This window comes from Pelodiscus sinensis, chromosome 1, assembly GCF_052426305.1.
Source record: "Pelodiscus sinensis isolate ZL-2025 chromosome 1, ASM5242630v1, whole genome shotgun sequence".
Taxonomy (NCBI): domain Eukaryota; kingdom Metazoa; phylum Chordata; order Testudines; family Trionychidae; genus Pelodiscus; species Pelodiscus sinensis.
Window position 1 is genome coordinate 152,566,199 of NC_143052.1, and position 107,526 is coordinate 152,673,724.

At 44.6% G+C, this 107,526-nt stretch overlaps 2 protein-coding genes across 8 annotated transcripts; both read right to left on the bottom strand.

The window, feature by feature from the left end:
* Positions 1 to 226: 226 nt before the first annotated feature.
* Positions 227 to 11,827, bottom strand: ZDHHC23 (zDHHC palmitoyltransferase 23). Its single transcript, XM_006112234.5, has 4 exons — positions 8,869 to 11,827; positions 6,711 to 7,421; positions 5,737 to 5,904; positions 227 to 4,765 (listed from the first exon to the last, which is right to left on the bottom strand). Exons 1-4 carry the CDS (start codon positions 8,973 to 8,975, stop codon positions 4,498 to 4,500), a joined length of 1,254 nt encoding a protein of 417 aa, XP_006112296.3. The 5' UTR covers positions 8,976 to 11,827; the 3' UTR covers positions 227 to 4,497.
* A 142-nt stretch (positions 11,828 to 11,969) lies between these two features.
* Positions 11,970 to 102,945, bottom strand: GRAMD1C (GRAM domain containing 1C). 7 transcript variants are annotated; one of them, XM_014577702.4, is made up of 18 exons: positions 102,857 to 102,945; positions 99,620 to 99,748; positions 63,853 to 63,937; positions 58,832 to 58,935; positions 55,536 to 55,631; positions 52,976 to 53,056; positions 45,364 to 45,482; positions 44,017 to 44,140; positions 40,217 to 40,391; positions 29,979 to 30,122; positions 27,547 to 27,665; positions 26,732 to 26,874; positions 24,089 to 24,192; positions 22,791 to 22,970; positions 21,108 to 21,165; positions 20,308 to 20,418; positions 18,349 to 18,454; positions 11,970 to 12,630 (listed from the first exon to the last, which is right to left on the bottom strand). In XM_014577702.4, exons 1-18 carry the CDS (start codon positions 102,857 to 102,859, stop codon positions 12,553 to 12,555), a joined length of 1,959 nt encoding a protein of 652 aa, XP_014433188.2. In that variant the 5' UTR covers positions 102,860 to 102,945; the 3' UTR covers positions 11,970 to 12,552. The 7 variants fall into 7 exon arrangements, with proteins under 7 accessions (XP_014433188.2, XP_075762607.1, XP_075762603.1 ...); XM_075906492.2 differs by lacking the exons at positions 99,620 to 99,748; positions 102,857 to 102,945 and adding exons at positions 73,400 to 73,559; positions 86,071 to 86,208; XM_075906488.2 differs by lacking the exons at positions 99,620 to 99,748; positions 102,857 to 102,945 and adding exons at positions 73,400 to 73,559; positions 82,998 to 83,224.
* Positions 102,946 to 107,526: the final 4,581 nt, after the last annotated feature.

Sequence of the window (107,526 nt, forward strand, 5' to 3'; positions counted from 1 at the left end):
TGAGATGACTGGGCTAGGGCACCCCAGCTGTGATGGTGTCATGCCTAAAGCAGCTTAGGCCCTGGGAACTGGGCTGAGATTCCCCACAACCGCCAAATTCATGTCAGAGCCATTAGATGGTGGTGGCTTTCAGATACTACTGACCTGGCTGGATGTGAAGAGAAATGCAAGCCTGTACCTCAGTTCACCCACACTATGACATGCCATAAATTAACCAAGACCACTCTATATGTAGTTCTGATTTATTTGAACTCATAACTACACCTCTCTGAAAATGCTGGGCGTTACAAAGGGGACACACAGCACAATCCTTTTAATAAAACTCACATACAGCATGTCATACTTGAGATGTTTTTCCTGGAAGAATCCTAAGTTCTTTCAGACCCTGTATTTTTCATTTTATCATAAAACCATTTCCCGAATGACGTGAACTCGTGGGAAGTCAGAGTCGCAATTTTAGGAAGGATCTCACTTTGACCCTTGCAGGGTTTTCACTTGACAAACATGCTTGCAGTGGAAGAAAGTCCTAGGGAGCAGATGCCCCCGCATTGAAAACATAATAGAGAGATACAGAAAATACATTCATAATCACACTTACTACCAACTTTAGTGAAGCAATATACAAGAGAAGGAAGTTATAGAGCATGTGATTATTAAGACACTAGGCAGTATTCAGTTGTCTAGAGAAGAAACTTTACAGCACATGATTTTTAAGACACTCAAAAGCAGTCTATTTTGAAGGGGAAAGCACCTTTAAGAGCATAGAGTGATTGGAATTTCTAGCAGTACCATTTCTTGGTCAGCAGTGACTTCAGTCATTTGAGTAAAGATGAAAGTCAGGAAATGGTCTTTAAGTCATTCTACTAGAGTACAAATGCAAAATTGAGATGAGGCCATTATGGCAGTGTGCCAAGCTGTCACTCATACCGCACATCAAAATTGTACAACAGCCTTCACTAAATTCACCAAACAGGATGCTGATACTGTGTAATTCTAGTACTATTATGACAGTCCAATCCCTTTAAAATTCCTCCTGGTCTGTACCACTGAAAGTCTCTAAGATGGATGCTACTAGAGCAGGATAAAACTTTTTTATATTTCAAAATGTGGTGGCAGAAAGCCAGGAAAAACAATATAAAAATGTGCTAGTCTTGTACCAGCTCTAAACACACCTCTTCTGCAGCTAATGGGGAACTTTACAGGGCCAGAATGGTAATGATTTCTTCATTGTTGTGTGTATGCATTACAATTTACAGACAAATGTCTACTCCCCGCCCCAGGGAACTTACATTTAAGCATCTGTTGGACCCCACTAGGTGCCCAACCTGTAGCGCATCTGTTGGACCCCACTAGGTGCCCAACCTGTAGCTCATCTGTCAAATGCAGCATGCTCCCTATCTGTTACTCACAGTGACTATCCCTCACCCAACCTGCCTTGCTTTATTGCACTAACTGCCGCTCTACCCCTTTTTCACAAGTCCGAGGCATTCTCTTCATGCCCACTACTGTGGTGGATTTTAATCTTTTACTACAAGTTTGCCTAGCCTTAGTCAAATGAGACAAGGTTAAGGCAAAGAATGGGAGATAATCCACCCTCAGTAGAAATGAAAAGGGGGGCATTGCCCTTCTTGGACTTTCTGCTGCTCTGCGGGTACTCAAAGGAAGCTCAAAACAGTGAAACTGAAGCTCATGCTGCTCTGACCTTCTCATGCTAATACTTCCCCTTGTTAGTATTTATTATGTCTAGGAGCCCCAGCCATAGACCAGGACCCCATTGTACTAGGCACTGTACAGTCACACAGCAAAGAGTTTATATGTGCTTTCCTTCTCCAAAGACATTCATGAGGTAGACCTCTCTGCAGAAGGCTAGGTCTGTAAACAAGGTGGCCATTTAAGGCATTGCATTTGCCACCACAGTGCATTCCATGGCCAGTGAGAACTTCCCATTCAGGAGGGACAGAATTTAGATCCTCCTGCTGCAAACACACAGGCTTTGGAAGTGCTGTTTGGGCCTGACACTCAGTTGAGCAGCTCTAATTCTACCCACTAGATGGCACTAGTACATACACACTAGTTCTATTATAGTCCCATTTCACAGAGGGATTGAGGCATAGAGAAATTAATCCTAGTTCTGTGTTTTAAGACACATGCCCACTCGTGGGTTTTTTTCTGCCCAGAAGGCCACATTATCTTGACCTTTCCAAGTTCCCAACAGGAAAGAGGTTTTAGAGACACTGCTGCACTGAGGCAGAACCCTTCCCATAGACTAGGGTCCCCATAGCCCCCCTACATGTATTTCAGCTATGAAATTGCTACACTTGCAGCTAAGTAGCATTGAGTGAGGAGGCAAGCTCTTGATGCGTGTCCAGTCTGGAGAGTCCTTCTCTCTCCAGTCCCAAGAGAAGTCAGATACTCATGCTTGTCCACTGGCATGATTACTGTGATCCATGTGACTACTTTCTCATTTAAATGATAACACAGGGCCAGAAGTCTCCACATCTCCCTCTCTGACTGGAGACCAAGGTTTCTCCCTTTTAAAAAGTGATCACAAAAAAGCAAACTGCACAAGTCAGCATCTCCTGCCATAGGAGATGGGCTCCAAGCACAGCAGTTCTGAAGACTCAATTATGCTTGGGGGCACAGAAGTTGCATATACCATGTTAGCAAGCCATAGAACACTGTGAAACAGGGCATATCCACTGGCACTTGGGAATTTATCATGAGCGTGGACCCTGACGGTGAAAGGTGCCAGACCAGCATCTTGAGAGCTGAATGTCCAGTAAGACACCCACAGGGCAAGCTTCCCCATCTCTCCTCTTTGGCAATACACTATCAACCCTGCCCCAAAGAGAAGACCTCTGAGCAAGGAGGGAGTTCAAGTCTCCAATCTCTCCTGGGTTGATCTGCCACCAACAGGGCTCTTGCGCAAGAGCATGTCCACACCTCAGAGCACATCGCAAAAGCCATGTGCTTTTGCGCAAGAGAGCGTCCACACTGCATGGACACTCTTGCACAAGAAAGCTCTGATGGCCATTTACAGAATGACCATGACAGCACCTGTGCTTTTTCCTCACAGGGGTTTCTTGAGCAAGAAACCCCTCTGGAGTGTCCACACTTGCCTTCTTGCGCAGTAACTAGCGCTAGAAGCAGTTATGCCTCAGAAAAGGAGGTTTACCTACAGTGGAAAAACCCCTCTGTTCTGCCATTTAACTGCCCACTTAATTGCGCAAGAGCTCACTTGAGGTGTGGACGCTCCGCAGGTTTTTGCGCAAAAACCTTGTAGTGTAGATGTAGCCTCTAACATCCTGGGACCAACACAGCAATGAACATTTTCATTTAGCAATTTGAGAGGCCCAACAAGCCCTCCCTGCATCCTCAGGGCCTGAGATGTATTTCTTCTTGCCTTTCCAGTTCCTTTGAAAAACTAGTCTACTGGGAGTCAGAGCACATTCTCCATGATTGTAGGAGGAGGATCTGGGCTACTGTACTTCAGCTGTGAGCCATCTCCCAGGAGAACTATTATTCCTATTTCATAACAAGGAGGATCACAAGGTGGCAGCAGCATCAGACAAGGGTCCATTTACTTCCCACCTCGGCCACTGCCCCAGAATGTTTTACAGCTACTTGGGAACTTACAGCTATCTTGTAAAATGTTTACCAGCTGTGAGGTGCTAGCAATTGCTAATAGAACAAAAATACTTCAAGGGAGTCAAGTCCTTGGATCAACTCAGAGAAGCAGAAGGAAGAAACCACTGGCATATAGAGGAGGAACCAGTTCTTCCTTCTGACACACAGCTGGAATAGCCTCTTTGGGGTGAGGGAGCCTAGGAGAGGACAGGACCTCAACCAGCCCTATAGGTGTACTGCTCACAAAGGCACTTAATAGAAGCACTAACAGCTGATGCAACTTTACGAATGGAAGATTGAAAAATATGCCCACGAGAGAGAGAGAAGAGAGGTCCTAGTTGGTTCTTGAAGTGACATAAGGCAAAGCCCATTTTAAATCTCTTCCCCTTGGTCCATCATGAAATGGCTCGCTCTTGACACAGATTACAGTTCACCTCATCAGCACGAGGCATCGCATCATTTATGAAATACCACATGTGAGTAAGAAAAAGGAGTCTGTTCTGACCCCTGCAGTGTCCAGCTGAGGTCTGGTATTAAATTACCTTGCCTCTGAAATCCAGACATGGAGTTCCCCACATTCTTAAAGTCTTGTGCTGCTGTTAATCTTGCTGAATTGTGCATAATTTCTGCATGGAGGCAGGAGGGGGAGGACTGTGATTTTGCCTCTCCCTGTTTGTGCATATGGCTTAATTCGTTCTGCTCCCTACTTCTCACCTCTGGCATGCAAGAGCTGTCTGTCCTTTAATGGCTCCTACAGACACTGATGAGATGGGCCCAGCCTCCAACTCAGTAGGGAAAGGTGGTGGGATCCCTGTGGAAGGAGCCGTCCACCTCCACCAAATGTCACTGCCATCAGCGGGAAACGGGGTTTCACACAATGTCTTCAGCAGAGCGCTGAGGCGTGGATGACCCCAAGGTCAAAAACTGGCCCCAGTTGTACAGGAAACCCCGGTTATACTTGCCTGTATCTACCACAATCCCACCCAGAAGCCTGCGCCCGGTGTCTTCCCGCAGAGCCAGCCGAGCTTCCCTCTCGGTCACGTTGTAGCTGATGTTCAATAGCTGGATAAGAAGGATGTAGCTCATCCCGGCCGTGACAATGGCACAGTACCACACACATGTGAATGACAGCGCAGAGCTGGCAGTGGGGAAAGAGATGGGAAGGAAGCCATTTAATGTGAGCACAGATGCTTTAATCTGTAGCTTCAGAAACGCAGAGAGGGATTTCCCCTGGTAACAAATCTCTCTTCCATCCCTTTCCACATCTGCTTGAGCGATCCCACAGGGTTTACAAACATTCAAGTCTCACAACATTGCTAATAATGATGCTTAGCACTTATATAGCCATGTGCATTTCCGTAATAATACCCAGCTCATATACCACTCTCTTTAACCCATAGAACACCATGACTACGTCTAGACTGGCGCCTAATTCCGGAATAGTCATGCAAAGCAGGTAAGTCAGAATAGGGAAATCCGCGGGGGATTTAAATACCTGAAAGTAGGAATAAGAGATCCTCTGGAAAAGGGCTTTATTCCGGAGGATCGCGCCAGTCTAGACGCTTTTTTCCGGCTTTTCCCCAAGCCGGAAAAAAGCGGCGGACATGTTTATTTAAATCCCCCGTGGATTTCCCTATTCTGACTTACCTGCTTTGCATGACTATTCGGAATTAGGGGCCAGTCTAGACGTAGCCCATGTGTTTTACAATAGTATCCTCCTCCTTCCATAGGTAGGGAAATGGAGGCCCAGAATGGAAGCTAATAATCATCATAGTAAAACTTAGCTCTGAACAACTGCTTTGTATCAGTAAATTTCAAAGTGCTTTACAGAGGAGGGTAGTGTCAATGTTCCCATTCAACGAGCAAGGAAACTGAGGTTATCACAAGAACCAGGATTTGAACCCAGGCTTCCTGAGTCTCAATCCGGTATTCTGTCCTCTGGGGTAGCACAGAGGTTCTATCCTCTGTTTGCCTGGGAGAGAAGCAAACATGAAGATCTTTTTGGGGCTGGACAGACTCATGTACAGAGACAAAGTGATACACTCAGAGTCATACCAGCAAGTCTTTGGTGAGGCCCCCACCCCATGCCCTGTTCCTGAGATTTCTCACCTGTAGTCTGCATAGGTCCCCGGGCAGTAGAACAGCGCTATGAACGTATTTTGGCCCCTACAGATGGTGTCCAGGGTCAGTGTAATTCCATAAACGGAGGTAAGCAGGAAGAGTGATAGTGCAAGGATAAAGGCTTGGTGGTTCCGCTCCCCTACGCAGCTGTTAATCCTCCAAAGGGCAAAGGAAAGAACATTTTATTCTTTACTTAAATGAAAACTCTCTCCCTTAACGGGCAGTAAATTTGGCTCCAAGGTGTGTCTATATAACACATTTGCCAGAGTGCACACAATTTTACACAAGAGCACAGGCTAGCAATTTAGGCCAATGATGAAGGAAATGTAAAAACAACATATTCAGATTATGCTGATGTGAGTATACCTCAGAGAGCCTCCCACATTGTGTCAATTGCCTGCTGGAAGGCTCTAAGCTTTTCCTCAAAGCCTAAGAAAGGTGATATCTCTTTGTATGTTTCCACACACCACCATCCCTGGGATCTAAGGTTATATTTACACTGGCAATTTTAGGGACTCTCCCCACGGCTGTTGTAGCACCAGTGCAGCTCCAGTAGTAGAAGTAAATTGAAGGAACACTATTGTATCACATTTATACCTGCTTAGAGCACGTTTAAATGTCACAGTGGTAAACAAAAAAAACCACCACCCTGGATCCTTTCTTAGATCACTAGCACTTCCCTCAGTGGAACTGTACTGGTTCTAGAACAACAGTAGGAAATTTACCTAAAACTGTCATAGCAAACTAGGGCCGAAAACAAAAACTGGTCTTGAAATAGGACCTCCTACACCAGAGTTAGCTAATTATCAGGTCATACTACTTTGAACCCATGACAACTCTCAGTACCAAGAGGAAAGGCACCAAATTTAAGAGGCAGCCGTAATTTGACTGATAGCACCTGGATGAGAAAGCAGTAACTTCTTTAACCTTAAATGACCACCTCAGAAGTCTGTGGCACCTACCAGACACAGTGATGGTCCAGTCGCCTCACACACATGCCACACAACCTGCAATGCCCAGCCCTGGGTGGTCTAATCAGCTGACATTTGGTGCACCAGTCCTCCTTTGCTCTGTCTAGTTCTTCGGCCAACATTCTGGAATAGCCCTTGGCATCAGTGTTCTTAGCATGACTGCTGGTGATGCCAGAAGCAGCTGGTCCATGAAGCCCATTGGAGATCCCCAGAACTTTCCTGTTTGGCAAGTTGTTGCTGCCTTGGCATGGTGATTTGTCACTGCTCATTTGGCTGGTAAGGTAGCCAGGATCTCTCTTGGCTTGAGATAGGGCCACAAGCATGAGAATTAATCCACAGGTGAGAATAATCACCTGTGTGCGGCCCACATGGCCTCGGGGAACCACTTCCTGGAGGAACACAAAATACATGTACCCCAGAGAAAACAGCCCCAGGCTTAAAAAGAAGAGAGTCCGTCCCTTTCTCCTGTGTGTGAGGTAGTAGTACCACAGCACCACCACAGGAAGGGATGTCAAGATAACAAGTGCCAACAGGAAGTGCAGAGCTGCTACGTGGAGGGAGACAGGCAGCAGGATGAGTGGTGGGAGCAGGCTGATATTAATCTTTATGGCCCCCTTAAGCCAGGGAATGCGGAGGCGATCCAAAATGGTGTCTGCAATTCTCTCTAAAGTTCCTGGGGGCAAAGATCTGCACGTCAACCACCTGTTAGGGAAAAGCACAGATTTCTGTTCACATACATGAGACACTTCTGTGCTGTCTGCTCCCCCTTAGATTTTAAGGAGAGGCTGATCTATTCAAAAATGCAATCATATTAACTCTCATTCCCCATTTCTACCTTCATTTCACATACATGAGACACTTCTGTGCTGTCTGCTCCCCCTTAGATTTTAAGGAGAGGCTGATCTATTCAAAAATGCAATCATATTAACTCTCATTCCCCATTTCTACCCTCATTTCTTTAGCCTCTTGTGTTGTATGCTCATCTGATGTAGCCTGTAAATCTTTCTCGGATAGGAGCTATGCCTTTTTAAAGAAATCTCTAAAGACCAATGCAAGCTTATTCTATTTATATTAGGCCTTTTCACAACTTTTTGATTCCACCTACCCACTTCAACAAAATCTAAACCTGGTTCAGAAATCAGTTATGTTATAATGGCATTTTCACTGCAAACTCAACAAATTGCAGTGACTGTCTAGAAGAGCTCATGATCCAAGAATCTCTCTCAGGAATCCTAGTAGCTAGAGATTATCTACTGCATGAACCAAACAGAAAACATCCTCTTGTTGTCACCCATATCTCCCAAAGAGAAACTCACCATTACTGGGTTTGATCAGCTAGAATGGTTTCTCTGGGATCCATTCCGCAACAGAGCTGTCAAAAATCAGACTATTTCACAGGAAAATTTAATGCTCTGAAATTTGGTTATATTTCAGTTAGGAACAAAACCATTTTTTTTTTTAGTTTCCCATGATCCAGAAATTCCATAAAATGTTCATTTCAGAAACACTGAGAAATGTCTCCAAAAAGAAACACTCCTATGAAGCAGCTGCTGAATGATGTTGATATAACTCTTGCCAATTTCTTATTTGCCATCACTGAACAGCAGCCCTGAAGCTGACAAGAATCAGGTCTGAGAGTCCAGGGATCTCTAGCTCTGGGGGAATCCACACTGTGCAGCTTTCCCTAGTGCTGCAGATCCTGCAAGCTAGCAGCTTTGCATGTGAGATGGCAGGAAACCAGGCTGTGGTTCAGTGAAAGTTCTTTGAACCCAGGATGTTTCCCCAAAACATTTTAGGTTTGACAAAGGAGACTTTCCTGATGAAATCCTACTTCACTGTACAATTCCCAACCAGTTCTATTGTCCCGACCTTTATCTTAACTGGGCATAAGGCATTTGACACCCCCAAATTGGCCAGGCACTTCTCAAGTGGCCCAGAAAGCCACTCCTCTTTGACAGAGAGAGGTTTCAAAGTACCAAATGGAGCAGCTGTGCATAGAATGGGGTTCCAAAGCTGAGCCTGACCTCGCAGTGCCCCATTCTAAAGAAGCTAGTTAAAGAAGAGAGAAAGACTGTCAAGATGCCATGACAATGAGCTTGATAGGAACAGCCCCTTGAAGTACAGGCATATTAAAGGCCAGGCGCCTTACCTTTCACAGCCCTCATCGAGATCCTCGCAGTCACAGCAACAGGCCACCAGGTGGTTCTTCTCCCCCCTCCTATCAATGTACTCGCAACAGCAGAGCGGCTCCTCCATCTCGGGCCCTTCAGCTTTCTTCCTCCTTTTTCCAGGTTTCCTACCGATTCCTCGGGCAACTGCGGCGCCTTCCCGCTCTGGCCAGCAGGAGAGGGGAGCCCTCTGCGGGGGCTCGGAGGGGAAGGGCACAGGGCCGCTGCCTTCCGGGGTCCCCCAGAAGTTAGTAGCCGGCTGCGTCTTGTGACACACATGCAAGGAGCGAGTTCAAAGAGGGGCTGCGGGGCCGGGCGGGGGGCTGCAGAGGAAACGCGCGGGGGCAACGCGTCTGCTCCCTGGCTCCGAGCAGCAGCCCCGCAGGAGGAAGCACGTGAAGTCCCAGCTGAGCCCCCCCAGCAGCTCAGCCCGCCCTTCTGCAGCGGCCCTGCCCCAGCCCCCGCGCACCCACCTGTTCCTGCCCCGCCGGGGCCCCGCCCTGCCCTTCCATTCACCCCTCTCCCGCCCACTCCCCGCCCTCAGGACAGCAGCTGTGATTGGCTAAGAGCTCCCTCCCGCGAGCCACCCCACCCAGCGGAGGGTCGGCAGGCGCCAGCCCCTGCCCGCAGCAGCGCTCAGCGGGCACTGCCGCGTCCGAGCGCTCTCCCCGACGAACGTCAGCCGGGGTGGCCCAATGCCGGCACGGGCGGGGTGGGGCCAGCCAGGACGTCACGTCACAAGCCCGCCTGCCTCAAGCGTGCGGCGACAGGTGGGGCCGCAGCCCGGCCGGGGAAATGGTGCGCTCCAGCCTGGCGCAGAACTAGGGGCAGACGCTACGTCACAGACCCGCCAGCGCGCGCCAGGAGCCCAGGGCCGGCGCGCGGCGCTAATTTGACCCGGCCAGGCAGGGGCGCTCCACGCCCGGCCAGCGAGCCCGGGTGGGGCTGGAGGCGCCGCGAGCCAGCGCCGCTGCATCCGCCCCTGCCCCTAGGCACCGGTTTGACTCCCGCGAGCGTCGAATTGGTGCCGTTCCGCCAGGGGCCGCTGTTGTCAGCAGCTGGGCGGGAGCCACGCACCCTTTGCTCCGCTTTGACGTCGCTGTATCCTCGCATGAACGAGGGGCAGATGCTGCCCAGCAAATCAGTAGCCGCCGCTAAGCGAGGCACAGCACGTCCCCCTGGAACGGTCTCGCCCGGAGCCACATTGCAAAATCGAACTCGTTAAAGTCTAGACAAAAGGCTACCGGAGAATCCGATGCACCAGCGCCTGCAGCAGAGAAGAGTAACTAGTGTTGCCAGATGGTTTCAACAAAAATAAGGGACACACTTGACATGACATCACAATCTACATGACATCTTATTGAGAAAATCCCGGCATTTGTATATGTTCTCGTTTATATTTTCTCAATTTGTTTCCCGAACACAAAGCTCAAATACTGGATTATCCGGTTCAAAACCAGACACCTGGCATCCCTAAGAGTAACTACAAGGGAACTGCCCTGCCTGCAGGAAGCTCTTGGTTCCATGTTAGACATTCACAGTGACAGCACTGTAGGGTGAGGTAGGCAAAGCCTATGGGCACAGGCACAGACACAAGCCATAACATTTCAGTCAGTAGTAGACAAGCACCAATTTTGCATCTTAGCTGCTACAAACTTGCTGCTTCTACCCACACACTTACAAAAAGAAAGACAAGTCAATACATAAAGGAGTGGGAAATCGTGCCCTAATAATTGTCATGGACTTGGCTCATGCCAGCACTAAGCTCTCACGTTCATTGACACAATGGCATACATCTTCACTGCCATCAATGCCCAACACTGCCTCAGGGACCCTGCTAACAACTGTTGTCTCAGCTGCAAAGTTCTAGTTAGAGCCAAAGGGCAAGACCCTATTATGCTGCCTCTGAAATATTTAGCATTCCATTGTAACTGTCAATCTATTTTCCAGTGTTAATCAGGTCTGATGTAGTTTATAGTTGTCAAGAAGACAGGACGTTAGTTATAACAGGATACATTCCTGTTTTAAAGGAACTCCTAGATATACTATCCACTTGTCAGTAAATGGATTTGTAGCACAGTGAGGTCCTGCATATGGTGGCCAAGGAAATTATGGCCATTCTTGCACTACAAAGTAGCCATCTTTCACCTACTTGTAACCCAGCCATGTTATTCTATGGTTTCTTGCTTGTAGGAACATAAAAACACCATCATGACCTGATCTATCAGGGAACCACGATTAATGGTTAAAATACACATCCCTAACATATCTAACACATTGATTTGCTGTCTATAAAGACATGAAAGTCATAACAGCTGAGTACAAAAGCATGTTTTTCCAAGTATGATTACACATGCCAATTTCTATTGTGAAGAGCTGTCAATATTCAAGCTTGGTTTAGGTTGTTATGTAAGTTGCTAACAGCCCCAATCAATATAAAGACCAAGGGCACCATTTCAGAAGAGCGGGGCAGGAGGGGCAGCAGCCATGCGTACCGGGGATGTGACTTTTTTTTTTTCCCAATTCACTGGTGATAAGGGAGGGAGAGGAAAGGATTTGAATTCTGTGTGTGCCCCTTACTCCTGGCTGCAGAAGGGAGAGGGCAAAGATGTAATTCACAGAACCCAAGTTCTTTCTCCTTGCTCCTTTCTTGTCAGGGGAATGGAAAGAAAAGCAAGTCATGTCCTGGTATGCATGGCTGCTGCTCCCCTGCTCTCCTGAAATAGCACCCTTGATAAAGACCTCCTCAGTTTTTGTTTTTACTCTGGTTCTTTCCAAATGGTCCACTATGTGAGACCATTTGGAAAGGTTAGAGCTAGTGGAGACAAGATAGCTTCATCTCTGTGGAATTTTTAAAATAAATACTGAAATGCAAGACAGTGTCAGATATCTGCACACTGATGTCCCTGCCAATGAAGCCATCTCATCGTTGCCTGTTGCCATCTTCCATACATACAGAGCAAGAGGTATAATGACCATCACACAAAGGAGAGAGGGAACCATTGTTATGGGGTGTTGACATTTCAATTAGGTGAACAGAACAGATTGCGTGAGGTGGGAGGAATTGCAGTATCATAGCCCCTCAGTATGCAGAACCAATTTAATAAGAGATTAAACATGGAGTTTTTACACTGGGGGTGAAACAAAAAAAAAACAATTAAAAAATAAATATGGGTATTTAAAACTGCTGAGTTGATTTACAGAGTATGTGTGTCTATGAAAGAGCATATGAATACCCATGTGAAACCACTACCTGCTGCTCTTTCTTTACAGTGTCTTTTTCCCCTCACCCCTGCTGTACCTGTTAGTGCCGAAGATTCTTCAACTCAATATGAAAGAGTTCAGACTTCATTAGATACAATCACTGCTGTGCTGAGGTTGCTCTTCTCTGTAATTTTCACATTACAGTTACAAGTTACAGTACAATGTTCTCACTCATTTACACCTCTGACTTGTTCACTAGAAAACCATATGTATTTTCAGAGTTACAGGACCTCAGATCCCACCCTATTTTATCCAGAGGTCTTTATTAGCTGCACCAGCAGCTGCTGAGCAAAAAATAGCAAAAAGTCCTGAGATAATAGAATATCAAACACACCCACCCCCCGAAGAGACATACAGCATCTTCATTCTCATGACATCTTGAGTTGTGGGTGTGGATAATGTTAACTCTCTGTCTGATCCCTCTTGGTCTTGTTCAGCTGTTCAAAGCTTCTCTGGAGCGTAGAAAGGGAACTCTTCAGCTGTAGAGACAGAACCCCCAGTCCCCCCAAAAAGTATATACATTATGTTACTGTGAAGTTGAGAGAGATCTAGAAAAATCAATGTTTTATTTTTACATTCAGAATAATTTCCTCCCTCCGTTTCATCATAACAGTAGCTTGCACTAAATCATTTATGTTCCTGCTGTTGACAAGCACAGTACGCAGCATAGACTGTCATTTCTGCATAATTACAGAGCTGTCCTGAGTTCTGTTACCGTGCTATACTATATGATGCAGTAGTATTGGCTATGCTGCAAGAAAGAAACCATCACTTTGTCATTTGTAATATAGATCCTGCACATGGCAATACGCTAAGGAACACCATAATAAGACGTGCATAATAACATAGGCATGATGCCTTCGGTGTGCTTTGAGGAATAAAGGTGAAGTCAGACAGCTGCCAGCACTCAGGCTGTGTCCAAACTCGAGGGTTTTTTCGAAAAAAGTAGCTTTTTTTCGAAAAAACTTCACCTGTGTCTAGACTACAGCCGCGTTCTTTCGAAATTAAATCGAAAGAACGCAGCTTTTCTTTCGACGGCGGAAAACCTAATTTCACGAGGAAGAACGCCTTTTTTCAAAAGTGCTCTTTCGAAAAAAGGTCTTCTTGAATGCAAACAGGGCTTTTTAGAAAGTGAGCATCCAGACTGCCTGGGTGCTCTCTTTCGAAAAAGTGGCTTGCTTTTTCGAAAGTACTGCTTGCAGTCTAGACGCTCTTTTTCGAAAGAGGCTTTTTCGAAAGTATCTTTTGAAAAAGCCTCTTTCGAAAGAGGCTTGCAGTCTAGATGTAGCCTCAGACAGGGCCCAATGTTGTAGCAATCTAAAGTGTACCAAGACTTGCACGGGAAAACAGTGGTGGGTGGTTGTTGGTTTGTGTGTTTGTGTTTTTAATATAGGAAAAATGGTTAACATTCTCATTCAATATATTTCAATATTTAATTTTCTATGTTTTTTTAAAAATACCAATTAGCTAATTGGAATTAGCTACTATCAGAATGGTAAGAATAAGGAAAGAGAAGAGTCAGAAAACTAAAGAAAAAATATAGGGGAATCCACTTCTGCTTTCTGAGATTCTCATCACTCATTGATAGAAATATTATTGTAGCTGGATAGAAGAGGTTAATATCAGATCAGCAACAATTTATGGGCAAGGTACATCTGTGAACAAGGAAGACCAAAAGTTACCATTGTCTCGTGGTTTTCCTTGTGGAGTATGGGCAAAGGTTGATTAAACAGCCGATAGGCAGGAGTAGCTTGGAGCAACTCCCCAGCTTCCCTTCTCAAACAGACTATCAGATTTCTATGATTTATCAATAATTAAGTTAAAAGGTTAATAAGCTAAAAAGTAAACAGATAATTTTGCAGTTTTTCATTTGCTAAAACCATGGCTTCTCAATCCAGGAGTCACAAATGGGTCTGCATCTCCCTTAGTTTTATAACCAGAAGGAAGTGGGGCAGATCCCCAAATTTTTCCTTGTTGTAATATAGGGTCAAGGTATAGAAAAATTTGAACATTGCAATGTTAAGCAATTGGAGGAGCCTAGGAAGAAGGGAGGAAGGATGAAAGGAATGATCCCACAAATATCTGCTCTCCTTCAAACACCCTTCTAACATATTTTACAAATGTGGAGTTTTTAAAATAAATACTGAAACGGAGAGTCAAATATCTGTATACTGATGCTACTGCAAGTGAAGCCAGCTCATCTTACACACACACAGCATGAAGGATGACAGAATAAAAGCCTGTGGCACGCTATACAGAACTCCTCAGAGGAGACCAAGCAATTGCTCAGTACTCTCAAAAAGAAGAGAATGGAGCCATTCAAAAGCAATCCAATCTTAACTCCTCTTGCATTCACAAATGCACCAAAGCCACCTCTCAATCAACATCAAAGCTATTTGACAGCTGTAAAAGGATCAGCATGGACACTTGATCACAAGGGGGAGATCATAGAATCACAGAAAAGTCACCTGTGCTGGGGAAAAGCCAGGTAAACCTCTTTGACAGGTGCTTGTTCTCATAAATCTCCAGTGATGGGGATTCCATAACCTCCCTTGGAAGCCTATTCCAGAGCTTAACTATCAGTTAGAAAGCATTTCCTTAATATCTAACCAAAATTTCCCATGCTGCAGGTCAAGCCCGTTATTTCTTTCCCAACCGTCAGTGGACATGGAGATCAGACGATCACTATTCTCTTTATAACAGCAGATAGCCTATTTGACAATTCTTATATAAGATCACCCTTTAGGTTTCTTTTTCAAGAACCCCCCTCCCTCCCAAACCTAGGCATATTTAACTTTTCCTTGTAGAACATGCATTCTAAACCTTTTATCATTTTTGTTGTCTCCTCTGGACTCTTTCCAAATTGTCCTCAGTTCTCGCCCCCTAACAATTCTACTTTACTTATGCTACATTGATGACATCATCATCATATGGACCCACGGAAAAGAGACGCTTGAAGAATTTCACAAAGATTTCAAAAACTTCCACCCACCAACTACTTCAGCCTGGACCAGTCCACACGAGAAATCCACTTCCTGGACACTACAGTTCAATTAAATAATGGACAAATTTCTACCCTATACCGGAAACCCACTGACTGCTACACTTACCTTCATGCCTCCAGCCACAGCCAGCCCAAGCTACAGGCTGACCGGGCTACTGCCCGGGGTGCCCCAGTGTAGGGAGCGCCGGGCAGGGCTGCTGGACCGGGTGGGGGCAGGGCTGTGCATGCGTCAGGTGCCCTGGGGCGGGGCCGAGCATGCGCTGGATATCTGGGAGTGGGGCCACACACGCGCCGGGTGTTTGGGGGTGCCAGGCACCCTGGGGCAGTGCCGCACATGCGCCGCACTCCCAGGGGTGTCAGCGCGCTCTGGGAGGCCCGGGACACACGAGTGGCTCGGGCCAGCCCTGCCTCCAGCTTCCATCCCAGACACATTTCCATCCCAACCAAGCCCCTAAGATACAACCGGATTTGCTCCGATCCCACAGACAGAGACAAACACCTACAGGATCTTTATAGAGCATTCCTAAAACTGAAATACCCACCTGGGGAAGTGAAAAAACAGATCGACAGCCAAAAAAGTACCCAGACATTAATTACTTCAAGACAGACCCAAAAGAGAAAACAACAGAATTCTACTTGTCATCACCTACAGTCCACAACTCAAATCCCTCCAACGCATTACACACAGTCTGCAACCCATCTTGGAAAATGATCCCTCACTCTCAGAGGCTTTGGGGGGGAAAGCTTATTCTCGCTTACAGACAACCCCCAACCTGAAACGAATTCTTTCCGGTCACCATGCTACACAGCCACATCATAAGCATCCAGGAACCAAGCCCTGCAATCAGTCATGGTGCCAACTCTGCCCACGTATCTATACAAGCGAATTCATCACTGGAACCAGCAATATAAGCTACCAAATCAAAGGCTCATTTAACTGCACATCCAGTAATTTGATCTATGCCAGCAATTCCCCACTGACATATATATTGGACAAACTGGACAGTCCCTACAGGAAAGAATCAATGGACACAAATCAAATATATGTAAAAGGAACATACAGAAACCTGTTGGAGAACACTTAAATCTACCTAATCACTCTTTAAAAGATCTTCAGGTGGCTGTCTTGTCACCAACCAATTCTACTAGGCAAATACACAGAGAGGCGTTGGAATTACAATTCATCCACAAATTCACTTCTCACACTGATGACCTCCTCGAGGTAACGGATGGCTGGGACATTATCAATGTAACATACAATGAAGGTCCCAACAGCTCTCTGTCTGTGTAGATTCTTGAGTTAGTATCCTTCCTATCTAACTGCTATCCTATGATCCTTATCTGCTTCTTTTAACTGTCCAATCTGTAGGTGCTTATAAGTTACCAGTCCTGCCTACTTGTTTTTCCCTTTGATATTTTCATACCCTCTGCTCCTTGTTTCCCACCCCTTTCCTTTTTTTTCCTCCCCCCCCCACCTCCTATTTATTTTGGGACGGCACATCCTAAACTCAAAACTCCGATCATCTGAAGAAGTAGGCTGTGCCCACAAAAGCTCATGATACCATCTACGTGTTTTGTTAGTCTATAAAGTGCTACCAGACTGTTTGTTGTTTTTTAAGTTTATCCTGTACAGACTAACTTGGTTACTCCCTGAAGCTTCCATCTTTTTTAAAGTGTGGCACAGTGCTCCAGCCGAGGCCCCACCATTGCCAAGCAGAGCGGAACAATTACCTCCTATATCTTACACACACAACTCCTGTTACTACACCTCAGAATTATATTAGCTTTTTCCACAACTGCCCATTGTCTAGCCCACATTATGGCTTGTAACAGAGTCTGAAACAATTGCTGAACATGCTTGCATCCAATGACCTTGTCTAGGATAATCTACCAGCAAGACCTGCATAGTCTCTTTACTGTATTCAAGCTTAAAATCAAACTTACAGAGGTCAAGGAACCCTTTGATCTCCAGATAATACCAGAGCTGCCTCACCTCAACTTTCACAAAAACAAGGAAGCAAAGTTAGAAACAAATATGTCATTGGAAAGGATAATCCATTTTAAGAAGGGTTCTTAAATGTGGGCCTAAATCACCAGTTAGTGAAAATCTGGTGTCTTTTTCTCACCTGATGGCCTCCCACCCTCAAGTGGACAAAATATTCTTCCACTAGGATTTGCACTTCAAAATCCCCAAGACGTCCTGAAACTTCACTAGCAAGTCAGGCTGTTTCAGTCTGAGAAGACTTCTTGTTTGTCTCCACACGTGCACTGACTGCTCTCAGAAAAGCAGCCTATCCAATCTGAATCCAGTTATATTGAGATAGGCAGATAATTCCTCACAGCATGACATTTTTCACTAGGTATCCAAGTCCCTTTAGTGTCTTCCACTCTTCTTACAAACACTTTTTATTTGGAAAGAACTTGAAATCCAGTAGCTAGCTGTATGATGTTTCTTGTCAGGACTTTATCTCTAGGCCATATTAGAATAGAAGCAAACTCAAATCTACCTGCCTAAGTTCCCCCTTTAAGTATTTTAATATGATATGCCTCAAAGCTCCTGGATTCCAAAAGTTATCTATGCTGGCAGATATGATTTCTGACTTAGCACAAGGTGAGTCAAGGGAGCAGAACTATACATGGAAGAAATTTTTTAAAATGAAAATTTAGATAATGGAAATTTGACATTTGTTAGCTCTACCAGCTGAGGAATAATCTCCAAGAATAGTGCTGAATCCCAATCATAGAAACCTGAACGAGGCAAACCAATGGAGCATGTGTTATAGTGAAGAAGAGGAGAAACTAAATTATGTAATAGCTCCACAATTATTTAATAGTGCTCTACTTCTAATTTTTATTATTTTAAAAAGTGTAGTTATTTGTTTATATTTCTTCTTCTGCTTGGTCAGTGCTCTAGGCAAACAGAAATACGGAATGCTTAGGAAACAGGAAATATGTATATAAAGATAAATGAACCCGAGCAAAAGAACAGGGACAGTCCTTAAAAATCTAGCCACTTTCTTTACATGCCCTGCTGCAGCTTTCTGTAGACAGGCAGCCGCAGATTGGCTCACTTATTTCACAAAACAAGACATCTTTAAAGTGTATTTTAACACTTTGGAAAAATGACCTGTAAGTTTTGTTTTCTCTCAGCTACTTCAGAAGCAACAAAACGGTGGGTGTGGAGGAAGCCTACCTGTTCCAGTATTGCAATAGAGTCTTGCAGCACTCCCTTCACCTGCTGAACCTGTTCTTTGTCATGCTGAGGAATCTCCTCTCTGGATACCAAGTCAGGGGCTAAACTGAAAAGGGAACATGACAAGAATCATTGAATACCATGAAATAAACAGCTGTACATCCACACTCAGCATTCATGGGTGTCTAATTGCACTCATTAGCACTTTTCAAGCCAGGACCACATTAAGACTGTGTACAGTTACATTTGAAATTATGTTACCACTTTCTTAGCAATTTTATCTTAGTGCATTTGAATCACCGGATACTAAGAGGGAGCTTCCATGTAATTAATAAACCAAATTCCCCAGGCTTCTAAAACTTGAGTACAATTCTTACTTGAGGCAAAATTAAACTGATCTAGTAGTTCTGCCAGTCTTACATTGCCAAAGTCTGTCCTGGCATGAAACAAGAAAGGTTGCCATCTTCTGTCCCTGCTAAAGATTAGGTTAGTGTTTGAAACTCTGTCTTTCAATGCTCTGTCAAAAAGAGGTGAAAAGACAGGTGGCAAGGCCTGCATGAAACAAGAGCGGTAGCCAAAGGTATCATAAGTTCATGACTAGGCAAACAATGTTAGAATAATTTAAAAAGGGATAGAGAATAAGACAGAGAACATATTATTCCCTCTAAATAAAACCATGGTACGCCCACATCTTGGATACTGCATACATATGTGGATGCTTCATCTCAAAAAAGATATATTGGCATTGGAAAAGGTTCAAAAAAGGGCCAAAAAAAATTATTATGGGGTTTGAAATGGGTCCCATATAAAGAGAGATGAAAAAGACTGAGACTTTTCATCTTAGAAAATAGGAGACTAAGAGGGGATATGATAGAGGTCTACAAAATCATGACTGGTGTTGAAAAAGCGAATAAGGAAAAGTTATTTACTTGTTCCCATAAGAACAAGGGGTCACCAATTGAAATTAATAGGTTTGAAACAAACAAAAGGAAGTTTTTCTTCATACAGCACGCAGTCAACTTGTGGACCTGCTTGCCAGAGGAGGTTGTGAAGACTAGGACTTCGACAGGGTTTAAGAAAGAACTAGATAAATTCATGGAGGTTAGGTCCATCAATGGCTATTAGCTAGGATAGTGAAGAATGGTCTCCCTAACTTCTGTTTGTCAGAGGCTGGAAATGGAGGACAGGAGAGGGATCACTTGGTTACCTGTTCTGTTCACTTCCTCTGGGGTATCTGGCATTGACCACTGTCGGCAGACAGAATACTGGGCCACATGGACCTTTGGTCTGACCCAGTATGGCCGTTCTTATGTTCATGCTTTGATAATTTTGGTCAGTATCTCATGCCACTCTCCTTAGTGGCCGTTCTTATGATCACATCAGCCCTCATGCTAAAATCCTTTTAATAAACATACATCATTTTTCAAATTATCTCCTCCAAGTCAGATACATAAACCTGGGTATTGAGAATACGAAGTCCCATTGCAAACACTGTAATGCATTTAATTGGTTAACATGTGCATAGTGTTTGAATATATAAAGCACAACAGAAGTGCTAAGTGTTAAATTACATCACACTCCAAAACTGGTCACTTCTTTATTCTTTTAAAAAGTGAGCAAGACATTAGTTGTGAGACATTTGTACCTTGCCGGGAACCAGCAGAAAGAGAAGGCTGTAATTCTGTGTAGCTCTCTCCATGCAGACTGGAGATGGAGAAATATAGCAGTGTTCACTGTGCAGAAAGGGGCAAGCTAATCCTACAATGTGCTGGAGAGGGAGAAAGCCAGTGGTACAATGTACAGCCATTGCTGGACAGCAGTATCAACTTTAAGAGAGCTACACGTCACAAAAGCCTTTAAAGTTTTGCCTCCTAAAATCTGCTTGTTATGAGTCTAATCCAATTAATCAGGTTCTTATATTTGGAAGAAGACGAAGAATTCAGTCAGAAATTCACTTACTTTAAAGACTTCTCATCCTGAAGGTGGAGATGGTAAAATGATTGAGCTGCACGTTCTATCTTTGATAATTTGAGGAACAGAGTCACATTCAGCAAAACCAAGAGCACCAAACTGTATAAAGAAAATCAGACTGGTTTAATCACTGCCACCATTTTGCTTCTGCAGTATCATTTGAGCCATGATGGCCAGAATGAATAATGTACTACCCCATCGGAACAGACTCTCTCCTCCCACCCCCGGAAAGAAGTGAGAAAATGTCATGTGGGAATTTAAGGCATCAAGAACGTCTTAATGGGATACATTATCCTGTGAAATAACCTCTCAAGAGAAGTGGTGGAAGTCGCATCATTCAGCATTTTAAAAACTGGAGTAGATGAATACTAGAACATGTACTATACTAACAGTCATGAACGAATAGCAACAAAAACTAATTCAGCATCTCAGCGTTTTTATTCTACATACTATACAGCAACTGAGCTCTTCTCCTGGAGTCTTCATCCCCTTGGATGCAGGGTGATACTCCTCCCTCTCCCCCCCCTTCAATCCCCACAATTACTTGCTCCTGAGGGCAGCCCTGTGCTAGGTGCCATGGAAACACAAAGTAAGAAACCATCCCTTTGCAATATTGAATGGGTTTTACTCTGAAGAACTCTAAAGTCGACTCCAGTAGTGGTCCATATCCCACAGGCTTGAGAAGCACTGAACTGCATGAATAGTTGTTTCTTGCTTTCATACAGGTGTAAATAAGATTAGCTCTCGGGCATCAGTCACATTGGGGTTTAACATCAGGGAGTACTTACAAGATGCTCATTACTACAATGATGGCTGTCGTCTTCCTTGCAGCATCCCTTTTCCTTCCTGTAGGGCATGGAAAAGATCCAGTTAGAAATGCTCAACATTAATTCTCCTAAATAGGAGTCTACAGTGTACAGCAAGTGGTGAATTAGAGGGCAGCCTGGATGGACAGACAGACCGACACCAGCTCTGTGCATTTTGGGATGCCCCTTTATGCATATCACAGAATCTATTTCTCTATCCATCCCAATGGAAGACTCAGCTGAAGAATCAAGGTTACATGCTCATCTCTTATGCAAATACAAAGCAGTGCTGTGAAGTATGCACCTGATTTAGACTTGTTCTACACCTAAAATGTCTAGATGGTGTTTGGTCCTGCTGTGACCTCTCAAGGTCTCTTCCAGTTCTAGTGTTCTATGTTTCTAAAACTGAGATTGCCCTAGTGATGTTACTCGGGATTGTGAAAAATTCATGCCTCTGAGAAATGTATTTACACCACACTAAATCTTGATGCAAAACACTGCTAGATCGACAAGATTCTTTCCATCACCTGTTCCCGGGCTCCATGCGGCATTTCATCCGCTGTCCTTGGGCTCCATGCAGCATTTCAAAGTGGAAGCACCGCACAGAGCCTGGAATCACTGGGGGACTCCCACACTGGCCCCAGGCTCCATGCAGCATTTAACCTTTGAAATGCACACGAGCCCCTGCTGAAATGGGGCCTGTCCTCAGCTGAGTGGTTACAATTTAAGCTGTTTCATATAAACCAGAGTTCACTGGCACACTTGAGTACACAGATGTTCCTCTTCTCTTTCAAAGTAGTTACTATATGTCATGACTCATTACAAGTCAATCTGTCAAATCTAGTGGCAGAAAGGGGTAATAATCCTAGATGAGCTTCAGTGCCCCAGAAATTATTGAAGCAGCCGGACTGAAAAAGAAGTCAGTTTAATTAAAAATACGAACCAATAAGAAGATTTGGGGTGATGACTGCAAGAGACATCTGTACAATTGTAACCATTTCAAGGACTGCATTTAGATTATCTGATCATTCAAAGTAAAAAAAATAAAAAGTGTTTTGGGCTTTTGTTCTTAAAATCGGGTTTTATTGCTTTTCCTATGCAAGCTTTGTGCTGTGTTTAACGTTATCTTGGAGCAAAATATTTTATAGATTACACTTGAGTTCAGCAGATGCTTGTCACAGCAAAAGGGATCAGACATGCTCCAGATTCTGTATATCTAAGCTTTAGTAATGTAAAGTAAACATTAATTATTAATCCAGCTGTCTTTCCCTAACTGGGTATATCAAACACACATACAATTGCATTACATTTGTTCTGTCTTAGGCTTAGTCCACACTACAGCCTCCCCATTGATTTAACCCACCTAACTTCAGTGATGCAAATAGTGTAGCTGAAGTTGACATACTTTCCGCAGTGTCTTCCACATGGTAAGGTCAGCGGGGGATGCTGTCCTGTCTACTCCAGATACTCTACCACAGTAGAGGGGAGAGTGCTCTGAGGTCAATTTATCATGTCTAAACAGACATGATAAATCAATTTTGGGTGGTTCGATTGTTGCAGTGTTGGTCCACCGTTTAGTATAGACAAGTCCTTACTAATTAAAATGCCCTCTCTAACAAAAGTTTGGACAAGCAGCTGAAATAGAAAAGATGCTTCCATACCTACCTACTATCCTGCCTTGGGACTCTAATCCAATGTCCCCCGAAGAGTGCTGTGAGGAACGCTTAGGAAGCAGCTCTGCCATATTCCGGTGTAAATTCCGTCGGCGTCTTCTTAGGGCAACAAGTTTCCCAGGATCTTCTATAGATTGGTTTGCTGCATATTCTTGCATTAGTAGATCCGATTCTACAGTTGAAAAATAATACAATGTTTATTTTCCCTTCACTTTTCAAATGGAAAGGTCACATTATGGAGAAAACAATAGGCAAGGTATGCAGATCAATAGAGGCTGTTATCTTCTAGAAAAAAAGAGAGGATAGATAAGAGATTCCTTAAAATGCACCACAGACCTGCACTACCATCATTATGCACATACTTTACAGATATGAAATGCATGTTGTTCCAGCACAGTGAAGTTTAATGCATTTGCCAAGCATTGTTGCTTTCTCTATCATAGCTACAACCAAGGAAGCACTTTGATTAAAATGGGAAATCAGATAAATGGATTTTTTTTTGTATCCTCACACCAATTTCTTGGGAGCTGACCTCATCCCCAGGAGATGAGACTATTGCTAATCTTTTTGTGGGAACCCTTTGATAAAATAGTAGAAGCACAATACAGTGCCCCCTCCCCTGAGATAGCAATATACTGACTTAGGGTATGTCTACACTACCCCGCTAGTTCAAACTAGCGGGGTAATGTAGGCATACCGCACTTGCAAATGAAGCCCAGGATTTGAATTTCCCGGGCTTCATTTGCATAAGCCAGGCGCCACCATTTTTAAATCCCGGCTGGTTCGAACCCCGTGCCGCGCGGCTACACGCGGCACGAACTAGGTAGTTCGGACTAGGCTTCCTATATATAAAGTGTGAGATTACCTTTGTGTCCCCTTCAAGGCAGAGAATCCCTAACTGGAGTAACGGTTCCACGAGGAGTAACGGTAGTTCGAACTAGGAAGCCTAGTCCGAACTACCTAGTTCGTGCCGCGTGTAGCCGCGCGGCACGGGGTTCGAACCAGCCGGGATTTTAAAATGGCGGCGCCCGGCTTATGCAAATGAAGCCTGGGAAATTCAAATCCCGGGCTTCATTTGCAAGTGCGGTATGCCTACATTACCCTCCTAGTTCGAATTAAGAGGGTAGTGTAGACATACCCTTAGGGATTCTCTGCCTTGAAGGGGACACAAAGGTAATCTCACACTTTATATATTTATTTCCAGTAGAATCAGTTTCATGATCACTAAAATTTACCAGATCCATCCACAAAGACTATTTCAGACTTTAGCAACAAAAAGCAAATCCTCACCTAGCTGTTTGAAATTCTCCTCTATTCCACCCCAGGTGTTCTTCTCAATTAGAGACTTGATGAGGCCCCATGGCTGTTTTTTGTATTTCACATCTGAGGAAACCCTGCAACAGCATACAATGGAATGGTAAAGTGAGTTATACATTGGGTAATATGTACCAGAAGCAGAGGTCTGTCTCTTAATCTATTGCTTCAGGAGCAAGTTTTTACTTGTTGTCCATATTCCAAAAGAGTCACTATTATAAAAAGACAAGACATTGCCAGTTGGCAGCACTCAAACTGAAAAGATAGGGATTAGACATGGGTAAAGAAAAACTATGAACTGAATTGCAACTAGAGCTCTGTGGGGATTTGAATCTCCATTTCACAGGACATTTCACAATTTCAAAATTTGATTTAGTTCCAAATTTGAATGGAAAAGACTGTCTGTCTCACATAATAAGAATTTTTGGGAAAAAAATATGTTCAGGTAATGTATATAGTTTCATTTCAACTTTATATTAAAATCATATAAAAAAGCCAAATTTCAAAACAAAAAAAGTTCAAATGTTCCATTTTTTAAAGGTCAAAATGGAATGCTTTTGACCTTATCAAAATGCATTTTTCTCCCCCAATTGTTTTGAAAATAATTTTGTTGAAATTGACATGCTCCCTTGGGACGTTTCAGGTTTGATGAAACAGTATTTTCCAACAAAATAATCTTTATCGGAAAAATTTCTACCAGCTCTAATTATAGCCTGGATTTACAAACGGTGTCACATACTGTATTTTCTAACTTCCTAAACTCTATATGCATTGCTTTTAAACCCAATATCCCTCTCCCCTTGAGATGTTATGATCATACATCTGAATGAAAAGGACCAGAGGAGTCTCCATTCAGAGCCAGTCAGTGCTGCTTTTTAGGACAGGTCTACACTACAGACCTATATTAGTATAACTACATTGCTCAAGGGTGTGAAAAATCTACATCCTTGAGTGACGTAGTTATACCGACCTAACCCCCTGTGTAGATAGCATTATATTGACTGGGTAGCTTCTGAACAAAAGAACGGCCATACTGGGTCAGACGAAAGATCCATCTAACCCAGTATTCTGTCTTCTGACACTGGCCAATGCAAGGTGCCCCAGAGGGAATGACCAGAACAGGTAACCATCAAGTGATCCCCAGTTTCTGGCAAACAGAGGTTGGAGCATCACCCTGGAACTTTTTATGTCTAACAGCCATTTATGTTGTTATCCTCACAGAACTTCTCTAGTTCTTTTTTGAACCTTGTTATAGTCTTGGCCTTCACAACATCCTCTTGCAAGGAGTTCCACAGGTTGACAGTGCAACATGTAAAGAAACACTTCCTTCTGTTTTAAACCTCCTGCCTATTAATTTAAATTGATAATCCCCCGTTCTTATGTTAAAGAGGAGTAAATATCACTTCCTTATTTATTTTCTTCCATAGACATAGCTGCTACCTCTCAGGTTTAATCTACATAACTACGGCAAATTGATTTAAGTTATGCAACTTAGTTACGTGAATGACGTAACTGAAGTTGACACTATTAGATCGACATACCACGGAGGCTATAGTGCATTTTGCCAACAGGAGACCACCTCCTGTCAATCGCCTTATGTTTTTTGCGGAGGTGAAATACACAAATCTATGGAAAAGAGCTCTCCTGTGGATTTTGCATGTCATCACAAGACCTGCTAAATTGACACTTGTTGCATTGACTGCAGCAGTGCCAATCTACCGGTTAAGTGTAGACATAGTCTCAGGATGGTGATTAACTGTACTGATAGGAGAAGCTCTCCCATTGGTGTAATAGTGTCTTCACTAAGGTGGCGTAGCTATGCTGCAGTTCCACAGTACGTGAAGACAAGCTCTTACATCAGTCAGCTGGGTTGCTGAAGGCAGTCAGTTTTCCCTAGGCACAGGGTACTCCCCTTTACAGTCATTCTCCCAGAGCCAGAGATCACAGCCTAAAACCAAACCCAGTTGAGCATTAACTGCTACGAGACTTAGTGTCTTACACAGTATGCGTCAGCTCCGAAAAGCAATTGTAAAAATGATATTAGGAAGGTTCATGTTCATTGTGTCTCAGTGATTTTCACATCAAATGTTCTCAGTTTGCAAGATGCTTTTCATGATTCCCTAGTCTCAAAGTCAGCTTGGGATGTGAGAGTCAAGCTGGGTTCTCTTTTTTTTGAGCATCGTCACCGGAAACAGAGGCAGTGCAAGCCAAATTCCACTTTCACTAGGGTAATTTAAGAGTCTTCATGATGTGCTTTTGCCAATAACAACTGTGCAGGAGCATGCATAGTTGTGTATTGTTGGAAGTAAACAATTCCATGTAGCATGCCCAAGAAGCAGTACAACCCAGCTCATTATCCTGATGCTCCGTTGGCTGTGCATGGCACTGGAGTAAAACCTTATTTTTGTCACTAAAGCCACTAGAGCTGACTAATACCTACAGGAAACACATACAGAGAATAACGGGGAGCCATTTACAGATATTTTTTTCCACAGTGGAACCACATTTCAAGGGAAGAAATTCAGCTTTTCCAGGCTGTGTACATCTCTTTTATAGTAAACATATATCAGTGCATACAACATGTCTCTCCCCCCACTGCTGCACATTGCTCTGGCTCACCGTAATCTACATTCCTGATTGGCTGTGCGGATGATGAGGTATCTGTTCACAGTGTAGAAGTAATCGTGGTATGGGACATCATGCGTCAGCACCTCTGCGTCTACCCGGTAAGACTGATCTTTTTCTTTTTGTTTATTCAGGATCTACTCATATTAAAAAAAAGAAAAAAAGAAAAGAAAAGGTGGGGGGGATATTTTAAATACACAGTCTCAGTTCTCTTTCCTTTGGTCTTTGGAGTCTTCATGCCAGCAACAAAACTACTGGCAGTAGGGAGAGACCCTATAATAGTTTATGAAAATGACACAGGTGGAGAATGCATGGTGACCACTGAAATGAGTCTCAGGGTTGGCAACCACTGTCCATCCCCTGTTGCCAAATGGGAGAAGGCTCCTAATTAGATCCCAGTAGGACAGGGAGGTTTTGGTATGAAAGAGGAAGAGAACCACTGGTCTAGAGCTCTCAGTGTGGGACGGGGGGCCATAAACACCTGCGTTCTTGTCCTAGTTCTGCCTCTAACCCAGTGTGTGACCTTCAACAAGTCATTTAACTGTACTGCTGAATGTACTGGGTCTTAGATTCTTTGTCTATAAAACAACACATGTTCAACAAGCTTTTTGAGCCTCTCTGTAGAGGAAAGGCACTATACAAGTGATTATTAAAGATGAAGAGGGCAGATGATCATCACCACCATAAATGATACACTGATCTGCTGGGCCACATTCAAACTCTTAACTCTGCAGCATGGTCATCACTGTAGCAGATACTGCAGTGAGGGTTGCCCTTATTTTGGGGTACATTGTGAATGCACACAGTACCTGCTTTTCTGTTGCAGTTGTGTACTTCCCAATGAGCGGATTGTTAATAATTATGGTGTAGGTGAGGGTCCTCAACTGATTGCCACTGCCATCCATATTCCAAGGAGTTGATACAGCATCTAATCACAAAATGTATAATTATTAATGTCCAACAACGTACAGGAAGCAGTCTTAATCCTTAACGTGGCTGAAAGTGGTTTCAGAATAAACCACAGAGTAAAGGTCTGCTCCTCTCCTTGGTGAGTTCCTGTATGTTTATTATTTAACACAATATAGTCGGATCATGTTACTCATGGAGGGACGCCAGATAGCCCGATTCTCCCTTGCTTTACACACGCTCACTCTACTCAGAGAGCATTTTACACCAATTCTGAATAGGTGTAAACACGGACAAGGTAATGGAGAACTCCACCTATGAGGTTAGATGTCAGAATTTAGAAGTGTATTGAGGGGGTAGGGGTACACACTGTCTGGTCATTTTCTGCTTGTAATTTGTTCTCTGCTGTTAGACATAGCAGTTTTTCAGTGGAGAGGCCATCCTAGAACCAAATCCAGCTGATTGGTAATTTACAAGAATAGGGAAAACTGCAGCTTGCTGTGCCGAAGAGCCAACGTAAGAGACACACTGGCCATTATGTCTAGATTCTTATGTCTGGCAGAAGAGCAAACTAGACCATGGGTAAAACGAAAAAGTGGTTTTTAATGAAAAACTATGTTGTGTCCCATCTGTCTAGGAAGACTATAAGGCTCATCTGCATTAGTGAAAGAGTCAGTTCTTGCTGATTTGCTCTGAATTGGACCCTGACCAAATACTCTCATTTGGACTTCATTTTCTGTTTCTATGGTCTCAATGAATAAAATATACTTGCCCAGAAAATTAAAGACTGGGAGTGTTATTTAGCAGGAGGCAATGATTTATTCTATGAGCACACTGCAGGGACATTACTATTACTTGAATATAACATGTTTTAAGAAACAAAACTATTGAGCCAATATCTTATTCAATAAAGCAGTAACTTTAAATAATTGAATATGTGATTGGTTTTAATTTTGTAACATTACAGAGTACTGTGAAAGTTCTACTCTGAAAAGTGAATGCAAAGAGGTTATTGTTTCTGTGTTCTTTGTCCGATTAACTTTAGAAACACTTTATAAAGATTGTTTTCCTGACAGTCCTTCACACTCGCCCTCATATCTAAACATGAAAGTTCATTTCTTTCAGGCTCTTGAAAAACTGAAAAGCATCAAAAATATGCTAGTCAAAATGGTGTACAGATGGAAAGATGTGGCCCCTGATCTGAAGAAACTAAAATTTGATATTAGCTAGGACAGGGCTACTCAACATGCAGCCCATGGCCCGTTTGTTTGTGGCCTGCAGTGTGGCTTGGGTTTACACAGGGCTTAACACGCAGCCCGCAGGTGGGGTCCTTTGAACATGGCCTCCACTGGGAACACGCTCCACAATGGTGAATCAATATAATGGTCTTCTGTTGATATATGTTTTAGTAGTTAAATTCCTGGACTGTCATTGCTCATTAAAAGTGCTGTCATATGGGTGGAAATCGGGTAAATATTGCATGTTATTAATATCAGCAGAACTGACTTAAATGGGGCCTGCATGTTGGGTAGTCTTGCCTTAATCTTTGCATTCGTGCCTGTCAGTATGAAAGAAGCTATTTGCATACATATGAAACCACACTTAAGTTGCGGCTCTCAGCATGTGCTGTGAGAACCATTTTGGCCCCTGGGGCTTCCAAAGTTGAGTAGCCCTGAGCCAGGACATAATAAGTGGACTTAAAACAATGAAAAGAGTGTGGAGTGAGGACAGTCACAGGTTACAGCTGTAAAATCCACGAGGTTACTCAATCTAGTCCAGTACACACCTTGGTAGTTCAGTTACATTTCTTTTCATTTTGAATAAGAAAGATTTTGATATAAAGATCCTGACATTCCACTTATCCCCTTACAACTCCTGGCCAGTGCTACTACCTTCACATTCTTCCCTCAGTTACACCTGTGCCAGTCACTGCCATTAGTGAGCTATAACTGATTAGTCCTGTCACTGGAACGGAGTTAACAATTCTGATGCTGATGTAGTAGGTAGAAGAGACTCCAGCTCATTGTCCAAAACCCGGTCTTGGCAAAAAGAAATAAACGTGCAAACCCTTATTACTTCAGGTCAGAGCTTTGAGTCTCAATGCACACAGTGAGACAGAAAGGAACAATTTTAGGTAAACACATTCAAAGCAGAATCTTATCTTTAAAAGCAAATTTAATCCCCCTTTAGGGGCAGAATCTGTTGAGTTTCAACAAAAAAACAACAAGGAGTTTGGTGGCACTTTCCTCTCTATATTAACATGTCTCATCAAGATTAAGAATGTAATTTTTCCAGCATAAAGCTTTACAGGAAATTAAAGGAGAAAATATATTACCTACTATGTTCCTGGTATTGAGAAATCTCTGCATAAAATGGGAATTGGTGAAAAGCATTTCAAACATCTTGTCCGCGCTGATATGGAAAACTCTATCAATAAAAAGTCTCCCATGCAGGTCGTTCTCAGAGACAGTCTCCTTGGCTGATAAGGAAATGGAGAAGAACAGGTTAAGGAACTGGATGGCCCTGTCATCTGCCTACGGTAAAAAAGTTTGATCCCTTAATATGTGGTTACTGGTTCAATCAGGAACCACATATGAATCCACACTTCTGTTCCAATCCTACAACCTAATAGCATGATATTCACCATTACAAAACAGCCCAGAGCTGGTCTTCCAAACAGTCCTGTCCTCTCTCCTTTCACCAGTACTTTGCCAGATAACAAGGCTAGGTTGGTGACAATCAACCTCTTTCAATAGCATCATTTACTCCTTCAGTAACATGGTCCCTGTCAAGTTAAAAATCTTAATGAAATGTGTTTTACCTACCATGTATCTCTGAAAGGAGGCGATGTAAGGATGTATGCTTCCACCCTGTAATCCTGGGGAGGACACAGGAACCTGCCCTACCCTTGTCCCCCATTAACAAAGAGCTGTGAGGGAATGCTTTCTTCTCCCACATTCACTCCAGCTGTCTCGAGGGAGCCCCAATGCTGCTCCACGGCAGAGTTTCATTCTGAAGCTGCTGCGCTACTTGCTTTTGCCTTCACCCTTCACTACCAAGATTAAGCAGTAGAGGTTTCAGTTTCAGCTGTGATAACTAGGGATGGTTATTCCTTTTAAGGGAGGCTGGTAGCCTTGGAAGCTCAATCTATTCTCTACCTCCCCTCCCCCAAGAATGCTTTCAGTCACCTAGTATTCTAGTCCCTTAACTGTCCAATTCAAAGTTTCCAGGTGTGATATGCAGACAAGTGACCCCTCTCGCCTGCAATCACCTTTATGGTACCATCAGTTTTGCACTTCCGGGATGCTGAATTCAAAGCTGAGTGCCCTACTTACATTTCAAACAGGAGACTAAAATAAGGTTCACATAAACTCTCCCTGGGTTATATTTGGATTACAAAATATGCTTCTCCTTTTGTAATTGGACTAGAAGAGGACGACTGGGTTTACAGAGAGATGCCTGTTTAGCCAACCAATTCTGTAACTGATTACTTATTGTGATAAGAATTATACTGCATTAAAATATATTGCCAGGAGCCCGGACTTCAGGGAGTGTTTGCAGCCTAACACAATAACATTTACTGGCAGCCCTGGGTAGAATTTCAGGTAAATGCCATGCCACTCAGAGTTTGAACGAGCTTTACGTTTATCATATTAGCTCTGACAGCTTTAATATCTCACCCTATCCTGCTTCTGGGCTTTTGTATTGCCTATTTACCATCCTTAGAAAGAGAGAGCAAGTGTATACATTTTGGTGTAAATATCCCTTTTGAACACTGCATGCCAGCTAATCTACATGGAGTCAGATACTTTCTTTAATTAACATCTGCCAGAAAAAAAAATGCTATTTAAAATTTGTTGGTGCATAACATCTGATATTATATGCTAGTTAGGAATCCTCATCCTCAAGTGGTTGATATTATCCTTAAGTAATCACCGCTAACAAACATTTTACATTGCCTGTGTCCCTGTAATATGTCTAGCTAGTTAAAAAAAAAAGGGTAAGACATAGTTTTAGGTATTGGTCCTGCTCCCAGACCTCTGCCAAATCTATTGGGCTTATACAATCACTAACAGACTTACCTGGCATTGCTTGGATCCTCCAGGGTAGGGTCTTGGGGACGTGTGGGAGGGAGGGGCCTGTTCTTTACACCTCCCTGCCCAGGCCACTCCTCCAGCCCACCTAGGGCCTGTTTCTCCCCCAAACTCCCTTCCTAGCCTGCTCGGGGCCTGTGGGGGGCTACTTAACGGTGTGCTGGCAGGCAACATGGCAGAGCCCCAGCCCTGCTGGCCCCTCCCTTGGTGGTACAGCTACCCCCAAGCATACACTTTGTAGAATAGCTCTCCACTGCGGGCTCGTTGCCTCCAGCAGCCACTGTGAGGTTCGTGTCCCTCCTTTCTCTGACCCCTCCCTTTCCACGTACTGGAAAACAGTCCCATTCCCCACACTTCCCGTTTTCCTAGCACGACCAAACAGTGACCTTGCTTTAAGTTAGGATAACAGCAAGTTACATACCAAATTTGGTGGCCCTCGTTCTTACTGTTTGGAGTAAGGAGTTCTTGAACAATCAGACTCACAGATGCACTCTAAAATATATAGATATGTAGAAGTGTTTCCCCCTCCTCCTCCTGCCCCACTGCTGTGGGAATAGACCCACACAACCCCTAGAAGATTTATTGGCTGTATAAGGAAATGTCACACTGATGAACACACAAAGTGCAGTCAAAAGCACAAAGTAAACAGCTGTAAAAATGGAGAGTAATATTTTTACCTCCAGTTTCTCGGCGTTCTTTGAAACACTTGGTGTTAAGTTATGCTACTTTGTGGGAAAATTGTCATTATTATTTGAGATTGATAGAATCAGAGGCAACCAGTGATGGGGACAGAGCAAGGACACTGGCCAAGTGCCCCCCACCCCACAGCCCACGGAAGGACCAAGACAATACTCTTCTGCCCACCCATCCCTACCCCTGCTCTGCCCACCTTGCTGAGGCAGTCTATGGGACTAGTGGGGCCCTGTGGCCAACACCAGAAGCAAAAGTCTGTGCTACCGCTCTCTCCCTTCTCTTCCCTCCACTCTGCATTCCCGGGCAGTGATGGGGAAAGTTCAGCAATGTGGCTCCGAATGTGCAGTTCCAGGGGAGGGGCGAAATCGCCCCAACACATCCTGGCAAGAAGCGGTGTGATGTGGCCAGAGAGCAGCACAATCTGGAGCCTCCTTGCTGCTTGTCTCCTCTCCTCGCTAGTCCCCCTGCGAGTCCACGGCTCCCTGCATTCACTGACAGTGGCAGGGAAAGCCCAGCAAGGCAGTCCTTGCACTGCTCTCCAGCTCCACTGCTCCCTGCTGGGGAGTGTGGAGCTGGACCCTCCCCAGGGTGGCGTGAGCTAGAGCCACTTTGCTGCGTCTTCCTTGTGGCTGCTGGTAAGTGTAAGGGCATGGACTCCTGCAGCTGGTGCCGGCCCAACGAGTCCCCCTGCTGGCCGGCCCCTCTCATCTCGGGATGCACATGGCTCCTCAGGCACCCCCACTTGTCATCCCTGGAGAGAATACGAAGCAGCAGTCACTTTCTGTGTCAGCATTCAAAGCACTCTCCCGTTGAAACGCTGCCCCTTTTTTGGCCTCAGCTTTGTATTTGGGTACTGCTTATATGGATTTGATGCCTGTGCAAATGAGGTACTGTTAGAACTGGTGAGTCACAAAGATCCTGTGCAAACATCCTCCAGGTAGCTCTGCCCATATTCCTCAATATTCACATGTAAAAGTGCCTGCTCTTCCAGTCCTGGGCATCTTGTCTGCAGGATCACGTGCTGATGATTTGTCATAGACACATGTCCATGCTGCGGACACCAAACTCATTTTACTTATGTCCTCCTGTAACAGGCTTTGAGAGAAAGTATCTACAAGTGACAGGCTAGTTTGATAACGTAATGGATTGGGGATGTAAGCAACCAATCGATTAGTCGACTATCCGATAAACAAAAGCTTATCAGATAGTCAACACAGTCAACTAGTCACTTCTCCCCGCTTGCTGTCTCTATCACAAAGAGGCGGCAGGGGAGAGGGGGGGAGAAGAGGAAAGGGTATTTCCCCCAACTCCATGGGATGGGGCAGGGGCATAGCAGCAGCACTTCCTCTCTGAAATGTACAAAAGCCCAGCAGGGGCTCTTGTGCATTTCAAAGACTGAAACGCTGCATGGAGCCTGGGGCCAATGGGGAGTCCCCCACTGACCCTGGGCTCCATGCGGCACTCGCTGGGTCTCTTGTACATTTCAAAGTTGGAACCTGTATGGAGCCTGGGGCCAATGGGGAGTCCTCCGCTGGCCCCAGGCTACATGCGGGCACTTCCGCTTTGAATGTACAAGAGCCTCAGCAGGGCTCTTGTACATTTCAAAGATTCAAACACCAGGTGGAACCCAGGGTCCATGCTGGGGCTCTTGTACATTTCAAAGGCGGAATGCATGCTAGTCCTTATTAATTAATCAAATAGTCGATGGAAGTCCCATCGACTATTCGATTAGTTAATTAATCAATATTGAAAATCCCTATAATGGATCATTCTAGCCCAGTGATGGGCAACTTGCAACTCCTGGACCGCATGTGGCCCATCGGGGATCTATGCATGGCCTGCAAGTAGGGATGTAAATTAGCGATTAAACAGTTAGCTGGTTAAACAGACAAAGTGTGGTGTGCCAGGGGCATGGCGGGCCTGAGGCTGCCCCTGCAGCACAGCCAGCCAGGATCCTGCTTGCCAATGCCTGGGGCACAGTGCTAGGGCTGCCAGCATGGCCGTGCAGCTGGGCTCTGGTCCTGCCTACTCCCACCCGGAGCCATTGTAGCCCTACCTGCTGCCCTGTCCAGATTTCCACCACCCAGCTGGTAACCCAGTTACCTATCCGGTAAACCTAAGGTTTACTGGGTAACTGGTTAATGGAGTAACCATTTACATCCCTACCCACGAGACATTTTGTTTACTGTTGCTCATGTGCAAGTTTGCCAAATTCTGCTGGTGTCCATCCACATGGAGATTTTTTTCCTACTGGTATTACTAAAACGACACACATACAAAGCAAGGGTACGTGAAATCAAGTGCATTCTGATTGCTCACAACACTGACTGCAAGAGCTGTGTGCTCCCTCTGCATCCAATCAAAGTGCTGCTACGGCTCAAGCAGTACAACCCACACATTCTAGGTGTGCAAGCGCAGTTGGCAAAACTGTCCTCTCTCGGGAGACTGTCTTGGTTACGCCAATCTTGCAGCTCACTGAGATGATGGAGGGCCACTCACGCGTCCCACTCACTAGCCTAAGTTGTAAGGCAATTGTATTAAGTGGAATTTCACAATTCTTTTGGCCTGACCAGATGACATAAAAAAGAGCAATGGTCTGTCCAAAACGTAAAAGAGTGAATCCACCGCCTCAAATGTCCTGGCTCAACTTGGAGAAAGCATTCCCAATTCTAAGTGCCCTGCACTTTATGTGGTCATTCACACCAGTGCAAAGTGAATATAAAATGCTACTATTTGGACTTGGTAGCATTTGCACCACTTTGTACCAATGTAAATGACAGTAGACAATGCTGGACAATGCAGAAATCAGACCCATTACATTAGTCTTTCCTATAGGTTTGCTGCACAAAATTAAATTTAAAAAAAAAGGGGGAACCCCTCAACCCTCATCTGCAAATTAGACAATTGGAAAGATACACAGGTAATGAAAATCTTAATTGCTTGCCTTTGAAACAATGCCTCAGCTCAAATCCCATTAAATCCTAGCAACAGCACAACCCCCCGCCCCCCTCAAAATAATACATGCCAAACAAATGAACTCTAAAGAAACCAAACTGACAAGAACGGGGCATATCAAAGAAATTATAAATTGTTTTTAACTCCAGTGGAAAAATATATCAGCCACATTGTATACCCAGAGACCTGGCAACCAGAAACAGCTGGAGAAAAGATAAGGAACCAGATTCGCACTCCACTGGAAACATATCACCCACATTGTGCACACAGAACAGAGTCCTTGACAAGCAGAAAGTGGAATCAAAATCATGAAACCTTTTCACAGACAGGAATGGGGCAGAATGAATGAGCACAATCATGTAGACTAGACAAGCCATATTTTAGGACTGCAGTTATATTAGTTATGGTTGGGCTGATAATTCACATGATGGATTTCACCTAAAAAAATTTATATTAATATACATTTTTCTAGTTGATTTCAGAGTTGCCATGGAAAGGAAAGCCCTATCTTTTAAACTAATAAAAGCTTCTTTTTAAAAAAATTAGATAAACTCAGATAGTTTTAAAAAAATTAAAAGCTATAAGCATTTGGCATTTGTAAACTAAACATATAACATGCTTTTATTACCATTGTGAAAACCATATTGAGATGCATAGTTCCTATTCCTCAAGTGTACTGTTTGGATGGAAATGTGTGTACCCAAACAAATGGAACTGCACTTATTTCAGTCATTCCACATTTCAAACGTGTGATCCCACCTATCTGTGACAAAAATCAAACATTCAGTGAACTTACTTGGTTCTCACATCAGACATTCAAGCAAACACTTGCGTACAGTAAAAATTTCTCTCACACTCCAACTGTCGCTTTTCAAAATGGAAATTAAAGGTGAAAAATACAATTAATGTGTGCGTCTTAAGATTTTAAACAGAATTTAAGACACTTATAGTTGTTCCTCTGTTGTACATAGTTAAATAACTGATAAGACAGACTGGTCTATTTTCTGTGTACCATCTTATAGTTTTATTATGCTGCCCATCTTGGTAGTATGTGGGTGCCTTCCTTATGAAATTGCTAGCAAAAAGTGAAGTCCCTTTAGTCATGCAGTCTCTGGCATGTCTTCCTTTTTGAGGTAAACACCATTTGGGATTGGGGGTTTCATTTTTAATTCAGTAGATTTTATTACTTTCTTTTTTGAGCTTGGTCAGGGGTTTTGTTGGTTACAAGGGGATGCCAGTGGTGGGCATCTGCCGAATCTGAACCCAGGACGATGGTACCACAGGTTGAAGCCCATATCCCTGGGCCACCAGACATCTGTGCACTTGTCATGACCATGAGGGATGGGCAGCAGCCTGGGGACAAAAGAGTTAACTTTAACTAGGCAGGTATCTGCTCAGCCAATAGAAATGCAGATAGGGATTTCAAACTGGGACAAAGGAATTTTTTTGGTTTTTCCCTCCTTTGTCTCTGAGCAGTTGTTCTCCAGCTACTGAGGGGGACAGACACTATGTCTCCCTCCAAGGAAAGACTCTTCACTATCTGTAAGTAGGGTAAAGTTTACATAAATCCGTTAGGTTTTACTGTTTTATGGTTTGGGAATGAGAATCTGATGTCTGTGCATTTAAAAATGGGTTTTTCTCTCCTTTGTAACTAAGTTTTGGCCCATGGTGGAACTCACCATGAGTATATTAAGTGGTGACTTTTCCATCTAGTCACTACGCTTGTAACAGGAATATTGTGGTGATAATAAAAGTTCTTTCTCTTTTCTTTTTATTAACCTGGTATTGGTTAATTTGTGTGTCTTGGTTTTACTTTAGAGGAGAGATTTCTCAAATGATCTCTCCCCTGGTTCCCTTATCATTACTTGGGTGGTGGCAGCGGATTTTTATCCTCAAAATCTAGGTTTTTAAGATTTTTGGGAGGAAGTTTTATACCAAGGCCTGAAAAGATAAGGTTTTGGGGTACTTTTGCGGGCTCCCACTTCTGCATTTATTGTGCCAGAGTGGGGAATCAGCCTTGACAGCACTATTAAAGCCTTGTCAGCTCTAGAGAAAGATAGGGGGAAAAATTCCACTGGTGCCAACACTGGGTGAAGCTGAACAAGTGAAAGCAAGAAATGGGCCCCTAGTGTAGGCAAAACTCTGGCACTCTCTGGTTTAACTGATGCAGTAATAACACATAAAATCCAGAAGTTGCTGGAGGACAGACATGTGGTCATTCCTCACTCCCCCGGCTAGAACTGCATTTCCCAAAGTGCAAAGCACAATTCGTGCAGAACAGGTGGGCACGACAAACTAGCCGGAGGGTATAGATGATGTCTAAATCAAGATGGGTAGGCCTAAAATGTCACATGGAGGAGTTGAAAGGCAGTTGCAATTTCTTTCTGAGGAAAGCTCAGCTTTCAAAGTTTAGGAAACACTGTGCTAGAAGATAGCAGACTGGGAAACAGAGGAAAAATTCCAAGCATGAATAGAATAAACCTTAATCACTTTCCAGGTTATGTAGCAGGACAAGAAAGTCCTGCTCTGAAGAATAAACAAAGAGCTTGCCCTAGAAAAGCTGGAGGACAAGAAGCATGAATAGGAGGTAGTTTTCTTCTTCAAAAAAAGGCCTTGAATCTACTTGAGTGTGTCAGATTTTATTTGCTTAACATTACAAATAAAATAGTCTCAACTTACTTTTTAAAGTTACTGTTAAGATAAGGCTGATCTTTGTTTTTACTATTTTAATGTTAGGAACATTATCTGCCCAGCTGGGTGATTAGGATTAATAGTCAATTGCTCACATTATAAGTGTCTTCAAATTGGGAAGAAACTACCCAGAGATTATAAAAAGCTAGAGCTCTAGAACAAAGAGGAAAACCGCAGAAGGACTCAAAAATGATAGAGCCTGTAACTTTCCATTGCTATAGGAAATATATCTGTGATGGACGAATGCAATGAAACAATGTATATAGCAGTGTTTCTCGACCAGTGGTATGTACCCTTAGGGGTACTCAAGAGAAGTCTGGGGAGTGCATCAACACAACTGAAATTTGGAGAAAACTGAATTTTTGTTTTAAGTTTTACAGCACTTTATTATTTTTGTACTTTTTACACCCCAAAACGTCATCCCCTGCCTGGCTATGATTCAGTTGTTTAAACAAATGTGTTGCAATGATAGAAAAATATGCTGTGCGTCTGAAAACTGTAGGTACTGGGGGTACTCATAATTTTTTTTAAAGGGGGTACTTAATTAAAAAAAAAAGTTGAGAAACACTGGTATATACCACACAAATGATAGAGCCTGTAACTTTCCATTGCTATAGGAAATATATCTGTGATGGACGAATGCAATGAAACACACTAGGGATGTAAGCGACTAGATGACTATCCGATAAGCAAATGCTTATCTGATAGTTGAGTAGTGACTCAACTTGTTGCTTCCCCTCCCACTTGCTGCCTATCAGAGAGGAGCAGGTGCACGGAGTAGGAGCCAGCACCGGTTCCCCCCAACACCATCTCTGCAGGGGGCAGGGGAGGCAGAGGCACAGTGGGGAAATGGCACGAGCGGGAACTGCTTCAGTTCCCGCTCACACAGGTTCCCACTGCGGGTGTGTCTGCTTTTCAAATGTACAATTGCTCTGTACTCAATGTACTCAAGCAGTCCCTGCTCACCCTGTGCTCTCTGCAGCATACTGCCTGCCTCTTTTCCGCCTCCTCCCTCCCCTGCCCACTGCCTCTATCAGAAGTAAGGGGGAGGATAGGGGATGCAGGGAACTGGGCCCCCCTCACAGACAGGGGCTGTTGCTACCAAGCAGCCCCTGTTAATGGCAGCCAGGGTTCTTGGCTGCACGTGTTCTTTTGGGGAGTTTAACATTAACCTATTACAGGCAGTCCCCGGGTTACGTACAAGATAGGGACTGTGGGTTTGTTCTTAAGTTGAATTTGTATGTAAGTCGGAACTGGTACATATTGTAGGGGAAACTCTAGCCAAACATTTCTCCAGAGCTCAGTTTTATTCTCCCACACCTCACTTCCCTCAGTCCTTTATTCTCAAGCTGAGGTGTCTGCTGAGAAAAGCCGCTCTGCATCTCCCTGGTCTGCTGGGGGGGCGCTAGCTTCGCGTCTCCCTGATCTGCTGGGGGGAAGCAGCTAATGCGGGCTTGCCTCACCCCGTTTGTAAGTAGGGATCCGATGTAAGTCGGATCCATGTAACCTGGGGACTGCCTGTATTCTAAAACAGAAAGCCAAGTCACAAACATTTTGTAAAGTTTCTTTCCTCTCTTTTTCGCATTTCTCTTTCAACTATGCATTATGTGCTTCAAAGATGAAAAGCTGAGGAAACATGGTCTAACAGTAAAAATAATGAACAAGTTCTTACATGTATTGTATGATGTTGGACAAATCTCTCCCTGCTCTCTGACTCAGTTTCTCCAGAAATTCTCCCCACCCCGCCCAGTACAATTGGGATATTTTCTAGAATTAGATGGAAAAGAGGCATTGTTCTCTGTGAAAATAAGAGAGAAAAATCCCTTACTGTTTTCCAACTGGGAAAAGCTGGAAAAGTAAAAAATGGAGAAATCCCCACAATTTTAAAACTCTGAACTCTCAAAATTGTGTGGTTCTTTCCCCCAAAAAAGTGTCATTTCAAAAGCAGTTTGGAAAAAGAATTTCTGTAAAAAGATCTAGCTTCAGAAAACTTTATTTTCTGATGCAGCCTCGTTTTGTCACACGTTTGGACAGCCCTGATATGTCCGTCGTCTCCAAGGGGCTTGCAGACTACTTTGAGATGCAGACAACAGTTCGTATTATGGCTCTCAGCTGGATTCTAAAGGAGCAGCTCACCTACCTTCTTCATCACTATTGGAGGCACTGCTCTTCTCCAGGACATTCTCATTCTCGATCTGATCCAGGGACTGTGCTGGGAGCCTGCTTCTCTGCATCTTAACTGGCTTCTTTTCTGAAGGCAACAGAGGGCTCTTCTTGTCTGGTTTCTCATTTTGGGAGTCCTCCTGCTCAGAGCCCTTTGGGAACAGCAAATGGTATAATTCACTGCAATAACCTTCGTAAACACTTCATATACAACCTTAGTACTCAAAAATTACAACTGACACGTGTAAACAGATAGCTGTCCAAATTCTGCCCCTAGATTCTGAAACACCTTCTCCGGATCCAGCCTCTCTCTTCAGTTGATATGATTCCACTGCAGATTCTGCCAATTGGAAGCTTTCAGCTGAAATCAGTTCCTCGCCACTGTGAACAGGGAGTGAAATGACAGGGCACCACTGGAGGCACTCAGAGGTGTGAATTACCCCCATCGATTCCTACTGACTGACTCATCTATTGAACTCGGACACTTGTGGGGCCAGACTATTATAAATCTTTAGGCAGGCAAATGTTCACCTAATGAAATTCAATAAACACAAATGCAAAGTACTACACTTAGAAAGGAGGGGAATCAAATACACATCTATAGGATGGGGAATAACTGGCTAAGTAGTAGTACTGAAGAAAAGGATGTAGGGGTATTATTGACAGACTAATTAAATACAGGTTAACCTGATCCAGTTGCTTGATGGTCAATATATAAGATATGGGAGTTTATGATGCTCTAGTCAGCATTGGTGAAGCCTCAGTTGAGTACTGGGTCCAGTTCTGGGCTCCAGGCTTTAAGAAGATGTGGAGAAACTGGAGAGTTTCAAAAATGATAACAGATTTAGCAAACCTGAGGAGAGTAACAAAAATGATGACAGATTTAGCAAACCTGATCTTTAAGATAAGGCTAAAAAACTGGGCATGTTCAGTCTTGAGAAAAGATGACTGGGTTCAGGCCCTGACAACAGTGGTCAACATTTGAGAGGACTATGATAAGTTGTTCTCTGTGTCCACTGAAGGTAGGACAAGAAGCAATGGGCTTAATCTGCAGCAGGGGAGACTTAGGTGAGACATTAGGAAAACTTTGGGTAAGTCTAGACTACATGCCTCTGTCGCCAGCAGCATGTAGATTAGGCTACCAGGCATAGGAAAATGAAGCGGCGATTTAAATAATCGCCGCTTCATTTAAATTTACATGGCTGCCGCGCTGAGCCGACAAACAGCTGATCGGCTGTTTGTCGGCTCAGCGCGATAGTCTGGACATGCAGGTGTTGACATCAAAGGCATTTGTCGACCACCCAGGTATGCCTCTGGCGACAGAGGCATGTAGTCTAGACGTACCCTAGGACTGTAAGAGCAGGTTTATAGTAGGGAATTGAAAGCGTAACTGGTGTGCCAGGGCATTGCCCTGCATTGGCCCTTTAAGGGGCTGAGACCTGGAGTCAGGAGGAAGCCCAGCTTCGGTGGCTAACCAGGGCCCAGCTGGAGGTCATATAGAGCAGCTCCTGAGAGGAGGAGAAAGACCAGCCCAACCCAGCCCATCCTAGCCTGCCTGCCTGCCGGCAGTGAAGGAGGCTTCTGCCTAGCAAATCCAGGCTACCCGGCCTGAGGTCCTAGGGGCTGAAAGGAGGCAGTCATGGAGGGCGGGGCTCACATGGAGGCAGCCCTAAAAGGACGAGCTGCAAGAAGGCAGCTGCGGTAGGCTGGGGGAGTTTGAGCCAGGGAAGCCCCAGGCCATAAGCCCGCAAGGTAGGGTTGCAGGAGGCAACCAGGCAGGCAGAGTGGGAGAAGAACTAGGGGTCCTAGGGAATAGGGAGGACCCTGTAGGAGGAGTGTAGGAAGAACGATGACTCCCCCCGGAAGGGAGCACAGACCAAGATCGGAGTGGTCACTGCCGGAGAGCAGTACCCTGAAAAGACACCACACCCAAAGGGGGTGCGTCGGAGCAGCCAGCTACTTCCCCAAAGCCACCCTGAGGGAAGAAGCCGTGCGGAAAGTGAGTTGAACCCGCTACACTGGGTACATGGTTAACTGATGACCAAGTCCTTGAAAGCAGTTGCAACCCCTTCCAGCTTGGTATCAGCTGCAAACTTAATAACCGTATTCTCTACGCCATCGTCTAAATCGTTGATGAAGATATTGAACAGAACTGGTCCCAGTGCTTCGCAGATTCCAAGAAGGGGAATGAAGCATGCATGCAGTTTTTGTCAAGAAGAACACCACCATGTGCCTTGATAAGTGAGCACCAATTTCTGGTGGCAGAGAAAATTAGGTAACAGATTGGTGTACACTGTGAGATGCACTGTGCTTTAAAAAGAAAACTGACTGATGGTGCACACAAAGGGTGCACACTTTCTCTGAAAAAGATAGAGAAATAACAACAACTTCATAGTTTTTCAAGAAGTAACTTAAACATTAACTGTGGGATACAAAAACCCTTGAAATGCTCTTGAAATTACATTATTTGAGAGTATCAAAATGTTTCACTAAAGGTCAGTGATAGTAAAACTGAACACAGACTTGAATATGCTATTCAAGAGCCTGGCAAATCCTGTTTGCAGAAGTCTGACACTGCTCTCCTTCCCCTCCCGCCCCCAAAATCAAGTGAGATGTGTCATAAATGATTACAAAATTGCAATACTCTTCATTCTTCCTAGAATCTTTCACAGAACAGAGCTATACCTTACACACCACTCTCACTGGCAGGAGGATCAAGGAGCAGCCATGCTGTATGCTGATGGCCTATTTCCTTATGGCTACTAAAATATTTATTATTGTATATCCTCTCACGCCTATCATTGTGACTTGCCTGCAGAATGCATGGAGGATTCAGAGGACATGCATTGGATACATTTATTAATGTGAATGGAAATACCACTTGGAATAATGGAAGCAAAACTACTCCATTCAAAAGCCCAGCCTGCTAAATATTTGCTGTGTTTAAACAGCATTAAAGGTGGCCTGCAAAGCGGGGAAAACTGTGCTTTTCCCTGGTGTTTCTTTTCTTTAGGAAAAATAAATAAGGCATGAACTATTTTTCCTCCTCCATCAAGTTACTGGGCTCAATTCAGGGGTAACTGGGAGGAATTCTTCAGCCTAGGTTATGCTGGAAGCCAGAACTGACAATCACAGAGGTCCCTTCTGTTCTTAACATCTATGAAAACTATCTAGTATCTTGTCTTTCAGAGATCTCCTTGGATGACTCATATGTGTAATGGGATGGGAGTTAAAATGCACACCACACATATATCATATCATATTAATTCCTATGATGTCATAGCCCTATTAGTTTTCCATAGGTTCTTCAGGAGCTGACAAGATCTGAATTTCTAATGTGAAAAAACAAGAAGAATCCCTCAGCCCTTTTCCCAAAAAGAATTCAGCCCCCCTCCTCCCGCCCGCCCCTTTATACATCAAAAAGCAGCAAAAAAAGGATGAGTCAGTTTTCCCCTGTTTGCAGGTCACCTCCAAACTACATAATGAGTTTTCATGGCTTTACTCAGACATCTTCTGGTAGCAATACTTTAATAACGACAAACTCTCTATTCCTTCTTTAATCCTGAAATATCTGCATTCTGTCACTCTAGTAATTATCATACAAAATGCATACCTAATTGTAATGGTCATACATTTTGTAAGTTATACAATAATCAGATCCCCCAGATTAATCTCTCTCAAACTTCACTGGAGAAGGTGTAATACACGCACATGGCTGTATGATCTATACATCTGTATTTGTTAAATACAGCAAGAGAGGCTATTTCAATAACTTACTCCTGTTGGTGTGTTTTCATGAAATGGCTCTGCCTCTGTTATCTGAATGATGGGTTCGTGAATTTCACTGATTGCTTTGGGTAATTTTTCATCCCTGTCTCCAGAATCATCACAAATGCTGGATCTGCCCAAGGTAAAAAGAGAATAAAGATGTTATTAATATAGTTTCTTAGTGTTTATGGCACCTAGCTCCTACTACTGGAGATTTGTTGAATTTAAAACAGACACTACAAACATTTGAACTGTTAACCAAATGACCATATAAAGATTCCCAGCTCAGTCATCCCACATCCAGTTCATTCACCCATCACACGGTCCCCCAAGGGCCTGTGAGAAAATCCTGGCTTAGCAGTGTTCCCACAAAGTTAATAAATCAATGCTATGGTGAACCCAGGGGAGAAAGTTAATGTTGTGAATGGTAGTGAGATAAAAGTATTTTAGGCTTCAAATTGAAGAGTTATGTCTTTTTAATTATTATTATAATAGGCATTTTTCTAACACCCATCCCCCTAGCTTCTTATGTCAAACTATTTTACAGATTGTACCGTGAAACAGGTGGGATTTTGGGGGATATACAAAATTTCCCAAGCATTTTCATTCAGAACACAACAGCACTAAGTGTTATTCATTTAAAAAAAAAACCTAAATAATTTTTATTCACTTTCATAAGATGTTCCCATGTACATGTATAAAATTAAAACCACATTCTTTAAAGAGTGATGTTGAAAATTAACAAAGAAGCTCAAGGTCACCTGAAGGGATCAAAAAAGCTACATCAGAGCAAGAAAGAGTAATTGATAAATTGACTTTCATTGACCACAAATATAAACAAGCCGTAAAAAGGTGGAAAATACAGCAGCAATATTAAGAATTACAACTTTAATAATTGAAGACAGGTCTCAACCTGGGGTTCATGAAAAGATAGCAGAGGGTCATAATGACTCAGCCCTATCCATACAGCTTACTAGAATGAGGGGCCTGACTAGATCCTAGCAAGGGAAAGATGGAGAATCCCGAGCTCAAGTAATATTACTAATACAAGTATGGAATTTTCAAAAAACATGACACACTTAATTCCTACATTATTTTATCTGAACAGAAACAGGAAAAGCTAGGGAAGCACAAGCGTCCTCATACTTCTCCACACTAAGGGGTCTCTATTTTGCTTTAACTACAATAGAGCAAAGACAAACAATTCTTTAATGCCTAGTCAGTACTTCAGCTCTTTTGCGAAGGCTGTACAAAGGGTATAGATTAGTGCCAGGAATGGAAGTAATTTGGAAGAAGGATTTTAAGACACTGCAATGGAAACACTATTTCCTGAACATATCCATAGTATCATTTTACCTAGACTGTCCATTGTCTTCAGAGGATGAGTAAAAGCTCTCCATCTCCTCACTGTTCAGGCCCAGCTCCGAGCCATAGCTCTGTTGTACCAGTTGCCAGAACTCCTGTTTGGTCAGTCTCTGGAAAGGCAAAGCACGTTGTTGGTCAAAAGCTGCAGTGAAGAAGCACCTCTTCTACCTATTCACAGACATTACTTTACCCCAGATAAATCTGGATATATCCCTGTTATTGCCTAAGAAAGCTTCTTGCCTAACAAGCAGCACCCATTTTAGACCCTACTGCAGTTGGTAGCCCTCCCTATAAAGGAAACTCTTCACTTCCATTTTTAAATCAGTTAGCTTCTAGCTCAACAGATTTGATAACAAGCCAATATAAACTGGTCACTAGAGCTGAAAACTTGTGACTGACTTTTCCTTAATACAGGGGTGGGCAATAATTTTTAAAGTGGCTCCTGGCAGCCCTGGAATAGTGGGGCCTCGGGTGGAAGAGGTGGGGCCAGGAGACTTCTCTTGCTTCCCTGCCCACAGACTCTGATTGGCCTGGGGGTGAGGCAGTGCCTGAAGTCGTTGCCTCCCACCCTTGCCCTGTCAGGGGCGTGCAAGCGGCTAGAGAGAACCGCCAACTCTTTTAAAACAGCCGGCGGTTCCCTCTGGTGTTGTGCGCCCCTGGCGGGGTCGGGGGAGATTTCGCATGCTCCCCCACGTCTCGATTGCCTTGGGGGTGGGGAGAATAGCAGGGTGGCCGTAGGCTGGAGCAACCGGCTTGGCGCGCCAGATCCAGCCTGTGGAGGCCCTCTTGCCCACTCTTGCCTTAACATCACAGGTTACTCCCATTCCACCCCAACTCCCAAACTGCTGCCCAGAGCTGGCCTTTGGGGCACATGAAAACTATTAAGTCACAGTCCCTTGACTTGAGCCCCATCATTCAGGCTGCTGCTGATAGAGGTGGGGCATCGCAAATTCCCTGCCAGTGCAATTGCCTGCAGCTCATCTGGCTTCTTCGCTGAACCACCAACGTGACCCTTAGTGACAATGAAAGACAGCCCAGCAGCTTGAGAGTTGGAGTGGTCTAGTCAGAGACTGAGCACAAGGGACTGCTACATCTCAATCCCAGCTCTCAAGAGACTATCTTGGTGGCCTTTGTCAAGTCACATCTCTCTGTGCCTCAATTTCCCCATTTGCTTTGATCATGAGCTCCTCAGGACAGGAACTACCTCGCTCCATATGTTCATATAACACTTAGCACAATGGGTCTCTGATCTTATCTGAGTCTCTAGGGGGGCATCTAAACTGCACCGTTATTTCGAGATAACTAGCGGTATTTCAAAATAACAAAGCAAGCATCTACACAGCAATTCCATTATTTCGAAATAACTTCAAAACAACAGATGGCTTATTCTAAAATCTGTAAACCTCATTCGATTAGTATCAGAGGGGTAGCCGTGTTAGTCTGAATCTGCAAAAGCGACGAGGAGTCCTGTGGCACCTTATAGACTAACTGAAGTGTAGGAGCATAAGCTTTCGTGGGTCTGCATCTGACGAAGTGGGTCTTTGCCCACGAAAGCTTATGCTCCTACACTTCAGTTAGTCTATAAGGTGCCACAGGACTCCTCGTCGCTTTTGCTCATTCGATTAGGAATAATGCCTATTTCAAAATAAGGTGTGTGTAGATGTTCCACTGCTGCTATTTCAAAATAGCCCCTCACCAGCGCCATTCTAAGTTATTTCTCCTCAGTGCCTCCTGGGGCTCTAAATCGAGATAGCATATCTACACGAGGGAAGCCTGCCTCAGACTCATTTCGAGACTTCCCTGAAGTGTAACAGTGCTATTTCAAAATAAGCGTGCAGTGTAGACGTACCCTCCTAGGTGACACTTCAAAATAAATACTACTTAGAATCCAAGCACCTAAACAGTACGAGCGCCTTGGGTAAAATTTTCACAAGTGTTTAGGCGACACTCAGAACGGCCAACACCTTACTTCACTGTAGTTTCATTCACTTCCAAAGTGACTTAAAAACGGAACTCACTGAAAGGTTGCTAATTCAGAATAAGAGTGTTATAAAGGGGTTTGAGGCAACTGAATTCATCCACTTTATTTCACACCTACAAGTTAACTCACATTCACTTTTCTCAGTGTGCCTGTATAGTCCAACCCCTCACCTCATTTTTCAAAAGGGACTTAGAAGCTGAAGTCTCATTGCTGGATTCAGCTTTCCAAGTGCCTAAGTAACTTTTGAACATTGTTCTCTGTGCGCCCCATGCTCTTTATCCAAGCATATTGTTAGCACTCAGCTACAAATAAACCACATGCATACAACAATTTGAAAAAAAAAATATAAATGGTTTAAAATGCAACTAATGTATTAATGGCCACACTTAGGATTTCTTCACTTGTCATCAATGTTTCCTTGGACATTCTTAGAACAGAAGAATCAAACTGCTTCCCTCTCAAGATAGGGCACTAGAGTACAGTTTTTCTTTTCCCACATATATCTAGCTTTTCCCAGCTGCGTTCCCCTATGACTTTGAGTAAGTCACATAATAGTGCCTCAGTTTTCCCATGGAGCTCACATTTTACAAAGCACTGGGGTCTACTGATGGACAGGCCTATTTAAATTGCAAGTGATCACAGGTTAAATTTGTAAAATCCAGGACTCTCTGGTCCAGCAACATCTGTTGTCCAGTAGGACCACGGCTATTGCTGGGTCAGAGAGCCCTGGCTAGCCAGGCCCAGATCCTGGGTTAGTGGTGGAGCCGGCATGGTGACCTATTCTAGTGCTCTCAGGTATTCTCAAGAGGGTGAAGAAATAGAAAAGATCCTGACACTTAAACCCATATTCAAGTAAATAATCAGTATCAGAGTCCATTTTCTTGCTAAAGAAAGCGGGAAAGGCAGCAGGACTTTATGGATATGAAAGACGAGTGTCATTAATGGTCTCTAAAGAAGCTAGAAACTGTGTATCAGCCATGACATAGATCAATGGCTCGAACATTATGAAGTAATAGCATAAGAACAAATTTACAAGAAAAATCATTAAATGCCAGTGCATTAAATGCATTTTTAAAAGACACCACTCCCCTGCTTACCCAAAATGTAAGGTTTTGCTATAGTGACAGCAATTTAAAGATACAAAAAAAAGAGTAACACAAAAGCTCACATTTCATTTTTTATATTACTATTAGACTTTGAGACTTCCACAGATGCAGAATGTATTTGGAAGTTATATTAAAAATGCTCAGCTCCAACAACGCTTGATTTATTAAGGCTACCAGCAGATTTCGGATTATGAAAGCACGGTTAGTAAACGCATTTGCTCTGTGTTAAATATCTGTCCCCTCGTCGACAAAAAATAGCGAGAACCTTGTATTAACAATTCTCAAACTCCTCACCTACTCAAGCCAACTTCATATTGATGTTCAGTAAACTGACCACACCGTCAGAGAGAAAGAAAGAGACAGCAGCGTGTGCTTCTGGGGCTGTAGCTCTCTCCTTCATCAGCCGCACATAATTTCGCCCAAAGGGCAGAGCTGTCTGTGAAGCAGATGAGCCCAATGGGCTGCATTGGCTAATCAGCAAATCCAAACACTTAGAAGAACAATTCCCAGTCTGTGGCAGTTTGGTGGTAATCAAGGCCCAGTGGACCTTGAGCTGTCAACGTAAAGATGATCCCGCTGCTGAGTGGCAACACTTCTGGGGTGAGCCAGGCTGCTTACATTGTTGTGTGTTAAGGCAACCTTTGCCTTCCCCAAAGATGGACTGTGCTGCTCTTTCAAACCTGGTTCTCTGTCACTTCCTGCTTGGCAGTGTCAGCGCTGGGAGCACAAGTGGAAGTTGCGCTCGACTCCCAACCAGTTCGGAGGCCGCTCCCACTCAGGAAGTGCAGGCAAGCAGGGCTTGTTAAAGACACAGCCTGAGTTTCCGTGCAGCCACATTAAGCTGCACTGCCAGCTCAGCAGCAAGAGACAGACTTGCACTCATTTTGAGTTTTGCAACGCCCCTTCGGGCAGCATTTCATTTGCAAACTTGTCTAGAATCTCAGGGAGTGGCTGCAGAGGCTGCAGCTTTTGTCACTGAGAGCTCCGCTTGAAGCAGGTTATGCCACTGTTTGCTGCAATGCGAGCACAGCTCCCTGATGAGGCGTCTTCATTTAACCTTTTCACTGCTGTTCGTGCACACCCAGGCCACAGCAGGAGTTGTAACTGGAAAAGCCAGATGTACCAGGATGCCCAGCCCTACTGAAAGAGTCCTTGATGCACTTGCTACCTTTAACTTTTCAGTGCTGAAATACTGTAATTTGTTCATCCTAGTTTAACAGCCGGCACAATTTTGTCTTTATAGTTACAAAGCCACCACGCAAGTATATATGGATTTTGATCCTATACAAGGTTTTTCATCCACAGAGTTAAAAAAGTGGGATAAAACCAGTTTCACTGCTAATAAAATGTTTATATCACCTTACACAGTTTATTTTATGACAATTTACTAGAAAACCAAATTTGCAAAGGTGTTGAGCTTTTAAAAGATTAACCATACTATTTTTCATATCCCTCTCTCTCTCTCATAAATCACACTGCCTTAGTACACATGATGGGTGAGAAGATAACGGATGCATTTTAAAAAACTCTCAAGAACATTGCAGGATTAAAAGGTCTGATATTTCTAAAACTAGAAAATAAGTCTTGCATCATTGGAAAGAAAAGATTCTCGAGTCTTCTGTTTCTAGCTCTGATGGCTGATAACAGTGTTAAACAGGTCCAACATTAAATCTTGCCCGCCCTATGACTTAAGATAGTGCAACTTCAGGAATGAGAAAATTATCGGGGGGGGGAGGTGGTTTGGGGTTTTTTAGGGGCTGTTTAAAGCAGCTCACAAACATTAGACATTATTCAAGTATTGCTGGACTACTGGGCAAAATGCAGGTGCAAAGGTCAAGAGAAACAACTGCATGCAATTAGCTTATGACTCTTTTATATGAAAAACGGATAAACAAAATATATATTTAAGAATGGCAGAAAACATAGTCACATGTTACAATCCAACACTTGTGCTTGGTCTTGCATGCGGTTTAAGACACTGCTGTTCAATGTTTCAGAGTGAGCATGGGGATGCATTTTGCACACTTAAGGTTTGGATGAGACATTAAACAGAAGTTCTTTGTGTGTCTCTGCAGACTTTCAAGATAAAAGTTAATGTGTTCTGGTCACAGTTATGCAGGGGAGTAGGGAGGAGAGACAGGAAATTCCACGCTCCCTCACATATTCCAGCGTGCATCTTCACAGAGATAGTTAGAATCAGTCTGGGAGGATGCAGTCTCTGCTTCCTTCTTAGCTCTCCACAACCACACTAGCTGCTCAAAAGGGAGCAGGACAAAGAAACCTCTCCCACCCCCATCAGCACTGAGGAACTGATTGGCTGCAAGAGTGGCAGAGCGATTGCCCTGGTATGCGTGCCTCAGAAGCATCAAGAGGAATTCTAGCTACTTGACCCCACACCTATAAAGCTCTCTCCTGCCTGTGGCAATGAAATTGCCCTCAGGAGCAATCCTTCACCCAATAATGCTCAAAATAGTTAATTGACTAAACAAATTCAGAGAGGAAAATGAATCCAAAACTGCTAAGGAAGAAAACTTGCAGGAGTTGAAATGGAAACCTGAGCTGAAGAGTTATACTGATGCTAGAAATTAGAAGTACTTTTGCTGTGTTTGTTCAGGTTCTAATGACATACCTGACTAGATTTTGCTTTGCTCATTCTCCCTCAGCACAATACAAATGGATATTAATGACACCGAGGGACTACAAACTATGAAGCTATGGGACAAAGAAGCTACTAATATACATGTCAGTGTCTGTGAAACGTATTATATTACAGAGAGCTCAATAGTGACTCTGCATTTAGACAGCACATAATTTCTAAAATATTGACCAACTTGCTGAGGAAATGTTCAAAATGTTCCTTTTTGGACTCACGACAGGCGTAGGGTTTTAAAATGTTGCCACCACAGCTCTCTAGTGCCAAAGGGTTCCTTTTATTCAGCTTCCCTAGCTACCATGCCAAAATGAAAATTATGTTTCTCCTTTCTAGGGCACAAAGGGAAACATGCAGGTGCACAGCCTTCCCCTGTAATTGGCAGGGGCATAGAGCTCCTCCAGTAATAGGGTTTACAGATGGTTTAAATCAAAAATACCGAACACCCACCCACCCCCCAAAAAATGGGGAAAAAATTCTGTTGAGGAAAAAAGGGGGGAGGGACACCAAAGTTATTAAGGAAAAAAAGGAAAAAAAGAGGCGGCGCTACAAGACCAACCCTGCAGCACCCCAGCTGCTCTGCCCCAGGTGTCCGGATTCAGCCTGCTGGTGAAACTGACGCTGCTGGTCAGTTTCAGCAGTGGCTGAATCCCGTCGCCTGGGGCAAAGCAGCTGGGGTGCTGCCGGGTTGGTCCCGTAGCACCGCCCCTCGGCGCTGCGGGACCAACCCGGCAGCACCCCAGCTGCTCTGCCCCAGGGGTCCCCAAGTCAGCCGCTGCTGAAACAGATCAGCGGCTGATTCCAGGAAGCCCGGGGCAGAGCAGCTGGGGTCCTGCCGGGTTGGTCCCGCATCGCCGCCCTTTGGCGCTGTGAGGCCAACCCGGCAGCACTCCAGCTGCTCTGCCCCAGGCGTCCCCAAGAGCAGCTGGGGTGCTGCCGGGTTGGTCCCGCAGCCCCGAGGGGCAGCGCTACGAGACCAACCTGGCAGCACCCCAGCTGCTCTGCTCCCGGCTTCCCCCTAGCTGCTCTGCTCCCGGCTCCCCGATTCAGCTGCTGGTCAGTTTCAGCAGCAACTGAATGGGGGAAGCCTGCCCACTGCCCCAGCACTTCCGGGTTCCTGATGGTGCCGGACCATCAGGAGTCCCGGAGCATTGGATGCCAGACTAATGGAGTTTTACTGTATTTGCATTGACTCTTTGCAACAAACATTGACTCTTTGCTTTTCAGGGAGAAGCATAAAGTTAAGTATACACAAAAAGTTGAATCAAGCGAACTAGCAGCAGTTGCCAATATACACGTGTATGTAACTCAGCCTTCCTCTTTGTTCTTTCCATTCAGCTACTATGGAGCTGGTTGGGAGAGGGTTCAACCTAGTTTGCTTTTCTTGAAATTATATCAATTTGTTTTTCCAAATCTAAGCTGATTTGTTAAAAAAAGTTCTAGTCCTTATGGTCACAACGATTGCCTTACAAACATGAACCAAATATAAATCAAATCAGCAAATACCTGCCTGAGCTTACAAATAGACGGAAACAACAGCCCCAAAAGAGGTAGGAGCTGCTCTGCCATTCCAACCAAGTTGTTAACAACAGAAGTAATGACAACATTTTTACATGTAAAAACAAGATCTTTGACTGGAGTCTCATTCGGGAATCTGAAGTGGGTGTAGCTTGGGAGAGTATGAACACTTATCTCATGCCCCTGCATTTCAACTCTTGACTGAATTACTTCATTAAGAAACCATATCTGTTTCTAAAATCATTTAGCCTCCAGTGCAGGGCCAGTAATCCTTTACTTGACTTTTTTTTTTTTAAATAGTGTTGATCAGCTACATTAAAAACAAAAACAAAACTCTAAAAACCTTACCTTGTCCAGCAGTGCATTCTGCCACAAGCGGAATATACTGAGGTAGCTTCTATCTCTAGCACTGAAGGATGTGAAGAAAAACTGTATGGAAGATAGATGATTGTTTACATTTTTGAATTCCTATGGAATCCACATTGTACAGTTTCTAGAAGAAATAGCAGTCATTCTAAGATGTCCAGGGGAGAGTCAAACAACATACCTACCTTCAAAATCATGACTCCAGAGAAATGAATTAATACCTATGAGGCAGTCAGTATGATATACAGCTGTTGGAGATACTTACTGAAGAATGTACAAAGGGGTAGGTTCCCACTATCTATACATTACACAAAACATTTTTGTTGCTTTTTATGGCATCTGCACCTACTGCAATATAGAAAAAAAATGCTCTCTATATCTTTTATTTGCTCCCTTAGCCACTTTCTCCCACTCTACCTTCATCTTCATGTATGCCTGCAACTGTCTCACCCTCCTCCACTATACCCACTGTTCTCATGACTTTTTCTTGCTGATCTTCCCACCAAATCCCAGCACATCTTCCTTTGTTAAATCTGTTCTCTTGCTTTTTGCCTTCCTATTCACTGACACTCATTCCAGTTTTTTACATCTGTAACCTCAAGCACAGGGATGGAATTGTGTCCTTCACAGCAGATAAAAGCTAGTAAGATACATGGGACCCATTTTGCAACTGCAAAAGTCTTCCTTTAGTGTCAGCTATATTTGAATACACCCTGAATTGGAGCCTTCCTCCAAACCATCAACAGACTCCCAGGAGGCAACTATCACCCTGTTTTCATTCTAATAGTTTGAAAGGTTACTGAAAAACTGGTGATGAGCCAACTCCCTTCCCAGTCCAGACTGGGCAGGCTAATCTACTGCAATTTGCTCTTTGGAATGCCTTTGAAATTCACCCAGAAGCTACAGCTAGTGCAGAATGCAGCACCCAGGAGGCAGGGAGAAGCTCCTAATTATACCAAAACCCATTACAAAACAGCCCCATTAGCCTATAGCAACTGTCTTCCCAGGATACATTTCATTTACAAAGATTGCAGAACACCAAATTCAAATGCAAACCCCCCTCTGAAGAGGAAATCCTTTAAAATGGCCTCCTGTGGCCCTGTGTTTGTTATGTTCACTGATTCCACAGCAACTGTACTCAGACAACAAGTAAAAAGATGCTATTACTAGTTACTAGCTTGGAAAAGCCAATACAAAGCCACTCAGGGTTCTTTCTGGCCCTGGCCATCCTCATTAGTAATAAAGATTTTGCAACTGAAACTTAGCTTGATGTTACAAAATAGGCTTGAGAGGGGTAGCTGAGTTAGTCTGTAACAGAAAAAACTTAAAAAACAAATAGTCAGGTGACACTTTAAGTTTAACAAAACATGTCGATGGTATCATGAGCTTTCCTGGGCTCAAGCTACTCGGGTAGGGGAGGGATAGCCCAGTGGTTTGAGCATTGGCCTGCTAAACCCAGGGTTGTGAACTTAATCCGTGAGGGGGCCATTTAGGGATGTAGAGCAAATCTGCCAGGGATGGTACTTGGTCCTGCTGTGAGGGCAGGGGACTGGACTTGATGACCTCTCAAGGTCCCTTCCAGCTCTATGAGATGGTATATATCTCCACTTCTTCAGATAACCAGAGTGTTGGAAGTCCAGATCCAAGAATAAATAAGGGATCTGGTGTTGGTCATCTTCCTTTCCAAGTGCTAACTAATGGTTCTTATCAGCCTCTTTTAACTATTTAGTCTTGGAGAAGCTACTAGACTATTTGTTGTTTTTTAAGTTTTTCCTGTTACAGACTCACTCAGCTACTTCTCTGAAGCTTATCTACTCACTGTCTTTTTTTTCTTCCTCCCCCTTCAATTTTTTTTCCTCCTCCCCCCTCCCTCCTTCCCTTATTTATTCTTGGATCTGGGCTTCCCACTTCTGCAGATTATGAGAGAATTGGTTGTGCCTACAAAAGCTCATGATACCATCTACATGTTTTGTTAGTCTTTAAAATGCTACTAAAATAGGTTTGCACATCCTCTCCCGCAACTTTGCTGACAATGCAGTGCTAACCCAAGTAAACATCAGTAAACACTTGTTTTAGTCACCAAAGTTATCTGATCAGACTGTGATATACACTGTGTGTGGAAGAATTTTCTTTTTTTTAAAACAGCAGGTTTGCTGATCATAATTACAGTCTATATAAGCAGTTAGGAGAGTTGCCCAGGCCAGGAGCATACTGGCAATCAAAATAGGCCCAGGAAATGGGTTGAGTACGGCCTTCCCCATAATGTCACCCCTGCGTGCCCCTCAAGCCCCGCCCCCTGCGTCATGTCCGGCACGCAGTGCAGGTGGTGAGTCGGGGCTCTGCGTGCTGCATACTGCACAGACGCGGAGCCACTCGGAGTGAGGGGCAACAGCATGCGGACACAACGGCCCACTGGACGACGGCCCACCGGGAAATTCTCATTCTCCCGCCGGGCCAGTCTGCCCCGGCCCAGGCCAACAGGAATGAACAATGCTCCTCCCCAGGAATTATTGTTGAGAGAAAGGAAATGCTCGCTTTTCACCTTTTCACCTTCTGTTACAATTTGGATGGCATTTGGGATGAGCCGTGCAGTTTTCTCCTTTGTCATGAAAGTTATATCCTTCAAAGCAATAGAAATCTGAATAGGAATAGATACAAAAAACACAAAGTTATTAAATCCCAGAAATCCACAGGGCAGGTTATGATACATGCAAGAACTACTCAGCATCAAGCTATACCAAACAACTTAAATAAAGCATAGTGGACGCAGGGTGCAGGGCATAGCCACTGGGACCAGCCTTAAGCTCAAGCATAGCAAAGCTTTGTAATTTACAGCTCTGCCCAGCCCAGTAGGACGTTCTCATCCAGCACACCAGGATCAATTAGTGAGCAGACAACTGACTGCCTGCTTACCACTGCCACAGCAGGACTACAGGATGAAAGACACAAATCCTATCGTGGCAACAAGCTGGGCCCCACAAATCGAAATGCCAATTGTGGCTGCTTTGTGGGATAAGACATCTTTACTCCCTTCTGCTACTGCTATAATATCTCGTGACTGCTAACAGCCTGACAGATGGAGAACAGAGCATTTGAATGTTTCAATTTGTGTACATGGTGAATTCTTTGTCACGTGAAGTCTTTAACCTATGATGGAGGACTTTAGTAACTCAGCCAGAGGTTAAAGGTCTATTTCAGGAATGGGTGGGTGAAGTTCTGCAACATATAGGACAGGGCTATTCAACTTTAGAAGTCCCAGGGGCCACAACGATACTCACAACACATGCCAAGGGCCGCAACTTAAGTGTGGTTGCATATATATGCAAATGGTTTCTTTCACACTGACTTGCATGAATACAAAGATTAAGGCAAGACTACACAACATGCAGGCCCCATTTAAGTCAGTTCTGCTGATATTAATAAAATGCAATATTTACCTGATTTCCACCCATGTGACAGCACTTTTAATGAGCAATGACAGTCCAGGAATTTAACTACTAAACCGCATTCAACAGAAGACCATTATACTGACTCGCCATTGTGGAGCGTGTTTCCAGCGGAGGCCATGTTCAAAGGATCCCACCCGCGGGCTGCATATTGAGCCCCGGATAAACCCAAACCACCCCACGGGCCACAAACAAACGGGCTGAGGGCCGCATGCGGCCCACGAGCCACGTGTTGGGTAGCACTAGTGTAGGAGGTCAGATTAGATAATCACAATGATCCCTTCTGACCCGGAAGTCTACGAGTCTACAAACACAGCTGTGGAGTCTCCCAGTAGAGCTGTGGGGTGGCAGTGTGTACTCTGCACATTAGTACAGCGGACACTTGAACTGCAGTTGTCTAAAATGTTAAATAAGCATCTCCCCCAAGTATCCAAAAAAGAGCTTCCCTCTGATGAATCAGTAAGAGTTATGCTTGTTTCAGCTGGAAGCCATCTTGGCATACACACACAAGGATGGAAATCCAAATGGAAATGTCCCATCATGGTCTTTTGGCATGTCTTTTTAAACACTTCACCTCACTGCCAGTCCTTAGTGTAACTCCAGCATTGAGATCAGTGAAGTAACACTATGGGGGTATGTCTACACTACCCCGCTAGTTCGAACTAGCGGGGTAATGTATGCATACCGCACTTGCTAATGAAGCCCGGGATTTGAATTTCCCGGGCTTCATTAGCATAAGCAGGGAGCCGCCATTTTTAAATCCCCGCTGCTTCGAACCCCGTGCAGCGCGGCTACACGGGGCTCGAACTAGGTAGTTCGGACTAGGGTGCCTATTCCGAACTACCGGTACACCTCATTTCACGAGGAGTAACGGTAGTTCGGAATAGGAACCTAGTCCGAACTACCTAGTTCGAGCCCCGTGTAGCCGCGCTGCACGGGGTTCAAACAAGCGGGGATTTAAAAATGGCGGCTCCCCGCTTATGCTAATGAAGCCCGGGAAATTCAAATCCCGGGCTTCATTAGCAAGTGCGGTATGCATACATTACCCCGCTAGTTCGAACTAGCGGGGTAGTGTAGACATACCCTGGCTGAATTTGACTTCTCGGTGTAAAAGAATCATTATTTTGCACAAAACATTTCAACAGCTTTATACACGAAATACAGAAAACAGACTATTTATCACTTCCCAGCTTACTATGAAGAAAATGTTTGTGCAGGCAAGCCCACATCAGTAGCCAAACTAAACTGAAAATACGCAACACAGGGAATGCCAAAGTAAACCAGGTGAAAACAGATATAAGGGTATGGGGATCCATGCTCTCATAAAAGGACATTACAGGCAGTCCCCGGGTTACGTACAAGATAGGGACTATAAGTTTGTTCTTAAATTGAATTTGTATGTAAGTCGGAACTGGCTCCAGATTCAGCCGCTGCTGCTGAAACTGACCAGGGGCTGACTACAGGAAGCTGGAGGCAGAATTGTTCTGCCCCCAGCTTCCTGGAATCAGCCACTGATCAGTTTCAACAGCGGCTGAATCTCGAGCCTGGGACAGAACAGCTGGGCTGCCAGGTAGGTCCCTGTAGGACCAACCCGGCAGCACCCCAGCTGCTCTACCCCAGGGTCCACAACAAAAGCCTGGCCTGCGGGGGGGAGGGGGGCGCACTATCTGCGCCCCCCCCCCCCCAGCAGACCAGGGACACGGGGAGCAAAACCGCAGCGGCGGCGGGGTGCCGCGCCTCTGAGGCTTTGCTCTGGCAAAGCCTCAGAGGCGCGGCACCCCGCCGCCGCTGCGGTTTTGCTCCCCGTGTCCCTGGTCTGCTGGAGACGGTCCCCAGCAGACCAGGGGCACCCGGAGCAGCTTTTCTCGCCCCGGAGGTCGAGGTGGCGGGACCGCTGCGCTCTGGGCGGTCCCGCTGCCTGCGAGCTCCGGGGCGAGAAAGCTGCGTTCGTAAGTGCGGATCCGACATAAGTCGGATCCGCGTAACTCGGGGACTGCCGGTATATGGCAAAGTATCTTCACAAAGTATCTTTGTTTGGCAGAGGATTAAAGTCAAATTTTGAATGTGAGTGAAAAGGCGTATCAAGTATACATGGGAGGTACCTGCAAAAAAAATCAGATGTAATTATCCAAGATAGCGATAGACCCAATTTTGAACCGACCGACCTTAGTGTACTAATGACTTCCAGGCTGCTCATTGATTTTATTGTGTAACAGATATTTGTAACTCCAAGCATGACTGCAGGCTGCCTTTTGAAATACCAGCACCATTGTTTTACGATACCATCACCAAGGAGGATCCCTCCACCAAAAAGCTTCAGCTCTGATTCCCCAAAATGAAAAGGGATTAGAGATTTATTTTAAGAAAACCCATAATCAAATACACAACTTACTGTGGTCTCCCATCGGAAGATGTTGCTGTGGAAACAGAGCCAGTTTTCAGAGAGGTACAGGCGTCCCTGCAGCAGAATATCCTTCTGGAGAGCACAGGCATAATCTATATAAGAAGACAAAGACAAGTTTACTCACTCACTATAATTCAATACAACCAACCTTTTTTTTTTTCTGCAAACCCATGTGTCTCTGATTTAGAAATCAAAATTAGAGGAATATCTTTCACTACTCAAAGGAAAACTCCATAAAATTAAACTGATATTGGGTCAAATCCAGTTTACTTTATTTATGGCAAAGAGTCCTGTTAATCTCCTACTTCCCCAAGGCAATGGAACTACAGTATTTGGGTGAGCAAGGCCAGCAGACTTTGGACACCGTATGTCATCCTCTGTTTTCAGGTATGGGAAAAGGCCTGGCCATCAGTGAACTGCTGATTGATTTTCTTAGCAAAAACAGAATATTGGCATTGGACTCCATAAGTCAAGCTTCAGGTCACTTGAAAGTTGTAGCAGAATATAAAGGCAATGTTTTGTCTACTACTACAACCAATCACACATGGTACTGTCTATTTCTAGCATTTCTTAGATGAATCACTCTCCATTCCTTTAGATAATATCACAACCCACAAAGATAATTTAAAAATCCTTGAAATTAGTAGATATCCACATTCTGGCATGGACTCTTCAGCCAGAGGTCTTTTTAAATCAAGGTGATTTTTTAAAATTTATTTATTTTTATTAACTTTATGAAATGGCCTCTAGCTGCATACTGACTGTATCTTGAACTGTCCATTAATGGACCTTTATTATTGACAGCAAGGAGCTAATTTCTCTCTTTTCTGGTGTCCCTGTGATTTAAGGAGCAGAAAGATTCACCATTGAATCCTTCAGTAAGGGTATGTCTAGACTGCATCCCTCTGTTAGCAGAGGGATGCAGATTAGGCAGGTCGACATTGCAAATGAAGCAGGGATTTAAATATCCCGTGCCTGATTTGCATAAAAATGGCCACCGTGTTTTGCCGACTCAGCACTTTGTCGTCAAAAAGCGGCAGTCTAGAGGGGGATCTGTTGAGAAAGAAAGCCTTTTTCGACAGATCCCTTATGCCTTCTGCAAGGAGGTTTACAGGATCTGTCAAAAAAGGCTTTCTTTCTTGACAGATCCCCCTCTAGACTGCCACTTTTTGCCGACAAAGTGCTGAGTCAGCAAAACGTGGTGGCCATTTTTATGCAAATTAGGCACAGGATATTTAAATCCCTGCCTCATTTGCAATGTCAACCTGCCTAATCTTCATCCCTCTGCCGACAGAGGGATGCAGTCTAGACATATCCTAAGTGTGGGATTTTCATAAGTGCTAAGTACTGGCTTCAAAGCTCCTACTGAAGTACATAGGACAACATCAAGCCCTTTTGAAAATCCAACCCTAAGAATATAAATTCTGTATAATACTAAATTTGTTTTATACATTTGGGATGTTAATTAAATGCAGGAGGCCATGATTGTTACAGGGACATTGTGAGATGAAACTTGGGTCAAAATTTAGCTTTAGTACACAACAACAACTTTTACAAACGGAGGACCAATACAAATACTCCCTTGAATTTCCCCCCTAAATTCAAACGGAAACAATGTTTTCAAGCAAATTAAAATTACTCTGCAATATTTGCAACGCCAATACATGGGAAACTGAAAGCGGAACGGACAAGAAACAGTTAGAATAGGCCTAAAGAAATTCAGGTTAACAGACAGCATTGCAACTATTAAAGGGACACTCTCCAAATCAGTCTTCTAACAGAGTAATATTCAAATTCTGTGTCCTGACTTTTACATGAATTCCATCTTGAATCTTTTATTCATTTTTTGTTGTCCTTCTGTGTTTAAGAGAGTTTTTTTGGGCAGGTATAAGAACACCACCACCAAACACACTAGGACAATTGTCCACCCCATCTCCTTTCTCTTTATACACTTGCCAATCAGCTGCCTCTTTTGGTTACAGTTTTGCTGCTATTAGTAAACACATACTTTCTTGCAGAGCTTGGAGAAGATGGTACACATGGGATTCCCCTCAGAGTAGAGCATGAGCGTGATGCAAGTGATCAGCAACTGACTATATGTAATGGAATGTCAAAATGCACAAAATATGCAAACCGAAGATTGAGAATACACATTAATCCCAGTTCTAGTAACCCTCAAGCCTAATCGTAAAAATATGTGTAAAATGTTAAAGATGAAAACAAACTTTTAAAATAAACGGTGCTTTTAATTTATAGTATTGTACAGCTCTGGAATCAGACACTTTGTATAATCTTTATCTCTAATTTTCATAATTATAGGAATGTACAAGAGTAACTATGAAAAAGAAAAAACCATATTACTGTAGTTGCATTTCTGCTGATAATTAGTAAGTGATTTCTATCTTAAATATTTGTGGATAAACAATAACTAATGCAACTTGGGTTAAAATCCTCTATACCAAGAAAACAATAGTTTTAAGACTGAAGGTCAGAAAAGATTGTTTTTAAAGGCATGCTGCTCCCATGAGGGTAAAGAGTAATTACATAAAATAATGATTTTATTTGTTCTGACTGAGGAGGTTCTATATTGCTGGGGTTAGTCAATCAACAATTCTTTTCTTTAAATCCCAGAAACTATGCTTCGTAGAATTTGCTTAATCACTTTCTTAATCATCTCTATCAGAGAGTAATATAATAAACTCAAACTAGAAAATTACAAAGGGGTAACCATGTTAGTTTGTAACTTTAAAAACAAGAGATCCTGTGGCACCTTAGAGATTAACCAAAATATATAGGATCATGAGCCTTCGTGGGCAAAACTTTTCCAGTTCATCTGATGAAGTGGATTTTGCCCATGAGAGCTCATGATCCTATATTCTGGTTAGTCTCTAAGGTGCCACAAGCCCACTCGTTGTTTCTAAAGAAATAGATTTCTTATGTTTTACTGTGTATTGAACTCACTCCACAAGAATGTCCTATTTTTAACACAGAAGCACACTTGCTGGTATAGAATAACTTAATTTTCCACTCAGGCTTGAGAGGGATGTAAGGATTTAGCACATGACATCTTCCAAATGGGTGAAGGTTCTAATTTCTCTTTTCATTAAAGCACTTTGCTGCTTCTATGTAGACTGCGCTGTAGCCAACACCAAACATCTAGCAAGATTTTCTTGCTGGATTAAAGACTGCCTTTTTACTGCCACAGATAAGCCCTGAAAAAACATATTATTTTGGTATCAGAATATTTATCTCTGATAAAGTGTACTTATGAGGTGGGTCTCCAATGGTGCAGTCACATACTAGGGAGTGGTGACGTAGCAGCAGCAGCAGGCAGAGAGTCAAGAAGATAGCGTATCCAATGGGTTTTAAGTTCTCCATTTGGTAACATCTGTCAGAGTGGGAAGACAGGGCTAAAAATCGGTGTTTCAGTGCCTTTGGGAATGTACAACAGTTGCCTGCTGGCTAGCATCACATGACCTCAAGAAACAGTTAAGGTTTTTACCTGCAAGTGCCTCTTTATCCATCTTAGAGGTGCATTCATCCTTCAGAAAGACACTGCTGGTTATGCTGCATTTCTTGTTTAGTCTTTCCTAAGTTTGGTGGTATAGTTCTCTTTCTTGTTCACTACCCGGCCTCAAAGCAAAGCAAGTTTAGCAATACACTTGACAGGCCATGACTTTGAGGAGAGGTAGTTTCCCCTTTACTTCCCCTACCACTGAGGTTCTGGTTCGCTTTCATTTACGAACTGGCTCGGACAAATTATGCTTTTCATAAACCATTTTCCAGATAAGCTACCTGACATAAGTGCCATGGCATATCACCTTTCACGGGATATGCCTTCATATTAGACATCTGCCTTATTCCTTTAAAAGAGCACAACAGGAAGAAGATACAGCTCTGTGCTGCCAGTCTCTTTCTCTCCTCCCTGCTCCATGGGCTATTTACTGCTTCGGAAAGAAGGGCATCCCAGTTCTTCTCCCTTGAAACCCTGGCCTTCATAAAAGCAGACTCCTTTGCAAAGGAAAAGCTTTCAGGAGAGCCTCTGTGTTACTATCCTCTGTGCTACTGCTACTTTTTCATGAGTGGCAAAATCCCTACTGGCAGTGGTGTATGCGTGTCAGAAACAGGACTCATGCAATGACAACAATGAGGAATGTTTCTAGGACTTTATCTCCTGCGGAAGCTAGACAATACAACTGGACTGGTAGGCATCACTAACACTGTGTTCAACTCCCTGCCAGCCTGAAAAAGGGTTGCACTTTGACCCATTTTTAAAAATGATTCACTTAATCCCTGTGTCACCTTAATGGGCAATATGATTTTTTTTAGGTGCCATTTATTGAGACTCCTTTCAAGGGAGCTTGAGTTTTAACCCTCTCTCCTCCATTAAACCTAGTTAACCTTTGCTAAGTTCCGTTTTTAAAAATTCTGCCCTTCACCTCCCTCTCAGTAAACACCATTAAGTGTCAAAAGCAGCAATATGTGACAGTTCACCAGCGGCACTGCCCATGCCAGAAAAGTGTCCAGTGGCACAAATAAATATTCTAACACTGCTCTTTCCCCACACTCTCCAAGCCCTTTCTGAGCCTGTCTACTCAATATGCTGTCCTAGCACATCCAGCTCAGGATGGCCTAGCCTCTCTTTTCTCCTCAGAACCACCTGTGGCGGGTGATAACTTACGTATGTACCATTGCCAATAGGTATTTTGCCAAGTCCAGGAAGGGTAGGAGAAGTGACCTTAAGAGACTTCACATTACCTTATCCAGAAGAGCTGGATGGAGGCTTTCCTCCAATACAGGAGTATACTTTCAAGAAGGTCCAGGGTTACAGGATGAAGAAGTGTGAAGCTTTTCTTTGAGAAGCCATTTGCTGCTAGTGCACATAAGAGGGAGGAGCAAAACAGACTCCCCCTGCTTTCACTGAAGTCCTTTGGCTTACAAATATCTGCTGCTGCAACGTTGGGCATTATCACCAACAATAGAGTTTTGTGGGTTTCTTCACATCTTACCTACTATGAGCCTCTCCAGATCTGGCAGATGTGAAAACTGTCTTTTAAACTCCTCACTCCTATATTTATAAGTGGAACTCGATATCTGCAACAATAAAAGGTGAAAGGTTAAATGTAAGTGTTATTTTCAGCTATCAACTGTCTTCATACCGTCAGGAAACTAGGGTTATAGAGCAGAGAAAATAAACACCAGAAGGCTGGAAAAAAGAATAGACAGCATCTAAATGTATTTATCACTGTCATTAGTCTATCAGGGTACGTCTACACTGTGCAGCTATTTTATTCCAAAATAGCTATGCAGTGTAGACGTACCCTGATAGACTAATGACAGTGATAAATAACGCTGTGTCTACACAAGCCGCACATTATTTCGAAATATTTTTCGAAATAACAGGCGCGCTATTTTGCCATCCTGATAAACCTTGTTCATGAGGGATAATGAATGGCTCAGAATAGCACATTATTTTGAAATTTGGTGCTGTGTAGATGCACCAAATTTCAAAATAAGCTATTTCAAAATAGATTTGAAATAAAATACACAATTTGCAGAACACAAATTGTGTATCTTATTTTGAGTTTAGGGTGCTTTTCAGACTCACCCTCATATAAAACTATGCTGCTGTAAACTACAATTCCAAATTGAAATATCAGATCTGTTATATACAGCAATATTGCTAGTAACACAGCTGCACAATAGGATTTTTTGCTACTTCCTGTAATTAAACTAGCAGACTGGTGACTCTAAAGACTGAAGTCCATAAAACAGGTACCAGCATCAGCAACACAACATTCCCAATCCTGCTCTACCTGTACGATTTACTCTTTATTTAAAGGGACTACTTTTAGGGGTAACAGGATTCCGTTAAAACTATGGTCCACACTAAGGATGTTAAGAGGTGGGTAAGTGGATAATTGTATAGTCAATACAATTTGTCTCAACTACATGATTAGTCGACAAGGGAAGGTGCTCAGAAGGAGCTCCCTCCATGCTGACAGAGGCAGTAGCTCAGGGCAGGGGGAGCAGGCAGCACCACAGAGATGGTGCTGGGGGGGAACTGGCTTTTAAGCCAGCTTCCCCCAGCACTGGCTCCTGCTTCCCCCCTCCTTGCTGCCTCTGATACAGAGGCAGCAAGTTGGGGGGAATGTAAGTAGCTGACTAGGCTTATCAGATAGTCGACTAATTGACTACTTACTCTTCTACATCCCTAGGGCATGTCTATTCTAGAGAGTTATTTCAAAATAACTTCCCTTATTTCAAACTAACAAGCAGAGCGTATATACTACCAAGACCTTTATTTTGAAAAAAGGGGCTGGTTATTTAGATACAACACCACCTGCTTTCCCTGGGGAATAAGCTTATTTCGGGAGCTATTATTTCCTAGCGTAGACGTGCCCTTACAGTGCTGCAGTGTGTATCACTGTAGCACTTAATGAAGACACTACCTACGCTGATGGGAGAACTTCTCCCACTGACGTAGTTAATCACCTCCCCAAGAGGAGTTAGCTATGCAGATGGGAGAAGCCGTTCTGTTGATATATCACTGCCTAGACTGGTGGTTAAGGCTGGCACGACTACGTCCCTCAGGCATGTGGATTTTCCCTGAGTGACATAGCTATGTGAACATAAGTCTGTAGTGAAGACAAAGCCTTAACTACTCTGCTGAGGCTGCCAAAAAGGAGCCTATTGGAACGAACCATGTTGGGTTTTGCAATATTGGACCTAAACTTCATTAATACATAAAGAATTTTGGAACATCTTCAGTATAAAATGATATTATAGAAACAAATTCTAATCTAGTCATCTAGACTAACTCAAATCACCTTGCTGTTCACATAAACTAAATCGCTGCTGTACAAATCCTCATGTTTTAGCCACATTACAACTGAAAGAGGAAGAACTCACCTCCCAGTGTCTCAACAATGATATCTAAACATACCATAAAAGCTCCATTAGATCTAGTGGGTGAAACTTTTTTTGTTTAAAAGAGATGTAAGCAACAACTGGCCATCTCTTGGCATCCCCCCAAACCTGAATTAGGTCCCCGATCTCCGCACTGAATCAGGCAGGCTCCTGGGAGCTGGCAGACTGGTCCTGGGGAGCAGTGGAGGGCTGGCTAACACTGGCTGCCTGGCTCACGCTGGGACCACTGGGTCAGGTGCAGCGACTGCTGGCTCTGGGCTGGCAGGCTAGGAATAGCAATTGCAAAATTGGCGCTATTCCTTGTGGAATGAGATTTACCAATTTCGAAATAAGCCCTCCATTATTTCAATTTAATTTCGAAATAGCGGTTTGGCTGTGTAGATGCTGGTAAAGTTATTTTGAAATAACAGCTGTTGAAATAACTTTGCTATGTAGACATACCCTTATTGTTCTACTTTCAAAGGATATGGAGAACTATCAGTCAATCTCTACCCTCTTTAACGGGAATTACTTCCTCTATTTGAACAAAACTATCAGTCTTCTTTTCTCAAAACTAAACATGTCCAGTTTTTTTAATGGTTACTTATAGGTCAGGATTTCTAAACATTTTATCATTTTTATTGCTCTCTTCTGGCCTTTCTCCACCTTGTTGACTCATATTTAATTTGTGATCCACTATAGTCACTAGATCCTTTTCAGCAGCACTATCACCCAATCAGTTATTCCCCATTTTGTAGCTGTGAATTTTGATTTTTTTTCCCTTCCAAAGTGAAGGAAGCCTCACATAACCTTAGATTTTAACATTCTCATCTGGGACTTCTGATGCATACTACCAGAACTGATGACCCTGTGTAAATCACTGACTGTCTGCCCATGGGCAGCAAGTTGTATGGGCTCGTGGTGCCCATGCTCCACCAATATTTGGAGCTGGAGTGGGCCCCGGCCTCCCCCCACGTGTCCTCCTACCCTGGCCCCAGAGTGTCTCTCCCTCAGCCCCGGCCCTAGCCCCACCATGCACAACCTTCACTGAGCTCCCCCTTGCCAGCTGCTGCTGCCATGCACAGCGTGTTCAAACCGGTGGGCGGGGAGACGCCCGGGTGTGACGTAACATCACGGCCTGGGATTTTAAAACTGCTGGGTGCTGCGTTGTGGGTTCGGAGTTCAGGGACGGAGCGCAGACTCCGGCCCCACAAAGCGGAAGGCAAAAGGTAGGGGAGGGGGAGGGCTGAAAGAGGAAGAGGCTTGTGTGGAGGGGGAAGGGAAGGGAGAAAACTAGGGGAAGGGCTGGGAGAGGAAGGGGCATGTACGGAGGAGGAGGGGAGTGGGGGAAGAGAGGGGAAGGCACCAAAGGGACAGGGTAGAGGAGAGACAAATGCCAGAGGGCCAAGTGGAGACAATGAGGAAAAAGGCAGGAGGGGAGGTGTCAGTGGGAGGGAGAAAGGGTGATGCTGGGAGAGGAGAGGGTAAGGGCATTGGAGGCTGGAGGAGGAGGTGCAAGGAGAAGGCTTGAAAGAAGGGGTGGACATGAGGAAGGCCGGGATGGAGCTAGTCATGTGAGAGGGCACAGTGGCATGAGGGGAACAGGGGCAGAGGGTGGTGAGGGGGTGGGCATCAGGGAAAAAGAGGGCAAAGGGGGCGGGGCAGTGAGGGAATGGGGAGACACCAGGAAGGTGCAGGAGTAAGAGAAGGTGTAGGTGGCAGGAGATTCTGGGGGTGAAGCAGAAGGACAGACACCTGCAGGGGAGGATCCAGCACCAAAGGAGAGAGGCAGGGCAGGTTTGTAGCGGGAGGTGTTAGAATACAGGATGAGAGGGGTAGCTCACGTGATCAAAGTGGGGCTACTGAAGGAGTGGGCACAAGGGCGAGAGAAGGGCTGGAGTCAGGACAGCAGAGGAGGGTGAGGAGTTGGGGGGGCAGCAGGCACCAGGGGAGCTGATGGAACAAGGGGAGGAGACATGGCAGCAAAGAGAAAAGGTAAAGATTTAAAAATATTTATTAATAACTTGGGTGCATAGTGGCACATCCAAACAAGCCACATGAACTCAGTAGTGGTGCACAACACAAAATTCATTTTGCTCATGGGAGGAAACTCTTAGGCTGTGTCTACACTGGTGGTTTCTTCCACATGAACATCTTGTACAAGAGTTTTTGTGTAAGAAGTCTTGTGCAAGAACACGTCCACACTGCCATGTGCGAGCTGTGCTTTTGCACAAAAGCATCTATGGCAGTGTGGACGTTCTCTAGCCCAAGAAAGCACCGATGGCTATTTTAGCCAAAAGAGTTTCTTGCGCAAGAAATCCCTGCCGAGCATCCGCACTGCCCTCTTGTGTAAGAGCTTACACCTGTTAGAAAAGAGCGTAGCTCTTGCGCAAGATGCTCTCTCTTACCACGCCGTACTGTAAATTTCCTTGTGCAAGAGCAGGTGGGCAGCGTGGATGCTCTATGGGTTCTTGCACAAGAACGGCTGTACTTATGCAAAAAGCCGCGAGTGTAGACAGTCTTAGAGGGAACACTTCTCCCAGGCTCTCTGCCCCCAAGTTAATGTTATACACATTAGGCTAATGCCACTCCAGGATAGTTCCATGAGGGGGGTTTGGTGGAGGCCAAACTAATCCCTGTTGGTAGGAGGATGGTGGGAAAAGCCCTTTGAGAGGGGTGACATGACACCTTTTACTTCTGGTCATGTGTCCATCTTCCCCCGAGCATGTTACCTCCAGAGGCGTGGCTAACGGGGGAGGCGCAGGGGTTGGAGTGTGGCTAACAGAGGCCAGGGGGCGTGGCTAATGGGGCACCACCAAAAATTATACAAACCTGCCACCTATGTGTCTGCCAATGCACGGAACTCAAGTTCTTTAGTTAAAGTGACAAGGAAATAGGTACTATGAGGTGACAAATCCTCATAAGATAGCAAATTCTCTTTTTCTCATTTAGCCAACTGTATTTTTTAATCAGATTATTTAAAAAAAATAATCAGAAATGTTACAAATACCACCTAAAATAACTCCAAATGAAAGGAATTAAAATATTTTTTCCATCTGTTGACTGATGAGAGAACTTCTCCCACTGATGTAGTTTATCACCTCTCCACGAGAAGATATAGCTACGCTGATGGAAGAAGCCCTCCTGTTGACATATCACTGCCTACACTTTGGGTATAGCCACCACCTCGAGTTGATGAGCAGTTTTCATACAATAAGAGGGGAGAAAAATGAAAAAGATATGATTTGTAAATCAGAAGAATTAGCAGGGGAACTAATCGGCAGACAAGCACAGGAAGCTATATTTAAATAGGGTCTGGGTGTTATAAAATTCATGAGTTGTATAATTTGAGAATGTCATGGAAATTGTAAATATTAACATTGTTACAATATTCAGGGGCTGTTGCCAGAGAATTTGGCGTACGTACTACAGCATACATGCTTTTAATTCACTATTTGAAACCAGCCACATTTTGTGAAAGTGTCTCTTTAAAGGTTTTATCCAAAAGATTCAGAGTGAACTTCAAAGAACTCAGTTTGTCAGCCTCAGAAGCTTGGGGGCCTGAGTCAACCCAGCTGAGATTTCTATGGTTTCAGGGAGTCTAGGGATTTCAAACTTGATGCTTAAACACTATAATTTACACTTGTGATGATAGCACACTAGTACACACACAAATGTATTTACAGTCCAATACAGTAAATTAGATGCAGATAATCATACTATAAGCGCTCTCACACTGGCTTCAGCACTGATTTAGGGAACCCAAGAGGAAAGAGACATAATGTCTCTAAATAATATGTGAGAGAGAAAAGAGCTATGCAAAATCTAGGCAGTGGGAAAAGGTGATCAGGAAGAGGAGACAGTATGAATGTGTTTATGGAAGCCCTAATGCCTGACTCAACCTAGGCAACAGAAGTGAGAATCAAAACTCTAGGGAGTCTCCTGAATCTAAACACTAAGCAACCTCAGTCTCGAGGGCATTAAACCTGTTGTGTCTATATTCCTTACCTGAGGACCTTTTGGTAGCATATGAAATCATGTCTGTTTGTGCAACCTTTCGAACAGAGGACAACATGAAATCATCCTGCTCCTTTGCACACTAAGCTTTCAGACAGCTAGGAAAAAACAGCTCTGACTTCTTATCTAATCAGTCCAGTTCCACTGAAAGGAATTCAGACATTGACCTTTCTGAACCTTCTCTATTACTTGCTTTGTATGGCCACTGGTTCACATTCCTAGGGCTAGAATTAAGTGTTGACTTTCCAGCCATCCCGGTCTTTGAAACCAGAAGGGCAAGTTGTGCTGGAAGACAAATAGAACACATTTCCAGACACCTGGCATAAAATGGCTGATGCTCTTTGATACCATGATAATACAAATAAATGAATAACATAGAAAAATGGTAATAAAATATTCCTAACACCTTTCAGCGTCTCCAAGAACAACACCTCGTATTTCTCCATGACTATATGATATTTTTGTTCTATAAGCCTAAGTGTACTGAAATTTAGGATAGGCTTTCATTTTGGGCTACATGAGATGTCACAGAGGATATGCAGAGGACAGGCAAGGAGTAAAAGAAATCACTAGCCTTTAGTACAGGAAGTAGATGTCTCAATATTAGCATTATTGAGTATTTCTCACAATTTAATTATGTCCTTATACATGCAAGATCATGCAAGGCCACACCAGGACAATACTATGCTGAAACTAGATAGCTATATGTGGGGAGAATCTGTGAAAAACTATGCACTACCATATCACCAATCGTCTTATTCATTTTTGCAAGTATTAAAAATACATCATGGTAATGGTAGGCTAAGTAATGAAGCCTAATTTATGAAATGTTGCTAATTATATAAATGGCCTTAAGTAGGCCATGCAATTTGTGAAAAAATAGCAGCAAAGGTAAACAAGGTACCTCCAGCATTCCTGAACTGAAGTATTACGGAAGAAACTGTTACTTAAGTACACAGTATCTTTAGGAAACACCCATCCCTTACTTCTGCCTATCCCCTCCCCGCCCCGCCAAAACTTTAGTTCTGTTTCTTTGCTTTGATTCTGTCCCCAAGCTGGGGCAATGGGGCGTTGGCGGGTTCAGGCTTCGGTCCCCTATGTAAGGATTTCTGTTGCAAGAAGGGGGTTGTGGTGCAATGAATTTTGAGAACCACTAGTCTATTGCATTTGCCTTTTTTGTTGGCTTCAGTGTCTCAGAGCAGGAAGGATAAACCGCATCACAGATTAGTTGACATCCTGTGTTCTCGAGATTTTATTTTACAGATATGAATGGAAATATAAATAGCTATGAACAAAATTATGGCTTCACAAGTGGTGACATAGCGCTCGCACATATCCTGAGCTCAATCACAGACCCTCACACCTTCCAAGAGTGGTTTTGGATCTTAGCATTAACGCCTGCTAAGTATTGAGGGCAGCACTTCGAGTCCCAGTGCTATGCAAAGCCCTCAGGTTGTCAGCCTGAGATATTCATTGCTTATAGCCATTAACTTCACTTAGCCCCCATGTTACAATCAGCAAAGCCTGTCTTTTCATTTCTACTCCCTGTGTTTACAGCCAAGCGGTTCTGAGCCACCTCATCTCGGCTTCATTCCACCAATGCAGATTCTTCAAGGTAGAAGAGTAGAAGGAACAGAGCGCTGAAGTCAGACTGCAGGTTGGAAGTAAATATCATCTGGAGCAGTCTATTTTGAGAAAACTGGGCCGAAGAAACAAAAGTAGAGACCAGATGTGTGCACCATTTCTGAGGGATAGTGAAGTGCAGGTTAACTGTTTTCATCTGGAATTTCTGGACATTGTCTATCAGATAAAATTCAGAAACACCACTTAGATTACAATCAAACAGCATTTACCATACCACGCAAATATCCCCTGAAAACTTACCCGATTTCTGTTTAGTTTCTTCCTGTTCAAACTTCTCTCACTTCAGCTCCCAGAGGATGAGAGGTCTATCCCTAAGTCTTTCAGAATCACTGCTTCCTAGGATAAAGTCCTCCCAGCATGCACGGCCCGCATTCTTTGTTCCTAGATATACGACCTTACATTTGCTAATACTGAAACGTGTTATTTGCTTGTATCAGGTTTAACAAACAATCCAGATTGCTCCATATCACTGGTCTGTCCTCTTCATTATTTACCACTCTCCTACTCTGTGTAATTCACAAATTTTATTAGTAATGATTTTATGTTTTCTTCCAGGTGTTTGATTAAAAAAAAAAAGTTAAACAACATAAGGTGAAGATCCCACAGAAAACCTATCCACTCGCTGATTTTTCCCCATTTACAATTACAGGCAGTCCCCGGGTTACATGGATCCAACTTACATCGGATCCCTACTTACAAACGGGGTGAGGCAAGCCCGCACTAGCTGCTTCCCCCCAGCAGACCAGGGAGACGCGGAGCGGCTTTTCTCAGCAGACACCTCAGCTTGAGAATAAAGGACTGAGGGAAGTGAGGTGTGGGAGAATAAAACTGAGCTCTGGAGAAATGTTTGGCTAGAGTTTCCCCTACAATATGTACCAGTTCCGACTTACATACAAATTCAACTTAAGAACAAACCTACAGTCCCTATCTTGTGCGTAACCCGGGGACGGCCTGTACATTTCAAGAGCCATCATTCAGCAATTTTTAATCCATTTAATGTGTGCCTTATTGATTTTTTATTGTTCCAGGTACTTAACATGTCATGGAGTGCAAGGCTCTACATTAGTATACCTTAAAGCCTATGTTGAGGTAATATATTTAATCGACCACATCTGTAATTTAGTTTAAAAAAAATCAAGTTAGTTTAACAACATTTATTTTTCATAAACCCACATTGGTTGGCATTAATTAGGTTATCTTCCTTTTATTTTTTAGCAATCCAATTCCAGATCAGCCATTCCATTATTTTGCTTGGGACTGATGTCAAGCTGGCAGGCCTATAGTTATTTGGGTCCTCCCATTTCCCCTTTATAAAATATTGGCAGGACATGAACTTTTGTCCAACCCCCTTTAAATCTCCAAGGAGTATTAAAAATCAATATTAACTATTCGGACAGCTCCTTGGTCATCTCTTAAAACTCTTGGATGTCAGTTTACCTGATCCTGCTGATTTAAAAATGTCTAACTTCAGTAAATGTTGTTTAACCAAGAGAGAGTAGATGTAGGCCATAAGCTTGTTTCATATAAGCCAAAAAGCTGCATGATGGTAACCACTTTAATCACAATCAACATGGACTGCATGTTCACACTGGTAACTTGTAGATAATTTTTATCCTATTCCCAACCATGCATCACACTGTTCTTTTCTTTAGCATGTATACTGGGTGCTTTAAGCCCTCTTGGAAAGGCATGGGCACATGCTGTGAACCATTTTGGTTTTTTGAAAATAAAAGGGCCATTTGAGCATCTGTAGTCACCTATTACTAGATTTTGAAAACAATTATGCTGCATTTAACAGGTCACATGAGCCACTTCTTAACTAGGAAGAAGAGGGAAAATAAATATAATGCTGCAAGAGGCATCCCAGATGCTGTAGGAACTGTAGAATACTGATCATCAGAAACTTGCAGGCAATGAAAGAAATGCAAGCATATTCATAGCCACTGTAGGAAAAAGTTTTAAAAGCCAGGACTAGGGCTTACTTACATTCATTTTCTGATCCTCTTCATTGACCCTGAGCTGCTCTGGAGAGGAGAGTCTCCTAAGCACAGGGCGCTCTTCCAGCTGGCCACTGGCAGGCACAGATCTGTGGTCTAGTGTCATTATGTCCCCTTCTCTGGCCCAGCCCCCCTCCTATTTGCAGAGGCTGAAGGAGAAACAGATTTTAAATGTTTTCAGGTTATCTGTGCTGACAGAATGGAAAGAAAGGTCGTTTTCTCCTTCAGTCCCACCTGGGGTCAGGAGGGACGTTCACCAGCAGGATTACAAAAAGTTTAATTCCAGCAACATCATTTCCACTTTAGGGACATAACCAAGAAAATCTCTAGAGAAGGGACATTAAAATACACAACACAGGGTGAATGCTCGTGTACTAAATATTCCAGCTGAAACACAGATAAGCCACTCAGCCACTGCTGGAGCCAGCTGCCAGAGCATTTCTTTGCTGAAGCCTTTCCCAGGGAAAGGCTCTGGTAGAGGGGAGACAGCATAACACTACATTGCTAAAAACTGCAGTGTAGATGGGGGAGTGGGGGAGGCCATGCAGAGAGCCATGGAGGGTTCATCCACTAAGATTCTGGCATGTTTTTACTTGCCTAAGCAGTGCCTGACCATCTACATTGCAGTTCATACCCATGTTGGGTGCATGTAGCATATGGACTCTACAGCCTCTCCCCGAGTTACAGACCAAACACTTGGCCGTAACTCGATCCGTTTATAACTCGGACCCCATTGAGTTACATGCAACGGCGCTGTTCGTAAGTGCGGGTCGCATTCGTAACTCGGGGACCGCCTTTACGACCGCTCCATGGGAGCTTTAGTCGTAAGTGCTAATAGTCGTAACTCGACCGTTCGCAACTCAGGGAGCGGCTGTACATGCTGTCTCAGAATCATAGACTACTAGAACTGGAAGGGATATCCAGAGGGCATCATATTCAGTCCCCTGCACTCACAGCAGGGCCAAGAACCGTAAATATGCAGTGTGGATACAAGTCATAAGTATGCAGTATGGATATACCCAAAGAATCTCAAATCATCAGATAAAAGTGTGAGCACTAATGGCTCCCATGGATGCACAGAAGGCTACAAGAAAACCAAGTACCAAGTCAGGCCCATACACAGGAATTTCTGTGGGGGAGGGGGGAATGTGAGCTGTGGGAGGGGCTGGTGGCTGCCCTGCCCCTGTGACCTAGCCTTGCCCCCACTCCTGGGGGAGAATCAGCCCCAGTCTTCCCCCGGCCAGCCGGAGCATGGGGAAGGCAGACTGGGGCAACGCGCCACCCCACACTCACTCTTACTTGAAGGACCATGGAGGGGGTGCATTTGCACCCTTCACACACCCCCTGCGTACAGGCCTGCAAGTGCACGTAGAAAAGATTTGTGAGGGAAAACTCCCCCATACATATCCCTATAAATCCCAGCCATGTCTGAAACGTTTCTCAGCTCAAGTGATCTGGCAAAATTTCTCAGCTACTGGATGTCCATATATAAGTAGATTTCTTTCTTTTTTTTTTTTAAAACACACAACCAACACAACAAAATCGAGGGAATTTGACATTCAAGAGAGACTGCCAAAATTAGGGGGGTTTTGAAGCACAGTGTTAGTCATGTTGGTTCCAGGATATTAGAAACACAAGGTGGGTGAGGTAATATCTTCTATCGGACCAGCTTCTTTTGGTGACAGACAAGTTTTTGAGCTACACAGAGGTCTTCTTCAGGAAGAGTTGTCTCTGTCTCCAACTGAAGTTGGATCCAATAGCATAACCAGAAGGGCCTACTTGGGTGGGCGGGCAAGAATGGAGGACAGGAGGGCTAGCCTCGGCCCCATTCCCCAGCCAGAGCACGGGGCAGCAGGGTAAGCCCTGGCCCGGCAGCCCAGCTGGCTTACAGGACAGAGCCAGGTAAACCCCCATGCTCCAATCTGACTCCCTGTCTTTAAATGTATTTTATAACCATAAAAGTACTAATCTCTGCTGTAAACATGATAGCAATGCTTCAGTTGCAACAGAGGGCATTTATGCAAACGTGGTTTTAGGTATAGTCTCTCTCGTGTCTTACAAACTATTATCCTCAGCCCAGAAATGTAAGTTCATTTTTAAAAGTTACAGAAAAATGTTCGTACCTATTTTTTTTTTTTTTTAAAAAAAAGGTCCAGACGCTGTTGTGTTTTGATAATTCAAACACAATTTGTTTGGATGTAGCACTTCAAACATGGAATGTACTTTGACGTCAGGAACACTTTGTTCAGGTTATTTAAAAAAAAAGTTGACACAAATTTAGAAGCCAATGAAACCCACACAATGAACATGTCCTCCATGTTTTGTTTTTTTCTTATGGATGCCTGCTGTTATCCACAAAGATCCCTAGAAGACCTGGATCACTTTAAACTCTGCTTCATTAAAAGTGGTCCCTACAAGTTCCTTTCTGTAACCTTTTTGCTCTGAAATGACACTGGATGAGACCTACAGACCTGGAAGCATTTTGCCAATATCTGTTTTCAAGGTTGACATATTCTGCATCTCCTTCAATGTGAAGTCTAAGGAGGGTATACAAATATGTGCCATGCTTCCTCCCTGTCCTCATACAAAATTCACCTGTATAAGCTGATTTTGGGAGACAAAATAAGAGATTCATTTTTAGTGGTAGAATGGGCTAATCTATAGTCAAGTCCATCCAATGCCAGGCAGGAGAAGGGATCCACCAGCACCTAGAAGACATTGGTCCTGCCTGGAGTGGCCAGCTCCCACACAGGTAAAGAGAAGATGCATGCTCCTCTCTCACCTACCAATACATTATGTGGTGCTTCCAATCCCAGATGTCATCTGCAGATCTTAAATACTGTCTTCATTGCTGTCTTTTGCTCCCTCTCATCCATTTGCGTTATCTACAAGTTGTCTCATCACTTATACTAAAATTGTAATATTTTCAGAGCAGGGCCTGATTTTTGTGTGCATTTGGGTACTGACTAGAACAGGGGTAGGCAATAATTTTTAATTACTAAGATTTTGGTAAGTGGTCCTGAGCCACACTTCTGTGGAGGGGTCATGGTATCTGAGATGGCAGGTGCGGTGTAGAAGAGAGCTTGGGATAGAGGACTCGGGTGCAGGAGGGAGTGTGGCATCTGAGCAGTAGTTTGGGTGAAGGAGGGGGTTATGATCTGGGGCAGAGGTTTGGGGGGCAGGGTCCAGGAGGGGTTACAGGTGCAGGAGAGGTTTCTGGCCTGGGGGAAGGCTGTAGGGGGGGTGCAACATCTGGGAGGGAGTTGTGAGCTGGCAGAGGTTGGGAGAGGAGATACAGAGGATTTGGGTGGTGACCTGGGGCAGAAGGTTGGGGGGAAAGATGGGGTGGGGTGCCAGAGGCAGGATCTGTCTGGGAGGCACTTACTTAGGTGACTCCCAGCCAGCAGACTTGCAGGAACCTAAGACTGGCTCCATGCTCATCTGCTGGGCTGCCTGCTCCACGTGGTTTTGCTCCAGCATGAAGAGGGAGGGAGGAGGCTTCACTCACTGCTCCTGCTTCCAACAAAATTTCTCCGATCCTATTAGCCAGAAACTGGCCAATGGGAGCAGAGGAATTTTGCTAGGGGGCGGGGACAGCACAGGAAACTTCCTCCTCCCTGCCCAGCATGCATAGCAATTAACAGCCTGCTATTTAAAACAGCTGCAGCTGCTCTGTAATAAGGGTGTCAGCAAGGTGGAGGCAGGCTGGATCCGGCCCACTAGCCGCCGCTTGCCTATCCCTGCTGTAGGTGCTACCACAATATATATAAGCAAATAAATGCACACGTAGGTTTTATTCACCATGAGGAAAAGCACAAAGAGTTTTTAAGCTCTGTCTGTTACATCCATATCACTCCCCAAAGCATTTGGGCACACCAGGGTGGTGATCAAACCCTTTTCTGCAACTTAGCCTAAAAGTTTCCTAATAGGGATGTTAAATAGCCATCAGCAAAAAGGAGTCCTGTGGCAGCTTATAGACTAACAGCTTTATTGGAGCATAAGCTTTCGTGGGCAAAGATCCACTTCATCAGATGCATGCGTGGTCTTTGCCCACGAAAGCTTATACTCCAATAAATCTGTTAGTCTAGAAGGTGGCACAGGACTCCTCATTGCTTTTGCGGATTCAGACTAAAAAGGCTACCCCTCTGATAAATAGCCATTAGTAAGCTAATTGAGTTGTCAATGGAGTTTCCATTGACTACTCACTTAGTGAATAAGGGGGCTCGCTGCGGCTCTGCTTTTTACATGTAGAGCTAGTGACTCTTACTACATGTAAAAAACAGGGCTGAAGTGGTCTGGGACCCTTTTGGGGTGGGGGGAGGGTTCAACCCTCCCTGAGCTTCTCTGGCCCTTGCTAAAAGGGCAAATCCCTACTTGTGCCCAATCTCTTCCTTGGGGCTTCTTTGAGAGGCTCCTTTATTCCCTCTCTACAAAAATTACAGTGGAAGGGGCTCGGCCCATAACATTCAGGCATCACTCACAGGTCCTCATACCAAATGCGCCCCCATCAGGGCCCTTCCTCTGATACTGCTTCAACCTGCATGGCAGGAGGGGTGGTCCCACTCCCCTTTGTGCGATACCATGTGTACCTCAATTTCCCTCATCTCCCCAACCGGGGTCGAGGTCTCCTTTTCTGGGGGCTGTGCTGGGGAGAGATCCAATTGCGCCTCTTCTCCTAGGGAGGAGCTAGGGCTACCCATCATCCCCAGACGCACTTCCCATCTGTCTGTCCCCACAGAGTTAGGACACTGCCCCGCTATGTGTCCTTGTTCCCCGCACCTGAAGCACTGATGGTTACGCTTCTGTCTCCCTGGGTGGGACCTCTCACCTTTCCCTGAGGCTCTCCTCTTTCTCTCTCTCTCTCTGGCAAACTGGTCACAGTCCAGACCTATTGCCACCAGGTATGGTAGCTGGTCCACTAACCCACCACCCACTTCCACCAGAATTGCCCCTCACTTCCAACGGCACCTGGGCTACTCTTGTCTCCATGGACGCATTCTAGCATCGATACTCCGGGGACTATCCAGTGCAGCCTCATCAGCCCTTTCCACATTAGCAAGTGGGCTGTCATGGAGTCCATTAGCCCTCACTGGGCCTTTCTCCCCAGCTGCGTCAGGACAGTGGGCAGACGCTGCCTTTTACCAGGTCCTCCCGCCTAAGTCCATCCACAGAATCCCATGTCTGTACCGTCCATACTGTCTGGGCGGTCCCGCTTCCTATGCCCTACGCTCCCGCACTACCAGCAGGTCACTGTGCCAGCACCCACAGGTGCTCCTCAGGGTGCCTCCTTCCTCTCGGGGCCTTTCCCAGAAAGGGGTTCCTCCAGCATCCTCCCTGGTTCCTTGTCCCTGTAGGATCGGTCTTCTCTCTGGGGAACCTCCGCCTTGGTATACTCCTCCTCCAGCCTGACTGCTGCATCCATTGTTTTGGGCTGGTGGCACCTGACCCATATGCGGATATTCCCTGGCAGGGCTTGCAGCAACTGCTCAGGTACGAGGAAGTCCATTATTTCCTGCACTGTCCACGTGTCTGGCCTCAGCCAGCAGGTTGCTCAGTCTGCTAACTTCTGGGCAAACGCCCAGGGCTTCACTGCTGCTGTCCTTCAGGCTGACCAAAACTTCTGGCGCTATTTTTCTATGGACAGACCCATCTGGTCTAGAATGGCCACCCTCACTAGCTCATAGTTACAGGCTTGTTCATCCCCTAAGGCCACGTAGGCCGCTCGAGCCTCTCCTGCCAGGTAAGGAGCCAGACGTAGGGCCTGGGTAGCCCTCTCCCATCCAACGCCCATGGCTACCCATTCAAACATCCCCAAAAAAGCATCCAGGTCATATGCTGGCTCCATTTTATAGAGTCCTAGGCCTAATGGTTAGGTGTCATCCCCTCCCCTGGGACTCACCACTCGTTGCAGAAGTTGCTGCTGCACCTTGCTCTGCTCCTTAATAAAGTCCTACAGGCTTTGCAGTTGCTCTGCCTGCCAGGTTAGCAAGATCTCTCCGCCTCATGGGACAGCTAGAAACTTTGTAGGGCCTGTTGCACCTGTTCTTGCTGCTTGACAAGCCACGGTAGGGTCTCCTCCATCTCTGAGCCACCAGCCACATTCTTTGGCGCTGGATCCCACCTCTGACACCACGTGTGGCAAGGTCCTCGCCCCGAGACCCCTTCTTCCCTCACAAATCAACTGGAGACCCTTTCTGGTGCAATTACCCGTATCTTTTATTGTCAGTGCCAATTTCTCACCACCTCCTATTTACAGAGCTTTTTGTTTGCAGCAAACTCAGCCAGTCTCTCTAGCTGGCTGGGGCGCACACTCAGCCACTCTCTGACTCCTCCCTCTTCCACTTCCTCATCTAGCCCTCTGGCTAATGAGGCCCACAGCTGTTTCCCATTAGCCCCTCAGGCCTAGGCCTGGGCCTGCTCCGCTGGCCTCAAGTGCCCTTTTCAGCCAAGCTGAAGTGGCAGAGCTCTGGCTTAGACAGCAGTCTGTCACACTACATTTAAAAGGCAGAGCCACAGCGCTTTTAATACATTTAAAAAGCAGAGGCACAACATTATGGGACCCAGCACAAACCAGGACTGCTCAGTCCCTCAGAGACAGTGCTGGGGGAAACCAGCTTTTAAGCAGACTCCCCCCCAACACCGGCTCCTGCTCCCCTCCCCCACCATTGTTGCCTAGGCTTATCAGGTAGTTGACTCAACTAATCGCTTACATCCCTAAGATGACACCAGGCAGGAAAGAACACAACTCCCTTTCCAAGAGCTGTATAATGCTAGAAGGTTGACAAAGAGGAATTGTATGAAAAATGTATTTTAACCACTAAAGTCAATAGATGTGACTCAATGTGTGAAAGAAGCAGAGATATTATATACAAAGGGACCATACTTACCAACAGTTGACCGTAACTACACTTTACGTTTATCTAAACGCTTATTTACATATAACTGGGTAGTGCCAACCAATGCAATTGGCCAATATGTACCTTGTCAAGATCAGTTACCTACACAAGGAACTTGTTTTTCTGATAAACAAGGCAACCATTTCCCACCTGGAACATATAACATGCACACGTAACATGGAGTTGTTAGGATGTTACTAGCACACAGAATTAGGTATGGAGATAAAGACCTACAACAATTCTACTGTGAATATTCACTAATTGCTTCTTCCTTTCAGGAAGAAGTCAGACACCTGAAAATTACCTCAGTGACCAGAACTGGCAATACTAGGATGCCAGCATGACTCAGGTATGCCACAAGACGCTAGCCTACACATCAAAAGCACAGGTATCATAATTGCAACTTGCTGATGCTTCCTTTTCCTCCAAGCAAGACCAATGAACTCAGCATCCTCTTTCCTGTGATGACTGAATTCCCAGACCCAAATGTTCACAGTGAGTTAGCTCCAAGGTAAAAAGTCTGAGAATCTACTTAGCCCTGAAGATGGTTAATAACAGAGTTACCAAGAAGCAGCTTCAAGTGAGAATATGAACAGTTTAGATTCATATTCAAATTTTAAATGAAAGAACAAAATTAAAAAAAACACACAACTGGGATGAGAAACTGCTGGAAGAAAAAAAATCTCCATAGCTCTGTATCAGCAATTATACAGTGCCTTTGTTGACCAAGGGAAACCCTGTATGCCCTCTTCAAAGATGGTATTGGCCTTGAAACAAACCAGTGTAATTACTGAATTGGTCCTAGATACCCAGGCAGTTAAACAGGATATGAGCCTGATTCCTTTGGGATTCCCAGCAAACCAACATCTTCTTCATACAGGCTCTTTTAAAGAGGAACTAGAAATGTGGCCAACTTCCTTTACCTCAAAGGCAAGAAGTACTGCAGACCTGGAAATGATTGGGGAGGTTTGATTTGCTTGGAGCAATAGCATTAATACATGTGGAGGCAATTCAAAGAAACCAGTACCAGAGCACTGCACCAACGGGACACTAAAGAACTGCTCAGGCACGAGAGAGAACAGAGCTGGCTCATCACAACAGCTCTCATTGCCTGATCTGTAACTATGACATCACCATCAGCTTACCAACCTCTAGTAAATAAATATTGTCATTTACCCTACCTTTTGCCCTTACCTGAAAGCTACTTTATGTCTGGTTTTGTGACATATCAAAGACAGTACTAACTACAGCAAATAGCTGGATTGACATTTACAGAATTACTGTTGAAATATAGTATTATATTATTAAATATATTATCCTAGAACTGGAATTAATCTTCAAATTTGACACTTATCCTGGGCTTGAACAAAGACATTAACTGGTTAACACACTACGAAGCTAATTTCCCTTGCCTTTGACACCCACATTTTCACATAAAAAGCTATAAATGGGACACATTCAGCCCACTTAATTAGTTTCATTAATATGAGTTCTATAATTGACAAGTACTTCTTTTACTGTTACATATCTATCCATCTAGCTATCTTGGATTCTGGTATTTCCACTCCAACTCATCTGATGAAGTGGGTCTTACCCATGAAAACTCATGATACTATATAAATTTTCATTAGTCTCTAAGATGCCACAGGATTACTCATTTTTAAAGTGACAAAGAGTCCTGGGACACCTTATAGACTAACAGATGTATTGGAGCATAAACTTTAGTGGGCAAAGACCCACTTTGTCAGATGCATGTAATGGAAATTTCCAGAGGCAGGTATAAATATGCAGGCCAGAATAAGACTAGAGAGAATGAGGTTAATTCAGTCAGAGTGGGTGAGGTCCACTTCTAGCAGCTGATCTGGAGGTGTGAAGCTTATGCTCCAATACATCTGTTAGGCTATAAGGTGCCACAGGACTTTTGCAGATCCAGACTAACACGGCTACCCCTCTGATACTCATTTTTAAAGTTACAGACAAACACGGCTACCCCTCTGAGGCTACATCTAGACTGCAAGCTTCTTTTGGAAGAAGCTTTTCAGGAAGAGATCTTCCAGAAAAGCATATTCAATAGAGAGCGTCCACACAGCAAAAGCACAACGAAAAAGCAATGTGCTTTTTTGAAAGATAGTGTCCACATTGATTGGACACTATCTTGCATTAAAGTTGTGATGAGTCTGGATGGAGTGGCCAGCAAGGCACCTGTGTTATTTCCTGGAGGCCTCTTCTTTCGGAAGAACTCCCTTTTTCCTCATAGAAAAAAGCCTTCTTCCTCGTAGAATGAGGTTTACTGCCATAAAAAAAAAAAAAAAAGCAAACCCTCTGTTCTTTTGACTTTCTGTTGAAAGAACTCAATGGCAGTGTGGACGCAAGTTCTGTTTTTCCGGAAAAATGCTGCCGTGTAGATGCACCTTGAGACTTACTATCCTAGGCGTTAGAGCTGTGTGAAGTACTGATTTTTCAGTTTGCTGGCTATTTGGATAAATTAAAAAACTGGTTTTGATCAAGCAAAACCCAACATGTTTACAAATTTCAGCAAAACAAGTCAGGAAAAAACATGAGTTCAGTTCAACTGAAATGTTTTGTCTATTTTTAGTAAAAGCACAGGAAATGAAAGGCTAGATTAACAAATTACCAAGGAAGAAAGGATGTCCATGCCCTCATCCATAGCCCAGTCATTACGGCACTTACCTGGTATGTGAATGACTCAAGTTGGAACAGCTACTGGAGCCAAAGTATCCCCTGCATGCCAAGAAATGTCCTAACTGCTAGTCTTTACTACAGCGCTTCTCAATCTTTTAGTATTGGAAGCTCCTTTTTCAAAGCACACCTCTGAGTGCAACCTCCCCTTCGCCACATATATTAAAAATGGGAGGTAATTTTAATGTAACAGAGGTTTGTGGCGACAGCCTCCACACATGGCTGGACTCATGATTCCCACATAATCACCTTGTGATTCCATAATCACCATGACTACCCCATAATCACCAGCCATAATACCATAAATCATAATACTAGGCAACTGGACCCAGTACCAGAGCTGGGTAGCATTCCTTCCATTCCCCCTCCCCCCAGCAGGGGCTGGCCTCGGTCCCGGCCGCACCCCTCCCAAACATTTTTCTATGTCCCCCCCAAGGGGGCACGACCCACAGTTTGGAGACCTCTGCCCTGGGGTGGAGGGCATGCTTTCTCTCTCTGCATAACTATGGAAAACAATCTGGCTAAAGCACATTAGAGCTTCCGGTCTTCTGATCAGGGCAGACCAACAAGAGCGTGTTATACCTGTGTTCTGTTCTCAGTACTAACTGCCAAATGATTTTTGGTTAAATTCCAGGTGCTTGTAAGGGCACATCTACACAGCAGAGCAAAAGCCAAATTAAGCTACGCAACTTGAGCTACGTCAGTTGCGTAGCTGAAGTCAAAATAGCTTATTTCAGCTTTTGCCGCAGTCTACACAGCAGGAAGTCAAAGAAAAAACACTCTGCCTTTGACTGCCCTTACTCCTCGTGAAATGAGAGTTACAGGAGTCAGAGTAAGAAGTCCTCCAGCTCAACATTATTTTGACATTATGTCGAAATAATGGCTTGTAGTGTGGATGCGGACTATGTTATTTTGGAAATAACATCAGTTATTCCGAAATAACACTGCTGCATAGATGTACCTTAAGTGGCCTAGCCCCAGATTTCATTCACGGCTATCTCCAATACACCATATGTCCTATGCTCATCCTGAATACTGGAGAAGAGTGAAGCTTGTGGGCAGTAGAGGGTATTCTCAATTCCAGGTTTGCTCCTCTGGGGTTTGCTAATGAAAATACATTCAAGCATAAACTGACCATGTGCATTATGGACTGGGTGATGCAGCTCTTTGCTTAGGTTTCAGGTGACTGAAATGTGAAATCCTGAACTCTTTTGACAAGGTCCCGCTCCATCGTCTGCTCTAAAGATGGAGGTCATAGGGAAGTAAAGTGGCTTTACAGCTGTTCTTCAGAACAATGATTACATTCAAGCCATGTAAAATGTGTTCAGTTGCTTCAGTGATGGCCTCCATGTAAACAGATGTGTGGTCATGTCTATGCCTGATTTTCACCCTCCACAAGACAGCTATTAAATTTGCTAACCGTCTCCATGTCCTATGGCAATGAGTGCTAGCTCTGGCTAAGGCTAAAAGCCATTTTGAAACTCTGACTAGTGCAAATTATAGGCAGACACACACACGATATTAAAAAAAAGAGGGAGGAGAGACTTCTCCTGAACTACAGAAAACTCCAAGTTTTGACCAGCTCTAGTCCTCTCTTCATTACATACTTGTTCCAAACTCATTTAACAGAAACTCCCATTAAAAATGTATACATTTAGTATGTGACTATATTAAATTAAGACAAATTATATACAGGCAGTCCCCGGGTTACGTACAAGATAGGGACTGTAGGTTTGTTCTTAAGTTGAATCTGTATGTAAGTCGGAACTGGCGTCCAGATTCAGCCGCTGCTGAAACTGACCGCCAGTTCTGACTTACATACAGATTCAACTTAAGAACCCCAAGCTTCCCCAAGTCAGCTGCTGCTGAAACTGATGAGCGCTGATTCCAGGAAGCCTGGGGCAGAGCAACTCTGCCTCGGGCTTCCTGTAGTCAGCGCTGGTCAGTTTCAGCAGCGGCTGACTTGGGGACACCTGGGGCAGAGCAGCTGGGGTGCTGCTGGGTTGCTCCAGTAGCACCGCTCCTCAGCGCTACTGGACCAACCCAGCAGCACCCCAGCTGCTCTGCCCCAGGCGTCCTGATTCAGCCACTGCTGAAACTGACCAGCAGCGGCTGAATCAGGACCTGGGGCAGAGCAGCTGGGGTGCTGCCGGGTTGGTCCAGTAGTGCCCAGAGCGGGTGCTGCAGGACCAATCCGCAGCGCCCCAGCTGCTCTGCTACAGGGTCCAAAACAAAAGCCTGGTTGCTGGGGGGGGCACACTATCCGCGCCCCCCCCCTCCCAGCAGACCAGGGACACGGGGAGCAGAGCGGCAGCGGGGTGCCGCGCCTCTGAGGCTTTGCTCTGGCAAAGTCTCAGAGGCGCGGGACCCCCCCCCCCCCCCCGCGGCTGCGGCTTCAGTCCCAGTGCCTGTGGTCTGCTGGGGACCGTCCCCAGCAGACCACAGGCACCGGGTCTCAAGCAGCAGCAGCGGCGGTTCCCGCGCTTCTGAGGCTTTGCTCTGGCAAAGCCTCAGAAGCGCGGGAACCCGCCCGGTGCCCCTGGTCTGCTGGAGACGGTCTCCAGCAGACCAGGGGCACCGGAGCAGCTTACGAACGGGGCTCTCTCGCCCCGCAGCTCGCAGGTAGCAATCCGCCACCTCGACCTCCGGGGCGAGAAAGCCCCGTTCGTAAGTCGGATCCGCGTAAGTCGGGGACTGCCTGTATCTCACACCTTTCAAATCATTCAGCTCTACCTATGTCCCCAATGGTCTTTTCCAGCTTGTCAATGGCACTGCTTACCACTGTTCTGTGCAGTTCTCTGCTGTACCTGTAACCTCGTATTCAAGCTGTTATCTACTACTGTTTCCACCAAGGTCAGATCACATTTTGCCTCTCAGAGAAGTTAGCAAATGCCTGCTGAGCTAACAATACCAAGGCCCAGTTAAAGTAACCTTTTACTGGCAAATACACAGACATCTAGAAAACAGACATCTACAAAAGAAGAGACAACATGAAACAAAAGCATAAACTAACTTGCATAGATGAAGGACACAAACACATCATTATTATTGAAATATTACCTACATAGCATAGTAGAAAAGAACTTTTTTTGTCCTCAGTGCCAAAGATGTCTGCTTCTTGATGCTGGCTCAGTCCATCTGACATCTCTGAACATGTCTGTATCTCAGTTGAACTGTAAGCCCTGTAGATATAACTCTCCAGCTTCGGCAACCTTAAATCCACTGATGTGACTTTGCATTGTGTTCCAGATCAGCCCAAGATGATGATATCCTTGAGAACAAAACTACATTCCTTTCTGATTATCTGTTTTGGCTGACTCATGTTTCTTCCTAGCCCGCACGTGTGTGAATATCAGGCAATGCTATTTATAAGTACAGCCGCCCAATTCAAATTAGTTTCTCTTCACCAGCTCTTCCACTCAGGCTGTGTAAATAAGAAAAACTGTTTCAACTGTACTTTTTCCCCAGAATTTTCTCCATCTGCTAGGACCCTCAAAATCATCCTGGAATTTGTTTTAAACTTACTACACGTATAGATAACCAAAAGCACACAAGACAGTTAAGATGACCTCAGTAAGAGTCCTCTGACACTTCCAATTTGTAGTTTGACCTCAAGATTAGACCAGGAAGTCTTCTATAGTACCTTGGCAGCTTGAACTTGGCACTAATCCCCAGTGGTTGCTGGGAGAGGACAGTGAAATACCATCTTAAATGTTTCTTGGGTCCTTCTCTAACTACTGATTGCTTCTCTCTCTCTCTTTTTTTTTTTTTTTTTTTTTTAAATAAAGATTTGCATTGGTGGGATAAGAGGCAGTCTAGCAATCTTCTTATTAAGGCCTAGTCTACACTGTGACTCAAGGCAGCTTGTGCAAATCTAACTACTGAAGTGTCTACACTAAAAGATTGCTCCTGCGGTCCTAGCTGCTCGATTATGCCAACCTAACTCCACCTCCCCGAAATGTAAACTCAATATTAATGTACCTATGTTGCTGCTGTGCCTGGGTTTTTTCGGTTAATCCCGTTGACTACATGCATTCCCCTTGCCCTCTTGCTGCCTCTATGGGGAGCGGGAGCCGGTGCCCCACAAGCACCAGATCTGCCTCCCTCCCACCCCCGCACTGCTGCCTCTGATAGAGAGGCAACAGTGTGAAGAGTGAGGGGAGCAGGTGGGAGCCAATATGCGCAGAGAGCCAGTGCTGGGGGGAGCTGGCTTAAAAGCCGGTTTCCCCCCCGGGGCCAGCTTCCTGGAGCTGCTTTTCCTCCTCCCCCACTGCTGCCTCTATCAGAGGCACGAACATGGTGTGGGGGCGGGGGAGGTTGCCACAAAACAGCCTCTGTCCATGGCTGCTTGGGCTCGCCAAGGACAGAGGCTGTGCCCTGGCAGCAGCCCCTGTCTGTGGGGGATCCAAGCTTCCCTGCATCCCACGGAGCAGCCTCTGTCCATGGGGAGCTTGGACCCCCCCAAGGACAGGGGCTGTTGTCTCTGTATCGGATGCAGGAACACAGGGCAGAAAGCAGCTGGTCTGTGTGGGAATCCAGTTTTTAAAACTGGCTCCCCTCGCTGTCCAGCTCCTACCTGCCATTCCATACTGGCTGCCGGCCCACCCCTGGGAGCCATCAAATAGTGGTGTAACCACTAAGATTTCATGCGGTTACCTGACTATTTAATTACACGAGAGCTAACATCCCTAGTGTAGACAGAGTGTTGCTTACATCAACTATTACTGGCCTTCAGAAGCTATGCCATAATGCCCCACACTGGCAGTAACATCAATACCCGCACTCCAGCTGAGGACATGCACTGCCGACAGAAGAAGCATAACATAGACAGACAAAAGCAATTTAATTAATGCAACATGCCCTACGTTTTTAATTTGTGTAGGAACATTGCCCCAGTCTTGAATTGCACTTGCTTAGTGATTCTTCCTGGAATACCACGAAAAAGCACTTGGTTTATTGTTGGGATTCCTGAATTTACTTCAATTACTCCAATTTATTGCCAATTATATTTTCAGCTGTAGTAATAATATTTTACATGGTGACAAAAATCATCATCATGTACTAAAGCTACACAGAAAATATAAGAATATCCTAAGTAGATCTGGCCAAGGCAAAACAAATTACAAAGTAGTTTGCAAACAAAAAAAAGACGCAATCATTTCTCTCTCCAGAAAACACTTGCCTGTATCAAAAAGTATATAAATGCCCCCAAATCTTACAGTCCTACACATACAAATCAAGAAAATCCTGAGTGCTTTTTTTACTTATTTTAGGATTTTCTGTTCCCACTCATTGCTAATGACTCGTCAATAATGCAAGAAGTAACTCTGAACAAGTACATGACCTGCAGTTCTCAGCTTTCCCAAAAGACACATAAGTAGCTCACCTGAAACAGACCATGTCTTTCTTCCACTCTCCCCCGCCAAGAAAAACAGGGGAAGCTATTTAGCTGCTGTTTATTTACAGTAACAAGGAATGTCTAAATTGCAATCAACTCTCAAATGTAAAAAGCTTACACGGAGGAAAAAAATGAGAGTCTTGTTTTAAAGTTCTCCTTCAAGAGTACTCTGAAGGGCCCTATCACCAAGGCCATGTCTACATTTAGGCCTTTTCTCTACTTACCGGGAGATGGATGCTACCGAGATCAAACTCTTTGGGGGTTGATTTAGCTGGTCTAGTAAGGACTAGGGATCGTCACTGTCCTTCTGTGCAGAAATTTGGGGTCACCAAATAGACATAAACATAGACATAAATCTCATATTTCTTTCTCCAGAAAATCCTATAGGGGGCACGTCACGATTAACTGATAAGCCTGGGCTTACTGGTTAATCTTATCGACTACACGCAGTCTCCCCACCCCACTGCCTCTATACCAGAGGCAGCAGGGGGTGGGGAGCAGGAGCTGGTGCCCCATGAGGAACTGGCTTTCAGCAGGCTCTCCATGAGCACTGGATCTGCCTGCCCCTTCCCATCCCTGTACTGCTACCTCTGATAGACAGGCACCAGAGCGGAGGGTGAGGGGGGCAGACTTGAGCCGATATGCATGGGGAGCTGGCTTTTGGCTCTCCCCATGTGCCAGCTCCGCAGATCCACCTGTCCCTCCCCTTGCTGCCTCCTACTGAGGCAGTGGGGGCAGGCAGGAGCCGGTGTGCTGGGGAGAGCCAGCTTAAGAGCCAATTCCCCCCAGCACCAGCTCTGCAGTGCCGCCTGCCCCCCCAGCTGTTGCCTCTATCAGAGGCAGCAGCACGGGGGTGAGAGGAGCCCCGGGAAGGCTGCTGAGAAGTAGCCTCTGTCTGCAGCGGCCCAGGCTTGCCATAGACAGAGGCTGGTTCCTGGCAGTAGCTCTAGTCCATGGAGGGTGGGAGGCAGAGCAGCCTCTGTGAGGGGAGTGGGAGGCAGAGTACCCTCTGTCTGCTGGGAGCCCCTCCCCCCGTGGATCAGCCTCGGTCCGTGGCCAGCCTAGACTGCCACAGACAGAGGCTGCTTCACAGCAGCCTCCCCTGCCCTGGCAGCAGCCTCTGTCCACGGGGACCTCGGATCCCTGCGGACAGGGGCTGCTGCTACCCTATGCTGCTGTCTCTATATCAGAGGCGGCAGCACGGGGCAGCAGGCAGACAGTTTGCGCAGGGAGCTGGTTTTTAAACTGGCTCCCCTTGCGGACCAGCTCCCGCCTGCCACCCCATCAGAGGCAGCAGTATGGTGTGACAGGGGGATCTCTGACAGTGGGGCCAGGAGCTACTGGCCCCGCCCCTGAGGACTATGGAATAGTTGTGGAACAGCTACGATTTCATGCAGTACACATAACTATTCAATTATGCAATATCTAACATCCTTGGTAAGGACTCACTAAATTGATCGCACTCCTGTTGACTTGAGTACTCCACCGGATAGTGAGGAGAAAGGTGAGTCGATGGGAGAATTTCTTCTGTCAACCTCCCACAGTGGGGAAGCCATGGAAATTCGACCAAAGTTATATTGACTCCAACTACGCTGTTCACATAGCTGGAGTTGCATACCTTATTTCAAGTTTGCCCCTAGTGTAGGCCTGGCCTTACAAGGCTTTGCCAGGATAGCTATGCTGGTATACTATACCTGTACAAGCTCCCAGTGTGAATGCAGTTTAAACCCCCTGAGCGAAGTACAATACAGGCAGTCCCCGGGTTACATGGATCCCTACTTACAAATGGAGTGAGGCAACCCAGCACTAGCTGCTTCCCCCCAGCAGACCAGGGAGACGCGAAGCTAGCGCCCCCCCCCCCCCCCAGCAGACCAGGGAGACGCGGAGCGGCTTTTCTCAGCAGACACCTCAGCTTGAGAATAAAGGACTGAGGGAAGTGAGGTGTGGGAGAATAAAACTGAGCTCTGGAGAAATGTTTGGCTAGAGTTTCCCCTACAATCTGTACCAGTTCCGACTTACATACAAATTCAACTTAAGAACAAACCTACAGTCCCTATCTTGTACGTAACCCGGGGACTGCCTGTATAGCAACGCAGTGCATTCTCCACCCCATTATAACTACATCTAGGCTAAATACTTTTGCCAGCACAGCTATGTTTGTCAGGGATCATATCCCGTCACACCCCTGATCAACACAACTAAACCATCACACATTTGTAGTATGGATCTAGTGGACTTAGGTATAAACATGATCAAACAATTCTCTGCTGGTCTTACAAAACAACAAATATTTCTAACTTTGTTCCCAATAGCAACACTTGAAAAGGAAAAATAAAGCTGTGAACCTAAAATAAAAGGAGAAAAACCCTTTTTCCCCCCCACCAACCAAACCTAGAGAATCTGATTTGAGGTACACCCTCAAGAGTCTTGCCCACGCTAGCTTTATTTATTTTTTTTTAAATCTCCCATTGCTGCATTACCACCGGCATAGTTTAATGCTTGATAGACGGGGCACCAGCATTATCATCACAGTGCTGTTTCAGCCTGTTCTGAACAGAGTTCAGCAACAAAGTAGAAATGTCAGAACCACATCTATACTAACGGCACCAGCACGGCTATACAACAGATAGATTTCACAGAAAAAACGAATGTAGAAACAGACCACCTGATTAAAGTTCTAGGCCAACTAAAGAAAAGTCAAATTCTCCCTTTTAAGATTCTGTTATCAGACAATTCCTTGAAGTATCAGTAGTTAAAACACTGTTATTCTTTGTTATCCAAGACAACGAAACGCTGCTTCCAAATAAATTCAATTACAATACATGGTACAAACAACAAGAGCATACATCGAGGTGTTTTTTTTTTTTTTAAATGTTACAAAATATGGCCATGGAGGGTTTGTATGTGTCTACTTTCTCCCAGAAAACCCACGGTCAGTATTTATTTGACCTCTGTGAATCCATATACCATCCATGTGGTGCACTATCCCTCCCTACTTCCTTTTTTAAACATTATACAAACTATTAAAATAACAAATTCAGGCTAAAATAACTTGCTATAATAAAACATACAACCATCAGGCCACAAATGCAGGTGTCTCAACACAATTCAAGGAAATCTCTACCTTTCAGCTCTCCCCAAATGCTTAGAAGAATATAAATTAATGGGTAAACAGCATATCAGGGGAAGCACCTGTTAACAGACTATTGTTCCATGTTCCCTTTATGAGGAGTGCCATATCAGACCAGAGTGAGTGAAATCTGAGTAACCAGGATCAGTCTTCAGAGGATGGGGAAAGAAACATCACAGTGGACAACCTGCGCACGGGGAAGCTTTTTCCTAACCTCTGTCAATTATTGGTTGCCTTATGCCCCAATGCATAACAGCTTATATCCCTTCAATAAATTAATCCTATCTAATGTAACTGTGGATGTTTCCAATACAGGCAGTCCCCGGGTTACGTACAAGATAGGGACTGTAGGTTTGTTCTTAAGTTGAATCTGTATGTAAGTCTGAATCTGGACGCCAGTTCCGACTTACATACAGAATCAACTTAAGAACCCCAGGCGTCCCCAAGTCAGCTGCTGCTGAAACTGATCAGCAGCTGATTCCAGGAAGCCGGGGGCAGAGCAACTCTGCCTGGGGCTTCGTGTAGTCAGCGCTGGTCAGTTTCAGCAGAAGCTGACTTGGGGACGCCTGGGGCAGAGCAGCTGGGGTGCTGCTGGGTTGCTCCAGTAGCGCCACTCCTCGGTGCTACTGGACCAACCCAGCAGCACCCCATCTGCTCTGCCCCAGGCGTCCTGATTCAGCCGCTGCTGAAACTGACCAGCAGCGGCTGAATCAGGACCTGGGGCAGAGCAGCTGGGGTGCTGCCGGGTTGGTCCAGTAGTGCCCAGAGCGGGCGCTGCAGGACCAATCGGCAGCGCCCCAGCTGCTCTGCCCCAGAGTCCAAAACAAAAGCCTGGTCTGCTGTGGGGGGAGGAGCACACTAGCTGCGCCCCCCCCCCCCAGCAGACCAGGGACACGGGGAGCAGAGCCGCAGCGGCAGCGGGGTGCCGCGCCTCTGCAGACCACAGGCACCCGGACTGAAGCGGCAGCAGCGGTTTATCCTTGTTTTAGAGACTGGAAGATGAGGTGGGGAATTAAGTAATCTTCCCAGAATCACACACATCCCCTTCCCCAGTGTCACAGGAAGGAGCAGAGCTCAGGAGTTCCTCATTCCCAATCCTGTGTTCATTCAACTAGACAGCACTGTGTCTGGAGAATGGCAATCACATCCAACCTGTCTTTCAGAAGTGCTCAGCATTCCAGCTCCCACACAAGTCACTAAAAGTTGCAGATTTGGAAAATCAGACCAATGGGGATTTTATAGATAGGGGCCTGGCTTAAGTCCTCAAAGGAAATCACGGTACTTACCTGTAGATGAAAAGCAAAAAAGCCTTTGGAACAAGTCCGTAGCTAATCAGCAAAGAACACTTTTGTACTGCAAATATTCCAATTGGCAAAGCCGACACCTGCGCAGTGTTGGGTATGCCAATGTTTATGTAGTAGCCTCGTATTTGTTGCAATCATCCAGGTTTTCTATTGGCTAAAGGAGTGGGAAGGAGCCTATTAACAAGGTCTACACCATCATAGGAGAGCTCTGTCTGAATGGTAACTGACATGCTTTATGTAATGGCACAAATAATTTGCTGCATTATCACCTATACACTATGACTCTTATAGGAGCTATAAGAACCGGTTTATATCCAACAGCTGATAGCCAACCAGGCAAGCCATTAGCCAAGCATGTTATTTTCATTCCTTGGGCTAGTAGACAGAAAATGACTGAACACCATTTTAATGGCAGGAGAGTCTAATGATTTAATTTTAGCACGGCAATGCTATTGTCTGACGTGGCTCATGACATTATCCTTCAGCCTCCTGCTGCTTCTTCAGTTTGACCCCACTAATTATGCTGTCACCTTTAAACTTGGAAAATGAACGCCTTATTACCACAGCTCCCCCTTCCCCCAAGATTTACTCCCATTTTTAAACTGTGGGGTTTTTTTTAAAGCAAAAAATTGGGCATTTTTCTTGAGATAATCTATGACAGCGTCAGGATCCTACAACAGAGGTATTGCTTTACATTCACGGTGATGCCTTTCAATAGCCGGGTATAGGTTTTAAATATAGGAAAATCTACCCTCTATTTGAGAGAATTGGTCTGTCTGTCTGTTCAAGAACTCCTCCTAAAATGTAAGAGCAAGGACCACCAAATTTGGTAGGCAGCTTCCTCTTCTCCTAACTGAAAGCAACGTCAGGGTTTGCTTGTGCCAGGAAAATGGGATGTGCCTGGAAAGGGCTTGCTTGGCATAAAACCAAACAGAAGAGAGACAGAATCACCAAGTACAGTCCTTAAACCTGACATAACTGAGCGAATGTTGAAAGAGGGCTCAGGATGGGATTGAAAGGGCTGGGGCTACGTGCAGTGCTTCAGAGTGCCATTCTGCCTGCCGGCTCCAGCACAGAGCTGTTGCAGCAATTCCATGCTGAGATGGCGGAGATGGGGAGGGGGGAGAGGAGAGAGAGGAGAGAGAAGAGGGAGGATATGCCTCCTCCCCCGAACTGTAGCAGCTCTATGCTGGACCCATGGGAGGAAGTGCCTCACTCCTCTCCCTACCATCCCCATCCACGTCTGCTCCATATGGACATCAGAGGAGGAAGTGTCTCCTCCCCAGCCATGACATCCAACCCGAGTTGACACAGAGCTACCACTGCTGGGGGACAAAGTGGTCCTTCTGTGGCCCCTACCCCGCCTAAACTGGACTTGCCCAGCTGGGGACATGCGCCCTTCCCTGGGCTGTGCCTGCTGGAGCTGCAGCAGCCACGGAGTGGTGCTTCTCATCTGGCCCCAAGCTGCTGTGGTTAAAGAGGGTTGGGGTGGTCCTCTCTCCCCAAGAAAGTCTGGATACTGAACTCCTCCATCCCCAGCCCCACCCCAGAGCAATAATTTAAATAAAGCATGTATATTTTCATTTGTTTTTCAAAAAAAAAAAATTACTTGAGTTAAAGACCCAAGCAACACCAGCTAAATCTTCTAGTACTTATATAAACAAGTGATAGAAATGTAGCCGTGTTAGTCTGGTGTGGCTCAAACAAAAAACAAGACTATGTAGCACTTCAAAGACTAACAAGATGGTTTATTAGGTGATGAGCTTTCGTGGGCCAGACCCACTTCCTCAGATCAAATAGTGGAAGAAAATTGGCACAACCATATATACCAAAGGATACAATCAAAAAAATGAACATGTATATAAACGAGTGACTGTGATTACAGGGTTACATTCGTCCAAGAGGTCACAGTCTTAATCACAGAAAAGTGTTTGTTTCATCTAGTGAAATAAATCATATTAGAATACCTACATGGCACCTTTCATCACAGCAAAGAATCCCAAACAATTGAAAAAACTATACACATGCCAACACCACTGAAATTTAACCCTTTCTGAGGCAGACTGTAGCACTCCATGGGTGAATGATATTGCAAAGACTAGCCAAGTGTCTATTTTTAGTACAATTCTACCTGAAAAAGTAACACTGATAGTGGCACTGATAGTAGAAGGATGCTGTGTTTATTATTAAGTGTACTAACACCTGGGAGTTCTAGTTATGGGCCAGGATCCTATTATGTTAGGTGCTGTACAAACTTGTAACTCAATGACTTCAGGTAAGATTTGCCAAACTTATAGGAAAAACTCAGATGTCTTTTTCTAAGTGCAAGACCAACAAACTGCCCATGAACTCAGAGTCAAAGGGGATTATTTTCTTCCTGTGAATTATCAACAATAATATTGTGTAGGCTGAGTTAAACAGTGGCAGTAACACCCACCCCCTTATGCCCAGCAATCCCTCATGCCCAGAGGTCTCTCACCCAGAGATCTCAACCACAGATCCCTGTGCCCGGCACGCTCCCACCCAGACACACATACACACACACTTCCCAGCACCCCATACTTTGCAGGGCTTTCTGCATCAAAAAAATTAAAATTCTGAATACGGTATTTTAAAATTCTGTACAATTCAGCAAATTTTATTTGTCAATAAGTGGAAGCTCCAGGAGATCACATTGCAGCCCTCTCTCTCTCTCTCTCTCTCTCTCTCTCTCTTCCCCCCCCTCCCCCTGCCCCAATGCCCTACTAGGATAGGGACTTGGCAGTGAGACCTCTGTGTGCATGTCAAAAGGCCACAGGAAAGCGTTTTACAGGATGGCTGGAATGTCAGCCATGACCCAAAATCCATTTGAATCACAAATACCAATAGCAGAGTCCAGCCCTCATCCAAGTCACAACTCTGGGACATCACCAACTAAATGGCCTTTGCATTTCCCTCCAAGCCTGAAAGGTAAACGAAGGGCTTGGGAGGTGTCCCTGAATCAGAAAAGGAATTCAGTTCAACCACAAGTCTTTTTTCCCTTCTCTGGCCCCAACTTACACAGGTCCCCAGTTAATTCTGCAGCACTGACTGCGGCTTTTCTGCTCCAGGCACATGAACCCTGGCATTTTGGCTGCTTATTCAGAGCCAGACAATGAGACCCCTCCCCCACACTCTTTTCCCTTCCCAGCCTGCCTCCCCTTCCCAGCTATCCCTAGCCCAGCTCCTCCTCCCTGAAGTGTTGTGCCAGGCTCTACTCCCCAAACTCACCCCGCCCCCCAAGTCTTCAAGACTCCCCGTCTCACACACACACACACACACACACACACATACACACTTGCTTCCCCTACTCACTCACATGCTGCAAACTTTCGCTCCCAGCCCCAGCTGGCCCAGTGGGGCCTCGCCTCTGCTGGAAAGGAGCAGCACCGGCAGGGAAGGATTCACTCCACGCCACTCTGCACTCCCTGGAAAAGGGGCTGGTTGAGGAGTGGAGCCCTCAGCCAGCTGGTTGAGGAACAAGTGGGCGGAGGGGAGGGGGCGGGAAGAAGCCTGCGCCACAGCCAGCAAGGGAAAGCTCAGGCCCTTCGTGGCATCCCCTGGCTATGGCACCCAGAGCATGGGCCCGTTTGCCCTGCCCTAAGGCCAGCAGTGTGAATAGGACACCACTAAATTTGGGGCACCAGACTCTGCCCAGCTTCCTCCTCACCAGGGGACAGGGAACAGCATGAGCGAAGGTTGGAGGACCCTAGAAGGGCAGGGGGCAGCCACGCAGCTGGCGGCTGGAGAGAAGCAGCTTTTTCCCCTTCCAAGCATCGCTTCTCCCCGGCCAGCAGCAGGGGATGCTGAAGCAGGTGATGCTGCATCTCTGGCTGGTCTCACACTGCCCATTGCCACCCCTGCCTGCTGCGCTGAGTCTCCCTCCCTGCCCTGCTCCGGGGTTGCCGACTGTCCCAGGCCGTACACACTGGAAACCATTGCAGCAAATGGCATCTGGGATGTCTGGTCCAGGAGAGCTGGCAAGCCCTTGTTCCCCTGAGCTTCAGCCCTCCCCTACGAGGGGTGGTGAAGGTGCCAGTGCTGGGTTGCATAGGGCGCTAGGGACAGCCCTGTGTACACAACCTGAGTCTGCAGAAGCTCTTTATTTTATTCAGAAGTATACCCAGGGGCTCGGGAACAATTTTTAGAGTGGGAGTGCTTAGTTACACCCCCAAGACCTATTCGTGCCCTTCCAACAGTTGCCAACCCCCCCAGACTGAATGGACCAGATGCCATTCCTAGCAATGTTGTACAGTCCGTCTGGTCTGGGAGAGTCAGTGGCCCTAACCCCTTGTCACCCCAAGGCTGAAGCAACAACTGGACACATCTGCTGAGCTGTGGGCTAACAGAGGGACCCCAGGCCACAAAGCCTCCAGAACCAAAGGGCTGCGGGCTCCATGGGGGCAGGGCCAGCAAGTGATGGTATCCTGAGGGCCAGCAGGTGACAATAAAGCCAGTGGGGCTGGTGAGATCCTATGGGAGAGACTGGGACCTGAAGCTAGGCCCCAGGTTGCAGGGAAACTGGGTGCAAAACCTGGGGGTGCTGTAGCATCCCCCGCACCTCTACTTTCTGTGCCTGTAAGTATAGCAAGCCATTTTCTACAAAGGAGGTATGTAAAATTCATCTTTTTTGGCCAAGTATAAAAGTATCATAAGATCATGCTACATTCTCATAGGGTATGCCTAGATTACATGCCTCTGCCGACAGAGACATGTAAAATAGGCTACCCGACATAGTCAATGAAGCAGGGATTTAAATATCTTCAGCTTCGAACAAAAATGGCCGCCACGCTGTGCCAGCTCAGCTGATCATCAGCACAGCGTGCGAGTCAAGATGCGGATCGGTCGATAGCGGAAGCCTTTGTCGACTGCTCCCTTATGCCTCGTGAAACAGGTTTACAGGAGCGGTCAACAAAGGCTTCCCCTGTCAACCGATCCGTGTCTTGACTCACACACTGTGCCGACAATCAGCTGTGCTGGCACAGCGCGGCGGCCATTTTTATTTTAATGAAGCCGGGGTATTTAAATCCCCCCTTCATTGACTATGTCGGGTAGCCTATTTTACATGCCTCTGCCGACAGATGCATGTAGTCTAGACATACCCTCAGTGACTGAAATTCGGTCTTTACTGGAGAAAAAGTGGCAGCAATCCATTTTTATGAGCAGAAAACAGAGAGAAGGTACAGCTTACCCAATCAGGGAACTGGGAATCAGGACTCTTGGGTTCTATATCCAGACCTACCACTGACTAGATACTAGCATAGGCATAGCACCTCCTTATATCTCCATTTACCCTACAGCGAAGCAGTAACAAGTTACTTACCTCACAGAACAGGCTGGGAAGCTTTTAATTAAAGGCTACAAAGAAATTTGCATAAAAAGCACTAATAGTACATATTTATAAATAAGGCCTCCATTTTGAACAGTGAGCATTGTCACGGTACTGTCCCGACCCCAGTGCTTAATGAAAATTGGCTCATGAATATGAATATTGGTATAACTCAAAGACACCTTAGACAAAATACCTCATACAACATATCAATGTTGATGTTACAATCTGCTGAATGTGTACATTGTATTTTTGTGCGTGTGTCATTCTTGTATGTGAACTTAGAACTATAAAGTGTGGCTCCTATTTATCTTTTTAAATATGCTAAGGAGAGCCATTATGGATGCTTCAGACAATTAATGGCTCAGTGATCAAATCAACAACCTGTGAATAGTCTTGTTTGTCCTGTAAGCTCAAACTGTGGTTGGTCGTAGAAAGACATGTGGCCAGGCCACATGAGCTGAAACCCATTTTGGATCTGGTGCCTTTCCACGCAAGGTGAGAAAAGTTTGAACTGAGCACAAAGAGTTCCCACCTTGGGCAAAATGTATATAAAGGAGGGTGGGAGGAAACAACAAAGAATAGAGGCAATTGCTAGATGTCATGAGATTCCCTCTCCCCCTTCTTACCACATAAGATGCCTGCTGGAAACATCTAAGACTGAACAGGGGAAGAATCGAGCCTAAGTTAGTAGGCTGCTTAGACAGTGAATGAGATGTTTGGAACAACTGTTCAGGGTAAGAATTTGCATGTAACAAGTTTCTTAGTGGATTAGAACTAGCTAAAAGTGTTTTATATTCATTTTGATTTAGTAACTTACTATAATCTGTCTCTTTTCACTTTCAACTACTTAAATCCTACTCTTTGTACTTAATAAAAATGCTTTTATTTATTATCAAGCCCAATGTAAATAACTGTTACCTGGAAAGGGGGGAGAGGAAGAACAACCACTGTGCATATTTCTCTTTCATTCACACAGTAAGATGGATTTGTTTGGGGCCTAGGTTCCATTTGAGGATGGTTTCCTGTGTGCTGAGCCCTCCCAGAGCTGAATGGGTTCAGCATCTGTGTTGCTCTGCAGAAGGGTGGTAACCCCAACTCTGTGACTTGGCTAGGGGGAGCCTAAGAGGGCAGGAAGGTGGGCACCAGTAGCATGATCAGCACACCGGGGGACAACTCCAAGGGGACTTCTGTGATCTAACCCATCACAATGGTAATTAACTCATTGGAATAATTTATTAAGAATCTTGGTGGATTCTCCATCAATGACCATTTTAAAATCAAGACTGGATGTTTTTCCTAAAAGATCTGCTTTTCATCTGGGGCAATTCTATGGCCTGTGTTAAACAGGAGGGCAGACTAGATGTTCAAAACAGTCCCTTTGGGCCTTGGAATCTGTAACAATGAATTTAAGAGAAAAAACAACCGAGTTACCCAAAAGCTCCAGTCAGCACTCCAGTTATATGGAGCAGGGGCCTGCATTTTCTCGGTACAGGCACCAAGAGTCTCCTCTGAATCTGCAAACAACTGGCGGATGAGACCATGATCCACTTCATGGATTTCCTGTGAACCGAGCAAGCAAGCAAAGCATGTTATTTTGTAATGGAGGGGAAAGTTGTTGGAATAAAAGGTGGTTAATCAATTTGCAGGATTCATAATAAAACCTTACATGGCTACATTTAACAGGGGAAATTATGAGAAACACCTCCCACTTACTGATTCTTAACTAATGAATAACAATTTCTCAGTGTCAATTATGTGATAAGCATTAAGGTTTTATTTCCAAATGTCCCTCAACCTGAACATCAGTGTTCTGCAAACAGTCAAAAGACAGTTGTTATCTTAACCACCATGAAAGCCATAAACTCAAACCAAATTATTAAAAACTAAACTACAAAGGAATCCTTAACCAAAAAAAAAAAAAAAAAAAAAAAAAAAAAAGAGGGAGAAGTTCTGGTTTTCTGATCCAATTATAATTACTCACTGTCTTAGGGATGTAAAATCCCATTTCATTAGTTAACAGGTTAAACATTATGATTAACTGATTAAACAGAAGTGGATGGGGGCCCACACCGTGGACAGGGGCTGCTCCCAGCATGTCAGTGCTGGACTAAAACCCCCCCATGGAGGGCCCCACAGAGTTAGAAGGGCACCCTGCTTGTAGCAGGCGAGAGGCTGCTCCAATCCTCTCCAGTTACCATAACTGGTAAGCATCACCTGGCAAGGATGATGCTTACTGGTTCACATCCCTACTGTCCATACACATCTACCTAAACACAGCACTTCAGAAATGCCAAATTATATTATTACTAATACTCTTATGTAGAATTTTTCATCAGTAGATCTCACATATTTTACAAAGGCAATCAATAGCATTAGCACTATTCACAGATGGGGAAAACTGAGACAGAGAGGCAAAGTGACTTTCCCAACAGATCAGTGGCAAAGCCAGGTATAAAACTCAGTTCTCCCGAGTCCCAGTCTAGGCCCCTAATCACTTAACCACATTGCTTGTAATAGCCAATAATGCCCTGTAAAAACTTTACCTCAGGCATGGCCAAACGTACTGACTCTCCAAACTGAATGTGACAGTCTTCAGAAGTTTGAGAACCAGGACACCCAGGGTCATGGCTCAGGGCTTCAGCCTTGCTCCAAAGGTGTGGCAGGATTGCTCTACAGGGCTGAAGCCCCAAATTCACCTCCCCACTGCAGAAGCTAGAGGCAACGTGTGTGGGCGATGTGTATGTGTTTCTGCAGTTTCCCCCTTATCAAGTAGTCAATGGAAATTCCATCAACTACTAGATTAGCTGATCAAACCCAATTTATCATCATTAGGAAGGTCTATGGGCAGAACTTTAACTATAAGAGAGCCACATGCAGCCGTATTTTGGCCACTCCTGCACTATCCCATTTTTGACAAATGGGGTCACCGTGATTAAGGAATCTCGATCTGCTCATCAGCTCCCTGTCCGGGGGGAGGGAAAACTCACTGCTCCACACCTTACCGCCTCTCTGCTGGGGGTTCATATGGATTAGCATGGCACCAGTCACCGGAGCACTCCTTACTCTTTGACTGCTGTGAGGGGAAGCACTCATGTTCAGGGCTCTTGAGCTCAAGCAGAGAAGGCAAAGTGACAATTGCAGGAGCGCTCCTGTTCCAATGAGACTGAACAGGGGGAACACTCGGCAACCAGGGCAGCTGCTGTGTGCCCTCCAATAATAAGGACACCTGGGTCACAGAGCAGTAGATGCCAGCTTCCATCGTGGGAGAGAGAAAGCTGAGATGCTCTCACCTCCCTGATGAGATGTAATGAGAGGCTCGAGGCGGGTGAGAAGTGTTTTCTCAAAATGTCCCACATGTGCACCCCTTAATTTTAAACAGCCAGGGATCATCACTGCTATTGTCTACGCATCACCCCCAAAAACTTGGTAGTGTAATTGGAGGAGCCTGTATTTTCTTATCAATTAAGGGGTTGTTGCAGCAATCTTAATTCAGCTCCTTTGTGTGCATTCATTACCGTGGAGTCTGTCAAAGGACAGCTTGCAAGACTGCTAGCTTAAAAAAAATCCAATGTTGGAGAGGCAGGAAGAAAGGCCAAGAGACAGATCAACACGAAGAAGCTGTGGTTTAGAATTTGGCCCAGATCATTAGTGGCCAAAACTGGTTACCATCTGATATATGGTTGGTGGCTATAAGAAAGGAGCAGACAGGTTGTCAGGCAGTTTCTAGTAGGCAGGAAGAAAAAACTTAACATTGGCAGACTCCACAAAGCCAGGAGAGCCATCTACCAAAACAGTCCCTGCAGAACAGAGACCCATAATGGGGATGCAGGCATCACCACTGCCCGTGCTGCATGCTGTGGAGATAAAATATTACAGCTTCCAAGACTTCCTTCCTTCTGATGCCTTTCACCAGCACAGCTAAACTCTCATTAAAAAAAATACTTAAAATCCACATTTTATAGACACCTGCAAAAGGAATGTGGAATATTCCTTTTGGATTCCTGCTCCATTGCCTGTCCTAGATTTGTACAAATGCTACCCTCAGTGACACAGCAGCATAAGCAAAGATGCAGCATAAAACCACCAGGATCTAGGGACCCCTTAACAGAACAGGGCTGTGGGAGCACAGCTCTAGCTTGCAAGGCAAAGTCAAGTTTTGAATGTTGCTGCCAAAGGGCGGGAGAGGAACCGGCAGCCCATTCCCCTGAAGACACTGACTGTATATGTAAGATGAAGCACAGAAAGCAAGTTGACTTGCTACTCTTCCCTCACCCAAAATCCAGGAGCAGTAAGGGAACAAGCAAAGGAGTCCTCCCAGCAGAACCTTGAGTGAAGATAGACAACCCTAGCTGAACAACCCTCACCGATAGCAGAGATGAGGGGGTGCAAGCGACACTACTTCTCTAGTCACAGTATGGCCTAGCTTGTTGCTTTAACAGCTGTTATTGGATAGCTAGCTTGCAAGGGAACAATAGTCTAGCAGCTGGCAGTACAGGACTTCTGATGACACAAACAAACTAGTTAAGCATAAGGTCTCACATACACACTGTGAGGAGACCATTAAACCTCTCTCTGTAAAGCCAAGTGGCTTAACAGCCACCCCTGAAAGGAGCAAGCCCTTAGCAAAACTAGAAAGCAAAAATTAAGAAAGAAGAACCAAATGCTTACCATAGAGAGAAGAGGGAGATGCAACCTGCAAGCTGATTGCCTCTAAAATGAGCACCATAGGGCTGCAGCTGCTGCCTTCTCTGTAATTTAAAGGGCCAGCAACAATCAGAAGACTGGAGAAAGGCTTCTACATACAAAGGGAGTAAACCTGACACTCAGAGTTAGCTGATATCTAACTGCTATGGAGAACAAGCTGGCTAATGAAAAGGAATACGAAGCTAGCCAGCTGAATGAAGGTCAGGGCCTGGTTTAGAGCTCCATTTACAGCTACTTGCTACTGCCTTCGTTAGCATGTTTAATTTTGTATGCAGAGCCATCCAAAGTTTTGTTCACTGTCTGAAAAATAACTCACATCTCACCTACAGATTCCTGTATCCTATGAGTGTGAGTATGAGCCCCTCCCTTTGGTTCCTGGCCCAAAGGAAGATGTTGGTTGCCTTCCTCACACTTTTCCCATCTAACCCCACAAAGCCTACTTTGCAGAGAGAGGGATCTGCAGCTGGAAGAAAGTCTGCCAAGACTAGTCAAAGGAATGTCGTGAGAGGAGACCATGAGAGATGCACATAGTTTCCTCACCATCCCAAAGAGAAGCAAGATGAGCACTAATGCAGCATGAGGATGCCTTAAATCTTCTGGGATGGTTTTTGTACTGGTGGAAAGCCCCCTCCCTTTTAAAGGTGTGTCCCTTGGACAGTGACAGCCTGTTTCCAAAGGGACATTGGGGTAACCTAGAGCTGGCGCAGAGTAACAAAGCTTCTAGCAGAGAAGGACCTGCTCTCCTGGGAATCTGGAAGGGACCCTATAACTACAGCCTCTACCTCCAGAAGAACAACCCAAGGAAAACTCCATGAGGGGATCCTGACTGAATTGTCCACTTCCCAGCCACATAAATATTTTCATGGGAAGAATGAATTCTGGGCTATAATTCTACTGCTACACCTTCAAACATGATTTCTATTTTCTTCCACTATCAACTCTGCAATTAAATTTAAACCCAGATCATATAAAATCCATACAAATAATCCTCAACTCCAACTTCTGTAGTGTTTGAGAACTAGATGTTTTTAATTTTCGTGTTGATTCAGTGGTATGTAATGAACTCATCCCTAGCAGTTTAAAAAGGACCTGGGGACCTGTTCTTCTGAATGAAAAATCCTGTATAAATATGGGTGATTTTTGGTGTTTTATGTTGTGTAGTCCATCCGTCTGATATTACATGAATGGACTACTGTAGTTTAAAATGTTTTAATGCTACTTCACAGAGCCACCTAGAGGGGAAAGAGAGAAAACCTGCCTTCAGGGAGAAAAAAATGTGATGTAACAATGTTTAAAAAGTAATGTAGCACCAGCATGTTGACAGGAGGAAAAAAAAAAACTTAATAGAACCAGAAACATTTTCAGTTCATTAAAAAAAATCTGTGAAAACAAAACTGGATTTTAATGTCACCGTTGAATGTTGGAAACAGAACTTTACCAGTACAGGGAACAAGAAGGTGAAATAATTGTAGTACATGGAGATGAGTGTAATTAAAAGAACAATCATGACTGGGTTAAATGGGTTTTAGATTCAAGCTCATACAAGCTTATACACATGCTGAAGGTGTGTTCTCTGAGGGAGCAATCCTCATGAGATATCTTATTCTGTAAATGTTTTGATAAATCATGTATGCTTTACAGCTTTTGGTTATGTCTACAACAGATTTCCCTTGCACCCTATGCTCTACCAGATTAATGCATCTTCTTCCCCTGGTCTCTTTCTCTTATTCTCTGTCCTTTCTCACACTGCCCCTTATTTGTGGAATATTCTTCATGCTCCGGTGCACTTTGGGGGGAGGGGTAGTTTCACCTGAGCTCTGACTAATGGGGCCAAATGTTCAGACATTCCCAGCACCCAGCCACTCACAAAGTGATGCTTATGGTTAGATTTTCAAAAGAGCTCAATAGGTTTCGTACACCAAATGGGCTGCTGAGCTCACTAGTAAAGCTGGCCCCACGCAAGCACATTCTTCTTTAAATATCACCTCGAGCCATGAGCTCATTGGTTGAGTAATGTTGGTCCGGGAATAATTTCTTTACCACTCCTGCCTGATTTTATACCCTCAAGCTGTAAGTATATTCATAACATAGCCAAAATAAATAAAATAGTGAAGCAACCAACAAGACTTGTACAAAGCATTTCTCATACTGGTTGGTGTATTTTAACCCCCAGTCTTCTCATGTTCCCCAGCCTTTGTCTGTCATCTATTACTGTGATCTCATTTAGGGCCCAACACTGCTCCCACAGAAAGCAAATGGAGTTTTGGAATTGTGCTGCCTCAAGCCGTGATCATGTCCACTTTTGGGAAGCAGCATGGGCTAGTGGAAAGAGCACTGGAGTGGGCTGCAGGCCACAACCCACTTCTTCAGATGTGCCCACAAAAGCTCACGATACCATCTATGACTGTCTACACTGGCGCGATCTTGCACCAGAAATATGCAAACGAGGCTAAGCATGGAATATTGCCGAGCCTCATTTGAATATCTCATGAGCCACCATTTTTGCAGAAGAGGCTCTTGCGCAAGAAGGAGCGTGGTACACTGCCCCTTCTTGCGCAAGAAAAACCCTCTTGCGCAATGCCGTTATTCCTGAAAATAATCAGTGTAATGGCATTGCGCAAGAGGGTTTTTCTTGCGCAAAAAGGGGCAGTATACACACTCCTTCTTGCACAAGAGCCTCTTCCGCAAAATGGCGGCTCATTACATATGCAAATGAGGCTCGGCGATATTCCACGCTTAGCCTCATTTGCATATTTCTGGAGCAAGATTGCGCCAGTGTAGACAAAACCTTGATGTTTTGTTAGTCTTTAAGGTGCTACTAGACTATTTGTTGTTTTTTAAGTTTTTCCTGTTACAGACTAACTCGGCTACCCCTCTGAAGCACTATATGCTTGTTATTTTGCTACAAACTTCAATAGGAGCAGGATGGACTTGTTTAAATGTCTTTAAAATGTCATGTATCTCTATCATACTTGGTGTGTGTCTAGTAAAAATAGAGACTCTCTCAAGTAGATCTATTTGGCAATTGATGTATATGTACTTTACCTATGAAAGTAAAGAAACACACAAACACACTTCTCTCTCTCTTTTATGCCTGAAGACATCCCCTAGAATCAGGTGGCTATTAATTTTCATTATTGTCTTTATGTATAGTGTGTATTGCAGTAGCATTTAGGAGCACCATTGTGCTAGATGCTGGACAAAACATAGTTAATTGTTTGTCTCATTTATTATTAAAAGTTATAATATATGTAAAAGAATTAAAAAAGAAAATCCAGCCTTTTCTCACTGTCTGAGCTGAGTAAAATAAACAAAGAACATGAACAGCAGATGAAAAGTAGGTCAGATTTTTAGTACTTTCATTTCCAGCTGAATGTGTGTGTTAGTATTAACCCATATTCTTAATATAGGTGTGTCTAGTCAGTATTTTTATCAATAAAGGCCAAAATTTACCATAATTGTATATACTCAGGCTATGTCTACACTATAGGGTTTTTCTGGGATATTGGACCTATCCTGGAAAAACTCCACTGCGTCCAGGGAATAATGCGTCTGCTCTTCCGCTTTTTTTTTTTTTTTTTTTTTTGCAGAAGAACAGACGTGTTCTTTTGGAAGCCATGTCTTCCTCCCCCACAAGAAAGAAGGGCTCTTCCAAAAGAGGAGGCTTTTCCAAAAATTTGAAGGGCTATTCCGAAAGAGGAGGCTTTTCCAGTGTAGATGGGCCAAATTTCAGAAAAACCTCTTCCAAAAAAACTGTTGGAAAAAGATACGAAAATTCGGAGTGCAATTTGTGTATCTTTTTCCAATAGATCGGTGTAGTCTACACATAGCCTCAGTTTTGGGGACCTTTCTGGAGACAATTTCAACTGATTTCTATTGGAGTGCAATGAATGCCCAGCACCTCTGAAAATCAGTCTAGGGGAGTTTCAAGTTGGATGCCCACAAAGAGAGGGACACAGCATTAGTGGGCACATTTGAAAGTACATGCCTACAAACTTGTGCTTTCAGATCCCTACATTATAAACACAAAGGGCATGTCTACACAGCTGCTTTATTTCAGAATAACTCAGGTTATTTCCAAATAACACAGTGCGCGGTTATACAGCAAGCCTGTTATTTTGAAATAATTTCGAAATAACAGGCTTCCTACTCCAACTCCTGTAACCCTCATTTCATGAGGAGTAAGGGAAGTGAAAGGAAGTGTTCTTCCTTCAACTTCCTGCAGCGTAGACAGCTCCAAAAGCCAAGTTAAGTTACTTCGACTTCAGCTACACAATTAAAGTAGCTGAAGTTGCGAATCTTAATTCGACTTTGTCCCCTAGTGTAGACATACCCAAATTGAGCAGTGTGACAAGGAAGAAAATTTCCACCTGAGGGTGTGACTACACTGCACCATAACTTGAAATAAGATATGCAATTTGAGCTACACAAATTGTGTATCTGATTTTGATGTTATTTTGAAATAGCTTATTTTGCCATTTGGCTCTGTACATCCCTTACTTCTTGTAGAATGAGGTTTACAGAGCCATCGGAATAGTGAGCCTGAAATAACAGGCTTGCTGTGAAGGTGTGGGATAGCTATTTCAGGATACTCCGGTATCTCAAAATAGTATTGCAGTGTAAACGTAGACTCA

Bases quoted from the DNA above. Each gene is read 5' to 3' on its own strand.
- GRAMD1C (XM_014577702.4), bottom strand. The intron at 58,936-63,852 runs GTAAGATGTGAA...CTTCTTATATAG, and splicing joins TCTGGAGAGGCTCATAGTAG to ATTATGCCTGTGCTCTCCAG. The intron at 44,141-45,363 runs GTAAAATGATAC...TACCTTGGGCAG, and splicing joins GAAGACAATGGACAGTCTAG to ATCCAGCATTTGTGATGATT.
- ZDHHC23 (XM_006112234.5), bottom strand. From the start codon at position 8,975: ATGGAGGAGCCGCTCTGCTGTTGCGAGTACATTGATAGGAGGGGGGAG. The intron at 7,422-8,868 runs GTAAGGCGCCTG...TTTCCCTAACAG, and splicing joins CTCGATGAGGGCTGTGAAAG to GTGGTTGACGTGCAGATCTT. The intron at 4,766-5,736 runs GTGAGAAATCTC...CCCCACTGCCAG, and splicing joins GGGACCTATGCAGACTACAG to CTCTGCGCTGTCATTCACAT.